General features: G+C 34.5%; 1 pseudogene across 1 annotated transcript; it reads right to left on the bottom strand.

The window, feature by feature from the left end:
* Positions 1-47,383: 47,383 nt before the first annotated feature.
* On the bottom strand, positions 47,384-109,168 carry LOC149565573 (F-box protein At2g26850-like; annotated as a pseudogene). The gene is made up of 5 exons (XR_016362052.1): positions 108,414-109,168; positions 79,889-79,968; positions 78,439-78,617; positions 78,114-78,188; positions 47,384-47,905 (listed from the first exon to the last, which is right to left on the bottom strand). The product of XR_016362052.1 is annotated as an F-box protein At2g26850-like (transcript).
* Between the last annotated feature and the right edge of the window lie 35,011 nt (positions 109,169-144,179).

Here is a 144,179-nt window from a genome sequence, read left to right as displayed (position 1 = left end):
TACCAAACTTCAACAAGTCAAACCAGGAGAAATCCACTTTTGAGCTAGCGCTAGGATCTCAGGTATCCAATATAGAAGAATTGGAGGTCCTCATCATGGTCTACTAGAAGACACCCAATCTCTCTCGATTTATAAGATCTTTGTCCTTCTTTTTATTTAGGCTAATTTCTTCGTCTTCTCCCCTCTATGGTTTATACTTCTAGTATATCTAGGCTTGGTATTCTGGGGTAAAATCATTTGATAGAGCTATTTTTCAATATACTAGCCTATCATTTTGTAATTGTTTTGGTTTACTTATCATCTGATAGGGTTATTTTTTAGTGTACTAGAATATCATTTTGTAATCATCCATAAGTTTATCTAATATAATATTGCTTTCTATTCATATCAATTGTGGTCTTTCTACAATATGAGTTGAGTTAGATGAATGCTTCTCTTTTACCTTCTTCTAATTTTTGAATCATTCAATCATTTTAAAGCTCAAGAATAGTTAATAAAGGCATTTAACTTCAGCATGGATGGAAGCTACATGGTAAAAGGGGAAATATAGGCATGGGATGGGAAACCTCACTAGCCCACAATATGTTGGTACTTCCCATCACAAAAATGGATTTAGACATTTAAGATAAGGTCTCACTATTATTTGAAGGCTCATACCAAAAAACTAATCTAATCAATCTATAGTTTAATTCTTTATTATACCTGGTTAAAGGTTATTCTTATGAAAGTGATGGATAAGTTTACCGTGTCTTAAATTTTCTCAAGATCTTCTTGAAATCTCTTAATCACTCATATCACTCTATGCTCTCAAATTATGTATGTAAGGTGTAACAAATGTCTTTAATTTTCCAATATATACCCTATTTTTCTTATACTAGGGTCTCCATTAATGTTGTGTACTCTAGTAGGTGGAAGCCAGCTATTTCGATTGATATTGTACCTTTTGAACTTTATTTCCACTATATATCTTGGTCTATTCCTTCTAATTTAGTTTGTACACTAGTTTTCCATCTAAAGTACTCGATCCATATTGCAATGCTCGGTCAATATAGATAATTTTACTAATGTTTGGCACTAACTATTTAAATGATTCTTTTGCACTAGTCTTTTCATAGATTTGTTCTTATTCATATTTACTTATGCAAATATGAACTTTTAGCTCATTTTATGTTTGGAATTATGTAAGATATATCATTTAAATATGCAGTTCCATACATACCTTTCTTTATTAGTTTGAGATGATATGATGACCTACTTCATTGGATTGGGTAATCTCAACTCCATTTGTTTCATTGTTTCCATCTTATGTCTTTTTCTTCTAGGTTAGGTTCATCTCCTTCCTTGTTTGTTCAATGTCCACTTTGGCTTTACCCTTGACGTGGCCATGATTTGATACCGATACTTGGGTCCTATATTTTTTATTGAAATACCCAAACTTGTGATATTTGCAACATACATTGTTAGGTGCATAATTTTTCCTTTTATTGATCCAATATGGCATTTTCTGTGATCTACATTCATATGCTCTATGCCCATACTTTTCACGATTGTAACAATAGCCTTCAAATCTAGGTGTAGTAGATGCATTCTTTATTCTTGATCCACACTCTTGTATTTTATGTCCTTGCTTCTTGCAGTAAAAAAAGTAACCAGTAAACTTAGGTTTAGGGTCTTGCATACCATTTTTTCTTTTGCAGATGTTTGTAGTATGACTAAGTTTTCCACAATGATAACATGTTGGCTTGCCTCTTGACTTTTCATTTCTTAGTTCTCCACTCTATTAGAATTACAATAGGAAAGGTAAACTTCTGAGAGGGGGGGAGGGGTGAATCAGTAGTTTAAACTTGGACTCATAAAACTTTCACCACACATCCATCTCATGCATTCAATGATTAAACTGAAATAACATGTAAAGCATGTACATCTAAAACATGTAAACATATAAGCAATCACACACACACACGAGATTACCCATAAACCCTCCAATGAGAAGGTAAAACTGGGGTGGGGATGACACCCAAAAATTTTCAATTCTGCAATAATAAAGTGTATCCAATGAAGCTTACAATGTTTTGACCATGAGACATGATCTACCCTATGAAAGGTCTGCCCTGCTAAAGGCTTACAAATATTGTTAGGTCTCACCTTGTTAGAGGATTTCAACACCCTGTTAGAAGTGTTCCTTGCCAAAGGACTTTAACTCATAATTAAATAAGCACCTTGTTAGAGGATTTCATACAACCTATTAGGACTACTCTATTAAGAGATTTTGATTGAAATCATCCATTAGAATGTCTCAGCTTTGATCCTATGGTTAGCACTTGCTTGCTTGATGTTAGATCACCTCTAAACTATTATCTTCTTGATCCTTCTTGATCAAATGTCTCTTTGCTATATATTCTTCTCTATCCTCTATTCTGCTCTAACTAATTCTACAATGTAATCTTACTTCATAACTTCTAAGTCACCATGAATGCTTTGTTTAAGCATGCAAACTTCTCTTTTTTCTCCTTCAATACCTTACACAATCATTGAGAGTTTATGGTTTTTCCTCCTTAAGAAGACTTAGGTGACTTAGAGTTAGGTATGAATCTACAATTGAGATTCATCCATTTTGCTACTTAATCCTTCCCATTTTTTGATTCGCTGCATGTAATCGCATAGGGGATCCAACTTGAGATTCATCCTTATTTCTAAAATATCAAAATCTAATCTTAAGTTGGCTCAAAAATGGTTTACATAATTGTTTGTGCCTTTACAAACTAATATGTCAAAACTATGTCACTCGACATCTGAAGTCTCTGATGCTTGACATCCATCATTTACTTGGTTCCTATGTCACTCGATATACATTGTCTACTTGACACTTGAGTGACTCAACACATGAGTGGCTTGACACTCACTATGACTCAACATGGTCTAATGTATACATGTTGTGCTCAACATTTACTACTTATTCGACATGAACTAAGTGTTAGAAATGATTTTGAATAATTGGGGGGGGGGGGTGAATTAGTTATTCAAGGTCCAAATGTCTGATTAAAACCTTTTTTTTTTCAAATAAAGTGAACCTTTAAAACTATTCATTCATCCAAGCTTAAACATTCTTACTCAGAAAGTTACTGTAAATCAGCATGCAAGCATAACACATGAAAAGATCAACACATAAATAGTGATTTACGTGGAAATCTAATTTGGGAAAAACCATCGGTAACATGCTACTCAATTCTCACTCTTTTGAAGTGATGTCCTGTGAAAGGCTTGCCCTGTTAAAGGCTACAACACACTATTAAATGTGACCTGGTTAAAGGATTTAACCACCCTGTTAGAAGTGGGCCTGGTTAGAGGACTTTGAAAATTCACTTAGAATGTCACCCTGTTAAAGGATTTACAAATGGTTATTAAACCAACCTAAGTCCATAGGATTTTTACCCTAATTGATACAATGGCTAGAGAGTAACAATAAGGGGTTTGACCTAATTAAAATTCACAACTTATCTTGCAAATTTTAGATCTCTATCCAGCTCATAACATTGCCTGGCTTTCTGTCTCGACAGCTCTGATAGCTTGCCCTCCTTTCAAGCTTTGTCTCCTTGAGTCTTCATGTTTGATGTACCAATGCAATCTTCCTTCTGACCACTAATCAAAGCAGAATCTATATGCTCTATTCTATCTTCTCCTAGATGCATTCTTCTTGACACCCTTCAACCACTTCATGATTTGCCGTACCAACGACTCCTTAAATGGAAGTCTGAAAAAATGCTTTTCTTGCTTGATTCTTCCCTCCTTTATTTTTAGTTTGAAAGGATTAGGTAGGATTCATTCAATCTAACCCACATCTTGTTCCTTCTAGAAACATCTTGAAGAATCCTCTTGAATTTGCTAAAAAATGGTTTACATAATTTTTTGTGCCACTAGCTCATCATCCTTATCCTCTAACTAGTTCACAAAATTCAAGGTAACAACTTTGTCAGCTTAGAATCTTTGACCTTTCCAATAATGCAACAACTCAACACTATTGAAATTCTGGTGCTTAGCACATACTATATTAATTGGCATCAACTACGTTTTACTGATGCTAGGCACCTACTGTGGATTTAGTTGGCATCCACTAAGCTTTTTTGATGCTCAACACCTGTTACTTTGCTAGGCACCTAAACACACTCAACTCCTTCTGTATCACTCAACACATACTAGATTTTTTATTTTCTTGACACTAACTGAGAAATTGCTCAGCTTGATCTAACTTGCTCTACACTCACTAATGAACTTAGTTAAGCTTTTCTATCAATCTTGTTGTAACTTATTCCTCTAGTGTTTCTAAGTATGGCCAACCCCTATATATTCAAGTATATTATCAATACATCATTTAACCATTGTCTTAACTAATCCTTGCACTTCATTACAAAACCATAACTCAACCTTTCCCTTAGGTGCTTTTGTTACATCTTGTTGATTAAATCCTCTTCATCAATCAACTAAGTGATAGTACTTGGATCTTATAAGCAATTGTCATTCCAGCAAATAGCAATTTTAACATCAATGACAAAACAATGATTGAAAACATTCTTTTAACAACAATCTTCCTTCTTTGCAATCAATCTTCTTCATTCTTCAAAAATGATCTTTTCAATCAGATTTCCAACAATCTCCCTCTTTAGTATTGATGGCAAACCAAACTGATTAACCATTAGACCAAACTATTTAACCAAGTTATCAGAGTGTTAACTAGGTTAGAATAATAAGTCAAATGCCAAACAGAAAAATGTGTTACCATTAGTTTTCACAACTCCTTCTTTGATCTACTATCCTGATTACTTTTAATTATGCTTCTCCCTCTTTTCTGTGACTTACTACTATTCACTTTGATCTTGTACTATTATTGAATTCTTCTTTCATTATATCTCCCTTTGCATGCATTACTCATCCTTTGCTATACTGGTATCAGCTTCTCCCTTTGTCCACTTGATCCTATAGATTTGATTAGTTTCTTGCTACTTCTTCCTCAACTGTCTTGTCACTTCTCCCTCAACTGTTGATCAATTTTATGTTACTTCTCCCTCTTTGACAACAATGCCAAAGACATTGTTTCAACATCTTTAACATGTTAGTGTAGCATTTTGTAGGTACTTCCAATTTCTCCTTCTGTCACCTTTCTTGTGACTAATTTGAAACTTCAACACTTTAATTACTTCAGGAAAAATCCTAAAGTAAGTATCCTCTGCATCAATGTAATATTTCAACAATCAACTCATTTGATGCAGGGCAATCTTTGCTGTTACTTAAGTAGCCTTGGCTAAGGGTATTACCCCTAACTTATCTCTAAGATACTCAAAAGAATCTTTAGGTAGTGCTTTTGTAAAGATGTCAGCAATCTATTCCTTTGAACTAACACATTCCATCCTTACTTGCCTATCTTCCACCAATTCTCTTACATAGTGATACTTGATTGCAATATGCTTTGTTTTGGCATGCATCACAGGATTCTTTGATATGTTGATGGAACTTGTATTATCACAATAGAGTATCACAAGTTCAATTACTTCTTCCATCATACCTTGCAACAAATGTCTGATCTATACAATATTGGTGTAATTGATAGCAGCTACAACATATTCAACTTCTATTATGGACTGTGAGGTACAACTTTTCTTTTTGCTGGTCCAAGTAATCAATCTTTTTCCTAAGAAAAGTGCTCCTCCGTTGTTTCTTTTTCTATCATCAATATTACCTCCCCAATCTGCATTAGTGTAGGCTCTCAACTCAAACTTTTCACTTCTCTTGTAATATAAACCAAAGTCATTAGTTCCTTTTAGGTACCTTAGTATTCTCTTTACTACCATCAGATGATTTTCTCTTGGGTTAGAAAAAAATCTTGCCACTATTCCAATAGCTAATACAATGTCTGGTCTACTATGCACAACATATTGCAACTTTCCAATCATTGATCTATACATTGTTTGATTTACTTCAGCTGACTCATCATTCTTGGATAACTTATGTCCTATTACCATTGGTGTGTGGACTAGTTTTGAGTCTTCTAATCCAAATGTCTTGAGTATCTCCTTGATGTATTTTGATTGGGTCACAAATATGCCATGCTTCAATTGATGTACTTGCAATCTAACAAAGAATTTGATTTCTCCAAACATTGACATCTCAAACTCATGTTTCATTTGATTAGCAAAATCTTTGCATATAATATCTTTTCCTCCAAATATTATATCATCAACAAAGATTTCAGATATCAAAATGTCTTTACCTTTTTTTGCCTTGATATACAGGTTACTGTTATCATCTATTCTTTCAAATCCTATCTTCACAAGATATATGTGTAGTCTCTCATACCATGCTCTAGGTGCTTGCTTTAGACCATAGAGTGCTTTATGCAATTTGCAAACCATATCCTTGTTGCTGTCATCAACAAATCCCTCTAGTTGTTCTATGTAGACTTCCTCTTCTAGTATACCATTTAGAAAAGTAGATTTCACATTCATTTGGTAGACTTTGAAACCTTTATAAATAGCATATGCAAGCATTGTTCTTACTCCTTCCATTCTTGCAACAGGGGCAATGTTTTCCCATATTCTAGTCCTTCTTCTTGTGCATAGCCTTTGCAAACTAGTTTAGCCTTGTTTCTTGTTATCTCACCATCTCATCAAGTTTGTTCCCGAACACCCATTTTGTACCAATTACATTCTTATCAGCTGGTCTTGGAACTAAGGTCTAAGTGTTGTTCTTCTTAATTTGATCTATCTCTTCTTCCATAGCTTTATGCAAATTATCATCTTGTAATGCATCTTTAACTGTTTTGGGTTCAACCTTGCTCAACATACATGATTCATTCCTTAATCTATTTCTTGTCATTGGTCTTGCATCCTTGTCACCAATGATTTGTTCCACAGGGTGATGTCTTCTTACATACTTGGCTCATCTTAGTTCTATCCTTCTTTCCATATTTGGTCCTTCAGCTTTTGAGTCATTTTGCTCTTCTCTTTCCGGTATTTCATCATCTCTTCTATGTGCACACATTTTAGAATTAGAATGTGCATTTTCTTCATTCTACAACTTGGCTTCTAAATGTAACTTGACATTTACTGGTTGTGACTCGGTTGATACTAAAATTTGTTATTGATTCCCAACTTGATTGATAGTTTCATCTTCAATAGTAATTCCTTCATAGAAGTATACAAAGGATCTATAATCTTTTGGTTGCTTGGATTCATCAACTTGGACTTCTGCATGCTCATCAAAATTTACATTTGCACTCTCCATAATCTTGTTAGTGTTAGTATTCAAACACTTATATGCTTTTCTTCTTGTGGAGTATCCAAGGAATATGCCTTCATCACTTTTTGCATCAAAATTTCCATTTCTAGTGTCTTTAAGAATATAACACTTACAACCAAATACTTTGAAATGTTTTACATTAGGTGAATGACCATACCAAATTTCAAAAGGTGTTGCATTTTTTCCTTTCTTGACTTGGACTCTATTCAGGGTGTAAACAACAATACTTACAGCTTCTCTCCAGTACTTTAAAGCAACATTTTTTTCCATCATCAATGTTCTGGCACAGTCTATCACTGATCTATTCCTTCTTTCTGCAATGCCATTCTGTGGGGGATTTTTTGGTGTTGATGTTTGCCTTTTGATACCTTTATCATTGCAAAATATCTCAAACTCTTTCGATGTAAACTCTCCTCCTTTGTCTGATCTTAGGCACTTCAGATTCTTACTTGTTTCCTTCTCAAATCTGGCCAAATACCACTTAAACATTTAAAATGCATTAGATTTTTTCTTTAAGAACATGGCAATCATCATCTTGGAATAGTAATCTACAAATAGCATTATGTATCTATCTCCTACGTAGCTTTGCACTTCTATTGGGCCATGTAATTCTATATGGACTAGTTCTAGTACTTCTTTGAAAGTGTTGGTTTTGCTTTTGAAGCTTGACTTGGTCATCTTCCCTAGTTGACATTGTTTGCACATTGTGTTTTTAGGCTTCTTCAGCTTGGGCAAACCTTTGACTTTTTTCTTTTTGCTGATGCTAATTAGATTGTCAAAGTTAACATGATACAACCTTTTATGCCACAACCAAACATCATAAAATTTAACAATAAGAAAAGTTGCATCTTCCATATCTAGGTAAAATAGATTACTCCTAATTTTTTCACCTTTTCCTATTATATTTCCATTAGTATCACAGATTTTGGCAGTTTTGTTTCCAAATTCTACTTTGCAACCTACATTGCCTAACTATGACACACTTAGCAAATTGTAGTTCAGTCCTTCTATGTAGTATACATTATCACATGAAATTTTATTTGTGAGTTTAATTGAACCTTTTCCTTTGATTTTACATGGAACATTATTTCCAAATCTAACACTATTCCCATCATATTGGGTAAAGGTAATAAACTTACTTTTATCTCTTGTCATGTGATGTGAGCATCCACTATCTATGATCCACTTGTCATTCTTGTTCACACAAGTCACCAGTGTTGTTGCTTCATCTTCATCTAATTCATCCTTCATGGCTACATAGACTACTTCATCATCATTCTCATTAGAATCTTCTTCAACAATGTAGCATCTTTTGCCTTTGTCCTTGTAATCTCTGCCATCATCTTCTCTTTTATTCTTATACTTATTTCCTTCTTTGTAGTTCTTCTTCTGTGTACACCTTGTAGCAATATGTCCTACTTCATTTTAATTAAAGAAAATGATAGGAAGGTTACCCTTGAATTTACCTTTGCCTTTGTGGAATATTCTTGCCAGCAGTGCTTCCAATTGTTCCACATCCTCTTCATCTGTGCTACTATCACTAGATGCATGTTTTCCTTTTCTACTCTTCTTCTTTGATTTCACCTCCTCAGTATCTTTCAATGTCATCTTGGCCTTGAAATTAGATTCAAGATTCTCAGGTCTATAGTTATCAAAGTTTGACAACTCAAATGCAGTAAGTCTTCCCACTATACCTTCAAAGGTTAGTTTGTTTCCTAGTACACACCTTGGCTCTTGGATGGCTAAAACTCTAATAGCATAGATGGGTAGAAAAGTTCTTAAATATTTGCTATTAATAGTATCACAATCCAAATGACCACCTAGACTCCTTATGGCACTTACCACTTCTTTCATTCTAGAGGCATATTGAGCAACATTCTCACTTTCCTCCATTTTCATGTCATCAAACTTTCCTTTGAGGCTTTCTCTTTACTCTTTGAACATTTTGATCTCCTCCATAGATATCTAATAGGGATTTCCACATCTTTAATGCAGTATCACAACCTCTGATGTCATCAAATTTAGCATAGCTGAGTGCAGAGGCAATCTCCAACATTGCCTAATTGTGCTCCTTCCTTTTGTTCAAATCATCTGTAGAGAGGGGTCCAATTGGATCTACATGTTCTAATCCAATTGAGGTTTTTGCATAGTCACCTATTTATCATAGGTGCAATTTCATTAGACTCTTCAATGCAACAAAGTTATCTTTGCTGAGCTTGGGAACTTCTCTCTTGGACATCTTGATCTTCCTGCTTCTAGTGCCTTTAAACTAAATCAACAGATGGCTCTGATACCAATTGTTAGAAATGCTTTGGAATAATTGAGAGAGGGGGGTGAATTAGTTATTCAAGGTCCAAATGTCCAATTAAAACCTTTTTTTTAAATAAAGTGAACCTTTAAAACTATTCATTCATCCAAGCTTAAACATTCCTACTTAGAAAGTTACTGTAAATCACCATGCAAGCATAACTCATGAAAAGATCAACACATCACACAATGATTTACATGGAAACCCAATTTGGGAAAAATCACTAGTAGCATGCTACTCAATTCTCACTCTTTTGAAGTGATGCCCTGTGAAAGGCCTGCCTTGTTAAAGGCTACAATACACTGTTAAATGTGACCTAGTTAAAGGATTTAATCATGCTATTAGAAGTGGGCCTAGTTAGAGGACTTTGAATATTCACTTAGAATGTCACCCTGTTAAAGGATTTACAAATGGTTGTTAAACCAACCTACATCCATAAGATTTTTATCCTAACGGATACAATGGCTAGAGAGTAACAATAAGGGGTTTGACCTAATTACAATTCATAACTTATCTTGTAGATTTCAGATCTCTGTTCAACTCATAACATTGCCTAGCTTTCTATCTCTGCAGCTCTGATAGCTTGCCCTCCTTTCAAGCTTTGTCTCCTTGAGTATTCATGCTTGATACACCAGTTCAATGTTCCTTCTGACCACTAATCAAAGCAGAGTCTCTATGCTCTGCTCTGTCTTCTCCTAGATGCCTTCTTCTTGATACCCTTCAACCACTTCGCAATTTTCCACACCAGCAACTCTCGCTTCTTGGCCTATGACTCCTTAAATGGAAGTTTGGAAAAATTCTTTTCCCACTTGATTCTTCCCTCCTTTTTTTTAGTTCAAAAGGATTAGGTAGGATTCATTGAATCTAACCCACATCTTATTCCTTCTAGAAACATCTTGAAGAATCCTCTTGAATTTTCTCAAAAATGGTTTACATAAATTTATGTGCCACCAGCTCATCATCCTTATCCTCCAACTAGTTCACAAAATTCAAGGTAAAAACTTTGTCAGCTCAGATTTGGTGAATCTTTGACCTTTCCAATAATGCAGCAGCTCGACACTATTGAAATTTTGTTGCTCGACACATACTGTGTTACTCGACAACAACTATGTTTTATTGATGCTCAACATCTACTATGGATTCACTCAACATCCACTAAGTTTTTTTGATGCTTAGCACCTATTACTTTGCTCAGCACTTGAGCACGCTCAACTCCTTCTGTATCACTTGACACATACTAGATTTTTCATTTGCTCGACACTAATTGAGAATTTTCTCAGCTTGAACTAACTTGCTCAACACTCACTAATAAACTTAGTTAAGCTTTGCAATCAACCTTGTTGTAACTTATTCCTCCAGTGTTTCTAAGTATGGCCAACCTCTATATCTTCAAGTATATTATCAATACATCATTTAACCATTGTCTTTACTGATCCTTGCACTTCATTACAAAACCATAACTCAGCCTTTCCCTTAGGTGCTTTTGTTACATCTTGTTGATTAAATCCTCTTCATCAATAAACTAAGTGATAGTACTTGGATTTTATAAGAAATTTTCATTCCAGCAAATAGCAGGTTTGACATCAATGACAAAACAATGATTGAAAAAAATCTTTTAACAACAATCTTTCTTCTTTGCAATCAATCTTCTTCATTCTTCATAAAATGATCTTTTCAATCAGATTTCCAACACAAAGTAAATAAATTAAGTGTGTTGACACTCGTCAAAACCAATCTGAGATCAACAATCTCCCCCTTTGACATGAATGTCAAAAATACTTGAGTATGCAATAATATCCTTAATCTCTCGAGCATAACATATCTATAACTTGGCTTATATACAAAACTTCCAAATGTCAAAATTTTGTAATAACTTGTATACCTCAAAATTGTATAACTCCCCCTGAGTTAATATGTCTATTCTATATCCAAAATTTTTTACTCCTATTGAGTAAATATGTCTCTACTAATACACTTTGACTTCATGTTGTTTTGTTGATACTCTTTCATCTGATACTTCTGATATATCTCCCCAAAATTCTTATTCTTTATTATTCTTAAAAGTAATATCTCCCACATTTTCTCATTTCATTCTCCCCCTTTCTCTATTTTCCCCCCAATACCTCAAAATTATATATCTCCCTCTAAGTTAATATGTTTGTTCTATATCCAAAATTTTGTACTCGTGTTGAGTAAATATGTCTCTACTGATACACTTTGACTTCGTGTTATTTTGTCGATACTCTTTTATTTGATACTTCTGATATATCTCCCCAAAATTATTATTCTTTATTACTCCCAAAAGTAATATCTCCCCCATTTTCTCATTTCATCCTCCCCCTTTGCTCTATTTCTCCCCAAAAAATATGTCTCCCCCTTTTTGACACTTATTTCAATGGGTGATACACTTATTGTGTGTTTGTCTAAAAAAGACTTAAGGACATCCAATATTATCTTGATAGCTACATCCCAGTTCTTGCATGCAAAATCCAATGACTTTATTTGGGTTGCGATCTTGGCAGCAAGGTAGACTAGACCATCTAAGGTAGAAAGATTTGGGTCTTTCTTCATTAGGGTTTCAACATAGCCTAGTTCCTTGTGCAAAATTTCCATATGGGGGGTGAGATTAGCTTGGATGCTAGTCAGTTTGGCCCTTATGTTGGCCTCATCTACTGCCAATACAACTAACTAACTTTGGGTTTGAAGAAATTTCCTGAAATGCTTCTCACTCTGAGCTAGATTCACAGGTAGTTTGACACTTGATGAAGTAATTTGGCTTTCCAAGCTCAAGATGTGACTTCTAGTCTTTTGGGTAAAGGGTGAGGGATTGCATAATTTAGTGTACAATGGTAATATTTTCTCAAGTAGCTTCTTCACATCCTCAACCTTAGTTGCCAATGCAACTTGTGTTAGTGCTATATCACCTGATATTTTTTCATTGACTTTTCTTTGAAACTTGTTTTTTAACCATTCTAATAACTTAGCATTTCTATCTAGGTCTTCAATATTGACCTTCTCCACTATATCTATCAACTATTCCATTAGTGGCTTGGTCTCATTAGGAGTTGGCAGACTACATGCATCTAAAAATATTTCTTTAATATCTTGTAGTGTCTGCTTCTACCTGTGCTGCCTTCTAAGCATTTCTTGATGCTTTTTCCTTGCTAGGGCTTGTTGTAGTATGTACATCTATTATATGGTCATTGTATCATAGTCATAGTTTGGCAAAATGATTTCTTCATCAAGGCTCACATCTCCATACTGTATGACTTCCTCTATCTTTGATGAACTCAAGCTCGACACTGAGATCTGTAATAGAGTTGCATCTGTGCTTGGCTTCTGAAGAGTGGTAGTGGAAGGAATACCAGATGCTGGTAAGGTTACTAGGGCTTGGATGGCAACTTGCTCCTTCACCTTAGCTATTAGCTTTGTATCTTTAGGCTTGTCCTGTTCTGCCACAATGACTTGACTTGCACCTTGATCTTGTGTTGTAGGTGCAGATAAGTCTATTGGACCTATTTCTTGTTGTTCTATAGTAGCAACTTGTGTTTCTATTGTGCTCTTCTCTACTGTATCAACCTTGGAAATTGTATCAACCATGTTAGATGTATCTTCTAGCATTTGGACCAAAGGTTGTACATTAGTGACTAGAGGGATAATAGAAGGTGGTTCTTATAGATTCACCTTTTCCCTTGTAATATCAGTCATGACTTTTGTAGCTCATCCAAACTAACCAAAATAGGATTATGAAAAAGTTTTTCTTGAAATGTAGACTAATCTAATATCTTCTTCAAATCATCCTCTGTAAGGGGATTGATGTTCTGAGCTGATAGATTAGAAACATCCTTGATAGTGATTGTCTCAATATCAATACTTGTGACATGTTGAGGACTGACACTTGGCAATTATGTGTCTTGCACACTCAGTTCTTCTTGTTGCTACTCTGGATCAACTATTGCCTTGTCATCTATGTTAATTGTAGTTCCACCCTCAACAGTGTCATCTTGGTCATCTTCTTCATCATCCTTCACTTCAATCAGTGCTTGTTCTCCTTCCTTAAATGTAATCAACCCATAAGTGAGCTTCCACATCTGTGTGGACTTCTTAGCAACATCCTCAATATTATTTTGCAAAATGCTAAAGGCTCTATATTTAGGTGTGAACCTAATTGCATATTTCTTTATAGCCTTAGCAATCTATGCCTTAGTTAGTTCAGGCATCACTTGGGCTAGAGATGTTTCTCTAATTTGTCTCTCCAAGTTAAAATAATAGTTCCATTTTTGCTTAAATCTATCATATAAACTCTTTGACATAGAGTTGGCAAGTTCTAGTGGGGTGGTCTTAAATTTTTCCATCATGGCATATATGGTTTCTTCCACTTGATTTTTCTCCACTTTAATCAAATTATCAAAATTAACATGTGTAAATCTTGATAAGTTTGCACTATTCTTCACATTTTCACATAAATTTTTGAAATCTAAAAGAGGATTATGACTTACCATTTTGAATTGGCTGTTGTCATCTATTTTTGTTTTCTCTTCATTACTCGGCTTGTGCGACATACTTCCTTCTTGTCCTTTTCTATACTTGGCCTCCTTGCTCTGCTAGTTTGGTCTTTTCTTTATCCTTTTGAGTAGTTGCATGTGTACTTAGCTTGGCTTGGCTTGGTTTTTCAATTTTCTTAGTCCTTGCCATAGGTTGTGCCTTGGCCTTCCTCTTCCTTTTTTCAGTGGGAGTAGGCACTTCCTCGAATTCTTCTCCCACAACACCTTCAGTTTCCTCCTCTTCCTGATCTTCTTACATGCCTTGTGTCAAAGCTAGAGGTGTGTGTGTGCTTGAGTTTCTTCTTCCTCCTCATCCTCTTCTTCTTCTTCTTCTTCTTCTTCTTCTTCCTGCTTGACACCCTCTCCAAATTTTTCTTTCAACTTCTTCACCATCTTCTCCTTTTTCTTCATGGCGGAGGTAGTCTTCAATTCCATGGTAATTTTGGACTTTACCATTTCATAATTGCCAAATACCTTTGCACTTTTATCTACCTCTTTTGATAGTAAAGAAGTAATAGCTATAGAGGCCTCATCCACATTGATTTCATAACCTAAGGGTCTCAACCATCTCACCCTTGGTGTAGTAGCTTGTACAAAAGTGTAGTCGACATCTACTAGAAAAAAAAATGTCATCATAGTGTTTCTCAACTAAGGATACTAGTATTCTTAGTCTCTTCTTCATTGACTGCTTGAAGTTTTCAAAGTAGCTAGTCATTAAAGATTCAAAATTCTCACCTAATTGCTCAATGTACTCACCAATCTACACTGCTACTGATCTACTTATTTTCCATCCCACAGTACTAAATGAAAGGAATGTGTTTTGAACATAAAAGAATATGCATATTAATATGGAACCAAATTTACATTGTGCACCCTTGGTTTTCCTTATTGCTCCAAGGTTCTCCATCAAATGTTGCAATTTTAGCTTTGCTAGATCATATGTATGATATTTCTTGACAATCTTGTATCCAACATCCACAACTATACAAGGCACACTATTTAATCTACTAGATTGGTAAAACTTGTGTGATATAACCCTTATTGCAAAGTCTATCAGAGGATCAATGATTGTGTCAATTGTCATGCCTCTCTTGTTCCAGACAGCTCCAGTATTTTTCTCAATCACCTCCTTTAAGTCACTTCTTAGTGTCTTAGGCTGATCTAGGGTTGGGTAACCAGTAACCCTATGGATCATTCTCTTAGCTATTTTGATAAGTCCATTGTCCAACCATAATGAACCATCATGAATTCAGCTAAGCATTATCCTGATCCACTCTATCTTTAATACATTTAGAAAATCTAGGGCTCATGTCAATCCCTTCCTCTTAACAATTTTGAATTTTTCTTTCAAAACACCATTATCACTGAGTCTGCCATATACTTCCTTGATCTCCATATCACCAATGCTTCTTATCTTACAGTTGTAGCATTTTCTTACATCTTGCACCATTATCACATTCAGTGGAATCATCGATAATGCACCAAAAGGGTCTTTCTTGTAAGCAATATTAGGAATAGCTTTGGAAATGGGTTGCTTAACTTCATTACTCACTAGTTGAACATTTAAAACTTCCTTTCCCTCTACATTCTTTGAACTTGATGCCATAATGAGAAACTAGGGTTAACAAAATTTAAATTGCATAGCTTGGCTCTTGATAAATACCTTATGAAATCTAACAAAATGATGTAGGATCACTGTTAAAATCATTTGCAACTACTTTGGATGGATTCCAGATTGCCTTCTGCTCAGCTCACTCTTTCTCAAATTTGAAATGATGGAAAATGAGTTGAAAATTGATAAAATGCCCTTTGGAACTCTATAATAAATGTTGAGTGCTTACACAACTATAAGCTTGAAATAAAGCAATTTTGGGCTCACTTGGCTTCCATTGACATTTCAATCACTCAGTAACCACTACAAGCTTGACATCAACCAGCTAGTTTGTTAGTTTGACATCTTCTAGCATTTCGCCTTGCACACATAGGAAAATTTTCATGCTCGACAACAACATGAAAAAACTTAAATATTTATCTTGAATTCCTATCAACATCTTGCATCTTTATTCATGCTAATGTAATCCTTTCAGTACTAGAACCTTTTGGAACTAATGTATAATATAACCTTTAAATATCAATCCCACATACCTCTTGATTGCCTAGTTGGATGAGGTGTAATCACCTGACCCATTGTGTGAAGTGATCCCTTCTCCATTTGATGTGTTGCAATCATCATTTTTTGTCCATGTCTTATTCATCTCATCTTTGATGTGTTCAACATCTACCTTGCCTTTGCCTTTATCAAATTCACACTTTGGTGCCTTTGACCTAGTTGGACAATATTTACTGATGTGACCAGTCTTCAAATAGCTAAAACATGTGGTTTGACTCAACCACCTTTGGTAATTACCTCTAAAGTGTGTCCTAATACAATTCTTAGGAACATGTCCATATTCTTGACAATAACGATAGCTATACCTTGTATTATAATCTCAGTTATAAGAGTTGTCATTGTTCGTTAACTTTATTTTCCTGTTTGATGACCACATGGGTTTAGATTTGCATTCAAAAGATCTATGTCCATACTCCTGATAGTTGTAACAATATCCTTCGAATCTTTGTGTATGCATGGTCTTGGTTCTACATGCATGTGCTTGATGACCTTGCTTTTTTCATTTATGGCAATGAACCATGCTCTTAGGCTTAACATTCTGATTTACAATCTTGCTCCTACACATATTAGCAGTATGTCCTTTCTTACCGCAATTATGACAAGTAGGTTTGGAGTTCTTACCTTTGTTTTTTCTTTCTTCAACACTTTTGGATGACTCTCCTTCTTCAGTGCTTGTGTATCCCAATCCAGATATATCATTATTGGATATAGGGGATCTCAATAATTGCTCAAAGTATTTGATGGCTTCATTTGGCTTGTTGAAACTTTCAAAAAATTCCTTTTCCCTCTTTAGGTCACTCTACAATTGCTCATTCTTTAGTTTTAATGTAGTTATCTCAATGTCCTTGACATTCAATTCATAGTTGGCATTCATCATTTGACTTAGAGTTTCCAATTGCATGTTGGAAATCTTGGTTAGCTCTATTGACTTCTCTTCCTGTTTGTTGGCCAAAATTCTTTTGTCTTCTTCATTCATGGCTTTGTCTTTTATGGCTTTCTTCTTCTATTCAGTCACCTCACATAGCATTATGGCTTGTGATTCTTGGTCTAACTTGAAATTTTTGATTTCCTCAGCTTGGGCTCTATTCTTTTCCATTAGATCTACAACTACTGCATCAAATTCATTGGAGTCTCCTTCTACAAATAGCTTAGTAGTGTCTATCTCTTTGTATTGTGTGTCATTCTTTGCAATAGCAATTTCTTTCCTTCTCTTCAAAGAATTCTTTAGGTCTTCTCTTGCTTGATTTAGTTGATGTAGAATGAGATGTATTTCAATCTCTTAGTTCTCAATAATCTTTTCCAACTTGTAGACTTCCATTTCAAGATCTTTCCTCAAAGATGCAAAGCTTCTCTTTTAGAGAACTAGGTTTTGATACCAATTGTTGGAATTATAATAGGAAAGGTAAACTTCTAGGGGGGGGGGGGGGGGGAGATGAATCAGTAGTTTAAAATTGGACCCATAAAACTTTCACCACACATCCATCTCATGCATTCTATGAATAAACTAAAATAACATGTAAAGCATGTACATCTAAAACATGTAAACATATAAGCGATCACACACACTAATAACACTAGATATGATTATCTAGAAACCCTCCAATGAGAAGGTAAAATTGGAGTGGGGATGACACCCACAAATCTTCACTACTGTAGTAATAAAGTGTATCCAATGAAGCTTACAATGTTTTGACCATGAAACATGATCTACCCTATGAAAGGTCTACCTTGTTAAAGGCTTACAAAGATTGTTAGGTCTCACCTTGTTAGAGGATTTCAACACCCTATGAGAAGTGTGCCTTGCTAAAGGACTTTAACTCAAAATTAAGTAAGAAACTTCTTATAGGATTTCATATTGCCTTTTAGGATTACTTTGTCAAGAGATTTTGACTGAAATCACCTATTAGAATGTCTCAGCTTTGATCCTACAGTTAGCACTTGCTTGCTTGATGTCAAATCACTTCTAAATTGTTATCTTCTTGATCCTTCTTGATCAGATGTCTCTTTCTTGTATATTCTTCTTTATCCTCTATTATGCTCTAACTGATTCTATAATATAATCTCACTTCTTAACTTCTAAGTCACCATGAATGCTCTATTTGCACATGCAAACTTCTATTTTCACTCCTTCAATACCTTATGCACTCATTGAGAGTTTAGGGTTTGTCCTTCTTAAGAAGACTTAGGTGACTTAGGGTTAGGTATGAATCTATGAATGAGATTCATCCATTTTTCCACTTAATCCTTTCCATTTTCTAATTGACTGCATGTAATTGCATAGGGAATCCAACTTGAGATTCGTCCTTATCTCTAAAATATCAAAATCTAAACTTAAGTCAGCTCAAAAATGGTTTACATAGTTGTTTGTGCCTTTACAAACAAATATGTCAAAACTGTGTCACTTAGCATATGAAGTCTCTAAAGCTCGACATCCATTGTTTACCTGGCTCCTGTCTCACTCAACATACATTGTTTGCTTGACACTTGAGTGTGAGCAGCACATGAGTGGCTTGACACTCACTATGAATCAACATGGTCTAATGTATACATGTTGTGCTTGACATTTACTACTTGTTCAACATGAACTAAGTAAATAACTTAAGTGTGTTTGACACTCACTTGTTAAAACCAATCTAAGATCAACACACTCTTGGATGATTCTCCTTTCTCGGTAGATGATTGTTGCTTTGTATGACTTGATCTAAGTGATGCCAAATGATCTCATTAATTCTTCAAAGTATTTCATTTCTTCATTAGGCTTCTTGATTTTTTTTGCACATTCTTTTTCAATCTTCAGTTCATTCCTTAATAAGTCATTTCATGATCTTAGATTTTCTATTTCAATGTTCTTTATGTTCAACTTCTTATTTGCAAGCATCAACTAATTTATAATGTCTAGTTGAGTATTTGTAAGACATTTTACATCATATGACCTTTCTTCAAGTCTAACTATCATTTTCCTTTAGTATTCCTCTACAATAACCTTGTCTTCTTCAACTTCTTCATAATTCAATTCATTTAGCTGAATGGCCATCTCCTTTCTCCTTTTTAGGGATTTTCTTAGTTCCTACCTAGCTGCCTCAAGTTGTTGCAGTATGATTTGGATGTCAATCACCTAATTGTCAATAACTTTTTCTAGTTTATAAGCCTCCATTTCCAAGATCTGAACTCTCAAGTTGTTAGATTTTCAAGAGTACCTTGCTCTGATACCAATTGTTAGAAGCCTTAATTGGGAAATCAAGATGCTAAGAGGGGGTGGGGGGGTGAAAAAGGATCCATAACACTTTTATCTTCTAACAATACTTTAGTGCATTCACCACATTTACCCTCTCATATCTAATGCATGCATAACTTATAAAATCAAATTGTAGTATGTAGATCTAATCTATCAATCACATGCATGAAATGTAAGCACATAACACAAAGATTTGGTTACCCAGAACCCTCCAAGGTGAAGGTAATACCAGGGTGGGGATGACACCCACAAATCTTCATTACTATTGTAATAAAGTTAACCTATTAGGCTTACAATGACTGATCATATCTGATGATCTACCTAGTGAGGGGTCAGCCCTGTTAAAGGAATTTCAGACTGTTAGGTCTCACCTTGTGAGAATATTTTACACTTACAATAAAGTAAGGAATTAGTTAAGAGATTTACAAAGGTATGTTAAAACCACTTTGTTACAAGAATATCCCTGACTCAATCTGTTAAAACTAATTTAGTACCTGATCCTGGGTCTTCTTTGAAAATTTGGTTTTGGATCTCCTCCCTTCAAACTGATCTAATCTCTGCTATGATATATCTTGGCTGTTGTTCACTTCTTGATAAGGTCACTTCTTCTATTCTATAATAACAAAACTCTTTTGGCTCCTTTATAATATTTGTACTATCACACTTGATATGCTCTGTGATCACATGAATAACTTACTTTCTCTTTTCCACCATCATATATAAAATTAGGGTTTTGATCTACTCTATTTAAATATTTCTTTAAAAAATTTCTATATCCTTTTCTTTTTTGCCTCTCTATATGATTGGTTGAACATTTCTTCTAGGGATCTATGATCCACATCATAAAATGTGTAATAGTCTCTGTAACAACCTTGAAAAATATTAAATGTCTTGTCCATGTCAGCCCAAAATGATTTACTGCAAAGTTTGCATCATTCCTAACTCGAATATCAATTCTGTGTTGCTCATCACTTATTATCTTTGATACTTGACATTCACTATTCTCGTTGTTGTTGCTTAGTCTCTATTGTGTTCAATACCTTCTGTGTAGCTCAGCATCAATGTGCTCAGATTGCTCGACAATCATTAGGCTTGACTTATACTAAAAATACTTGGCAACCAAAGACTTGCTTGACTCCTATAGAGCTCCACATATACATGTTTATTTGTAAGTCTTTATATGATTAAGTCTATATAGAGTAGCTTGGTCGTAGTGATGAGTGTCTGACTTTGCCTAGTATATGACTAAGTGTTTGATACTAATAGACAACAATAGTTAGGGATACCAACAATCTCCCCCTTCGACATTAGTGGAAAAAACACATTTTCATGATTACATCATTACAGTGATAATATAAGTACTCCCCCTAAGCCTATGACTTAGTTCTTATTAAACTATAAAACTTTTTCCCAATGAATAAACAATGAACATTGAACACTATAAGAATGCAACAATACATATATGTACATGACTCTAAGTAGTTTGTCTATTTTTGTATCACACTCTAATCGCTGAATTCTGATTCTGACTCTTCTGATCTCATGTTCCTTCTCATTTTCCATTCAAAATATGTAATCATCATTACATTCCCCCTTGTTGTTGTCACTTATGGTTGTTGTTTGGGTTGAATGGGTGGAATCAAACCATATTTCTCAATGAATGGTTTGTGAACCTTGTTAATCATGGCAAGTGCATGATTCCAAGTGGTTTTGGTCAACTCCAAAATTTGATTATGCAATTCTAATCGATCTGCCAAATCAATCAAACTACCAGTAGTTGAAAGATTATGATCTTCTTGAATAAGATCTTGTGTTGACTTCAATTCATATTGCATGACCTCTAAATGAGGTATCAACATAGATTGGATAGAGGTCAATTTCGACCTCATGTTGTCACTAGCTATATGTAACTTGGCCATTTTACCTTGAGCTAATAATAACTTATTGTAATGTCTCGAGCTAGATGCAACTGATTGTAAAATGGTGTTGCTTGTTTGCTACATGTAAGCTTGATTCCTCTGGATGTTTGCTTGAAGATCGCTTGTGAATCTTGGCACATCACACAAAATGTTGTACAAATGTTGTAATTTTTGTACAAGTTCCTTAGTATTCTATACACATCTCTGTAATTCAACTTTTTTCTCAGTGTTAGCTAGGGTTCTGAAACCCTAAGTATTACCCCTCCCAAAAATAAAAAATAAAAATACTTTCAAAGTAAAATCATTATAAATTATATTTAATTATTTAAATAATTAAATATTACTACATGCAAAATAATTAAATATCAAAATTTTTAAGATAATATAATCTTTCACATGTTTAATTCTAAATTAATTAATTATTACTATTGTGATGTGAACACAAAAGCAAAAATGGTAAATTAGGTAAGTTGGTATAGGTAAGGTAAATTGGAAAGAGAATTTGAAAGGATTGATTCTTTAAGAGAATTAATTATTATTGTAATATGAGATATTTGTGGAAAATTGGTACAAGGAGAAACTCTTGGAAAATGGATTTTAATGAAAGGGAGTTCTGGTAGTTGAAAAACTACTCGGGTAGGATTTCTTTAAAATGGGGAAAAACTATTGTAAAAGGGTTCTTCTCCAATTTCAAATGCCTGTGCATTTTCAGAAGGGAAGGGAATTTTTTTTTGAAGTTTTCAAATTTGTAACAGAGAAAGGAAGGACATTTTAATTGCAAACTTGTTTATGATGCAAGGATAAAATGATCATATGGTTATTTTGTTTACATATTTGGAATGAAAAGAAATTTATTTTTAGATCTTATGGTTTGAATTTATGTTTCTCTGGTTGGAAATGATCTCGTGGTTGTTCCAACGACATTCAAAATATCATCTTGCTCTCATTTATCAAGATTATTGTGTGTCATGGAATCTTATGGTTTTATGCATCATATGTGTAGTGAGTGTCAAGTCTCCCTTTTTGTTTCTTTGTAAACAAGAAGATTGATTAGATAGCCTGTGTGAGATATATTTGATTTTATTCTTAAGTTATTTAAATTAAAGTTTGCATTCATATCATGTTGATGAATGGATGTTAGTGTTCCTTCTTTGCCTTCTGGTTTAAGGCATATTAGTAAATAATTTATTTGTAAATCAAAAGAAGGGAGTTGTACCTTCATTTCAAAATTTAGAGAGCACTTGACAAAATAATTGCAAGTGACTCAACTATTAGTTTTAGAGTTTGTCTTTTAATTTGGACATTTCAAAGTTATTTGTGAAGGATTTTCAAAGAAGGCAAATCTGTTTACTAACATATTTTTGGCATCTTTGTTGGGGATTTTAGAGTGCCTTGTGTAATTGATTTGAAATTTTTTTGAGGTACCTCCCCCAGGATGGAGATTGGCAGCTCTATTGAAGATGAATAACAGAAGTTATTTCAAAGATATCTAGAAATCTTGAAGGATTGGATTCCTGCAAGAAATGGAAATAATGTGGATATCTTTATTTCTATTCCTCCATTTAAAGAGAATCCAATCCAAGAAGTCGTAGTAGATTTGACAAATAAAGTAGCATTTCTAAAGTCTTTTTATGGTGCTATCCTCATCCAAAGAAGATTGCCTGTGAAAGAGCCAAAAAAAGTAGAGGAAAGGTGTGAAGTTAAACAAATTGGAGGAATGACCAATGAACAAGAAAAGGATCTTGAATAGCAATTAGGTGACAATCAAGAGGAAGAAAAGGATTCATGTATTTTTTAGCCCCTTGCAGATCTTTTCCCCTCTCTTGCTTTGGAAGAATCACTGCAACAAATTACTATGGAAAAATCACATGAGCAATCCAAAAATCAAGGGACTCAAGGTATGGAAAAAGTAGTTGACATTTCATCTATCTTTTTAAAAGATAATGCTGATTTGAAAATTTTTGAAGATGTATTTATTTTCCCTCCTCTACATATATTTTCCATACATGAGTTAAAAATCACATTGGCTATGTTGCTTACTTTTGTGCAAAAGCTTCCACCATTTTACCAAGAATTGATTTGAAAAGGCTCATACTTTTCCCAGCCTATAAATGGTCACATTTAGTTTTTAGTTTTTTCCCTCTTCATTGTAAATAACCACCCCATTTTGCAATTTTGGCTTGGTTTGTTTCTGCTTTGTTTAGCTTGTTTCCCTCCAATAAAGTTGCATCATCTTGAACCTTCCATTTTTCTTGAGTCAATCCATATTGTGAAAATTTCAAGAAATAAAGGTCATGCTAAATTGGTTGACAAAATCCTATCCTCGCCTATTTTCAATAAGAAAGTCCTTAGATTCAAATTTTTATAATCTCATTATATTTATGAGAGCCATGTATAGGAATATAATGACGAGACAGTGAAAATATTGAATTCTTTAACAATATTAATATTTTTGGCATCCTTTTGAAATATTTGTTTGATTGAAAATCTTGGGATTGCTACACTCTAATTTGACCACACACAAACAAAAATAGGGCAGATACAACAGTTCTTTTCAGGGAATGGGATATTTTTCCAAGGTGGATTTTCAAATAATGATGTGCATGAACTGCAACTTTTTTTGTATTTGTATTTGGAGGTCTTAGAGTTTTTGGAAATATTAGGGTTGGAAGTCCTTATCATAAAGTTATATTTAAATTTTATGATTGTTATGTGGTTTCATTCTACTATTTACAACAATGGGCACAATATTGGCACTAGTGTACTTTTTGTGTATTAGAAAAGTGGTTCATTGTGAGTTACTTCATATTCATCAGTTCAACTGATCAATGTAAAAAATTCATGTATGACGGTCTATATAGTGTAGGTAAGTTGTTCACACACATTAAATGATCTATTTTTGTATGTCAATGGAATAAATGATAGGGAGTGTACATATAACACTATCTTCTACAAATGTGGTGGTTCGTGGATGGACACTACACATATGTACACGATCATGGAAAATTGAAAAAATTGAAAATTTCTTGAGGATGTGTCTTAAGAATTAAAAATTATCCCACAAGGAGAATATTTAGAAAAGAGCCCAAGTGTATATTGTGCAATAGTCAATTCTACATTGACATCGATGCTTTTGTAAACTTCATCAGATTTTTACAGTCTCCATATAATGGTTATATCAAAGGGAGATTCCTTGAAGACATTGAGAGCTTGATTCATGAAGTCAAACATGGCTCCTCCATTAATGACAGTGAAACTATCTATGGAGCTACTTTTGTTAATGAGAGTCAATGTTCAATCTTTTGAAAGCTGGGAGACATCGAGACAGATGAAGATGATCACCCTATAGATTCCCATGACTTGGGAGATGGATGAATCTTTCCAATTAAAGTTATGCTTGGCCTATATTCAGCCTAAGAGGAGACCTTGAATTATATGTGAAATACAAGCATGGTCTAGGTTCCATACCTTGTTCTTTGGCTGGGTGATCAGAAGAGATAAATAGGAATTATTTTTATCAATCCTTATTGATAAAGAGACAATTCAGATTGGAAGGGGCATTTGCATGATTGAAGACCCTAATTATGTCCATGATAAATTCATTGAATGGTCATTGTCTCAATTTATTTCTTTGATTCCACTCCTTTAGTGGACAAACCAAAAATGCTTTTCTATAGCAACTCATTTTGCTGAACTACAACTTCAATTTTATTTTGTAAAATCATAAAAATTCTAAACTTAGGAACAAATTGGTTCCTTTACTTTTCCAAAAATGTTTCATTCTACTCCTTTGACAAATTAGACATGACCTTGGCTAATGCGTCTTCTCTTATATCTTTCTCTACTGTGGATGCCTGATGCCATATTTTATCTAATCTATTGTAATTTTCTTCTCTACTTTAATAGGAGGCAATTTAGTATTAGCCATCATATCTATCATGGCATCCTCAACTTTAATTCTATCAACATTATCCAATGTATCATATTTTACAAATCTAAACCTAGAAAAGCTAGTAGAGATCCATATGTTGACATATACCTCATCAATGGTCTTTTCTCTTCTAGGTATTGTGGTTGATTCATCTAATTTTGTTCTCTCTACATCATCTTCTTTGCTCACTTTCTTCTTTACCAATATTCTTCTCTTTGGCTGGCTCACAAGGGCTTGTGATTTCTTCTTTTTTGCACTTGAACCACTTGGTTTAGTAGTCTTTACTACTCCTTTCTTTGCTGATGGTTTGACACTTTCTACTTTTTCCCTAGTCCTTAGTTTGGTCAATGGTGGAGAAGAGAGGGGTGTCACCACTGTCTTCTTTGAAACTTCATTTTCTTTAGGCTTAATAGATTTACCCTTCTTGGTTGGTGATGGAACAAAAACTAGGGTTTTATCCTTGACTCCTTATTCTTCTCCATCTTCCTCCTCACCATTGTCTTTCTCTTCATCTTTTCTGAGCTACAAAGGTTCTTTTCCTTTGCCTTGTGTGCCTATTTTTTCCTCTAGGTATTCAATAATTTTCCTTCTTTTCTTCTCCTTGGAAGCTATTTTGATATCAATAGTAATTCTTTCCTTTTCTTCATCATATTTTCCAAAAAAATCTGGTTTAGTATCAATCTCCTCTTTTAGTAGTGCAACAATATTTGTGCTCGCAATATCACTACCAATTTCATAATCAAATGCTTTTAGCCATGCTTTGCTTTGCTTCACTGCCTGTACAAATGTGCTATATGTGTCCACTATAAAACATACATGATTATAGTATTTCATTACCAATTCTTCTGGTATTCTCATCGTCATCTTCATTCTCTATTTGAATTCTCCAAAATATATGTCCATGACATTTTCAAAATTTTCTCCTATCTGAGTTATGTATTCACTAATTTTCCTTGTCATTGGTTTTCATTGCTCCCAAAAAATATTGCCAATATCAGGAAAATATTTCTAAAGATAAAAGAAAATGCACATGATAAGTGATCTAAACTTACACATAGAATTCTTTGCTTTCCTAATGGATATTAGGTTTTTTGCCAATTGAAATTTTTGCAACTCGGCAAGATCATATTCATGATATTTCACAATAATTTTCTACTCTTGGTCAACTATCATACACAATACACTATTCAATTTACTTGTTTGGTAGAATTTGTGAAAAATTACTCTCACTACAAATTCAATCAATGGATCAATGATGTTAGAGATGAACAACCCTCATCCATTCCACTTAGCCTTTATATTTGCCTCAATTTCTTCATGACTCAAGCATCACATGGTATTTTTCTTGTCTAGAGTGGGATATCCTATAACCTTGTGAATTATATTCTTTGTTATCTATGTACGTCAATTGTCTAGCCATACCTTCATATCATTCATCCTGTTTAGGACAACATTGATCCATTTGATTTTAAAGTTCCTAGGAAAATCTAGGGTACGAGTTAACCCTTTCCTCTCAACAATCTTGAATTCATCCTTGAAAACTTCTTCATCACACAAAGTTTCATATGCCCCTCAAATCTCATAGTCACAAAATTCTCCTATCTTACACATGTAACAACTTTGTACATCATGGATCATGATTGCTTTAGGTGGTATCGAGGATAACACATCTATTGAGTCACCCTTCATTGTGATCTCAAGAATAGCATGAAATTTAGGTGGAGGACAGGTGTCACTCTTCACTAGTTAAATGTTGCTTACCTCTATTCCTTGGCTCTTTCCTAGTGATGATGAAGTTTTCATGTTTCTTTGCTAGGGTTTGAAAACTTCTTTCTTCTGAACAACTTGGCACTATTCAAATCTTTACTTGATCAAAATTTTGCCTCAAATTTGTTGTAGATCTCCTTGAAATCTCTTAATCACTCAAAGCATTTTGTGCTCTCTAATTTTGTATGCAAGGTGTAAAAAATGTCTTCAATTTCCAAATATATACCCTCTTTTTCTCATATTAGGGTCTCCATTAATGTTGTGTACTCTAGTAGGTGGAAGCCAATTGTCCGATCGATATTGTCCCTTTTGAACTCAATTTCTACCATATATCTCGATCTATTCCTTGTAACTCGGTTTGTACACTAGTTTGGCATCTGAAGTACTTGATCCATATTGTAATGCTCAATCAATATATAATATTTTACTAATGTTTGGCACTAACTATGTAAATGATTCTTTTGCACTAGTCTTTTCATAGATTTGTTCTTATGCATCTTTACTTATGCAAATATGAAATTTTAGCTCATTTTATGTTTGGAACTAATGAAAGATATATCATTTAAATATATAGTTCCTTACATACATTTCTTTATTAGTTTGAGGTGATATGATGAAGTCCTTTATTAGGTTGGGTGATCTCAACTCCATTTCTTTCGATGTTTCCATCTTCTACCTTTTTCTTCCAAGTTAGGTTCATCTCCTTCCTCATTTTTTCAATGTCCAATTTTCCTTTACCCTTGATGTGATCATGATTTGATGCTTGTACTTGGATCCTATAGTTTTTGTTTGAATGTACAAACTTGTGATATTTGGAACATAGATTGTTAGGTGCAGAATTTTGCCTTTTATTGGTCCAATAGGGCATTGTCTGTGATCTACATTCATATGCTCTATGCTCATACTTTTGACAATTGTAACAATAGCCTTCAAGTCTAGGTGTAGTAGATGCATTCTTCATTCTTGATCTACAATCATGTATTTTATGTCCTTGCTTCTTGCAGTAAAAATAATAACTAGTAAACTTAGGTTTAGGGTTTTGCATACCATTTTTGCTTCTACAAATGTTTGTAGTATGAACAAGTTTTCCACAATGATAACATGTTGTCTTGCCTCTTGAATTTTCATTTCTTAGCTCTCCACTCTTGGATGATTCTCCTTTCTTGGTAGATGAATAATTCTTTGTGTGACTTGATCCAAAAGTACCTCTAGATGATCTTATTAATTCTTCAAAGTATTTCATTGCTTCATTAGGCTTGTTGGTTTTTTCCACAAGTTCTTTCTCGGTCTTCAATTCATTCCTTAATAAGTCATTCTATGATCTCAGATTTTCTATTTCCATGTCCTTTCTATTTAGCTCCTAATTTGCAAGAATTAGTTGATTCACCATGTCTAGTTGAGTATTTGTAAGATTTTGCACATTAGATGACATTTCTTCAAGTCTGATTGCCATTTTCCTTTTGTCTTCCTCAATGACAACCTTGTCTTCTTCAATTTTCTTCTTTTGTTCAATCACTTCACATAGCCTGAGTAATTGGATCTTATGTTCCCTTTTTAGTCCTCTTACTTCTTCATTTAGGATACTGTTCTTTAGTAGTAGATTTAAAACTATTTCATCATTCTCACTTGAATTTCTAGTTTCAAATAGTCCTTAAGTATCAATTTCTTCATAATTCAACTCATTTACCTGAATGACCATCTCATTTCTTCTTTTTAGGGATTTCCTCAGTTCCTACCTAGTTGACTCAAGTTGTTGTAGCATGAGCTAGATGTCAATCACCTAATTTTCAATAACTTTTCCCAATTTATAAGCCTCCATTTCCAAGATCTGAACTCCCAAGCTATTAGAATTTTTCAAAAGAACCTTGCTCTGATACTAATTGTTAAAAGTCTTAATTGGGAAACCGAGATACTAAGGGGGGAGGGGGTGAATCAAGATATGCAAAACTTTTAACTTTTAACAATAGTTTATTGCATTCACCACATTTACCATCTCATATCTAATGTATGCATAACTTATAAAATCAAACTGTAGTATGTAGATCTAATCTATCAATCACATGCATGAAATATAAGCACATAACACAAAGATTTGGTTACCTAGAAACCCTCCAAGGTGAAGGTAAAACTAGGGTGGGGATGACACCCACAAACCTTCACTACTGTAGTAATAAAATTAACCTATTAGGGTTACAATGATTGATCATATCTGATGATCTACCCTGTGAGGGGTCTACCCTGCTAAAGGCGTTTGAGACTGTTAGGTCTCACCTTGTGGGAAGATTTTACACTTACAATATTCTAAGTGCTTGGTTAAGATATTTACAAAGGTATGTTAAAACCACAAGGTTAAGAGATTATCCCTGAATCAATCTATTAAAATTGATTTAGTACCTGATCCTCAGCCTAATCTGAAAAGATGGTTTTGGATCTGTTCTCTTCAATCTGATCTAATATATCTTTACTGTCCTTACTACTTGATAAGGTCACTTACTCTATTCTACAATAACAAAACTCTTTTTCCTCCTTTGTAATGTTCGCACTATTACACTTGATCTTTTTTGTGATCATACAAATAGCTTACTTGCTCTTTTCTGCCATCATATCAAATTAGAGTTTTGATCTTCTCTATTTAATCATTTCTTAAAGAGTTTTCTACATGCTTCCCTTTTTCACCTCGTCATCTGATTGGTTGAACACTACTCATAGGGATCTATGATCCATGTCATAAAATGTGTAATAGTCTTTGTAACAATCTCTACAAATATTAAATGTCTTGTCCATGTCAACCCAAAATAGTTTACCTCAAAGTTTGCATTATTCCTTTCTTGAATGTCAATTCTACGTTGCTCAACACTTATTGCCTCTTATACTCAACATTCATTATTCTCATTGTTGTTGCTCAGTATCTACTATGCTCAACACCTTCTGCGTAACTTGACATCAATGTGCTTGGATTGCTTGGCAATAATTAGGCTTGTCTTATACTAAAAATACTCGGCTACCAAAGACTTTCTCAACTCCTATAGAACTTGACATATACATGTCTATTTACAAGTCTTTATATGACTCAACCTATATAGAGTAGCTCAGTTGAAATGATGATCGTTTGACTCAACCTAGTATATGACTAAGTGTTTGACACTAATAGAGAACAATAGTTAGGGATGTCAACAGGTTATTCTTATGAAAGTGATGATTTATACCTATACTTTTAGCTCACATAACATCCAGTATATTACAGTTCTGCAATTTTAAACTTCTTATATTATAAGAAATTAGCAGAACAATCCATAAGTTAATAAAAGTAGTAATTTTATACATATATACAAATATCAAAATTGAATAACTAAGAGTTGATTGAATGTTTTGAGGCCAAAAATTGAGACTAAAAATAGTGAGGTGTTATCCCGTGAGTGGCATAATTGATGTCACTCTCTGATATCTTTCTATCACTGTTTTTCCCAATTGTAACCATCATCATATTTATTTATGATGTTTTTATTCCTTCCTTATCCCCAGTCTTTCATTTTAGACTTCGCTTGTTTCTTCAACAACTTTTTTGACTTTCCCACATAGGTTATCTATTTCAGACAATTAGGATTGGGGACACCTCAAGACGAATATTGGAACTTTCTTCTTGATACATCCAACCCTTAAAAGGATTTAGATAGAGTTTTATTACTCACACTAAGCTCTCATATTGGAATATGATAAACTTGAGTTAACCATTTAAACTTTTTCTAGTTTGATTTTCTTAAATATAACTACACTTATTTTGATTTTTTATTAGGCCAAAATGAAACTCTAAACATGATCACACTAGTATCAAATATTATAAAAAAATAAATACAAGATGTACACAAAATAATTGTAGCCTCAAGATAACGCCAAATACACTACGTAAAGTAGGAGTAAGATTTCTAGATAATAGAATTTGAGGACTAAAGTATAAATGTAAGCTTGAAGTGTCTTAAGATGTAAGGATATAAGAAGGAACTTATATCAAAAAGAAAATTCATAATCAATGTGACAAAGGAATTCATCTTGGAAATCTAAAACACTTTAAATTGTCAAACTAGATGTTTGTCCAATTAATTTTCAAAGACAGATCACAAGGAACACTTAACTCAAACATTATATAATTTTTGGCACATGTATTTAAACTCAAACATAATAGTGACACAAAGAAAAAAGACGATGTAGCAAAAGGGGATATCCCTCGTAAAGTTCTGAAACTGGGGTTTGCCCCTTTTGTCTCTGTATTCTGTAGGACTTAGGTCCTAGGCAAGGCAAGAGGTTTTATTCTTCGTTCTTTCCTACCAGTGCCTGTTTGAATAGAGACACATGTATTTTATTTTAATATATCATATAAGGCTTTGGTTGTTTACCAATAAAAAAACAAAAAAAACCTAGTATTAATTTATTAAATTTTCAAAACAAATAAATAATATATTTTTTAATTAATTTTTTTAAACATATATTTTTTTAAATTTCTAAAATTAATAATTAGTCATAATTTTTTCTTTTTTCTTTTAAATAAATCTAAAAATTAAATTATACTTTCATAAAATAAAAATAAAAATGCAATTATTATTTTCGCATGCCTTTGATCTTCTGAAAGTATGCAAGCATAATATACTTCATTTTCTATCTTGAATGTATTTGTTTTTCTCCAAAAAAAAAATCTTATGTGAAATTTTAATTAAGGGTTTGATAATAACAAGTTTTCTAATTCCTCCAATTTAGATATAAAATTGTCTACCATTTGCACAAATCCAAGTTACTAAAATAAATAAAGAAACCAAATTACAAGCACTCAAGAGAACACGAAGAATATAGATATTTTCAAATGAATTTACTACCATGGGTTTCAAACCCTACCTTAATCTGTTGCTACTAATCTGGACAATCTAGTGAAACCCTTGCTAATCCAAAACTCTTAAAGCTTTCAATAATTCTTTTGTTCTCATTCCAGAATTTTCTCCCCAAAACCTGTGTGTCCCTCAGATGAACTACAAACCCTCCAATAAAGAACCATAACTCTAACTAAGGTTTATATTCCCCAATTACTAAAAGTCACTAACTTTATTAAATAACAATTACTTTAATTATTTAATCCTTTCATGCACACTTAAATGACTTTTTAATTAAAATATTAATTTCTTTTCTTTTCTTCCACTTTATTAATTAGTGCAAGCATTATTTAAAACGTAGTTTATTATTTAAATTAATAATAATTAAAGCTCATTATTTAAATGCAACTCTAATTTTATTATTATTAATTAAATAATTATAATAAAAGAATATTAAATCTTTAATCTTTTAAACCTTTTTAATCAACTTTTTAAATTAGACTTTTAAATTAAACCTTTTAAATTGTAGCACATATTTAATTAATTTCTAATTAATTGAATATCATCATATTTTAATTTCTCTTTAACCAATTTTTTAAATCAGACTTCCAAATTAAGTCTTTTAAATTAAAGCACATATTTAATTAGTTTTTAATTAATTAAATATTATGATATTCTCATATTTTCCTTTTAATCAAATAATATTTAATAATTCTCAATATTTTATGATTAACCCATATATTATAATTAAATCATTTACCAAATAAATCATATAGCCAAATCCACATAATTTAGCAACATTACCAAAACTCAAAATTAAACAACACAGGCAAAGATAAAATCACGGGTTTAAAAAGAGTGGAAAGTTAGATGCATGTCCTTCTCGAGACAAGTAATTAGGCTATGGTTGGGATTGGACCTGAATATTATCTCCCTATTATTACCATTGAGTTATTGCGATAAGGCATGCTCATCCTGGCAATTTAGGGAAGTCGATGCCCAATACGTCCAAACTTGTATAAAAGATGAGCATGTGCATGTGCATATATATCTAAGCTCAACATGCAATGGCAGGGAGTGGTACATCATGTAGATCCCAACTAGTAGGTGACTACAACTCCCTCCCTCAACCATATTTGGCACGTCAAACATAAATATAAAATAGACACACACACAAATGCACACACCATACACATGCAAGTATGGGGTAAGTATAATAGTAAATCCTAAATATAAATAACATCATATTCTAACATGAGCATCTCATCATCACGAGGACATAATAAACATCATTATAAGATATACCATGTAAAATTGCCATAAAAGTAATTTCATTTTCTAAATAAGAGCAATCAAGGCATCATCATTCTGAGTACCAAATTTTTACAACTTGACATTTTCAGTTACTCAACATATCAAAGTATTCTATTTCAAATATCAATTAAGGGTTAACACATCTATAAAAGAGTTATATAGAACGTTAACAACTAAGTCTACCATGATAGAAAAGGAGAGGTATTACATAGAGTAGGAGGATCAAGGGCATTTATTGGTATAAGGGTGGAGAGAGGGCTAGGCACAAACAAGAAATAAGAAAGCCAAAACTTGAAAACAAAATCAAACCAAAAGCTTATTTACAAATGCACATGGTAGGGAGACTCTATCTCAAGAAAGAGTCTTGAGAATAGTATGAATCCATAATAGACTACGAAAAGTAGGACACTCAATGGAAAAAGGATGCATGTTTATGAATAGTCTATAAATTTAAAGCTTGCAACCAATCCCAAAAGAGACTTGTTGTATAGAAGAAAAATTGATTTTGAACTTTGCAACCAAACAACCACTTTTTGTCATTATAGTTTTGTGACCTCTTAAACATAATCTCTTTTTCTCATAAACTTTTGTGACCTTTTAAACATAATCTCACATATCACTAGCCATAATTTCATACTTTGTGAAAATTATAATTTGAAATGGCTTATGCAATAATAGGAATTAAAAGGAGATTATTTGTGTCACCTCTTGAAGAGGAACCTTCATATTGTGAACTTTAGCAAACATGTAATCATTGCCTATTTGAACACCCTCGTGATCTTCCACTTCCACTATTTTCTCCCCTTTATCATATTTTATCAACAATAGGTCAATACCTTGATTGGTTGAGAGTGGAGGCTTGAGGTTGTGGGTTACCCCCATGGTCCCAGGTTCGAAATCCTCTCCAAATTTACCCGGTGGGACTATAGTGCAAGCTTGCTACCCTACCTATAAAGGACTAGTCTCACCTTAGCTCGCCTCATCCGAGCCCCAACTTGGCAATTTGTAAGACCAAGGTTAAGGCAAGTTGGGAACTAGGTTGGGTCATGGGGATACCTCTATAGTTTATAAAAAAATAATAGGTCAATACTTTCACTTTTATTGGCTGGTGATTTCCCCTCCACAACTCATAATGAAGGAATACCTTTCACTTGCTATGAGAAGATGTTATCCTCTATTTATTGTGACAACCCATTTCTTTTGGTCTAGTACATATTTCATTCACACTCCCTTTTTAATTTATTTCCACACTTTCATGCCCATCTTGTTTAGCATTATTATTTGAAGGAGAAATGAATGAACTCACACTCTCTAATTCAAACGAATGAGAGTTTAAAGAGAGTTATTTCTAACCTTGAAACGTTCACAAAAGTTTATTGGTAAATACAAAGCATCGGACTTGTTTAGTTTGTACACATGCTCTTTATCAAAGAACTTTTGTGGTGGATTCTCATTTCTCACTAGTTCAACAATATATATAACAGTGGATGTTTCATATTTTTATTTTTACAAGACTGCATTATTATTTTTGTTTTCTTCATTGTGAGTAATATCATTTAGTGAAAACCTTTCATCTTCATCTACTAAAGTAAAGAACTTTGTCATATTTATGATTTACATATGAGGATTACAATCTTCTTTATCATTTGTATTATCATAGTCATTCAATTTTTCTCATAATTTATGTGTAGCATCACATATTGCATCCCTATGAAAATTAGAGATAGATAAAGACATGAAGGGAGAGTTAAAGAAAGAGAGTCAGGAGACATGAGAAAAGAGATTTAAAAATAAGGGGAGATAAAGATATATAAGTGGAGAGATAGAGAAATATTGCAAACGATAAAGATACATGAAGTGATATTGAGAGAGAGGTAGAGAGGGATATGTATAAAAAGATCACTGAGTAGGAGAGGTTGGAGAGAGAGAGAGAGAGAGAGAGAGAGAGAGAGAGAGAGAGAGAGAGAGAGAGAGAGAGAGAGAGAGAGAGAGAGATAATGAGATTCAAATAGAATGGGAAAGGAAGAGATAAGTAAATAAAGATATAGTGCAAAAGAGAAGGTGATGGAAAAGGTGATAGGGACAAGTAATAGAGGGAGGGGGAAAGAGATAGAGGAGAGAAATAACAACAAAAAGAACTATAATAAATTAGTATAAATATATTTTCAATTTAGTATATTATGTTATTTAAATATAAATAATATATTATATATTATGTTATTTAAATATAAATAATATATTATATATTATACTAAGTTACATATTTATTAATATGTAATTTAATATATGACACTTGAAATATAAATCATTAATAAATCTAGAAATATAATATATTATTTATTAATATTTTATATAAAAATACATGTTAATAATAAAAACATTTAAAAAAATTATTAGATACACATAACAATTTTATGCTTTAACCTTAATTAAACTAGTATAGATATCTTAAATAAATCCATCGAAACAAATGTTGATATATATCCACTATAAAATAATTAAAATTTAATTTACTCCATCGAAAACTATTTATATTTATTTTATCTCCATTTTTTTTCAACTGAAGCTTTTTATTTTAATTACTAAAAAAATTGATGATTTATATCTCCAAGGATTATAATTTTAACAAATGTTTTATGTGACATTTATTAAATTATTTAAAAAATATATTCTATTTATAATAAAATTAATAAATTTAATGTGTAGATGGTTGTCAAATTTAATGTAGAAAAATGAAGTTCCACTTTCCTATGACAAAGTTTCTTTCGATGACAGATTTTTTATCCAAGGAGATTGAATGAATGCCGAACTCAATTTTGTCACTGCACTTAAAACCTTTTTCTACATCCAAAGTCAAGCCTCCTCATCGATGATTCAAACCTCACAAGTTCTTCTCGCTAGATAAATACTATTGTTAATGAGCTATGGACAAATCAAAGGTTACGAAGGAAATAATTGAGTAATTCATTGTGCGTAAAACTATCTCAAACCCTAAAATAATCTGATTGGCAATTGTCCACAAAACTATTTCAAATCCTTTCTAGTAATTTTGCTAGTGTCTAGAAGGTTGTATTGGAGAAAACTACCTAGGCTTCTATCAATGGCGAGGTAGGCCAACTTTTTTCCATTCAAATTGCTTTGATTATCATTTGCATTACTTAATTAGCAGGTTATGTGAATTATCATTTTCATTACTGAATTAGTAGGTTATGTGATATTTCGTTTGATGATTTACAATTTTTGATGTGATGAGGATTCAATGCCCTTTTTCATGTTAGTTTCTGAGCTCGATGGATTCATACTATGCTACATTCATTGTTGTGAATTTAAAAAGCAAGAAATTTTAATATAGTTTGCACTGTAAAAGTCTTGTATTCACTATTAATTTTCTTTGTATTATGCGTAACAATTATTTTTATAGCAACTTGGTTTTCGTATTAAAAATCAAAAAATAGAAGTCAGAATAGATTTTTCGCAATTTGCAAAATTAGTAAACGATAACAAACAACAAAACAAACATGGTCGACCTATGAAGAAATTGACAAGTGTGATAAATAGCCCAAACATAGTTTGTAGGTGCTCCATAATCATCCAGGGCATAAGCTATGGAATCCATCACAAGGGCCTTCTAGAGAAACATAGAAGTTTTGGAATCATTGCATCAATCCTCCTCATTTTGTAGATTTAAGGTTTGTAGTAAAAACATCAAATTCCTTTGAGGCCCTAACTAGGCACAGTGATTTCAAACTTAATATTATACCACAGGTGAATCATAATCAATAGATTAGTAATAAAGAGTCAGGCACTTCCATTCAATAGATAACAACAGAATCAACAGAAAGGTTAGGGTTTCAACTAGTGTCAAAATTGAATAGGAATAACAAAGTGAGATCTAAATTGGAAACAAACCAGGGCAACACACTCCAGTTCTCAGTGATGCATGTTAAGGCAAGTAAGCCTCATTTTTTTCTCAAAAAGGAGACAATTTCCTCAAATTAGGTAACACCTCTATTGGAAAAGGCTTTTGCCCTAATATCATTTGCTCCACTAAAATCTTAGACAAAAAAATATTTTTCATTAACCAAACTAAATATGCAGACCAAAATAGACTACCTTTGTATTCCTCACAGATAGGATTTCTATTTGAACTTGTTGTGAGATCCCTTAATTTGTGTGGAGAAAATCTTTGAAAGAGTGAAAATTCTAATCCAAAAACTCCCAATAAACCTTCTAATTCATATATCTCCCCCCATCGTAGGATTGGTAGCACCATGTCTCCTACTCATCCCCTCAATCAACCGGTGGCCCTCTGACCCTTGAATAATAAACCTAAAGAACAAATCTTGATTATTAGCAATCAGGATAGTGAAGATTGCTGGCAGGAATGTAAGAATGTTGGTATTTTCGCATTTTAGAATGGACCAAGACAAGAGATGATCAATGTCATTAACTGGTTAAAGGATTTGTGCAAACAAAAATCAAGTATATCTCACCATTCAGATAGATTTTTATATATACATTGCAGTGATGAATGTGTTAAAAAAGATTTCCTCTTTGACTCTGATTGCTATTTTAAAGGATATGTTGTTAAATTCTTTGAATAGATTCCAGATTGTAAGGAAGCACAATTAAACTTCCTTATACCAACCCGAATCTCCATTTAAGCACTCCCTCCTGAACTTATGCATGTAGAGATTCTTTGGAAAATTGGATTTTCAATTGGGAATTTGATAGGAATAGATGCCTCTTATAAATATTGCAATAATGTTAAATTTTTTATCAACATTAAAAATAAAAATCAGGAATTCAATTCTATTAAGTTAATTTCAAATAACTCCATCTATAAATTGAAACATTATAGATTTGAAGGAAAAATCTTAGAAATAGTTAGATTAAATAATGAGAGAAATATCACATTAAAAAAATTTCAACCTACATCCAATCTTAAAGATACCTTCCTTATGATTTACATTAGAAATAAAAAAGAAAGCTAGGGGAAGATCATAAATGTGATAGATCTTGTGGTGTCGAGCAAGGTTACAATGGGAAAAGTAGTTGTAGAAATGGAAGATGGAGAAATCAGATTAGAAAAAACAAAAACCACAACTGTAACTATAGGGATTAGTAAAAGTCTCATATATATCTCCAAGGAAGATCAAAAGAGAGAAACAGAAACAATTCAAGATTCAAAAGAAAAATTCTCAAAGCAAAGAAAAGGAAAAGGTTTTAAATCCAGATAACAATAAAGAAATCATTTAATTGTTAGATTTGGGAAAGTGTAAAGGAACTCATCTACAGATGAATCTAGATCTTATATGTGAAGATCAAAACTCCAAAGAAATCAATAGTAGGATAAAAGGAATTACAAATTATAATATGGCAAGGACAGTTAACAACAGTAGAAGACTAAACAAAGAATAAAAGAAAACACAAAAAAGCTAAGAACATAAGAGCAATAATATGGAAAGAAAAATTGTTAAAAAAGGACTCAAGATCTCAAGACAAAAAGCTCTTGGTGGATAGCAATAAGTCTTTTGAAAAAATAGAAAATAAAAGTATTTTCTCTAATGATTCTTCAAAGCAAAGAAATGTTGAATGCATAAAAGAAATAATGGAAACTCCACTACAAAAGATGGAAGAGTCGATGAAGGAGAGCGTAGACTCCAAAAAAGAGGAATTAAAATGATGTACCAAATTTTGGCAAACATTAACCACAATACACAAATCTCCTTTTTATAAGATGAGTGAGGACAATGCAAGGGAGAAGGATCAAAGTAAGATAAAAGGAATTATTAGACAAGATTTTCAAGTCTTTCTGAATAAGAATTTATCAAAGAATGATGATATGGAAACGGTAATTTTAGATGAGGGAGAGAAAGAGGATTTGGAAATATTAATTGAGGAATCGATCCAAGTTTTTAACTTCGACAATATTGATAAAATAGTGAATCACAAAAAGATGATTTAATATAGCGAGTTCTAAAAATAGGCAGAGATAATTATACCTTTGAAGATTTGAGAAGAGATATGTTAAGCATTGAGGAGGAAGATAAAAGAAATAAAGGTCTACAAACAATCGAATCTAGAACAATAATAGTACAAGGAGATGGTATTGATTTGAGCAGTACATGGAAGTCACTAGATTTAGCAGATAATATATATACTCATAATCAGATAAGTCTTGCAGAACAGATAATGAAAGAATTAGTGAATGAAGGAAAAATTGAGAATGAAGAATACCAATCTAAAAGTGCTTTAAATGCTCAAGATAACATAGAACATCTGGGTATTTTGATGAATCAAGAAGGGATAAATACCCCTGAATATGGTATATTGAAAGCTAAAAGAGGAAGGAAGTCTCTTAAAGAACTCAAAGAAGCAAATGGGTAGGCAAAAAGAATAGCAAAAGATCAATCAATTACTTAACACAAGGAAAGGGGAAGAACCTTCCCAAGGCAGCATGAAGATCACTACCTGGAATTCTAGGGGCCTGAATGCACCTAGCAAGAAACAATTACTAAAACATAATTTAAAACAATTTGATTATGAAATTATTATGTTACAAGAAACAAAACTAAGGAAGAAGGATTTAAGCTAGAAAAGAAATTGGGTAGCTCGAACATTAAATTACATGAATCTAGAGGAGCCTTAGGGGGATTAGGAATGATTTGAAATCCTAGGAAAGTAACTCTAGATATACTAAAATTAGACTATTCATGGATGAGCAACATAATTAAAAGCATAAAGACTAACATACTACTAATTCTAATAAACATATATGGCCTGATACATAACATAGATAAAAAACTGCTATGGGAAGAAATAAGTCTATTTATTCATAATCATAGCAATGAACTCATTCTTATAGGTGGAGATTTTAATACTATTACAAATATAGATAAAAAAATTGGAGGCATCTAGCAAATTTCCCAAGCATCTTTGGAATTTAAAAAATGGATAGACCTTAACAACCTTTTTGATATTCCTATTAATAATGGTAAGTTCACATAGAATAATAGAAGGAAAGACTTCTCCTTTATAGCGGAGAAACTAGACAGGTTCTTTCTCAAAGGAGAACTAAGTGGACTAGACTTAGATATTCAAGCCTCAATCCTACCTATAGCAAGATCAGACCACTATCCTGTTAGGATTGAATTTTTGGAACCTTCTAAACCTATAAGAAACCCTTTTAAATGTGAAAAAATGTGGTTTTTAGACAAAAAAAATTATGGAACCCATTAGAGAATGGTGGAATCAAGGAAATTTTAAAGGTTCCAAAATGTATATATTTGTCTCGAAGATGAAAAATATTTAAAAATATATACTTAAGTGAAATAAAGGACATTTCAACAATATATTTAAAGAAAAAATAGACAGCGAAGAAAGCTTAAAAAAATTAAACACAGAAGTAATTAAAGAAGGTATGAATAATATGAACTTCCTACTAGGAAAAGAACTCCTCACTAGATAGAAAAACATCCTAGCAAAGGAAGAAGTCTTTTGGAGACAAAATCAAGAGAAAAATAGCTAGAAGAGGGAGACTGTAATACAATATTTTTTTCATAATAGCACTTTATATGATAGAGCTAAAAGAAAAATTACTAAAATTAAAGACTCCTCAAGATCTATCACTGAAAACCCTGATAGCATATCAAAGAATTTTGTAGATCATTTCAATAATTTACTAAACAATTTCGAGAGTTCGAATATGACAGCTCAAGCAAAAATGCTTGAAGTTATTCCAAAAGTAATTTCTATATCAGATAATAAAGTATTAAACTATCCTATATCTTTGGAAGAAGTCGTATGTGTGTTATTCAACATGAACCTTGATCTTTTATTTGATAATAAACCATGACTTCTTTGTGATTTCACATGTTTTTACTTTTATGGATCTCATTTGTTCTTTTGAGATATTATATGTAGGTCAAGGTCTTGGATTACACTTGCATTAGATGGCTTTTTAATATCATGGTCTTAATTGAAGTTTTGGATGTAGCATAGGGATGGTAATCTTTGTGACTTTTTTTGCTAGGCTTTGGGCTTTTTGTAATTACTATATTCTCAATCTGACAATCTCTAGGACAAGATTCATTAGTGTTGATAGATAGATACTCTCTCTTGATGCAATATTTCTTCTTCTGTATTCCTTTTTTGTATTAGGCAATGACCAGAGTTTTCCTTTTCTGGTTCTTTTCTCTAGGAGCTCTTTTGAACTAGTTATTATTAATACAAATATAATGTTTCGCCAAAAAAAAAAATGAACTCGGATAGTTCTCTAGGTCTAAAAAAATTCCAGGCTTTCTTCTTCCAAAATTGTTGGGATATTATCGAAATTGATCTTTGGAAAGCCATGGAAGCATCAAGAAATGGTAGGTCACTACTATTAGAAATTAATACTACCTTTCTTACTTTAATACCCAAAAAAGATGATCTTGAAAACCCAGGAGATTTTAGACCTATAGCTCTTTGCAACACCATTTATAAAATCATATCTAAAATTCTAGCTAACCAAATGAAAGTGTTTCTCCCTAAGCTTATTTCAGAAGAACAAACGAGTTTTGTACTAGGAAGATCAATTCTATATGGGATACTCATTATACAAGAAACGTTACACTTTGCCAATAAAAATAAAATGGCAAGCATGTTCATGAAACTAGATATTTAGAAAGCATATGATATGGTTGACTGGAGGTTTTTATGCAAAACCTTAGAAGCATTCAGATTCTCTCACCAATGGATTAATCTTATTTACCAATGCATTTCAACAACTAAAATCTTCGTTCTTATTAATGGGACCCCTGAAGGCTTCTTTGACACATCAAGAGGTGTAAGACAAGGAGATCCCCTATCTCCTTTCCTATACATTATTATGGCAGAAGCCTTCGGTAGGACAATTACCAAAGCACACTTTGAAGGCAAAATTAAGGCTATTACTGTAACTGAAAAGGTCTCTAATATAACCCACCAACAATATGCAAACGATACCATTTTACTAGGAGAAAGTACAATAAAAGAGGCCCTAAACATCAAGACGACCATTCAACAATATATGGAAGCTTCAGGTCAAAGAGTGAATGTTGTAAAATCAAAAATATTCTTCATTAACACCAAACCTGAAATAGAAAAATAGATCTGTAATATTATGGGATATAAAAGGGGCACATTCCCTTGTAAATACTTAGGAATAGAGTTAGAAAAAGGCAATAAAACTAACAAAGGATATCACAATATCCTTGACAAGATGGATAAAAGGATAGGAGGCTAGAAAGATAAATGGCTTATAAAAGCGAGTAAAGTTACTAAGATCAAAACAATTTTATCTGCCCTCCTAACATCCCCCTTTCCTGCTTACCTCTATCTAAAAGTATCAATAAGAAGCTTGAAGCGAAATTCAAAAGCTTCCTTTGGAATGACACTCACGAGCATAAAAAACTGGCTCTTATAAAATGGGAAAAATTATGTAAACCAAAGGAAGTAGGAGGCCTAAGTATCAAAAACTTAAGTTGGCAAAATGAAGCTTTAGAGGCTAAATTGGCATGGCGACTTTTTCTTGAAAGAGATAAAAAAATGGGCTAAAATTATGTATAAAAAATACCTTAATGCAACCGATCCCTACTCCTTGTTTAGAATGAGGATCCTTCCGAAAGGATCTGAAAGTTGGAATTTTATAATAAAAAGCAAAGCCCTTATTAGAAAATATCTCACGTGGGATGTTGGTAATGGTGATGAAGCTCTCTTTTAGGAGGATTCATGAGATGGTCACCCCCCAGTTGACAGCATGGGGATTCCAGCCATCCTTAAACAGTAATTAGTCAAACTCTGGGGGTGTAAGGTTAGCAATTATAAAACTAAAAAAGATAATAATGGTAGTATAAGTTAGGAATGGAAATCTCTAGACAATATTGACTTAGAACTAGCAGTAAAAAGGTTTACGAAAAAATAATCCATAAGAGGAAAATAAAGCAATTAGAGAGAAATGACAAACTCATATGGGTAGCATCAAAAGATGGCAAGTATAACGTTAAAAATGGATATAGAGTAATCACCCAATCACAAAGGTGGGAAGAAGTGAATATCCCCCTTAAACTCTGTTGGGATTCGTCCTATTTACCAAAGGCAGACTTCTTTCTGTAGATTGCCTCCTAGAAGAGGATTTTAACGGTGGACAAACTTAGGAAGATGGGCATTGAGGGACCATCAAGATGTGTGCTATGTAAGCAAGACAGTGAAAATTATGATCATCTCTTATATAAATGTCCATATACACAATATTGTTGGGTTGACTCATACAAATGCTGGGCTGGACGACTCCTTTGCCAGAATTGTTGGATGATCTCCTTAGGGGTTGACCAACTGATAGTAGTAATTGTATATATAGCAAACTATGAAATATTTGCCCATCCATCTTTGTTTGGGAAGTTTGGAAAGAAAGGAACAAAAGAATATTTCATGATCAGGCTATGTCTGCAGGTGAGACTATTAATAAAATTGAGGCCTGTATTGGTGAAACCTTAAACTCTCACCTTAGGAAAACCTAGAAAGAGGAAGGATCTAGGCTAATGAAAAAGAGTTGGAAAAACCTAATTAATCCCCCATTTATGTATAAAAAAAAGAATAAAGAGGCAAGGGAAAATAGATGGATGCCACCACCTAGTGGTTGGACCAAACTAATTTTTTATGGAGCCTCAAGAGGCAATCTTGGTACTACAGCAATTAGATGCATCATTAATAACGATTCTTGCAATTAGATAGTGAAAAAGGTTAAATTTATAGGATCAACCACTAACAATCTTGCTGAACTAGAAGCCCTTCAAGAAGGTCTACAGATGTGCTTAAATCTTAGTATCTCAAAACTCATTATTGGAGGAGATTCACAGATTGTCTTAAATGCCATTAGAAAAAAAGGGGCACCAAATTGGGTTTTAAATTCGAAATTGGAAGAAGTGCTTAATCTCCTGGATCTCTTCGAAGATTTTCAAATTCTACATATATTCTAGGAAGGTAATAAAGAGGCACATTAGCTAGCAAATAAAGGTGCTGATAGTGAAAATATCTTAATCTATAATTAGAAGTAATTTACCCAGAAATTGAATAGACGTCTTAATCAAACTGAATAATGTAAATCTCATTCTTATTAGCAGAATTAGCTTTGACTTTATGCTAAAGATAAATCCAAACGGTTAAACAAAGCGTCAGATAGTCAGCATGTCTTAAGAAATCTTTTCTAATAAGATACAAGGCTAAATAATATACCATCAAATATAAACATCAAGTGAGAAGTAGCTAAACTACTTTCTGAGTTGGTAAACAAAGGGTCAAGAAGTAAGAGTGATAATTTCTGCAACAGTAGATGTTAAACAATATTGGCAAATGATTCCAAACAAATTTGAGGAAAAAAGAAAATTATGTTTTATTGTTCCCCATCTGATCTTTGATCAAGTACTGTCATCGTGAGCTGATATGCATCATCTCAGAATGGGTAGAAGCATCTTTATTAAGGAACAAACCCTTAGTCTGATAAAAGATAGGAACTTGTAAATTATAATGGAGAACACTATCTTTAAAAGATGTGTCAGATAATTTAATACTTAGAAATACAAAGTACTTTTAAACATTAGAAAGTATGGAAATTACAAACTTGTTTATTTATATAGTTTTATAAGCTAACTTCTAACCTTATGTGGAAATTAGTAGTGTTTTGGATGCAGTTTCCAACCTAATATTGAAATCTAGAAAGCAAAAATGCAGCTATGGGGTAGAGTTTCCTTGTTTCTCATATTCTCAAAAGAATATTTTGATTAAAATACTTGTATGTAAATTAAACGAGATGATGTAAACTAGGGTATACCCCTTTTAATCTGTATAATATAGGACTTCAGTCTCAGGCAAGACTAGAGGTTTTTACTTTGTTCTTTCCTACCAGTGCCCGTTTGAACAAAGAATCCATGTAATTTTTTATTTTTATTAAATTATAATACAAAACTTCGGTCATTTACTAATAAATAAATAAAAATTAATGTAGAAAAATAAAAATTAACATTAACAACTCACACTATCCCTATCCACCCTTTCTATCATTGTAGAATGCCTATAGGCTTTATCTATAATAAGTATTAATGATAATTCTTGTAATGAAATAATCTAATTATTTATTTTCATTATATAAATAGAATAGAGAATATTAACTTTTCTATACTTTAATTTAAATTAATTTAATTATTTTTAAAGTGTAAATCTAAATTTCTACATACTTCATTTTATTAATTATATTTTAGAAAAATTAAAATAGATATTTTTCTATAATATAATAAATTCGAAAAAAAGTCTAAAAAGTCTTATCATTCCTAGTAATTCACTCCCATAACACTCAAATAGTTTTAGCGAATTACATTAAAGAATATTCCTTTTTGTAAATTATAGAATTTAAAAATTCACTACTTTCCTTTCTAAAATTATATATTTTTAAAAATCTAAATAAATAAGTTTTGTGATTGGTAGAAAGTTGAATTATTAATGTCCAGTCAAAGCTTTAGTGAATGCAACTAAGACAAATATATTTTTTTAAATCTAAATAAATAAGTTTTGTGATTGGTAGAAAGTTGAATTATTAATGTCCAGTCAAAGCCTTAGTGAATGCAACTAAGACAAATACTGATAGATATGTTATCTAGTAGGTCCAATTCATATGTTAGGTTTATACATGTCACTATCTTGTCCAATCATCTCTCTTATTTATGCCTATACAAAAAAAACATCTCCTTTGCACACTTTATATCATAGAAGAGAAGACCGTCATTTGATCTATATTATAGATCACTGCATTAAATTATTATCATTTGATCTATTGTCGATCATTATACATTAATAGCAAGCTATTTTGAAGCCATTTTTGTGGGAGGTTATTTTTTCATTTTGAAAGTGGTGTTGGGTGTGTGAGCTATTTTGAGGTCCTACATCAAATGATCTCATAATCAAACCTTGTGTTGCGTTGCATTTCACATTTTAATATTTGCATCTATTTGTTGTCCCAATTCCTACTATCATTTGGAAATCCAAGTGGCACAGTGACATTGTTTATTCGAATCTCTAGTTTCTAATTAAGGGGAAACCAAGGGTAGCGAAGGTTTGCAGGCTAGGCCTATTAACTATGTCACGAGTGCTCTGGTTCTTGGAAAGAAACTATGGCCAAATTGCAATTCAGGATGCCTTAGTTCAATTTCCTCTTGGTATAGTTTCAAACATTAGCTCAATGCAATCCTTTTGGTTAAAAATTTGATGAAAAAAGTTTCTTTAAATTCTTATAAATGAAAAAATGTTTGTAAAACGTCCTCATATTTCCATACAGTGAAATTCCTTTTTAATTACAAATTAGATTAATTGAAACTGTGAACTTCACTGTACCATGACCATATCTGCCACTTAGGATAGCCCGTACATACCAGTCTTTTTCATGTATTTGCAGCTTAAATTGCTCACCGCCTACAATTTTTCTCTTCAGTTTTGCTACTGTTAAGTTAATCCATACGCCTAATTTCTTTTTATCTGAGCTTCTCTTCAAGGCTCTCATATATGGGGAAAATGGGGCAAAACTAGTGCCTTGGCTGTATTGATGCTTTCACATATTATTCACTAGACCTGATTAGAACCAACCTATGAGAACTTTCTGACACAGCAACTTTAGTAACCACATTATTTGTGGGGTATATACAAGGTTGTCTCCAACATTGAATGCCTCGTAGATGGAGAAGAAGTCTAGTGCCAAGGTTTGTACATTCCATAGAGATTTTTGCTGTCTTGATCACATGGCACCATCATTTTTTTGTTTGAGGTATAATACAAAATGGCGACGTACAAAAAGTAAGGTTGCTCAATCAAATTATATTAAGTTCCTCATTTGCAGGAATAATTTAAACAGTTAATACTACAATATATTGCATTATTATTGATCAGTTTCAGAGGATGATGAAAGATTTTTAGGATAAGCAATCTATAGTTCAGAACATTTTGTTGTGCCATCATAAAAAAGTCAACTCTTCAATGGGCAAGTGAACTGGAACAGTTGTCATCCTGACTACGATGATTTGAAATATATGTATATATTATAGTTAACTTCAACAAAAGTCATTCTATTGGCACAAGATTCATATGCATCGGCCATTTCTGAAGCAAATATTAGAGCCCAAAACAGTTGGAACTTGGAACACGGTCACCAATGTGAAAGCCAAAAGAAATACAAAAGTTGTCAACAACACTCTTGACATTCTCTATGTATATCCTAAACAAATGTGCTATCATCAAATGCACTTAATGATGATGTCAGCCATTCCAATATGCATGTAGCTTTAATGTTAAATGAAGATAATTGTAATGTAACAATCAATCATTCTAGTGATTCTTTTGGCCACAACTTCTTCCAGGCTAAAATCTCTTCCTCTGTAATTAACTTCCGAATGCCTCCATAAAATCCTTCAACCTCACCTCCTGCTTCATGATGACGTTTCCTATTGATTGGAGCACGTCTCCATCGAGAACCAGAGGTATATTGATTGAACTCCAGCCATACAGTATCTGCAAAAGAATGATCATAAGGTAACTTAGAAATCAATTCAATTACAATTGAGAGTGGTGCCTCCACTTTTATCTAATCCATCTAAAACATTATACTACCAAATCCAAAGAGGTAAACCATTTGAATCCAGAGTAAATAATCAGACTCAGATTTATCAGGCAAGTTCACATGCACACAGATATGCAAAACATTCAAAAGATCTAATTTGAAATTCATTGGTCAAAATCAATAGATCTATGTAGAACCTTAAAATAAAATCAGCCAGCAATCGCTAGTTTCGTAAATCCATAATTGCAGAGGAAATAACTCAGAAGCAAGCAAAAGCATTTGTAAAAGAGAAATCTGAGGGCCAAACTAACAAGAGGGATGAAGAGAACTATGAAAAACTCCATTAGATAGTCTCGAAGTTGTCAAATTGAGTAAAAATATAAGTACATTGGTATGATACACTGGCACGTAAATTTTTTGAAAGGGGCCTGGGTACATCCTTGATACATCAGTGTGTGTGTGTGTGTGTATCGAGATATATATACATGTGTGTGTATGTATAAAGACTATTTAAGTACATATGCCAGACAAAATGATCATAGATATTAAATTATATAATTTAAAATACAATATGTTCCATATCAACGTATCAATTTTAAATGTCATAAATTATAATAGATAATCATTGTTCATGAAAAAAAATGATTGGTAATTGACCGAAGCCAAGATCAACATGGAGTTCGAGTAGACTCAAACCCAAGACCTCCCAGACAAAAGGCTCACACCTTACCATTGCAATGTGGGGTGTTCCCCCCATTGTTCATATATATTATGGATAAATATTTATTTATTTACATAACAAAAAGAAAACATCAATTTATTTTCTAGACACATCTATTGTTACAACCAACAATTAAGAGGTCAATCTCATTCTCATTGGGGACAAGCCTATTAACGGGAGAATGGAATCACTGTCAATATAATACCAGAAGAGGAAGTAATGTGATATAAAGTCAAAGCACCTAGCCCTACATACCAAACACCATTTGAAAAAATGCATCCTGACTGAGCCATCTTCATTGGCATTCCCTTCTGCCTTCCCCGGTGTCACACTTTTATTGTGTGCATACGCTCTCCCATAGTTTTCAATTCATTTGAAACAAACATTCAAAAGAGTGCAGGCAGAGACAATTGAGTTTCAGTTTACTCATTTAAATAAAAATAACATGAGGTTTTTATTTTGAGGAATAAATAATGTTGTATAGGGTTTACCAAGGTCAAAAAGTCAACAAAATTCATGGAAAAAGCATCCAACTCTAGAATCAAATTTTAATTTTCTTGGAAACATGTAAGCCTCAGAATTGCATTGGTTCGGCTGGCAGTGACTCCAAATGATTCAAACACAAAAATCTGAACCTTAAGCAATTTTGTATTCTATACAAATTTTGATTTTGGGAAACTTTATACAAGGAATTGGTCTAGTTTTTAAGTGATTCGTAAATATAGAAGAAAATCACATAAGAAGAACAACTTTCCATCCTTCTGCTACTTTAGAAAGAATTTCTTACAAGGGTGGACTCTAATTTAGACTCAGTCACTAAATGCAAACTGATAATCTAGCACAAATCAACCTGTTAATTCATCCTAATTTTCCACTAGACTAAAACTGTTCTTGAACCTTGTAAGGGCCATGATAGATTGTACGATAACTTGAGAAAGATTTAGAGGTGACTCATTTGGTAGAGGTATGAAATATTATATTGTATTATTACTCTTGTAGTGGAAGCTGCTGGAGACACTAGGATCATTTGTCAAATTTTAACAACAATAGTACGGTGTGCACTTCTCAAAATGTTTTGTTGGACCCTCTAAATGAGAAGAAGATATCACAGCCAAAGTAGTGTCACAAAGCTTCCTCGACTAGATTTGGGAATATTGAGAATGGTATAATAATCTCCACAGAATTTCTAGCTTGTGTTACTTGTAACACAAAAAATGCTTAAATGTGAATATTTGTTGAATCTTCAATAGCACTACTATGATATTCCTAGCTTCAAATTTGAGCAAACCTCTAATAAAATCCACAGAAATTTCTTCCCCATTCTTAACTTTGGATAGCCAAAGGTTATGCTATTCCTATGAACATAATACTTTCAACTTTAAGAGTTAGTAGATTTCCACATTCCACAAGTTTATCTTAGTGTATCTTTTGGATTCAACTATGTGAGTATTCTCTTTGCATCAACATTTCCTTGTGCTCTCTATCATCCTGATGATGGGTTGAGTGTAATCCAAAAGGTTGATGCAAAAAAGCACACTCATCCAATTGAATCCAAAAGCTACACTAAGATAGTTTCAACTGTGTTCTTTGGAAGAATGAAACATTCAACAATGAAATCTTCACCAATATGCTTATGGTGATTACAAAAAGTCTTTTTTGATTCACTTGAGTTTTTTGAACCTGCAGTAGCATAATGTAGTTGATATCTCACAGAGAATTTTATTCTTCAACTGGGAACAGGTCTCACTTATAGACCCTGAGTTTTTTGGACCTGTAGTAGCATGTTGTAGTTGACATCTCGTGGAAGATTTTATTCTTCAACTGGAAACAGATCTCACATATAGACCCCTTGTGCCATAGGTTATGTCAATTCCATGAAAATTCCCTGTACGAATTTAAGGAGCTATGTAGATGCTGAATATTTCGTATTAGTAGTTGGATTTATCATTATTCACTGCATGCTACGTCAACCCAAGCAAGAGTAACCAAGAAAATGAAGCAAAATAGGATCTTCCTTTCAAATTTACAATGAATTTGGAAAAGTCACTCAGAGCAACATTGTCTATCAAGAAAAGTCACTCCAAGCAATATATTGATACAGAAGCATCCGGGTCCACATCCAATCCTGCATTGCCCAAAAAAAATCTAGGTGTTCAGTTGAGTTTTGGTTGAATTTTGGGTTGTGTTTCAATTCATTTTTGCTAGTCTTCTTCTGGAAGAATTTTTTAGATCAATTCAACCAAGTGGGAGTCCATCATGTAGAAGCAATATTCTACAAACTTTTGCCCACAACTGGATATTATTAATTACTTTGCAACATGCATATGAAAGTAAACCAATAATGCTAAACAGTAAATAAAACCATACACAGAGAACTCATAACACCATTATTTGTTAACTAGGGAAACCCTGGCTAAAGGAAAACCCTGGTGGGGATGGTACCCACAATATGATCCACTAAACAAAAGAATCCAATTAAGGATATTGACCATGTTAGGAGTCTATTAAATACATATAGTGTCTCAAGTCCTTGTTAGAGGACTAGGTCTTGTTAAAAGCCTCAACCCTGTTAGGAGTTGCTTCAACCTTGTTGGGATTTGGTAGAACAATTACAATATATGCAAGAAGAGCCCACTTCCCTAACATGCAATATACAAATAAGTTTATTCACAACAATACTATCTCATTGTTGTACTTCGCACTTGCTCTGATCATTCATTAGATTTTGCATCACACAAAGCTCGTATATCACATATACTTCCTTCACAATAGTTCATATCACATATCTTCATCATCATTAGCTGCAAGACATGATCTTTACTTATACCTTGCAAATTATCAAAACTCTTGATCAGTTGGCCTTAAAGCTGCCACACGTTTGGTTAATTATTGAAATAACTCGAGATTAACATCTAGGATGTCGGTCCATCATTATTAAGTAATTATCTTGTTACCAAAATAATTCCTTAAGTCGTACAATTCATTTTACTATCATGCTTTGTTCTACTTTGTTCATTACCTGCAATGGTAATTCCTCTATAACTCTCGCCATATTGTTTGTACAAATCTACGCATTGACATATGTCATCATGATACTGTCAACTATCAATCCTCAATTGTGCATGTGCAAAATCAAACTCTATCATCCATACATACCGAATCTATCTCGATGCTGCTGCAAATTGTCCAATACTTAGACAATTTTTTGTCTCTGATTTCACAATGAAATACCAAAATATGTGTTGTCATAAATGACAACATTCACTTATCTACCTAGCCATATTACCAACACTTTCTACCAATAAAACCCACTACGCCTCCCTGAAAAGAAGATCCATAGTCGAACCCATCTCCTAACACCAAGAGCCAAGAGAAGCATGGACACTATAATGGTCATTGACTGCAAACATGGGGTCAAGCTCTTGCACCATGAGGTATACATTTCTTACCATCCTTTTGCAAGTAAGGTTTTTTGTATAAGAGTTTCAAACATAAATCTTATATCTCATTTATATTTGTAGTTATTGTGCTATTTCATGTGCTTCCTTTATTATGCTATTAAATTAGTATAAAAAACATAATACAATTTGATCACTGTTGGTGAATAGATTTGTCTTTTAATTAAAAGAATTGAATGAAAACTTCTATGCCCAAATCCACAAGACAAATGCAATTTCCCAACAATTGGGGAATTTCAACTTCTTCAATTCCTCTCTAAATTTTGGTAAGGTTCAGCTTCCTTATTAGATGTTCAATCAAAGATACCTAATAAATGAGAGCTACTTTTAACCAGAAAGTATTAAGGCTTCCCAGCTATTCTTAGATAGAGAGACAATCTGATAAATAGTAATTAAATAAACAAGAACACAAACAACACAGAGAACACACAGTTTCCCTATCAATTACTTCCTGAAGAACATTGAAAACTAGAACTCATCTAATACAAAAAGAAATATCCAACATCAAAGGAATTTCAATGATTCAATACTAAATAAATAAAGAACAAATTCAAAGCATAACATCTTCGAACATTCAAACATTTTCCTTTTCAAAAGAACAATACTGTTCAGATACAATGCTAGAAACTTAAAACATTTGCATAGTTATAAAACTTAGATAAAAATGGTCACAGTATGATAACCATAAAAAACTGCCAACCCTAAATGCTACTGAGTTTCAAACTTAAATAGAGAACAATCCGAGAATCTCCCTAAAAACCCGATTCTTGGATAATTAGAAGTAGTTATAAAAACCAACATAAGGGTACACAGACCTAGAGTTTAACTTTCAAAAACAGAAACTAAAAGCCTTGAAAGCATTTAAAAGATAACACTAATCATCCGCTGATTGGTCAAGCGATTCTTCTTCCTCATCTTCAGCATCACCCTGTCCACGTGCCAGCTTCCACGTCTTGAACGCATTCATGAATTCAGTCATGGCAGTTGTATTCGGGATTTTGATGCTCTACAATTGGTTTTTCTAAATGTTTTATCCAACATCTTATTCACGATATCCAGGTAACTAGGGAGTCACAGCGTGCACATGCCTAACATTACCTTGCTTTTGGCCACCTTGGAGAAGTCAAACGATGTGAGATCAGTTTTATTTTTCACAAACTTTATGCGTTCTTCATATTGTTTGATCATGGTCTCCACATCAAAACCTCCTTCCTTAAGAGGATTAAAAAGGGCTGAGCCAATGCATTGAAAATCCTTGCCTACATGTTCAAGCAACATTGTGAATTGCTTTTCACATGATTGCATCCTAGAAATAGTAGAAGTGTAATTGGATACCCTCCAAGGTATATTCTTTCTCAAAACTTGAATCAATCCTGCGTCCACATGCTGTAGCGGGTTCTCTTTTATGAACTTTTTTGGCCCGAAGTCTTCTACTTCTACCAATTGGGTTACCATGGCCGAGAATTTCTCAACTTCACCTTTCCAAATTGTTGACTATATGCGAGAGTCATCAAGTGCAGCCCCAGCCAGAGAAACAATCTCATGCAAATTTCGCATGAGTTTAGCGACTTGATTTCTTACTAGGCTAATCCAACTTGTTACATCTCAATTTTTGACCTAACTTGAAATATAGCCGTTGAGGTTCGCATGAAATCAGTTGGCAGTTTAATTTGTTATAATTTGGCAAAATGGTAAGATAGTTAGTCGTTGTGATTTCAAGTGAAGATGACATGTTAGTTGATCGTTAATCACGAATTCATGGAATTGAGAAGAAGGTTAACTGTTTTGATTATTTATGATTAAATAATTTATAATTTAATTACGAAGAAATTCCTTGTAGGAAAATGTCGAAGGGGTGGAAGCATTGTCAGAAGAGAATTAGGCAGGGCATCACCATCATTGGGCAGACAGGTAGAGGACCTAGCGATTTGAAACAGGATACATCTGTGGAACCACATGAATTATTTAAATAATTAATTTAATTAAAATAATTAAGTTAAAATGTAAAACATCTCTCAAAGGATTTTAATTTATCTTTCATCATATTATTTTAATAATAATTTAAATACGTGCATATAATATAAAATGATTTGGCATCATTATAATTTAATAATAGAGTGATGTTCTCATGTAAATATAAATATAAGATTATAATAATGTTCAAATTATAATAATTGAATTATTATAATTTTTGAATTATAATCTTCCAATTCTATTCTCTTCTTTTTATTTTTCTTGCTTTTAGCGGATTAATATTTGGCGTGTTTAATCGAATTTATGTTTTTGAATTCATATAGACTTCTTGGGATTCGAATGGTCTTATTGTCTTTCCAACTTCTCTTCCAACTTTTTTTTATTTTCTCTCTTTATTTTTCTCCTTTTCCAATTTGAATTCATGAGGTATTCGAATGGCTTCTTGTAACTAAAGGAAGCCGTAGAGTCAAGCTCGTTTCTATTTCTTAGACTCATAATCATATCACGCATTCTTTTTCTTCTCGGCCTTCAAACTCATTGCTATCGGTAACCCAACAACCGAGCTCAGACTTTGAATTATTTTACTGCCCGAACCTTTCCTCAGCACACCTTGCCGCAGGTCTCAGATTGTGAACTTAAGTCTTTTCCAAGCGTAAGCCATTTCGGAATTGTTTAAAGGGGTCCTGTAAGGTACCTGCCGCATCTTTGTTTTCAGCTTTATTTTGCTATGTTCAATGCATAACAAACATATATTTCATACACCGCAGGTTCCTCTATTTTCTTTTCCATGTTATAACAACAGCAGTATGGTATTAGTGATACCGAGTCCATGACATGGTGCCTGTTGTTTCATTTGAATGCATAGGATAATAAGTAGACATATTCTGCAACATAATCTTTGCCGTAGAAGTTTGTCCATTATGTAAAACATAAATCATCTCAATTAGATCCAAATGCATCCAGTCATATCTCATAATGGTGAACAGAATATCTTGAACACCAATGAATATCTCAAGTCACATAAGATATGCTAAGACCAACAGGAACATATTGAATCCATTACTTCCTTTTTGATATGCCAGTTGGTGCTCAGTTTTATTCATCTTTCCATGTTAAAGATTAACACTGTTGCATGTTATATACAGTCTGAATAAAATATGCCGATAGATATTTTAATATAGCTACTTAGTTTGCAGATAGATATTTAACATAGCTTCTTAGATGGAGTCCATAGGGTCTGATAATCATGTCACCTGCTGATCATTTTCACAGCCATTGATAAAGAAGATGGAATAATAATGATAGCCATTAATTAAAGATCCTGCCTGAATTTATTTCTAATCTTTCTTTTATTCATCATAATGAAATGTAAATATTATCATTAAGTCCAAACACCAAGGAATTCATCGGCAATGAAGCCATCAATGGTGAAGAGATGGAGTTAAAGAGAAATCAATTATGATTAATTAATTAATTAAACATCAATTCTGAAATCTTGAAGAACATAATCATGTGATCACAAATTGTGAAATGCTGGATGCATGTGATCCTTTTGTATAATTGACAGAACTGGTGGTTCTGAGAATTCCAAACACCTAGGACTCATCCAGCTATGTAGCCAAGAAGATGGGTGACGAGGAGAGAGATAGGAATCATCAATAACATGAATCAGTACCAATTATTACAAAGCAACGTTTATCATTTTTAATATGAATTAATTAATAACTCATGTTTAAATTGTGATCTCCTGCTGCCAAGTTGCATGTTAAAATACCAGGAAGCCCAGTGGTTGGCAACATGTCCCCTGTCCATTCCGGGTAGGGAGGGCCTTTCTTGTTAGAGATCGTGTGGGATAAGATTTGGTTCGAAGTTAGGTGGTTAAGCCCCTGACAATGTTTCACCTCTCCATAAGTTACCAAACGTGCATCAGATAAAAATATGCTATGCATTCAATTGTTTAACAGAAACAGGTATTATCACTTTTATTTATGAGGAGGTAAGATTAAATTGAGTTATTTCATTGTTACCGTTATTTTACACCTAGATGCAAGAGAGAGATTCATGGATTGTTTTTCATTTATATAAGTATCGAATATAAGTATATTTCTAATTTTGAGTTACTGTCACAGTTAAGTAATCAGAAGGAAAGGAATCTGAAGCCCTAATTAATTGAGTGATAGCTGGAACCCTAAATAATACAACAATACAAAAGCCCTAATTGAATCCAAGGGTATCGAAAACCCTAATTGAATCCAATGGTATCGAAAGCCCTAATTGAAACCATGGTATCAGAAGCCCTAATTGAATCCATGGTATCAGAGATCCTATTTGATTCAATGGTATCAAAAGCCCTAGGTAATACAACGGTATCATAAGCCCTAAATGCACTGATGGTAAACGATGCCCTAATTGATACAGTGGTATGTGATACCCTAATTTTAAATATAGTGGTTTTTAGATGATAGTCGTCCTGTGATATTGTCATATTGGTATTTTTGGACTAACTCGGGTGGTTGCAGAAGCATCCCTAGTTTGATTTCGATCTCATTTTTCTGAGGTATGTGGTTTTCAGTTTCTGTAGTAATTTCATTTGATGGTATTTCAAGTTTATAGTTAAAAAAATTTGTCTAACTGATTTTTAATGGTAAATCTTATTCACGTGAACATGAATAATATAACTGTCTTCCTACGAAACGAAGTAATAACTATATTCTTTGAGTTGTAATTTTGATAATTAAGACCTGAGAAATCAAGATGTTACACAACTGAACACGACAAACATCATCATCTTCCCTTTCTTTAAATCCTCTAGCAGTTGTTGATTTTTAGGAGCACTGGAGTCAAAGGTAAGCTGTGATTGGTTACCAGGAACCGAACTTTGACCCTTCAATGAATTTATATATTCGGACATTGCATTATTCTTAGCTTTCAGTTTCTTCTTTTCAATCCTGTCTTTCTGCGACTGTAGCACAATTTTTTTGGTAGATGTCTCCACCCAATGTTCTTTTGTTTCACGGTTCATTACCCCTAAATTTGTGCATGTGATTTCAAAGTTGCTAAGGTCCAACTTACTAGTTCCTTCTTTTTGATTGTAGGTGGCTACTTCAACTATACTCCTCCTCGTTGCACTATCAAAAGTTATCTTGTTTGCACTTTTAGTCCTCTTGGGTCTGGGGGCCTTGTTGTTATATTTGCTCACAATGTAGTCGATAGGGAAAGAAACTGGAACCAAACTCCTCTTCCTATTTCTTGAAGCTACAAGCCAGTTAGGAGTGGTAGCATCTTGTTGCGATTCAATACCTTTTTTAGGGATGTTTACGACTTGCATCCTCAGAGGAGACGAACCCACAATCATTTGAACTCTCTGGCTGTTATCAATAAGCTCACCACCTAGGTCTTTATTTGGTTCGCCATCTACCTGGACCCCCTAGTGGAGCTTTACCGGAACTGACATTTTAGTTTTCTTGTTAGAACAAATTTTTTGCACAAGAGGGGGATTATGGATCTTCTGCTCAGAGATCTTTGATGACCTTCTGTTACCTGCAATTGTAAAACCAATATTAGAAATAGGGTCAATTTGGTCATTAATACATGTGTCCTTTTTCATTCTCAACCAAGACTGTCTTTTCAATCACATTTCCTATTCTTTCAAAAATATTATCCTCTTCTTTAGAGTTCCAATCTATAGCAACCGTGTTATAATTTACTGGTTCAATTTCTTGGGGTGCTGGGATACTTGTTTTGTCTTCTATGTCTGTGATATCTACACCCAGTTTCAATTGAAAAAGATGGACTTATGATGCTTTGCAAACTCGTATCATGACCAAAAATTCATATTGACCTTCATGAATTCAAAAGCAATTTTAAGCTCATTTCCCTCCCTAATACTAATTTGACAGATTAGCTGAATGAAGAGCTGAATTGCGATGAAAATAGCTCTGTGTAATTATTTTTAGGATACTTATCCATGGCAAGGATAGGAAACCTATCCTTAAGTATGTTCGTGCAGTCTCCTCAATTCTTTGTACTTGCGCAAATCCTCCAACAAGTGTATTTCTTCCTAACCATTTTCACAAGTGTCAAAGACATATTTTTACTTGAGTAGAAAACACTAGCATCCAACTTGCATAACATTTTCTTGATTGCACTCTTCTTGTCAGGTTGATAACAATATGGATCAACATTAGATGGTTAGATACCAAGAACCCATGTAAAGGTATTGTTACATCCCAATTTTTGACCTAACTTGAAATATAGCCGTTGAGGTTCGCATGAAGTCAGTTGGTAGTTTAATTTGTTATATATGACGAAATGGTAAAGATAGTTATTCATTATGATTTCAAGTGAAGATGACATGTTAGTTGATCATTAATCACAAATTCATGGAATTAAGAAGATGGTTAACTGTTGTGATTATTTAAATAATTTATTATGATTATATAATTTAACGGTGGAGAATTTCCTTGTAGGGAGCATGTCAGTGGGGTGGAAGCATTGTCAGAAAAGAATTAGGCAGGAGCATCACCATCATTGAGCAGATAGGTAGAAGACCTAACGACTTGGAACAGAATACATCTGCGGGGCCCGCATGAGTTATTTAATAAATAATTTAATTAATATAATTGAGTTAAAATATAAAACGCATCTTAAATAATTTTAATTTATCTTTCGTCATATTATTTTTAATAATTATTTATATATGTGCATATAATATAAAATTGATTTGGCATCATTATAATTTAATAATTTAAATAAGTGATTATAATAATGTTCAAAATATAATAATGTTTGGAATTATAATATTCGAACTATAATTTCTCTTTTAATTGATTAACACTTGGCATGAAAATTGATTTAATATTTGATAATTTGAATTGTATAATCTTCCAACTTTATTTTCCAACCTTTTATTTATCTTTCCTTCTTTTTATTTTAATCGATTTAATGCTTTGGAATTTGAATTTATGGAGGAATTGAAAAGTCTTCTTGTAACTGATGGAAGCCATAGAGCCAAGCTCTTTCTTTTCCTTTTCTTTATTTAGAGTCTCATGATCATATATGATCACAGCCCTTTTTACTATTTCTTCATTCTTTTTCCTTGCTATCGATGGCTCTCGAAACAACAGAAATAAATTTCGATTGACATTACTACTTATCCATCCATCTCCATATTCTCGTAACATTCCTTGCCGTGGATTTCAGAACAGGAAGAGAAGTCCATTCACCCGACCACAAAGCATACCGGATTATAACGGAGATGCCACCTAAGACTATTGACGTACCACAATTTCTTTATGTTCTTTCTTTATGCTAAGTCTGTGGTGAAATGTTTAGAATACAACTTATATACTGCTGATTTCTTTTTGTATTTTCTTTCCACATTAATACACCAGTCGTATATCTTTTGTGTCATTGATGCATAGAATCCATAACATTGATGCCTAATTATTTCAAACTAAATTCAAGGGAATATTAAATAGATTTTAGAATTGGAATCTGTCTTTTATATCACTAATGTTCTTTATTCATAATCGTGTATCCACCTTTCCTTGCATATACAGTCTGGTTACCTTTCTTTCATTTCCTATTTTTCCTAAGTCAGCGTTCTGTCTTATTGTTGATGTTGCCGTCCAATAAATGTAATGTTGAATGGATAAGATGTGCAAGTGAAGTCTCATAGTCGGATCATCACAGGGCCTGTTATCATGTTTCCAGCAATAATATAATCCATAAGTTTGACACAGTCGTAGATAAGAAAGGTGGAAACTATAATGATATTGTAAGAATTTGCCTAAGGGCAAAATTCACCCAGGAACTAAGAACTCAAACACAAGCACAACTGTAGACCAAAAAGAGAGAGTATGATCAAAATGACAATATATTCATTCAATATGCAATGTTCAAGTACACTAGGGGTGCCTATATATAAAGGCCTCTGAGATACATCTAGAATGCCTCATAATCAGCTACATGATAAGTCATACAACCAGGCACATGTCCACCAGATATGGGTTATCCTCCATTAAGCACGGAAGTAAGTGCGGTGATGAGAGAATAAGCCTACAAGAGTGTGACACGCAAATCAGTGTTGTAGACATCATGTGCTAAAATAGAGTTGCGTACTCCTGTATTGTCAACATGACAACTCAAAAAGGTGCACAAACTCCTAAGTGTCTCACAAAATAAAATAGTAAAATAATGCAAAATAATAAATTAATGCATTAACCTAAGTAAACTTAAGTGTAACTAGTGAATACGTATTTACACCAACACCCCTCCTTAAGTGCAACTTAGGGGAATGCCCTTAAGCTTACGAAAACCAGGATGAAGATGCATATTGGGTCCTGGCTACTAGGCCATTTTAGGTACCCATGTACATAATGAAATGCAATCTTTCATAAAGCGGAGAAAGCGGGAAAACCTCATAGGAAAAACCCTCCCCCAAAAAGAGAGATAAATAGGGATGCATGGATGGATGGAGTAATCAAGACCCCCCCATTACAAAATACATCCAGTATATACAAAAGTGAAGAAGGAGAGAGACAAAACCTCATAAGAGGAAAAAGTCCCCCCCATAAGAAAGAAGAGGAAGAGAGGCAAGGTAGTCCCCCCCCCAAATGAAGAATGCTTGTCAGTGAAAGCTGCTCCGATGAAGAAGCTAGTCCATTAATGTTGGATGATGTTCCTCCCCTTAGGAAGAAACAATGGCAAAGGTACAATCCTGAAGATGTATGGTGGCCCTGAAACCTGCTCAAGTACCCTGGTGCTGATGCTGATGTCTGCCCCTTCCAACTGTGCTGAAAAGAACGAATGCAAATTTGGCAAGGATGTTTGTTGAACCTGTTCCAAGGAACCATCTGTCTCCTCAACTAACAAAGAGACCTCCACCAATTGCTGTACATAAGGATCCACAATCACGCCAACCTGTGAAGATTGATCATGTAGAGAATGGACATGAGGGTTAGAGTGAGCCCTTGCAACAACTGTAGAAGGATCACCTTCATCAAAGAGAAGATGTAAGTCCTCAAGACTGTCTCCCAAGTCAACTAAAGCTGGAGTTGGAAGACGAGATGTACCATGCTGTGATGGACCTTTCACTGTGGCAATATAAGCATGTGGACTGGACTAATGATGTGACCTCTCACTCAACTGTCGATAGAACCCCATGTGCCTGAATCTATTGAAGCACTATCACTAGTGTCACTATCAGTTTCCACTGTGTATGATGTGCGGAGAAGAGTAGAGGATAAGCTGGGTGAACTTTCCTCAAAGTGTACATCCTTCTCTACAAAGATCTCATGTGTCTCTGGATCCATAAGTCTATAAGCTTTAGCATTGTCTTCTTATCCAATGAAGGTAGAAGGAATAGGTGTCAGTGCCTTGCAACCCCTGGAAGATAGGTTTGCCCATGCTGGACAACTGAAGACTCTGAAGTGACTCACAACTGGTTTTCTGCCGCACCATGCCTCAAAAGGAGTCTTCCCGTTTAGGGCATTATGAGGAGACCTATTAAGTATGTGAGTAGCACTGCTAATGGCTTCAACTTCAAGTGTAGGATCAAGAGACTTGGCTTTTATCATGCAACTTGCCATGGTTTTGAGAGTCCTAATCCTCATAGCTGCAACATCTGTCTTGTGTGGACTGAATGCTGGTGAATTCTGAAGATCAATCCCCTCAAGTCTACAAAAGTCCTTAAGTCTTCTATCTACGTATCTGTTCTCATTATCCACTCTCAGTACCTTGATGGCTTTCCTTCACTTGTGTTCAACGTGAGTCTTGAAATCTTGAAGCTTATGAACCACTTCATTCTTGTGATGAAGGAAATAGACCCAAGTGAATCTTGAAAAGTCATTAACAAATGTGAGGATGTAGCGGCCTTGGCTAATTGAAGTCACTGCAAAGGGTCCTGTTAAAACCATGTGAACTAACTGAAGAACAACTGGAGCATGTGAAGACTTCCCTTTATCATACTTCTCCTTGAGATGCATATCCACTGAACATGATGAACATTCTCCTTTAGAAAAGTTGATGTTAGGTAGACCTTTGACCATGTGTTTTGAGCAAAGTTGTTGAAGAGAGCGGAAGTCAAGATGACCAAACCGCTCATGCCATAAGTCCATTTGTGAAGCAGAGTGATTCAACAAGGCTTGCGAAGGAGACTTAGGCACAAAATGGGAAAAGGAATAAAGCCTCTTGTCATCATTGACTTTCCCCACTGCAGCCAATGAATCATCTCTTAGACTTCGCACCATCACTGAATCTGGAAGGAACTCAACTTTATGACCATCTCCAAGGTGAGTGATTTGGTAAACTAATAGGAGATTGGAGCTAAGGTTTGGAACATAGAGAACATCTTTGAATTCCCCATTTTCCATTTCCACATGTCCTTTCCCTTCAACTTCCATTTTAGTATCATCTCCCACGAAGATGTGTGGTACCTTTGACTGCTTCAATGAAGAAAAGTCTCCCTTTGAAGAACCCATATGGTAAGAGGCACCTGAGTCGAGTATCCATTCCGAAGAAGAACTTGTATTTGCCATAAGTGCTTGACCTTTACCCTTTGAAGAGGTTGGAGTTGAATCCTTGGAAGTACCTGGTACTTGAATTATGTTCTTCTTGAGTAGATTTTCTAACTCATCGATTCTTTTTGTCTTGCAATGATGCTCGTCATGATTTGGCTTTTTGCAGTATGCACAAAAGAGTTTGTCCTTCTTTTCATTACTTCCCTTCTTGTTTGAAGAAGCACTGCCTTGTTGTGAGGAGGATTGTTGTGTCTCAGATTGTGTTTTCTGCTTCCATTGCTTCTTGTTGTTGTTTTTTCCTCCTTGACTTGATTGGTGCTCATCACTAGCCACCAAGGCTTTGGTCTTTGATGACTTGAGAAGTCCTAAATCCATCAAGTGAGATTGCTCAACAATCAACATCTCTACAAATGCATCAAATGAAGGCTTCTGGTAAGTAGATCCCATGGTCAACCTGTGAGTATTAAAACTTGAAACAAAGGAAGCATTCTTACAAGGTAGCCTCTTCAGGATGTGATGAATCAACTTATCATCCTTCGTGGGATTTTGTCATGTCCCCATTTTGGAGGCAATTTGATTTAATTAATTTAATTAATTAGGTTGTCCAAAATAATGAATATTTTATGAGGATGACTAATTAATTATTTTAATTAAATAAATAAGTGGTATTAAGTTAATTATTTATAAAGTTATCAAATAAATAAATATTAAAAGGTAACTTTATATTTAATTAATTTAATAAAGTGACTTGAATTATAAAATATTTTATAAAGTCACTTTATAAAAAAAATCAAGAGTTCCCCTTTTGAGTACATACATGGACTTTGTAAAAGGAAAAAAGAAGTAATATTAAAACTCATGTATTATCCCACATTGGCAAGACGGAAGCGTGGAGCAAGTGAGGAAGGGATTAAAAGAAAGAGGATAGCTCTCATTTATTCATGCTTGAAAATATCAAAGAAATTGAAAAAATTTCTGGAGATTATGTCTCAATAGTTTGAAGGACGAAATCCCTTCAAGCTGGAAATCTTGACGCCATTGAAAGATATGGTCTTGAGATTCAACATAGTAGTAGTGCGAAAAAGAGGAACCGAAAAAGCAGGCTGAAAAAGCGGGTACGAAAAAGCAGTCTGAAAAAGCGGAACCGAAAAAGCAGGCTGAAAAAGCGGGTACGAAAAAGCAATCCGAAAAAACAGGCCGAAAAAGCAGTTCGAAAAAAGCAAAGCAGAAGGGGCAGCATTGAAGGAGAAAATTATTACAGCCATCTACAACCCGGTTCCTTTATTAGTATTGTTTTTTTAGGGTGTTATAAGTTTCAGCTGTAAGTGTGCATTATACTAGCATTCTCATTTTGTAATCCATGTAAATGCCAAAAGTCTTGGCCATATTTCATGAGCATTGTATTAGAAATTTCATTGCAAATTAAGAAGATAATAGTTGCTGGTGTCATTTAAGCAATTCAATATCATTATTTATCAGCTAGTTAGTTTGCACACCAACTGTTTGTAAAAATGCCAATTGGCTGTAGGTGTTCATTTCTCATGCTTAGATCATATATATGCATTGAATATTGTCAAAATTAATAACACACTCATGTTAGGCCATTGTGTAGTCCATTTGGAATCTTCTAGCACAAGATTCTCATTGATGCAAATTGAAAAGGAGTCATTTAAAGCCAGCTGAAATACTATATCAGTCATACATCCATTGCATGTGAATTGCTTGATGAAATCCCTTGAGCTTTCATCAGCATTTTGTTGAGAGCAGATTCGAGGAGGGTTATTACAGTGGTATCAGAGCTTGTTTGCAAAGTGTTTGACAAAATGTCAAACAACTTAAGTATAAAGATTTTTGGTGTTTGAAGAAGTTATAACCTATTAGGGTTATTACAGTGGTATCAGAGCCTAGTTGTCCTGCCATTCTGTGGAGGTCTTATAGGGAATTTGGAATAGCCAGATAGAGAGGAAAATGTTTGACAAAATGAATGCCGATCCAGATCAGGGAAAGGAAAGATTCTTACAATTATTAGACACCTTAGCACAGGGACAGCGATCAGCAGAGCAAAGAGCACAGGAACAGAGTCAGAGATTTGAGCTTATGATGCAGATGATGACTTGTCAAATGGGGTTGAATGCTAATATGGGTGGAGGAAATAATCAGAATGGTAATAATCAAAATGGTAACAATCAGAATGGGAACAATCAGGATGGGACACATAATGGAGGTGAACAGGTTGGGAACAATTCCAGTCATGCACCCCAGCAAGCTAGGACAGTGAATTCAAGGCCCATGATTCCCACATTTCCTCCTAGAGCCCCAGAGCAGCCCGTCCTAGAGCCCCAGATCACTGATATACAGGACTAGTTGAGAAGAGATTGGGAAGCCGGAGGTCCAGATTTTACTGTTGCAATTACCTTTAGGGAGTATATGGATGTGCGGATGAAACATATGCCACGTAGACATGACAGGAACTAGAGCTATGAGCTACGGAAGAAAATAGGGAAACTTCAATTACCATATTATGATGGCTCAGGGAAGTCTACAGCAAGAGCTTGGGTTCAAAGGCTTGACACATACTTTCAAATGAACCCTATGCCTGAGGAAGAAGCTATTAAGTATGCAACAATTCACCTGGATGGGTTAGCACACAAGTGGTGGCATCATGGTATGGTCACCATGGGTCATGCACACATTACCTCATATGTGGAGTTTAAGGAGAGACTGATTGAACTTTTTGATAGGCCTAAGGATCGTACCTTCCCTATGACAGGCAGAAACTTGTATAAGGAGTTTAACAGATATGCTGATCCGATACAGGGAGACATTAGCACATTTTCAGGTAATGGTTTATTTGCATCATCTTCACAGGTAGAAAGGGTTTCAGATGTTGTGCAGGTTGAGCCAGTTGCATCAGAAGGTGATATCATAGGCACACTGGATTGCATGATTGACATAGATAGTGATTCCAGTACAGTTGGGCTGGATGAAGTTACAGCAATTCAGGATGCTGTCATGTTTGAGGATAGTACAGTTGATTAGAAAGTGAGCATTCAGGACTTTGCAGAAAATGAGTATCAAGCAAAGTTGGATGCTTCTTCACATGAGATAGGGGCTAGTAGCTCTTCACTTGGTTTGGCAAGCCAGTTGAAGACAAGGGACAAGGATATTGTCGTGGCTTTATCTCATCATGACAGGATGTACGGATTGATTGAGAATCACATTTGGATGATTCAACTGCAGGAGAGACAGAAAGGAGTCACAATAGGTTCTTCTTGTGACGACTTACAGCAGATCAAAGAAGGCATGGAGGCAATGAAGGTAAGTTACATACACCGACTTTCAGATCGCGATCATCTCCTTAATCTTGCAGGGATCTATTTAGATGCATTGAAGAAGAAGGAGGAGGTTGACCAACTTTCTCATGAGCTAGAGGATACTCGGAATTCCTTGGTGCGTATTCAGTTGGCTCTCCAAGATTCTGAGAGACATGTGGACGAGCTTTGTCTTGAGGTGAGCTCAGTTCGGGAGTTAGCGCTTATAGCAGGGACTTAGTTTTCTTTTACAATCAGGTCACATGTTGATGATTTCTCAAAGATGACAGAATTTACAGGAGAGTCCCAAGATCTAATTATTACAGACGACACCCAGGGGGATGTTGTGGATAGTTTTGAGGACTTAGTTTCCTCAGCAGTTTCTTATGGTACGGAGGGGTTGGACAGCGATGCTACAGTTTTTGATACTACGTATGTTGATATGAGCTTTGGAGTTGATTCACAGGATATGGATGGTTATAGTCTAGAGACCAGTAACTTTGAGGATGCTCGTTTAGACGGTGTGTCAGAGGAGGTTTGTACGAGACAGTCTAGCCAGTGCCATCATGTGTCTAGTCAGTTGAGAGTTAGTGAGCGAGACATTTCTATCGCTTGCCAGCATTTCGACGCTGCTCGTCAGTTGTTAGCAGTTTATGGATAGGGTTGTCCTACTAGTGATGAGCAGGGAGGTAGTTATCTTTCCTTGATAGAGATCCACTCTTTATGGGAGGCTATTCGGATTCTGAGACAGGATTATATGCAGTTGGTAGCCAACAGAGATTATCTTATGGAGTGGGGGAGTACAGCATACGATGCATTATTGGCCAAGGAAGATGAGGTGAGTGAGCTTACTCAGCAGCTCGAGGTGACTTCTGAGATTCTTGAGAGTATACAGTTGGCTTTCGAGGAGTCACAATTTCATTTGGCTAAGGTGACCATGGAGTTAGAGTGACTGCAGTCTTTACTAGATTTTGTACAGTCACAAGTTGTGGTGTCTGGTGTTCCAAGGATGTCCATGGTCGAGATTGTCAGAGACAGTGGAGATGGGGATGCATCCATCCTTGATACGAACATTGGCATATCGGATTCGTTCTCACTAGAGTTAGGTTCAGTTGAGTTGGGTGTTGCAACAGATTTTTGTGGTATGCCTGATATGGTGGTGGCCTCTAGTGCTGATGGCACGGAGACTAGAGATGTTGTATCAAAGATCATGTGTGATGTTGGTGAGCCGACAGTTGGCATGGTTCCTGCTAGTGATACTACTCCCTTAGTGATGTCTTCGGAGGTAGTAGTCAGTTCCAGCTTGGTTAGTGATCGATTGCAGTTAGTTTCATCTGGGTTGCAGTCTGAGCCACTGACTAAGATTGGCGCATTCTATCGGCATTACACTGTGAGGTATGCTCATCAATTTACCTTTGATGACCATGTTGATGAGATGATGATACAGAGATATACTTTGATTTCTAGTGCTTGTCATCAATTATGGGATGGTTTGACGCCACGGGATGAGAGTTGTGATGGGCATGACATGGCGATAGGTTCTGCGGTTAACAACTTGATAATACATGACTTAGAGCAGGAGTTTGGGAGTGATGCTTCAGCGGTTGTTGTTATTGATTCTATTCCTTTGGCTATGACATCTCTTGACTTAGCTGGTGATCAATCACAGTGGGTTGTATCACTTGTTCATGATGAGCTGTTGACTGAGGTTGGTTCTTTTTATCAACATTATACTGCAGGGTATGTACATCAGTTAGCATTTGATCCTTGTGTTGAGGAGTTGATGGCAGGCAAATTTGGTTTGGGTTCCATTTCTTGCTGTTTATCTTGTGATGTCTTTTCACCATCAGCAGTGCATGGGAGTTATGGTTATGAGACAGTGGCCGGTGATCTGCAAAGTTGTGTTGACTGCAGGAGTTGTACAGTGTGTGGATTCTCCATACTTGGTACAGTTTCATTCGGGAGGGTTCACCATTGTTGCAGAGTTGGATTATACATTCCGTATAGGCCAGTGGGATGCGTTGATGGTATTTACTGTGTTGGCAGCTTGATTTGCCCACTTTACTTGGGTTCTGATGTTCTAAGAGTTTGTGTCTCGTGGGTTTCTAACTGTGGCAGTTGTGATTTTGGAGTTTGGTTGAGCTGTAATTGTCAGTTTGATTATGGATTCCTCTTGGTTATATTGCAGAGGATATTGCAGGAGCCTATGTTAATTAACAGTGGTATAGTTCATGACTACATTTGGGATCCAGGCAGATTAATTGGTTTATTGTTCAGCCATTGCTTTGGGACAAGCAATTTCAGGAAGGGCGGACTGTCATGTCCCCATTTTGGAGGCAATTTGATTTAATTAATTTAATTAATTAGGTTGTCCAAAATAATGAATATTTTATGAGGATGACTAATTAATTATTTTAATTAAATAAATAAGTGGTATTAAGTTAATTATTTATAAAGTTATCAAATAAATAAATATTAAAAGGTAACTTTATATTTAATTAATTTAATAAAGTGACTTGAATTATAAAATATTTTATAAAGTCACTTTATAAAAAAAATCAAGAGTTCCCCTTTTGAGTACATACATGGACTTTGTAAAAGGAAAAAAAAAGTAATATTAAAACTCATGTATTATCCCACATTGGCAAGACGGAAGCGTGGAGCAAGTGAGGAAGGGATTAAAAGAAAGAGGATAGCTCTCATTTATTCATGTTTGGAAATATCGAAGAAATTGGAGAATTTTCTGGAGATTATGTCTCAATAGTTTAAAGGACGAAATCCCTTCAAGCTGGAAATCTTGACGCCATTGAAAGATATGGTCTTGAGATTCAACATAGTAGCAGTCCGAAAAAGAGGAACCGAAAAAGCAGGCTAAAAAAGCGGGTACAAAAAAGCAGTCCGAAAAAGCGGAACTGAAAAAGCAGGCTGAAAAAGCGGGTACAAAAAAGCAGTCCGAAAAAGCAGAACCGAAAAAGCAGGCCGAAAAATCAGTTCGAAAAAAGCAAAGCAGAAAGGGTAGCATTGAAGGAGAAAATTATTACAGCCATCTACTACCAGATTCCTTTATTAGTATTGTTTTTTTAAGGTGTTATAAGTTTCAGCTGTAAGTGTGCATTATACTAGCATTATTATTTTGTAATCCATGTAAATGCCAAAGTCTTGGCCATATTTCATGAGCATTGTATTAGAAATTTCATTGCAAATTAAGAAGATAATAGTTGTTGGTGTCATTTAAGCAATTCAATATCATTATTTATCAGCTAGTTAGTTTGCACACCAACTGTTTGTAAAAATGCCAGTTGGTTGTAGGTGTTCATTTCTCATGCTTAGATCATATATATGCACTGAATATTGTCAAAATTAGTAGCACACTCATGTTAGGTCATTGTGTAGTCCATTTGGAGTCTTCTAGCACAAGATTCTCATTGATGCAAATTGAAAAGGAGTCATTTAAAGCCAGCTGAAATACTATATCAGTCATACGTCCCTTGCATGTGAATTGCTTGATGAAATTCCTTGAGCTTTCATCAGCATTTTGTTGAGAGCAGATTCGAGGAGGGTTATTATAGTGGTATCAGAGCTTGTTTGCAAAGTGTTTGACGAAATGTCAAACAACTGAAGTATAAAGATTTTTGGTGTTTGAAGAAGTTATAACCTATTAGGGTTATTACAGATTTTCACAATCTTTAAGTAGTGCCCTATACTCATTGGCTTTGATGATATAATCCTGAATTGTGTCAAAGGTCTTTGGATCCAAGAGAAGTAGATCATCCTCAATCTGAAATCCCTTTTCTTCTTCCACCTTGCCATACAATGATTTAAGTTTATCCCAAGTTTCTTTGGATTCTGTACAACTGGCAATGTGAAACAAGAGATCTCTATGAACACAATTCTTGATAGCTCCTAAAGCCTGTTGCTCTTGTCTTTGTCATTCAATGAGTTCTTTAGCATCAATAGGTTTAGGAATTTTACCATCAACATAAAGACTATATCCTTTTTCCATTAATCTACTCCATGCAATATCTTTCCATGTAGAATAGTTGCGTGAAGTTAGAGGAAGACATTTAAAACCCATGATGCAGAAATAAAAAGAGCACAAAAGAGAGACACAAAAAACATAGTACACACCCCCTCTTTCACTCAATCAAAAGAGCCCCCCAAAAAAGATGATTTTCGCACTTTATAAGTAGTGCGTGTACAATGGGCCAATTGTCAAAATGAACAAAGTGGACTTTTTGATTTTGCTTTTACAACTGCTTTTGAAGGCTCAAATTTGTCACTAAGCACTATAGCTTAGATGTACAACAATTTTGAAAAAGAATCAAAGCTTTACAATGCCGAAAAAGGCCTAATTCTAAAAGTGAGATCTGTCCACACAACCCTAGAATCTGACTTCAGATCTCGAAAGTAGACAAAAAAATACGCACTTTCAAAAAAATGGAACCTGAAAAAGTGACCAGATGTGCCCGTACGGAGCATTTGAAGTTGCAAAAAGTAGGATTATGCAGGTACAGTCACCCAAAAATGTTTTTTTTGCAAAATCCTTGCACCAAAACTAGAAAACAACACCATCACTAGAAAATTCAGAAAATTCCACCTAATTTCAAAAAAAATTGCACCTGAATCGAAGTCTAGATGTCCAAGTTATGGGATCGCAAAGTCTGGCTGCAAAATTGAAAAGCAATTTGGAGAGGGGTTTGGAATAAAAACTACGAGCTTAAATTTGACGATCAAATGATCATTGCAGCAGTTGTAAAATGACTAGGTTTGACAGTCAAACAGCTATCAAATTTAACCTAGTGAATGGCTGACATCAGCAAAAAAGCAGTCCCTCTTGTGACATGTCTACTGATTGTGCGTCTATATGGTATGGATGCTGACATGGCAGGCATACAGAATGTACGGAGCAGCCGAGGTGTACAGGCTGACGTGGCATTGAGTCAATGTGATGACGTGGCAATCTTTGTACGTGTATCTTAACACATGGCAAACAAAAAGGAGGTCTAGCTAATGAACGCGTGTCATCCTATGTGTAGGTCTAAGGTGGCAATGCCAGTCCAGCATGTCACTGACAAGCGGTAGACGCTAGCATCCTGCGTGGCGAAGGACGGGTCTGAAAGTAGACGTGTGGCTCAGGGTTATACAGCGAGCAAGAAAGTACTGCAGTCGAGAACATACTCTGCGCTGCCGATAATTTGTCAAGTAGCCGCTGGGAATCACAACTGCTCGAGCCGGTGATAACTTGCAATTGCCGAGCTTTTAATACGCGGGCAGGAGGTTTAAAACTGCGATCACTAGGTTCGAAGCAAAAGGGCCAGAATATTCTACGGATCTTGCGGGAGGTCGAGAAAGTGCAAAGACTGCAAAACAAATGCAGGTCACCAAAAAATTTGAAGCGCGTGCCGAAAATTAACTTCGCTCACTGAGATCAAAGCAAGGCCAGAAAAGTTTGTTTAACGGGACGGCTATTGTAAATGGCACCCGGGGTTTTTGAGGGAATTATCCCACATTTGTTGTGGGATGGCTCAATTCAATGTTTTTAATCAAAGCCCTCCACACGCAAAGTAAACAACTTCGCCAAATGCTTATGGTGCCGCCGGTAGGGAGTGTGGTTCGGCCGGAAATTCTCGCCGGATTTGGACTATAATGTGCCTGCAGACTTGGCCAGTAAATGGTGTATAGTGCTCACGGATTTATGGTACGACCTGTGAACAAATAATAAACCCTGTGCAGAGCCGGGATCTGACAGCCCAATTCTGCTAAAAAAACTTTCGCCGCTAGGTGCCTGAAGGGCCAAATTTTTTTCCGAACAATACTGACGAAAAAATGCAAAGAAATAAAAATGCAAATTCAAAAATTAATTAAATCTACAAAAAATGACCATACCCGAACTGCATATCAGGGCCTTCCAGTTCCAATTTGCAAAATTTTTTTGCCTCACGGTCGATTTTGGGCCAAAGTAGTCGAGTTTATAGTCGATTTTCACTGATTCAGCATTCTGGACGCAATGGCGAGGTCAAATTTGACTCTAGATGCTCCCAATTTCTGTAGTACTCCGGATTTGCGCTGAGATCCTGAAGCAACAGTGGTCTCGAATGGCTATGTGATGAGAAAATCTCCGAGCTCTGATACTATGTAAGAATTTGCCTAAGGGCAAAATTCACCCAGGAACTAAGAACTCAAACACAAGCACAACTATAGACCAGAAAGAGAGGGTATGATCAGAATGACGATATATTCATTCAATATGCAATGTTCAAGTACACTAGGAGTGCCTATATATAAAGGCCTCTGAGATACATCTAGAATGCCTTGTAATCAGCTAAATGATAAGTCATACAATCAGGCACATGTCCACCAGATATGGGTTAGCCTCCATTAAGCACAGAAGTAAATGTGGTGATGAGATGATAAGCCTACAAGGGTGTGACACACAAATCAGTGTTGTAGACACCATGTGCTAAAATAGAGTCGCGTACTCCTGGGTTGTCAATATGACAACTCAAAACGGTGCGCAAACTCCTAAGTGTCTCACAAAATAAAATAATAAAATAATGCATTAACCTAAGTAAACTTAAGTGTAAATAGTGAATACGTATTTACACCAACAGATATCCATAAGACAATGTTCCCATTCGAATTATTTATTCTTCTCTTTATACCTTATGTGAAAAGGATTTGTTGTTAGTTGCATATTTGTTCTAAAACGGTTATGAAAAATTGGTATGTTACCATCATGCTATGGAGGGTCGTCTGGACGATTCCCAACACCAGGTAAAGCATTGTAATTCTTGATTGTTTTTCACCGAGTATAATATCTATTTTCATTCAGTACATAATGATAGGTCAGAGAATAAATAAAATATGTTCCAACTTTTTTCTTTTCTGATTGGATATCCATCCTCAGCCGGCTAGGCATAATAGTTGAGAACTATATATATTTTAGTTGTTGGTTCCCTAGAGTACATAAGAGATCAATCTTCGAGTATCCTTGAGAATGCATCATTTATGAACTCAAATAGTAGTGTTTAAAAACCTGATTGTTTAAGTGAATCAACATCAATGTATATGCTATCACAATCTTCCGAACAAATCCAGAATACTATTAACATCGAGGAATTCATCGGCAGAGAAGCCATGAAGTGGTGAAGAGGTGGAGTTAATTTACAAGAACGCGTTAGGGAAATCAATTATAATTAAATTAATTAATTAAACGTTCAATTTTGGAATCTTTAAAGAACATAATCATGTAATCATAGATTGTAAAATGCCAAATGCATGTAATCCTCTTGTATAATTAACAGAATCGGTTGTTCTAAGGATTCCGAACACTCAAGACTCACTCGGTTGTGTAACCGAAGAAAAGGGTGATGAGGTGAAAGAGAGGAATCTATAATAATATGAATCAGTATCAGATATGACATAACAATGTTTATCATTTTTAATATGAATTAATTAATAACTCATGCCTATTCCTATTATTGTGATCTCCTGCTGCCAAGTCGTATGGTGAGTTAAATACCAGAATGCCCAGTGGATGGCAAGATGATCCCTGCCAATTCCAGGTAGGGAGGGCCTATCTCGTTAGAGATCGTGTGGGGATAAGTTGTGGTCCGAAGTTGGGTGCTTAAGCCCCTGGCAATGTTTCACCTCTCCCTAAGATGTCAGTCGTGCATCAGATAGAGATAAGCTATGCAGTCAATTGTTTAACGAAAATAGGTATTATCATTTTTATTTATGAGGTAAGATTAAATGGAGTTATTTCATTGTTATCGTTATTTTACACCTAGATGCAAGAGATAAATTCATGGATTTTTTTTCAATTATATGAATTGAATATAAATATAATTCTAATCTTGAGTTATTGACACAATTAAATAATTGGAAGGAAAGGAATCTAAAGCCCTAATTGATTGAGTGATAGCTAGAACCCTAAATGATACAACGATATCAGAAGTCCTAATTGAATCCATGGTATTGGAAGCCCTAATTGAATCAGTGGTATTGGAAGCCCAACTGAATCAGTAGTATCGGAAGCCCCCCTAAGTGCTAGTGGTATCAGAAGCCCTAAATGAACCGATGGTAAACGATGCCCTAATTTTAAATATAGTGGTATTTAAATGTAATCATCATTTGATTTTGAGATAGCGATTTTAGATGATAGTCATCATAGGATATTGTTATAGTGGTATTTTTGGACTAACCGGGTGGTTGCAGAAGCATCCCTAGTTTTGATTTCGATCTCAATTTCCGAGTATGTGTTTTTCAATTTCTGTAGTAATTTCATTTGATGGTGTTTCAAGTTTTTAGCGAAGAAATTTTGTCCAACTGTTTTTAACGATAAATCTTATTCACATGAACATGAATGATATAACTGTCTTCCTATGAAATAAAGTAATAACTGATTTTCTATGTGTGTGTGTTGTTAATTTAGACCCGAGAAAACCGGATGTTACAAGTATTCTCTTTACCATGCTTCTGTACAAACAATAAGAACTTTTAGGATGTCCTAAAGAATCTTCTCATAGTGCTGCAATACAATTTGCAAGTCATGAGCAAAAAGTTGAGACTCTTGATGCCTTTACAAGATTTTCCACTTATTAAAAGATAAACACCCATTTATAAGGTATTAAGATCATAGAAATATAAATTGGGGAAAAAAATACTGTTAACCATGGCCGGGCTGCTAAACCATACTGGTTCAAACTGCCAGGCCAGCTTTTTCTAGAAAACAAATTTTGAGTTGAAAATTTTGTAGTCTTTTGTAAAACCAACCAACAATACCCCCATCATCGAATTAACTGCATTTTTTTGGCTGTTTCAAAAAATCAACTCTACTTATTTTATAGATGCCATTTTTTCTCTCTGTCCTATATTTTTACAATTTTCCACTACAGATTGAAGACTTTGAGAGAAGAGAAGAACACAAAAGTCTATAGTCTGAGATTTTTATGGGTTGTTTCCATCAAGCAATTAGGGCCCGTTTGGTTGATGGAATATAAATTAAGCATTGGCATTCGGAATGCTGGCTTTGGGATTCTAGAACTTGGAATCCAGATTATGATTAGGGAATCCAATTTGGGACTGTTTGGTTGACCAAGAATTCATTGTGAGAATACAGATTTCCTCCGTTTGGTTGCACATTGTGGAATTGGAATGCTAGCCAAAATAACATGCAAAATATTATCATCCAGCTGTAGCATTATCATCATGCAAAAAAATTCAATACTTATTTGGTTCGTTGAAGTCCAAACATTTTTAACAAGTATAAAAAGATTAAGTCATATTGAAAGTAAACATTATCATAACAGATGAGGAAGAGATTGTACTAATGGATACTAAAACTTTTATGACTCTCGCTCTATAAAAAAAATACCATTGATTATAATTCACATAATTACTGATATGAAATATGTATATTGTTCAAGTCTCGTTGAATGAATCCAAATCACAAGAATTGATGAAATAAGAGTCAGAAACATCCCATTAAAAATATATATATTTGTAGAGATCCAATAAAAAATTTGATCACAACATTCAAACTCACAGGTGCAAAGTCTAAATGTTTATATTAAAATTTTACGAAATCTTACCTGGAAACACTTTTATGGCAGAAAAAAATCAATAGAGTAAATTGTTTTTGTCCTGCATACGATTCATTTAACTGAGAAACAATGTATGTGAAAAAATTATTTCACCAAACTTTTTTGCAGTAACTACTGAGGCAGATCAGGCCTGATAAATTATTCAACAGTGGCAAATATATGAGCAAGTAATAGCAGAAAATTTTCCCTACGTTTAAAAAAATTAAATTTCAAAAATTAGCGCAAAAAAAGTGCCCCCAAATGGGCATCCGAAAGTCAAACCCAATTAAATTTTACTTTAGTTGAAATCCTCATTTTCAAAAAATGGGAATTAAAACGGGAATTCCAAATAACAAGTATTTTGAAGGAATTTGGAATCCTTGTTTTGGGGGTCAAATGGGGATACCGGATTCCACTTTTTCCCAATTCCAATTCCGATTGTGCAGACCCAAACAATGGATTAGAATTTTTTTAGAATTCTGAATGCCAATTCCATTATAATTCCAGCGACCAAACGGGCCCTTAGGGCATACCTAAATCATAGCCATTTTCAGTTTTCTACATTCCTTCTGATATTTAGTTTTAAGTTTTACACATCCCATACACTTTATTTTGATAAGATAAGAATAACAGTTTTTGAATCCATAATTTTACAAACATTTCATCAGTTTTTATTTGCCAAGTGCTTCCTATATTTTTCCTATTTTAAACCCAAGTAGTTGAACTTCATTTGCACTTTTGGTTCTATGAGTAAATAGAATACTACTATATCTAAAATCCTAGATTTTATTTTCCTTCAACGCTTAAAAAAACAAATTATTTAAAATTCATTAAAAATTTACAGGAAATTTCAAGTCCAATACAATATTTCTGCCCCCAAGAGGAATTTCATAAATAGATGAAGTGAGAATAATCAGCCACAAAAGATTTTACACTATTCGCTTAAAGAATTGATGATCATGACTTAAAAGGTGGACATTCAGCTACCAAGTAAATAAGCTTAGTTAAGTGACCAACTTTTCAGACACTTTGTGTTTGCTACAACAGTACAACCTATAAACAGGTCAAAGGTAAAGATCAATGCCTCGAGGTTTCCCCCAGCAATTACCCCTTTGTTGTCCACTCATCATTCTGTTTATTTGAATTCTGGACCAATGGACATGCATGATAGTTGATTTCATGCTTTTATCTACCCACCTTGTTAATTGGCTACAGTTGTTACAATTTGCCTGTTAGAATGTAAACTCAAAGAGCCCACCCCTTTATTAGCCTTGATGAGTTACCTAGAGGCTAGGAGGCTACAACATTTTCTCAAAATTAATGTGCACTGGTATACAAGTGAGACTCACATACCAAAGGAAATACTCTAATATAATTTCAATTAGTTTGATAGTTTTCCACTATTGACAAGTTGTTTGGCCATTCTGACCAGTCATCAACACCTCCATTTTTTCCTCACTGACAACTGGATCAGCATATTATGAAAAGGTTTCAAAACACAAAAATTGCTTCTTCAAATGAATATTGGATCAGCCCAAGAGTTAATCCAAATCACCAGCAGGATGCACTTCAATGCAGCAATAACAAAATCCATTCAAAGCAAGGAATGCCACATGCCACTAGTGAATAACTGTCAAGTCATTGCAGAAGCAGAAATGAATGTATTCTGAGCAAGAATGGAATACAAACATAGGAGAAATAAGAGATTAGCATGGCCATTTTTTGGAAGCAACCTCCAATAATAATAGTTCAATAGCAGTTCCCCAAACGATCCTCACACGTGAACTATACTTCAAGTTATAGGCACAAATAGGCTAAGGCCACACATAAGCTTGTAATTAAGCTGACCATTCATGAGAGAGAAATCCTAAGAAATTACTAGAGAAAGCTATAAGGTTATGTATGACATACATTGGACATTCCATGACCCAAACATGCAGAATGAAGATCATAATATGAATAAGGGTAATAGACTTAAGTTATAGCAGTCAAGGAGATTCAGATGATGTGGGAAGTTAAGTTCAAATGGATCTGAAAACTTGGATCCAAGCACCAACGTTCTCCTCATGCAAAGGCTTGAGGAATGCCATGGAGGGAAAGGAAATGCAGAAGACTGCACTGTAAGATGAGCCAGCTTCTGAAAGCCCAAGTTTCTTGAGTCATTACATTATTTTTGTCACATTGATTTATGTGTTGTCTTTATTAAGTGGCTTGCCTCAAGTTTGGATTGTCTGTTGTGTTTAGCAGAAGTAAAGTTACAATGCCTTAACTATTAGTAAGGAATAATACTTTTCTTCAAGCAACATTTGTACAGTCTGTCGGCTGATTAAAACAAATAGTTGGGATTTTGTTTAAGATGCATGAAACTCCAAGAATGACTTTGTCTATTCTGTCCCTTGGAAATGAAAATTAAATAAATAAAGTCTAAGGAGAGGACACACATTAATTCTATTTACTTCATTGAAATTCTTGAAATGCTGCATAGTTGGTGAATGAGGGAATTACAGATATGAACAAAGAGGAGTGTAAATGAAAGTAAACATAATTTGTGGATGTGAGGATTTACAATAAACTACACAAATTTCTCACCATCCAAATGGCAGTGGCAGTGATGACTATGTCCATCACAGATGTCTGAGTGGCCCACAACTCCATACCACCATCCTGCCATGCATAAAATTTGATATTATTATGGGTTTTGGTAACAAAATTTTGTATAACGCATAATAGGAATAATATTTTAGAGTAGAAATGCTAAACTCAACTTTTTATGGGACATGTATGGGACTTGCCGACTTTATTAATTAGTTACTGACAGCTGTTAGTTTCATTTAAGTAGACTTAAGAAAATTATTGATCTCATAAATGATTACAAACATGACTGAAGTTCAGAAAACCATGATTTAGGAATTACCATATGGGAATTGCCTGTTCCTCCTCCATTGTACCTCTATATGATCACCAGGACACAAGGTGTCTAAACAATCTGACACATGAAGGTTATGGGCGGAGGTGTCTATAGGAGGTGCCCGGATTCTCTCCCACTGTATTCCTTCCTCGTAAATACTAGTGCGAGGACCATGCGGGGGATACCTGAACAAAGTAAACAGCCCTTAGAATATACATGTCCTAAGAAGATATCTGTCAGAACTTCAAAACCAGGAATTCACCTAAAGAAACTGTCAGCCTGAGGATGTTCAATAAAGTTTGCAAAAGACACTAAATTGAGGATTCCAATTTTGCAGGACAGCGTCACTAATGAACAACATATTGACTACACATCAATAAAAATGCACAAAGCCATCAGCAGCTTGAAAGGGAGCTTTTAAAATGAGGAACAGCAAGCACAAAATCAGAAACTTGGAAATCCATTGTGTATTTTACAAACCCAGTTCACTCTGATGAAGGATCAATTTTGCTAGTAAATATGTGACACAGTCCAGGAGGCAGTAAAATGCACAAAAAAGATTTGAGAAACCGTAACAGCTGCAAGATCCTATACAAATTTCTGCAATGCAGCAGTACTGAAGAACTAAACCCAGTTAGCAAACAATTAATATGGAGGATAATGCAGACATGTCACATGCTGTTTGGCTTGCCAGAACAAGTTAATGTTTCACGTTTACGTTATTTGAGGTTGCACAAAATTTTGACAAAATAAAGCTTTGGGTAGTGACTCTAGATTCTAGCATATAAAAAGTAAACCTATTGCTTATCGATTTTATTATTTACACACACACCCCTAAATTTGAACCCTTTTTTATCTCTACTAGTATGTAATAATTTATTCATGATCAAGCTGCAAGTTTGCTGGAATATTGAGTCCGTATAACATTTGCTTGAGACTTCTTTATTTATTTAATATTAATCTATTTCATTGCGTTGTAGATTACATGAAAAAATTGATTAGAATGGACTAAATATTTTTAAAATGCACTAAACTCATCCGGACAAGCATCAATTCTATTTTACGCGAGTCGTGTTAAACCTCAAAATTACAATCCTTCATTGTTCCCATTATTTAAAAATGAAGACTCCATTGCAAATTCAATTTGCCTTCCTTTAACATGACTGGATTTGACGAATAGGTGTGTGAAGATTTTAAAATTCCTAGCTGTACGGCAATCAAAGTCTGATTTTTCTTTTAAAATATGCAGTTGTGTTTGTTGCAACTGCAACACTGATGATAGTGTGCATCAGTTGTTCAACAAAGGGCTAATTGTAAGCAATCACTATCACATTCTTGCTAGAAATAAAACATCAAGGCAATGTTTTCTCTTTCCAAGAGCATGGCCAAGAGGAACATAGTTAACAAATTTACAAACACCCTGTGTTTATTAAAATCACAAGTATCAATATCATACCTTGCATGGAAGGTGTTGTTTTGACGGTTGTAACTAACTTCTGCATCATAGCATGATAGCATAAATCCAACATGTCCATGCTGCAATGAAAATGGCTAAAAGTTATCAGCAACCTTCAATGGAGTTCCCATCTCTGGATGTCTTTTAAAAATGTGCATATCATTTCAAAATGAGCAATGGCTAAATGGTTAAAAACATCTTGAGGTTCAAGAAAGATTGGTTTACAGAAAAATCAGAACCAATTCAAGGCCCTTAGCACCATCTGCGCAAACCACTTGTCACTGAACACACACACACACACACACATAAATAGAGAGATAGATAGATAGATGTACATACACATATACATACATACATAAATATATATATATATATATATATATATATATATATATGTTCAGTGACAAGTGGTTTAAGCAGTTGGTGTGTGTGTGTGTATACCAACTGCTAAAACCACTTGTCTTTGAACATATATATATATATATATATATATATATATATATATATATATATATATATATCCGTGTGCACAACGCACACATACACATTCTATTTTAACTCAGAAAAACATCTCTTCAACTCTTTGACACACAGGGTCAGCAAAGTCTACAATATAAATCACCTGGACTTCAATTCCATAAAAATTTAATTCTGTGCCACTTTCTATTTTTGGAAGCCTTAATCCTGATATTAAGACCAGAAGGAACTCATACTCAAATCTTTCCCTAAATGCAGCATTGCAGAACTTGGCAACTCCCCTATCCTATCCATGCATATTAACATACAGGTAAGGTGATCCAAAAGGATTCAGCAAATATATGTACTAGGGAAATATGCACAAAAAGCAAAATCCAGATGCAGGGACAAGTGTTTGACAGTCTTGTAGAATAGTATCCTAAGTGCATAAATGTCTGGACTGTACTACTGGTGTGCAAGCATCCGGGACTGTAACACAGATGTGGTAGAGTCCACACCCCATATAGGCATTTAAACTTTAAAACTTAACCATACAAGCACCATTTCTCCATCCACAACAGTTCAACTTGCCTAGGACCCAGTAAACACAACTGTGCTTTAGAAAATCTATAAGACTCCTGAGCAATCAAATACTCAGTGTTTGGCAAATTGGAAATTGTTGTATGTTTTTGCTTATTGTGGGAGAAATAGTAGAAGTTAAGATTGCTCACTTGTGTTTTGTCCTTGATAAAGGAAAGGAGTTAAGGCACATTGCCACTAACAAAAGGACTAGTTTTTCTTCGAAACTGGGGGTTTTCTCAGATAAATCCATATGTTGTGAATTTATTTTTGCATTGTTTTGTTTATTGCACAACAATCTTTTCGCTAAGAAACCTTCACTTCATTTGCAAAGCAAGTAGGAAGTAGATTATGTGTAGTTGATTTCTCAATTCCACAGATTCTAATTGTTGGTATCAAATTAGAATCCTTTGTGGAAATGTATTTTTGTATGACTTTAACAACAGCTCAAAGTACTGCTTTGGAAGTTCTCAATAGATTATGACAACACTAGAAGGTAACGTGAGCTGCATCACAGAGAATTAGCAATGGTTGAGGCAACACAAGAGCACATGACTAAACAAGGAGGTAAATATAAGAAGAACAAACTTCCATGATAGCTTGGTTAAAGCTATGGAAATATTAGGTATTATGCAAGATGATATAAAAGAAGATATTATAAATGAACCTGATGTGGAGAAAAAGGATGTGATTCAATTAAGGTAAGTAGAAATTACTAATTAGGCCTTCAATGGATTAATTAACGTAGAAAATAGGATACATGCATTAAGCAATTGAAATTTTATTGTAATGTGCATGAAATTAATGGAGCCCAAAGAATTAAGTTTGCACACTAAAATAATTGATCATGCAATTGTGCGGTGGGAATCATATGTTGGAAATTGTGAGAAAAGAAGAAAGTTAATAGTTGATAGATTGGACACTTTCATAGATATTATATAGAGGAAATTCCATCTCATAGGACATAATATGGATTAAAAATAAATGTATTAATTACAAAGAGGTCTACTGTGTAAGATAACACAGAGTTCCAATGAAAATCTATGAGAAATGGCATGGATCTTGAAATGGAGCGCATGATGACAAAGTATCTTAGTGAGCTCCATGCTCACTATATAGAGTGATCACCACTAAGCAGAAGGATGTAGAAGAGAAAGAGGTATACAGTTGCATCTTCTAAGTTCACTAAAGTCAAAGGAAAGTTTGAGAATAGGAAAACAAAAAAAGCTAATAAGGTTGTGCAAAGGAAGATAACAAGGAAAAGTAGAGGGCAAAAATTACAATTCTCATCATTGCAGTTTAGACGGGCATATAAATTTAAGACGTTGAAAGCTGGAACTTGAACTACATCCCAAGTGTAAGAACAAAAGCAATGAAAATAACCACCAAAAAAATCTGTGAACTATTCAAGAAGATGAAATGGAACTAGAGGATAATTAAGATATCAATGACAAACTTGGATACATGGTCAACTCAAAAATATGAAGTTCAGGAAATGAACAAACTTTTTGTTTTAAGTTACATCTTAAGAAGAACAAAGGTAATTCATTGGTACATCTTCGATCACAATGAAACCTTATTTCAGAGAAACTGGTTAAAAAGCTTAAATTGAAAAAAGAGGAAAATCCACATCTGTAGGGTTGGGTAAGAAGAGATGTAATGATACGAGTGAATAGAAGGCAGGCTGAATTTGGGATAAAATGCACTAGACATAGATGAGAAAGAGGTAATGGTTATCTCCCCTGATGCTTTTGTGTTTGTTCTTTCTATTTTCATGATAGGGGCAAAAAAGTATAGGTGGGTCAAGAATGGAGTTATGCATATAATCAAAGGACACCGAAGTGGCTATGATAAGTGCTAATCAAGCAAAAAATTAATTAAAGAAACTAATTAGTTTGCTTGCTTTTGTTCAAAGATAAGAATGAAGATTAGATTAGCATTTCTACTATGACTAACTCAAAAATGAAAGGCTTGGATTTGTTGGGTGGATATTTTGCAACCAACAGTTTTGGGTAAAATCTAGTCGCAAAATAGGATGACCAACCACAGCGTGTGAGACAAAGTCTCTCCTACCTTAAAGGGAAGGCTCCTCCTCATCATTCCTTGAATCAACTCAAGGTAAGCAAGAAGTTGAGAGATATTATATGGGGTGTTACCAATATTCTTTCCTCTTAACTTTTAAGAAAGAATCCACTTACCCACAGTGTGAGTAATGGGCAAGATGAAATCTCTAACTACACTTCTATCTAGTAGTTGGAAACAGTGATACCGATAAACCAACACTAACTCAAAGGCTAGCTGAAAGCATATCAGGTTGACTCTAGGTCCTATTTTAATCCAATTTATAAGAAAAATCACAACCATTGGGCGCAAAGACTTCCAAAAGTAGGGAAATTTTAACTATTTTTTGTGAATTTGAGATGGTAACACAAGCTACAGTCATAGCTTCTAGTCTATGTATTACCACAACCGCTATCAGTCAAAGCTTCGGCTCTAATTGCTTTTTAACTCACTACGCTCTATTATTGAACACACAAGAATAACATGAATTAAAGACAATAGGCACAAATTACAGTGAAAACTTCAAATTTGCTCTATCACAATTGCTTCCAGTCAAAGCTTCAAATCCAATTGGTTCTTTTATTCACTTTTCTCCCAAATTTGTACTACGCAATCAAAGTTATACTTGCACAAGTATGGCAGAGCTTTCTTGCATTCTTGCATTTTTCATGAATTTGCAATAGTAACACAAGCTACAGTCAAAGCTTCTAGTCTATGTATTACCACAACCCCTCCCAGTCAAAGTTTTGGCTCTAATTGCTTCTCAACTCACTATGCTCTATTATTGAACACACAAGAATAGCATGAATTAAAGACAATAGACACAAATTACAGTAAAAACTTCAAATTTGCTCTATCACAATTGCTTCTAGTCAAAGCTTCAAATCCAATTGGTTCTTTTATTCACTTTTCTCCCAAATTTGTACTACGCAATCAAAGTTATACTTGCACAAGTATGGCAAAGCTTTCTTGCATACAACAAAAGATGATTTTTACAATGAGGGGGCACTCCTTTATATAGGCAAAGGAATTGAGAAAAAGATGGAGGAAAAAGTGGGAGCAACTCAACCAAGTTTGACCCGGTCAAACCAACAAGAGAAATTATTGGATTACATGTCATTGCACATGTAAATCGTATTACATGTAATTACACATTTTCATGTAATACATCCTCTTCAATTACAAACATGAAAGAAGTAGAAGAAGAAAGACTGAAGAGAATTGAAACAATCCTAAGGATTGTTATGAAGGGCCTTGTACTTGGCAATGCAATCCCGGATGATGACAGGAGCGGGAGTTCCTGTATTTCGTGCCACTATATTCACCTTGATAACAATGGTGTTACATCTTTTGATAACCTCTGTTTCTCTTTGATGAATTGTCTGTTATCATTTGAAAACTTGATGTGATCAAGTTTTCCTTGCTCAAGTTGTCGTAAATTCTCCTTTGTAGATCAATACAAACTAGACTCTCTAACACTTTGAAGACCTTCTCAACAGTGTCTAGATGTAAACTCAAAACAGCTTTCCATCAGCACCTTTAACTTTTTTTTCTTTTTCTTTTTAACAAAGTGCTTGGTGCATTCCATCACAAACTTCGGTTCTCAGACAACCATTGGAAAAATGGAGAATAAATGAACTACCACTTCTTTGATTTGAAGCACACCTTCTTTACTAGATGTCTTCATTCTTTATAGAGATTCTGGCATATCTTGACTTGCTGCAACATGAAAGTTTCAATGGGATTGAATTCATCATTGGAAGATATGGATTCTGACTCCAAGAGAATATTGGCAAAATGGATCTCTGAGGAACAATATATTCCGAGTATTGATTAGATACCCATGGAACATATGCAATGAATTGGATGTGATATAGAAATTACACATGGAGGGCTAAAATGGAACTTAGGAAGATGGATGGCATGTAAATGCGTATGAGAAAAGGATGAGTTCTTATAAAGATGCCTTGAGGAATGAAGGCTAAGTGAATGGAAATGCGTGCAAATGATAACTTTTGACTTTAAAAGTGTGACCTTTAGTAAAAAAGGGCTCTCTGGATGTCATTACATGTAAAGTGGATTACATGTAAAACAAACATGCATTTAAGTTTGAAAGATGGAAATGCGTGTAAATGGGAACAAAGGATGAGATTGCATGTAAATGTGGATGAAGGGTGAGATTACATGTAATCAAATGTGGAGAATGAGATGCAATGTGCCATGACGTAAAAAGTGAAATTACATGTAATTGCATATGAAAGGAATGGATGCAATGTGCCTTGACATGTAATGGCGAATATGGAATGAAATGATACACTTGCACAAAGAGGTGGAAGGTGGAGTGAAGTGAAATGTTTGCAATTTCTTCCAAATGAAGAAAAATGAAAAAGCAAGCAAGCAAACTATGAAAAACAAGCATAAAACAAACACATGCCTTTGGTCTTAAACTCAAACATGTTAACAAGCAAGTTGCTTCAAAATGCAAATTCGAATTTGGAGTTTGGAGAAAATCTAAATGTATGAAAATAAGAATTTTCATCATATTTAAAGAAAAAATGCACTATTATGGCATATATTTGGACAAATGTGCAATAACAAGCCATAATATGCAATAGAATAGCAAGATAAGCCCAAATTAATGAACAAGATTGAAAATGTCCACTTACTTAAAGATCAATGAGCCAAAATAGCAAGAATTATAGACTTGAAGACCGATTGTCCTCCAAATCTGGATTTACAAACAAATATTTGACTTCTTTTGTACTTGAATGTAATGGACGTTCAATGGTCGAATTTGACATGAGAAGGCCAAAAACATAGTCGCCAAAGGCAATAGCGTGCATTAAAACTCAAAAATGACCTGTCTTGATCCAAATGTATAGGCTGAAATGCCATTTTTTTAGATTTTTTAACAAAAATGTGACATTTTTATGCAAAAATCTGGGCCGTTTTTGCAAAAATGTGGCCAAAAAATGCATGTTTTTTAGTCAATTTTTTACTTGTGAATTCAAAAACAACTTCCCAAAATGCTAATACATGGATCCAAATGCAAAAAAGTGACTTCGAAATGCATAAATGTGGATAAAAACCCCAATTTTCTGGGCGTTTTTAGTAAAAGCGTAATTCATAAAAGGCATGAAATGAAGATTTTTTGACATCTAATGGCAAAAACGTGTTCTTTAATAGCATACATGGATTGAAATGCCAAAATGACTTCCATTTGAGCCAAAACGTGATCAAAATTGCTCCAAATCTGGGTGTTTTTTACAAAAACGTGGCTAAAAAATGCAAAAATATGAGTCATTTTTGTCTTGAATATGCAAAATCATGACCCCCAAATGCATATATATGCATTAAAACTCAAAAATGCCCCTCTTGTGATGGATTTCAAGCCATTATATGGGCAGATCTAAGCATTTTTGATGAAAAACATGTCTTGGAGTAAGAAAACATCAAGTTTTTTGCCCCTGAATCTTCAAAAACGGGTTTTTGGGATGCAAATGCATATGTTAAAAGCAAAACTCCCCTTTTTGGTGCCATGACGTTTTAAAATTGACCTCCAAGGCAAAGCTCACACTTTTGGTGTTATTACATGTTTTAAAAAAAGCATGCAAGGTAAAACTCACCTTTTTGGTGCAATGACATGTTTTAAAATTGACCTCCAAGGCAAAACTCGCCTTTTTGGTGTCATTGCATATTTTTGCAATATGCATGTCTCACCTTCTTGGTGTGATTGCATGTTTTAGTAATATGCATTTGCATCTTTTTTATGCACTTACATGCATTTTCATTCAAAATCTCACCTTTTAGATGCAATTGCATATTTTTGATGAAAAAATACTTGTAGACATGCTTGCACAACTTAAGTAATGACTTAAGCACATGTTAATTTAATTTTTTATGAAATATTACTCAAACGGGTCATAAATAATATTTACACTATATAGAAAAATATATAATGTGCAAATATCATTTTAAAAGTAATATTTACTAAGATGTTTTGATTTAAAACACAAAAATTAAATTAAACTATATAGTTAACATAGTCACTTACGTGAAAAATTAAAAAGCAACTCAACTTAAAAATATAACATAATGTGCACTTTAAGTGAAAATCAAATCATAAAGTAACTTAAAAACATAGCATAAAGTGAATTTATGTTATATTTTTCAAAAAGTGAATGTAAACTTAAAAATATAACATGATATTTTTAATTCGTGCAATTGCACCTAAAAGGTCCACTTTTTGGGTACTAAATCGGTCATATCTTTTAATTGCCAACTTTGATTAAGCCCTAAGATATATCAAATTGAAGGGAAAACCGAAAGCAATGATGTGAACAAAACCAAAGGACTAAAAACCAACAAACACGCACTCAAAAACAAGAAAAAAGGACTTTAAAGGCATAAAAAATAAAGCATAGGCTTGACAAATAGAAAAAAGAAAAGAGACTTAACGAAAGCCTTCAGTAAAAAGATTCATTATATTAATTGGAGTTGAAAGGTTGATCAATACTAACCAATTACAGGGAACCCCAGTTTTCTTTTGAATCCTTAGGTTAGTTCAAACTCCCAATCTGGAATGTTTTGCTTGACTTGCATTCTATCTCTGCCTCTGGAAATCAGAAGGTATACCTAGCATAAGAAGAGATTAACTCAAGGGTAACAGTGAAGCATGCCTAAGACGAGAATGGAATAGGACTATAAAGATAAGAAGTACCTGGGGCACTCCTAAAATTCATAAGGCAATAAAGCAACAAGGCATGAGAGCTATCCCAAAACAACAAAGAAGTCTAGAAAATGGAGAAGCTCAAAAGAGCATTCAAGATGAAGAAATTGAAAACTGGACAATGTCAACTATCAAGAGATATCGTTGAGATGGAAAGACTTTTTTGTGATGATGAAGAAGTGGAGTTGAAACATAGAGGAAGAAAGAGAGACATTCATTGGTTCATCCAGATTAGGCATAGATGGATATCTTTGTCATTTTGTGTTTAGAAGCATGCATCAAGAGTGGAAACATGTCAAAAGAATACAAAAAATTTGATTACAGTAAGAGGAAGACAGATAGGAAATGGGTGGAATACACATGCAGGGAACCGTGTCATCTTTTGGACACCCTAAAAAGTGGCTAATTCAAAGAAGAGTTTGAAAGAGACAAAGTGAAGAGGGCATAAGAAAGAAACACTACTTCAAATATAAAGGAAGAGAATATGGCTAAGGATAAGGAGGGAATGAACCAACAAGCAAATAAGAAATGGAGAAGGAAGCACGAAGTGGCAGCTTTAAACACTTGAAGGGAAAGAGACTCAACAAGGAAAATCCCATAAAAACAAACATGCAATATGCAAAGGAAGAAGGCAGACTTATTACCTTGGCAAGGTTAAGGCATTTCAAGGTTCGTTCCTCTATGTGCCTAGGGACTTAAACAAAGGAACAAGCACCATTGGCGCACTAAGCCAAGTGATGGGATAACGCACAAAGAAGGAATTCTTAAACATCTACACTAGAAGGCAGACTTACTATCGTGGTAGGGATATGGCATAACTTAGAAATTTCAAGAATCGTATGTCTATGTGCCTAGGACTTGGACAAAGGAATAAGCATCATTGGCACAGTAAGCCAAGTGACAGGGATAATTCACAAAGAAGGAAATCTTAAACATCCTCGCCGTGCGCACTAGTTGGGTGCACCAAATAAGAAGATCAAGATGAAAAGAACATGCAAGTTATACATAACGAGGCACATGAGCATCCATGGTGGGCATAATGCCTAAATGGGAGGTTCCTAGGAACCTCAATCCTTGCACAATGCTTCTATGTGCTGAGGACTGAGATATTGAAGAAAGTTCAAATGCAAATGCAATAGTTAAAAGGTAACTGGTGGCCCTAGACAATTGGTAGGGAGAAGGGCATAACAAAGAAAATTCCAAAATGATGCTCACATGCACCATTTCCTGAATAACTGACATGTGTGCCATGCATGTTGAAATAAAGTGAATAAAAGGGCAAAGGCGCACCAAGGCTCTTGGCAGGCATAATTGCACAATTTGAAAACTTCTAAAATGCTCGGTATGTGTGCCTTTCCTAAAATGATCTTCACATGCACCATGTTCTATGTCCACCTTAAAGTTGAAGAAAGAGAGCACACAAGTAGAAATTCAGAATTCTGATCCATACCCACCATTTCCAAAATGCCATTCTATAAACACTCTTTTAAGCAGCCTATTTCTGATTTCAAAATTCCAATTTCAGATTTCTGAATCCAAGTGTCATTTCCAAGTCCAAGAGTGAAAATTTCTAATCTAAGTAATAAACTGCAAAATCAGAAAGCGAAAATTCCAAATTCAAGCATGCGAAACAGATGTCATTGTAGTCCAAACTTCACGAATTTGATTTCCATTTCCACTTTCCAATTTCATTTCTCAAAATCTTAATTCAACAATCCAAACTCAGAATTTTCAAATTCCTAATTCCGAATTCAAATTCATAGATCAAATTTCTATTTAAAGTAACAATTCCTTATCCAAATTTCCCATTCCAAGATTGCTGATCTAAGGGTTCTGAACCTCAATTCAATTCCTTTTCCAATCCCCACTTGTTGACCTCCAAAACAGGAAGTCTGGTCATTCCTACTTAAAAATGCTTATTCCAAAAAAGGTCCTCAAATGCAGCAATTCTATTTTAGATTGGAAGTCCAGGTTCAATGAGTGATGAATGGTAGTAGCAGTCTGAGACTTGATGAAAATTCCAACCCATTCTTATCCTAGGAGATTGATCCACTACACTGCCATGATTCATTGGCTATGATGATCTAGAACGAATGATTCCGACAATGTTGTAATGTCCCCACTTTAGCAATTATCCAATTGTGTGACTGTTAGCCTTTTCTTTTATTTTATTTTATTTTATTTATCCCACATTGCTTGTGAAAAGTGGTCGACCCTATGAAGCAGAAATAAAAAGAGAGCTTATGGCTATTGTTAGGCAAGTTGAATATGAGAAGAAAATGGATGTGTGAGTTACAAATCTGTTCTTGGCATTAGAGGATGTCTATCCTCTCTTGTGACATTCTAGACATCATTCCCTTAGGGTTTGGCCTTTGGAATTCAATGCTATCGGCTTCATTAATAGGCAGCTTGGGCGCATTTCTAGCTATAGGCAGATTGGGTGTTTGCTCATATCATTTTCACTCCTTGTCTGATACTTATGCCATTGTGAAGGGATGATTTTACATGCTGGAGTAATTAGTGAGTTGAAAAGTTTGCTATGTATTTGATTTTATTAGTTTGAAAACTAATATTATTTCAATAGTAGTTCAATCTTCAGTTTGCATAAAGTCCTTCTTGTTCATGTTATGTGGTTTCAAATCTATGCAAAGACATTAAAATCTCTATTGGCAGCTGGATCAGTTTTTGGCCATTTCTAGAGTGCCCATTACAATAGTATTAGAGCTATAAGTCTTGCCATCCTGTGGAGGTCTTATAGGGAATTTGGAATAGCCAGATAGAGGGTAAAGTGTTTGACAAAATGTCAAAACACTAAAATCAGAAATTAAAAAGGCCAAGCATTTATGTTTGAGCATGCGATAGGGGCTTTATAATTTCCGCAATACCAAGGCAAGACAAAGTAGAAGTTCAGATTGGCAAAGCGAACAGTCTAGTTCATCCATGCAAGGGGCATACAATCCAGTCATACAAACACAGAGGAGATATTCTTTAAACAAGACAGCAGTATGGGTGACCAAAATGACATGAATACAGGATTAGGTGGAGACAGGAATAACGGTCGAGATTAGGAGGTAATGTTCAGACGGTTATTAAGTATGTTAGAGGAGGGGCAGCGTATGCAACAGGAGCAAAATAGGAGAATGGATATGATGATGTAGCTTATGGCTAGACAAATGAGCGTCAATATTAATCCAGGTGATGCCAACAATGGAAATGATAACAATGGGGGAAATGATAACAATTGGGGCAATGCTAATAATGAAGGCCGAGGCAACAACGTTCCTAAGAATAACATTAATGGTAATAATGGACATGGCAACAATGGGAATGAGGCCGATAACTTTAGACATGTTGCACGCCCAGCTCGAATAGCGAGCTCAAGACCTCTTCTATCCACCTTTCCACCCAAAGCATCGGTTCAACCAGTAAATGAACCGCAAATTACCGAGTTACAGGACCAGTTTAGGAGGGACTAGGAGGCTAGTGGACCAGAGTTTCAGGCGGATATTTCCCTTAGAAATTATATGGACTTGAGGATGAGACACATGTCCAGATCAGGAGGGAGAAATCAAAACTTTGAGCTAAGAAAGAAAGTTGGGAAACTTTCTTTACCTTATTATGATGCTTCGGGGAAGATGACTGCACGACCTTGGGTGCAGAAGGTAGATAAATACTTCCAGTTGAATCCTATGCCTGAGGAGGAGGCTATCAAGTATGTGGCTATTCATTTAGATGGTCCAGCGCATGAGTGGTGGCACCATGGCATGGTAACCCTGGGACATAATCAGATCACATCTTACGAGTTCACTGAGAGATTTGATACCAAAGATCCCGAGTTATAGTTTAAGGAATTGGCACAACTCAAGCAATGGGGATCAGTTGAGACATATATTAGTGAATTTCAGAGGTTAGCTGTGTTGGTCACAAATATTTCAAAGAGGAGGTTAGTAGTGTTGTTTATGGACGGACTCTCAAATCCCTTGAGGGGTTGGGTCAAGGGGCATGACCCAACTACGTTACAAAAGGCCACTAAAAGGTTTGTGACTTAGCACCTTCTTCTTTGAGGAGCAGATTTCAACATAGGGATTCATATATGAAGAAGGACAAGGAGAAGGACAAAAAATCTTTTCTTAAGGATGCTTAGCCAAAAAGGGATAATAAGTTGGATAATGACACCCTGAATGAGTTGAGGAGGAAGAAGCTATGTTTTCATTACAGAGAGCCTTGGGACTTATCTCATAAGTGTCCTCTCAAGGCTAAGGCAAATCAAATGAAGTATTTCTCAGCAGAGGAGTTACAGTCAGAGAGGGAGGATCAACACTTTGATTTAGACGAGGATAACATATAGAGGAGAGCAGCATTCCTGAGGGTGAGAAGTCATTGGCACGATTAACGGGGGCTCAAAAGGCAATCATATTTAAGGTTAGGGTTACTATCTAGGGGCAGAAAGTGATCTCACTCATTAACAATGGGGCTACACATAATTTCATAAATGCACAATTGGTAGCCAAGAGAGGTTTACAGACCGAGGAGCACGCCTAGTTTAGAGTCATGGTAGCTAATGGTGACAAATTATTATGCAATTGGAAGATATCTAATCTTCACATCAGGTTTGGAGATGGCTATGAGTTGGAGGATGAGTTCTATGTAGTAGACATGGGAGACTATGATGTCATCCTCAGTATGACATGGATGGCTTCGCTAGTCGAGCTCACACTCAACCTAGCAAAATTGGAGATGAGGTTTCAGCATGAGGGCAGAACTGTTGTACTTAGAGGACTTTCAGATGGGAGCTGCAGTGTAATCTCCTTGCGGAGAATGCAGAGATTGTTTCAGCATGATGATGTCGAGTGGGCGAGAGAATGTTTTACTATGCCAGCCTCGCAGGAACCATAGGTGAAGAGTCATCCACTAGATATCTGGGAGATACTTGATAGGCATGCTAAAGTTTTTGGTGAGATTCCGCATGGGGTTCATCCTAACAAGGGAATGGAGCATGTTATTGAACTCGAGGAGGGAGCCAAACTAGTTATGATTACACCCTATCGTCATCCTAAGAAACAAAAGGATGAGATAGAAAAGGCGATTAAGGATTTGTTGGAGATGGAGCATATCAGGCCTAGTAAGAGCCCCTTTGCTTCAGCAGTAGTATTGGTAAAGAAGAAGGATAAGACGATGCACATGTGCATCGATTACAGGGCATTAAATAAGAAGACCATTAAGAACAGATATCCCATCCCACAAATAGATGAGCTGCATGGTGCATTTTTTTTATGAAGATTGAATTACGGTCAAGGTAACATTAGATCAGGATGAGGGTGGAGGACATTGAGAAGACATCTTTTCGGTGTCACTATGGCCACTTCGAGTTTTTGGTTATGCCATTTGGGCTAACCAATGCCCCTACTACATTCCAGAGTTGCATGAATCAGGTATTCAGGGGATAGCTTAGGAGATTTGTCCTGATTCTCTTTGATGACATTTTGGTTTTCAGTAAGACTTGGGAGGAGCATTTACAACATCTTGAAATGGTGTTGTCCATTTTGGAGAGAGAGAGTCTCTATATGCCAAGGAATCTAAGTGCCAGTTTGAGTTGACTGAGTTATTATACCTTGCGCATATCATCAATGCAGATGGAGTTCGGGTAGATCCCGAAAAGATTAGAGCTATTGTTGATTGGCCTACTCCTACAAACCTTACACAGCTTAAGGGGTTCTTTGGTCTCTGTAGGTTTTATATGAGTGTTGGTGTAAATAAGTATTTACTATTTACACTTTACTTAAGTTTACTTAGGTTAATGCATTATTTTATTATATTGCATTATTTTATTATTTATTTAGGTGAGACAGTTAGGAGTTTGTGTACTCTCACAAAAGTACGCAACTCTAACTATGCACATGGTGTCTACAACACTAGAGTTTGCATCATTCACTGAGTTGTCATGTTGACAACACAATTATTTGCACTCTTAATTTAGCACATGTTGTCTACACCACTGATTTGCGTGCTACACCATTGTAGGCTTATCCTCATATCATCGCACTTACTTCCATGATTAATGGAGGATAACCCATATCTGGTGAACATGTGCCTCGTTGTATGACCTATTATGATGCTAACTTTTATGCATTCTAGAAGCTCTCCTGAGGCCTTTATATATAGGCATTCTGAGTGTACTCTGAGATGTGACATATGAGGCATATTGAATGAATATATCATCATTCTGATCATACTTTCTATTGGTCTACTGTTGTGCTTGTGTTTGAGTTCCTTGGTCTTGGGTGAATTCTAGTCTAAGCCAAATTCTTACATGGTATTAGAGCTCTCGGGGAGATTCTTTACACATAGCCGTTCAAGACTATTCATGCTTCAGCACCTCGACCCGAATCTAGAGCATCCGCAGAAATTGGGAGCATCTAGAGCTAGATCTGACCTCGCCATTACGTTTGGAACATCAATTCAGTGAAGATCGACTATAAATTTGCCTATGTTGGGTGAAAGTTGATCGTGAAGCAAAAAAAAATTTGCAAATCGGACCCTGGAAGCCCCGATTTGCAGTTCGGGTATGATCTAATTCGATCTGATTATTTGTATTTTAGATCTGCAATTATTATCTTTGCAATTATTATTTTCGGATATTATTTTTTTGAAAATTATTTTGCCCAGTCAGGCTAGTTGCAGAGAAAAATAATTTGCAGAACCGGGTTGTCAGATCTCGGCTCTGCAATTTTGGATATTTATTAATTTTGCAAGATATTATCTCAATCGACTAGCATCTGCAATTAATATTCTGCAGGCCGTACACCATAGAAATCTGGCCGAACAATCAAAGTCTGGTAGCCCCATACCACACCGTGCTTTCAATCCACTAGCGACCTTTTTATTTCAAACAAGCATGCCTCATTTCTTTTATACAGCTCCGCATAAGCTGTTCCCACACATGTGGGATTAATCTACAAAAATCCGACCCGCTCTGCATTTTCGACGTGGAAAAGATTCCAACACTCGTAACAAGCTTGTCCAATGATCACTGCTTCAACATCCCGGCACTGAGAAACTAATCTGCCTATATTGTATTTTTTCCGGCGAGCATTTTAAATCTCTCGCCCACTACCACGTCAGTGACAACGCAGGGTGTTGTGCCACACGACATGTTTTCATTCCCTCAGCTCTGAACTGTGGGAGCCACACGGCTGCTCCACATTAGTCCACGCAGACAAGCAATGACAAGTCACCCACTTAATCTGATGCAGCCGAGCGTCTCAGTCAGCGTACGACAAATCCAATCATCTCTGTACCGTACTCCAAGTTAGCACTCCACATAAGCAAACACATGGCATATAGTCACCTGCCTATGTGGACCCACGTCAGCAGAAAAGTCAATGACCGTACAGTACACGTCATCCACCATACCAATCTGTACTATTTTGTACATTAATGAAATCATGTTGATGTCATCTTCGGGCTTGGAGTGCGCTGACATCATTTTTTTCCTGGCTTAAAATTGACGGCCCTCTGATTGTCATTCCAAGCCAAATTATAACTGCTACAATGGTCGTATGACTATCAAATTTAACCCGCTCTTTTGTTGATGCGACCCCTCTCCAGATTGATTTTGGTTTTTGCAGTCCAACTTCGGAAGGCCATATCTCAGCCATATGGACTGTGCAATTTTTTTTTTTAAATTAGGTAGAATTTCCTAAACTTTTCAGTGGTGCAGCTCTTTTCTGATTTTGGTTAACAGATTTGTCAAAATTTGTGTTTTTTGGCGACTGTACCTGCATAATCCTGCATTTTGCAACTTCAAATGCTCTGTATGGGCACATCTAGAGTCAAAAATAGGTTCCATTTTTTTTGAAAGTGCGTTATTTTTTGTCTACTTTTCGGATCTGCAGTTAGATTGTAGGGTTGTGTGGACAAAAGTGTCACTTTCAGCAATAGAGTGTTTCTTTGCTTTGTATTGCTTCAGAATTGTAGCACATTGTAAAGTTCCAGATTTGTAATTCATTAAGAGGTTGTAAGAAGCAAAATCAGAAGTCCACGAAGGCCAAAATTGGCAAGTGGCCCATTGTAATAGCACCACTGATAAAGTGCTAAAAGCATCTATTTTGGGGGAGGGGGGGATTCTTGATTTAGTGAAAAGGGGGGGGTGTTCTTGGTGTTGTGTTCTCTCTTTTCTGTACTTTTCATTCATTTTTTGCATTATGGACAACTTTAAGTTTCCTAAATTAACTCCTCATAACTATGCTACATGGTCCATAAAAATGTGGTATCACTTAATGCATAATGGAGTTTCACAATATGTAGATGGTACTCTTCCTAAACAAGTGATAAAGTATCAGCAAGTGATATTTCAGCTTGGGTAGCAATGGATAGGAAAGCCCTAGGTGATATATGTTGGAGGTTTGATGATAAGATCATGTATCAAATTAAGAAGTGTTCTACATCTAACGAAGCTTGGGATACCCTCAAAAACCTATATGGTAAAGTGTTTGAAGAGGATATGTTCAAAATTGAAGATGAGCTTGTCTCCTTAGATCCTAAGTCATATGATTCAATACAGGATTTCATCATCAAGGTGAATGAACTAAGGACAAAGCTTACTAATTGTGGCAATTCAATCAAAGATGACAGATTGATCTATCTCATACATAACAAGTTGCCATCGGAGTATTCCACATTTATCTCTTCTTTTAACACCTCTAAGACTACCTTAGGGTCTACCTATCAGAAAGTCACTTTTGATGAATATGCTGATCTGTTGGATACTGAAGAAAAGAAGTTGAAATCAATGGGGATTCTCAAATCACCTAAGTCTAAAGCATCGGTGGCCAACAATGAGGGTTCTCAAAATTCAGCTGGACAATCTTCAAATCAAGGAAAGGGTAAGCAGAAGAAATGGAGGAACGAATCAAAGGATGTAGAAAAGACAACACCACAATCCAATCAACAACGCAAGTCTTCCTCAAATTCCAACAAGAAGGGGGACAACAATAAGGAGAAGAAAAAGTGTGCCTATTGTAAGAAATCAGGTCATGAAGAGCATGAGTGTTATCTTAAGAAGATTGATGAGTTGACCAAAATTATGAAAAAACATATTGTTTCATTGCCTAATGCTTATAAGGATAAAGGGTCTTCTTTAGATTCAAAGGGCAAAGGGCAAGCACTCATAGCAAATTCAAATTCTTCGAAGGAATGGATATTTGACTCAGGTGCCTCATATCACATGGGTTCTTCAAAGGAGGATTTTTCTTCATTGAAGTAGTCAAAGGTACCGCACATTTTCGTGGGAGATGATAGCAAAATAGAAGTTGAAGGAAAAGGAAGCATGGATATGGAAAATGGAGAGTTTCAAGATGTTCTCTATGTTCCAAACCTAAGTTCAAATCTCCTATCAATCTACCAAATCACTCACCTTGGAGATTGACATAGAGTTGAGTTCCTTCCAGACTCAGCACAGGTGCACAGTCTTAAAGACAATTCATTGGTTGCAGTGGGGAAAGTGAATCACAACAAAAGGTTGTACTCTTTCTCCCATTTTGTGCCCAAGTCTCCTTTAAAGGCCTTGTTATCTCAATCAAATTCAACAATGCAATTATGGCATCAGCGCTTTCGTCATCTTGACTTCCGCTACCTTCAGCAACTTTGCACAAACAGAATGGTCAAAGGTCTACCCCAAATCAACTTTTCTACGAGTGAATGTTCAACAAATTCAATGGATATGCATCCAGAGGGGAAGTTACAGAAAGGGAAGTCTTCAAGAGCACCAGGTGTTCTACAGATGGTTCACATGGTATTAGCAAGTCCTTTTGCACTCAGCCAGGGTCGCTACATACTGACTTTTGTTGATGACTTTTCAAGATACACTTGGGTATATTTTCTTCATAATAAGAATGAAGTGTTGGACAAGTTTCTAGCCTTCAAGACTCATGTAGAACATAAATCCAGGAAAGCCATCAAAGTACTCCGAATGGATAATGGAAGCATGTATGTGAACAGAAGATTTAAAGACCTTTGCAGACTTGAGGACATTGATCTTCAAAATCCACCAGCATTCAGTCTACATAAGACAGATGTTGCAGCATTGAGGATCCGAACTCTTAATTTATGGCAAGTTGCATAATACAAGCCAAGTCTCTAGATCCATCACTTGAAGTCGAAGCAATCCATAGTGTCACTCACATTCTAAATAGGTCTCCCCATCTAGCCTTAGATGGCAAGACTCATTTTGAGGCATGGTGCGATAGAAAACCTATTGTGACACACTTCAGAGTCTTCGGTTGTCCTGCATGGGCAAACACATCTTCCAAGGGTTGCAAAGCACAGTCACCTCGGCTTTGTACCTTCGTTGGTTATGAAGACGGTGTGAAGGCATACAGACTATTAGATCTAGAGACACATCAGATTTTTGTGGAGGATGTACACTTTGAGGAAAGTTCACCAAGCTTGTCCTCTAATCCTCTTTGCACATCATATCGTGTGGAAACTAATAGTGACCCCAGCAATAGTGCTTCAACAGATTCAGACACGTGGGGTTCTATCGACAGTTGCAAAAAGAGGTCACTACATCAGTTCAGTCCACATGCATACATAGCCACAGTGATAGGTCCAGAACAGCAAGGTACATCCAATCTTCCAAGTACAGCTTCAGTGACAGATTTGGGGGACAGTATTGATGATCTGCCGCTTCTTCTTGATGCAAAATCACCTCCTTCAGTTGTGACAAGGGCTCCATCTAACCCTCTTGTTCATTCTCTACATGATCGATCGTCACAGGTTGAAGTGATTGTGGATACTTATGATCAACAATTGCAGAGAGCTTCTTCATTAGTTGAGCAGACAGATAGTTCTTTGAGATAGGTTCTTCAGCCAGTTGAGCAGGTTTCAGAGACATCACTTATCCATAGGATTCTTTCCACGCACAGTCGAAGCGTCTCATTTGTACCTTTGGCATTGTTTCTTCCTAAGGGGAGGAACACCATTCTGCAATCTTGGATCAACTTCTTCATCGGAGCAGTCATTGGCAGGTATTCATCTTTGGAGGGGGAAGCCTATCCTGTCTCTTTCTCTTCTCATCATTCTCTTATGTATATACTGGATGTATGTCGTAATGGGGGGATCTTGATTACTCCATCCATCCATACATCGGCTCATCTCTCTTTTTGGGGGAGAGTTTTTCCCACGAGGTTTTCCCTCTTTCTCCGCTTTATGAGAGATTGCATTTGCATTATGTACATGGGTACCTAACATGGCCTAGTAGTCGGGACCCATCATGCATTGCATCCTAAATTTCATAAGCTTAAGGGCATTCCCCTAAGTTGCACTTAAGGGGGGGTGTTGGTGTAGATAAGTATTTACTATTTAAACTTTACTTAAGTTTACTTAAGTTAATGCATTATTTTATTATATTGCATTATTTTATCATTTATTTAGGTGAGACACTTAGGAGTTTGTGTACTCTCACAGAAGTATGCAACTCTAATTATGCACATGGTGTCTACAACACTAGAATTTGCATCATTCACTGAGTTGTCATGTTGACAACACAATTATTCGCACTCATAATTTAGCACATGTTGTCTACACCACTAATTTGCATGCTACACCATTGTAGGCTTATCCTCACATCATCACACTTACTTTTGTGCTTAATGGAGTATAACCCATATGTGGTGGACATGTGCCTAGTTGTATGACTTATCATGATGCTGATTTCTATGCATTCTAGAAGCTCTCCTAAGGCCTTTATATACAGGCACTCCTAGTGTACTCTGAGATGTGGCATATGTGGCATATTGAATGAATATATCATCATTTTGATCATACTCTCTCTATTGGTGTACTATTGTTCTTGTGTTTGAGTTCCTTGGTCTTGGGTGAATTCTGGCTTGAGCCAAATTCTTACAAGGAGATTTATTAAGAGATTTTCACAGGACGCTACACCCTTGACAGACCTTACCAAGAAAGGCGCCTTCGCATGGACAAGGGCAGCTCAGAGATGCTTTGATCATTTCAAAAAGGCAACGTCATCATCTCCAGTATTAGCTCTACCGGACTTCACGAAGCCATTTGAGCTTCATTGTGATGCGTCAGGTGATGGGATTGGGGCAGTCTTGATGTAGGAAAAGCATCCCATTGGTCTTGTGAGTAGGAAGCTCCATGGAGTGGTGAGGAGTTATTCCATCTATGATCGGGAGATGTTGGCTATTCTGCATGCATTGGCCAAGTTTCAATCCTACCTAGTTGGGGGGGAGTTTGTTATCAAGACTGATCACAACAGCATCAAATACTTCATGGGCTAGCATGATTTGAATGATAGACAACATAAGTGGATTACGAAGTTGCAGGCTTATGATTTTGACATTGAGTTTGCCAAAGGTAAGAAGAATATAGTGTCAGATGCTTTATCCTAGAGAACTCATAATTGTGCTCTAGCTGAGATCATCAGAGATTGGAGAAATAGGATTACCATAGAGTATGCGAGGAAAAGTTAGGCTTTTGGAGTGATTGCAAGCACCATACAGGATGATCGTTATATGGTGGTGGACAAATTGATCAAGTTCCAAGGTAGGATATATTTGATTCCTTCATCACAGTTTAGGGAGGTAATACTAAAGGCATTTCACAATGCACCTACAACTAGACATCTAGGGGTCTTTAAGACCTACAGGCAGATCTGTGAGCGGTTCACATGGGAAGGCTCAAAGATGATGTTCAAAAGCATGTCAGGGAGTGTGCAATTTGTCAGCAGAATAAGGTAGAGCACACATATCCTGCAGGGTTGTTACAACCTTTACCCATTCCGGATAGGAAATAGGAAAGTATTTCTATGGACTTCATCACCGGTTTACCACAAGTACAAGGGAGAGATCGCATCTGTGGTAGTTGACTGGTTGACGAAGTTTGCTCACTTCTTTGCTATTCCATCCACCTACACAGCAACATAGGTGGCCGATCTTTTCTTCAGAAAGATATTCAGGTTACATGGGCTACCTAGTTTCATTGTCAGTGATCGGGATAGTAAATTTATGAGTTTTTTTGGCAGGAATTGTTTGGGTTGTGTGGCACAGATCTTACACCTAGCACTAGTTATCATCCGCAAACAGATGGGCAGACAAAAATTGTGAATAAATGGGTGGAAGGATATATGAGGAACTATGTGACTACACAACAGAGAGCTTGGGTCAAATGGCTACATATGGGAGAGTACTGCTATAACACCACTTATCATATGTCCATCAAGATGAGCACTGTATGGTTATGAAGCACCTAAATTCATGGATCTGGTTTTGGGGGATAGTAGAGTGCCCAAAGCCAAAGACTTCTTGCAAGATAGTCAAGATATTTTGAGGGTGCTCAAGGAGAATATACAAGCCCAAAATCAACAAAAATAGTATGCTGACCAGCACCGGAGAGAGAGTAGCTTTGAGGTTGGGGATATGGTTTGCTTGAGGTTAAAACCATACAGACAGTCATCACTCGAGAAGAGCGGAGCAGAGAAGTTGAAGCCTAGGTTTTATGGCCCCTACAAAATGATTCGCAAGGTGGGCAAGGTTGCCTACAAGATTGAGCTTCCAGAGGGCAGTTGGGTGCATAATGTGTTTCATGTGTCGAAGCTCAAGAAAGCCATTGGTCAGAGAGTTGTGCCTTCTATAGATTTGCCACCATTGGATGAGGAGGGGATTTTCATATTGTTTCCTGACGCTATTCTAGATACCAGGGAAAGGACTTTGCAGAACAGGGTGTTACAGCAAACAGGACTAAGGCTGCTTGAGAACAAGCAATTTCAAGGGGGGCGCACTGTAATGTGCCCACTTTAACAGTTGTCTAGTTGTGTAACCATTAGCCTTTTATTTTAGTTTATTTTATTTTATTTATCCACATTACTTGTGAAAAGTGGTCAACCCTATGAAGTAGAAATAAAAGTAGATTTTGTGGCTATTGTTAGGCAGGTTGAATATGAGAAGAAAATGGATGTATTTCTAGACGTCATTCCTTTAGGGTTTGGCCTTTGGAATTCAGTGCTATTGGCTTCATTAACAGGAAGCTTGGGCGCATTTCCAGCTACAGGTAGATTGGGTGTTTGCTCATATCATTCTCACTCCTTGTCCAATGCTTATGCCATTGTGAAGGGATGATTTTACATACTGGAGTAATTAGTGAGTGGAAAAGTTTGCTATGTATTTGATTTTATTAGTTTGAAAACTAATATTATTTCAACAGTAGTTTAATCTTCAGTTTGCATAAATTCCTTCCTGTTCATGTTATATGGTTTCAAATCTATGCAAAGACATTAAAATCTCTATCAGCAGCTGGTTCAGTTTTTGGGCATTTCTAGGGTGCCCATTACAGGTTAATGATGATGAGGTCGAATTTTAGATAGTCTCAACTATGAAAATAATGATATGGACAATGATGGTTGCATGATGTCGTCGTGTAGATGTCCACATACGCATTCGGAGGATGCCTTAGAGGGAATTGAGAGAGGTTATTCAAGAATTAGAGGAAGCTAAAATGTCATTCAAATGAAGTACAAGTGCAAGGGCGCTTCAACTTTCTTACTCATCAAAGGATGTCATACAAACTCAAGGAGCACCTTTTGAATTTCTGGAAATTTGAGAAAACACCATGAGAATATCAATCCGAAAATGGAAAATTCTTGAGATGAATATTCAAAAATGTACTTTAATGTAAAAGAAATTGAGAATTCTTAAAAGTCAAACCAGATGTAATATTAAAAAATCAAATTGTATTTCTAACACCAAGAGAATGTCAATCAAAGAATGGAATATTCTTGAGATGAATATTTAAAAATGTACTTTATTGTAAACAGAATTGGAAATTCTTAAAAGTCAAACCAGAAGTTATATTGAAAAGTAAAATTGTATTTCAAATACCTACTCTTTTGTCTTACTCTCCTTGCAAAGCATGTAATTTGTCCTGTAGTGGAACTAGGTGACTATTTTGTCTTCTAGGAGTAATAGTAGGACGTTTCTAGAGGAGAAATCATGGCCCTTGATGATATATAATTCTGATCACTGATCCAAATTGTAAAAGCCATAAAAGGCCTATGCCTCTCCTCATTTTGTAGAATGATTTCAAGAATTTCTGTTGTTATGCTGGTGAAACGAATGTAGATTTATCATAGAATTCGTGAAAACTGTGTTTGTGCGTTTGCATGGTTCTACCTTCTCCAAAATTTATTTCCAATTCAGATTCAGTTAGTTCATGAAAGTTATTTATGTCTGTGTTGAAGTTCCTATATTCATACCATTTGAATCCTGTTGATGCATGTTGCAATCTATAGTTGGCTTGGATTTATCTATGAAATTTAGTTCAATTCCAGAGTATATTTATCATTTCTGTATGTTTTAATAGGATTGATAAATGCTTAGTAATTTGAAAATCATTTGTATAACCTTCGAAGATAGCACCGTGCATAGTTGTGTTTGCCAATGGAGCCCATCCTGGTTTGTGAATCTCGGCAATCCAACAAGATAGATGTTTAATAAGATTAAGTAGGAATAACCTTTTCTAAATCCCTTTAACCTATTTTTAGTTTATTTTCAGGAGTTAAAGCATTAATCTGTTTTTTTATTCTCCGATTGCAGACTAGTTGCATATAATTTCTTCCTATTTCTCCATATTTCTGAATGATGATTTCTCAATGTTATTATTCTATATATATAGTTTTTCATTCTTAGTCACGTCCTTTCATACATAATAATTATATTAATCTAATATTATATTATATGAATAATATAATTATATTAATAACATATTGTATATTATTTATATAGATTATATCAATCATATTTTTTATTATTACATATATACTGCACAATATATTTACTTTATATATTATGATTATTAATCTAAATATTATATTTTGGCAGGAAATATGAAGAGCATATATCACAAGAAATTGTAAACTGTAAAGAAAAATTCTATATTCAAGACTAGTTGTTAGTAAGATAGGATACTTGTCTGTGCCAAGAGCACAAAGGCTTCTACTAATGAGGGAGGTGCATACATCGAAAATGGTGGGTCACTCCAGTGTTGAGAAAACAATGGAAGATATGTAATATGACCCAAAATGATGGTAGAGGTAACAGGGCTTAATAGAAGTTCTAGATTGTGTTGAACTAACAAATTTAAATTAGGAAAGGAAGGAGTATATATGCTTTTCCTTATTTCAAGAAGACCATGGGAATGTGTTTCTATGGAATTATAGGGAGTTTGCCTATAAATAGACATGGACATTACTTACTTGTGGCAGTTGACAGGTTAACTGAAATATGTGCACTAGTGACTTGTAAAGAGACTATTATAGGGAAAGAATCAGCTGAGATGTTCTTTGATAGTGTTTGGATAAATTTTGGGCTTCCTTAGGAATTTATCCTGATAGGGATACATAGTTTGTAGGTAAGTTTTGGTCTACAATAGGGAGCATGATGGACACCAAGCTAATGAAAGGCACATCCTTTCACCTACAAACAAATAGTGAAATAGAGGTGGCCTATAGGACCTTGCTACAAGTCATCAGAGGGTAGAATATTAAGCATCTGAAGACCTCAGATTAATCACTTCCATACATTCAGCATTCATATAATGGAGTATTGCACTATTCTACTAATAAGTGGTCATCCAAACCATGCTTAGAATATCTGACTTACAGCTCACTTGTTGTTTTTAATAAGCAAGAGGAGCAAGCAGAACAAGACATTGAAATGACTAGTGCATCTAGATTTCTCGAGAAGATAAGGCAAATCCTAATCAAAGTGAAAGCACAATTGGAAAGAACACTACAAATATATAAAAAGGCATGATCAACATAGGAAGGAACATAAAGTGAAGGTGGGAGACAAAGTTTGGATTCCCTTGGGCAAGCAAAGGAAATTAAACCAATGTAACGAGACTCGGACCCAGCCCTAACTTGGCAAGGGCAAATCGACTCGTGACCCAGCTCAAACTTGCCCGTGACTCGGTAAAGTGACAAAACCCTTTAAATTTAGAGATTTTTTAGGATTTAAAGAACATTCCATTCACCCATTATTAAATAAAGTTTAAAGACACAATAACATCATGAAATAGAAGGTAATTTGATCACGTGCAAAACATAAATCGATTACATAAGGACAAAGGTAAATTTTAGATGTATTAAGAAAATTTTAAAAACAAAAATTAAAAATCGGGCGAGTCAGATGAGTCAGCTGAGTCAGCTAGGCGAGATAGGTGAGTCAGCTAAGTCAAGAGAGTCAAGCAAGTCACCCAAGGTGACCCACCGAACCAAGGTTACCGGCCATTTTGACCCGGCTGAGATTACCCAACTCGCTGACCCGGGCAACTCGCCTGACTCGCAGCGAGTCTCGTTACTATGAATTAAACCATCAAGATATGGACCATTCACAATTTTTTGAGGCTATAGGTGAAAATGCATTAAAACTTAATCTTCATCCTTTCATGAAAATGCATTCAATTGTAAATTGTGAGTATTTGCAACTTTATAGCTCTCTGTGCTAGATGAAGATATAGATCAAGTGAATCTTTGAAGGACATGGGTGTGGAAGGTCAGACTATACTCCATGGAGATCCAGTACTAAAAGGAAGATGAGAAATAAGAAATAAAGTTTAAGAACATTGGAAGATTGGACTCAAACCATTAGAAGGTAAGACAAACCAAGAATTATTCTAAGAAGAGAATAGGAGAACTCCTTCCTCATTTGGTGTCCCATTAAGCTTTTGTGGGACCAAAAGGCATCCTAAGAAAAAGGTGTTCCAAAAGGATCTGAAAATATATATATATATATATATATATATATATATATATATATATATATATATATATATATAACTACAATTATGAACATAAGGTGAAATTCAGATGCAGGAACTGGTGTTTTACAATGCTGTAGAACTGTGTCAAACAGGGACTGTATCGGGGTGCAACAGAGCCTAGAATTTACCATAGTTGTGCAAGCATTCTGTTACTGTTGATGCAGCAAAGTCCAAAACCCACACATGTTCCTCCATCCTCTGATTGTTGATTTTCCCCATTGCCAAGGAAACTTAAATATGTATTGTAAAATCTATAAATAAGGCTTGTATGTGAGTAAGCAAACCACTGGCATCCCAAGAAATGGGAATTGTTGTGCATTTTTGTTCATTGCATGAGAAATAGGAAAAGTATAAAGAAAGAATTATGGTTTGTTGTATATCTTGTAGCCATTAATAAATGAGAGTACTCAAGACACAGTGCCACTTCCAAAGGGACTGACTAACTTCTCCTCAACATTAAGGATTTTCCAGGATTTGTCTGCATGTTAAGTCTTATTTTGTTTACGGCACTATAATCCTTTCTCTAAGCAACCAGCACTTTAATTTGCAAAGCAAAGAGTTAGTTGATTAATTGTGGTTGATTTCTAAATTCCTTAAGTTAGGAGTTCATAGATCATAAGGTGTGGATAAGGTATAGCAAGGATATTCGTGCTATGGTTGCCATATGGCAATCACAACAGTTCTAAAAAACAAAAAAAGTTACTTTTCTTAAAAGAAGCTCTAAAAATCATAACGAGTTATAAATTTACAGTATCATTGATTGCCAAACTACTAAGCTGCAGCAGCAAGCTATTTCAAATAACAAAGGGCTTTTTGAGTGGCAACAGCCAGGGGACTGGAGTAACCTAGCAGTAACAGATCTGAGAGCAAGGATTCTTCAAACAGCAAGAAAGATGGGGTTCGAATCTTTAAGTTCTCTGCTCCATTTCTAGCTGCAACTCCTTTTAGTTAAATGTCTTATTCAATATAGATCTTACAATCACATTCTTTGGAAGGTGACTCGGAATCCAGTAAATACAAAACATTTTGGAGCCAGTTTGCTTCTCACAGTCATCTTTGAAATTTACACTAAAGAAACAGGATACTGAAAATAATCATCCATTCCAAATACCATCTGCATTTTGAGCATACAACTATGCTCTCTTGGGTTGAGTGTTTCTGTGGTTGAAAGAAGTTGAACATATCTCTTTGACAACATTTATGAGATTTGGAAGAGTAAGCAGATTTTAGACAAGTACCACTGAAGCACCAGACTTGTGCTAACTCAAAAATACAATATTCACACTAACATTAAACTATAAAAGAGTATAGATGATTATCTTCAAGGTCATAAATGAATTAGGACTTTTGTTCCCACAAAGGGTGGTTCACAATTGTTGCAAGAGCATCCTGGGGTAGTCAGCAATCCTGTATGCAGGAGCATCGGGCTCAGATTTGTGGACTTACGGTTTGTGCAGTTAGGGATGTGTTCAAGGCATATTGAGGAACCTTGTCCTAAGTGCACATAATGATTGGAGTAATTGTCTTGAAGTTAGAGCTGTTTTAGTGGCTGCTAGTAACGTGTTCCTGATTTATTGACGGACTTTGGAAATTGTATTCCGAGGAGTTGGCATGTGCCCTCTCGGATTTGGATAGTTGGATGGCACATGAACCTATGTCTAAATGCGCGTACTTTTATGTGGTCATATAAGTTAGTTATGATTGTAAACTTGGGGCTTGTCCTAGGTATTTAGTTATTTCATGTATTTAATGTTTGTTTCCAAGCTGACTTGTGTCTTGAGGGTTTATTTAATGTGAGTGTTTATTAAATGTAACATGCTAGGCCAACCTATGGCTTGGTTTAGTATAACTAGAGGGTCTTGTGATGTCTTGGATCATCATTCAGCATGGAATTCAGCATGGAGTAGCGGAGAGGAGTGAAGTTTGACAAAGCTAGTAGCTAAGTGTGGGCTTGGAAAACAAGAAGGTTGTTTGGTGGCTTGCGAGCACAAGTTTAGATTCATCTTGGGGGTTTCTACCAGATTGTGGTCTAGGATACATCCTTTGGGGATTCTCTTGCATCGCACTGCATCAACAATGCCAAAAATAAAAAACAAACTTTGAGAGCAATGCTACATGTTAGTACATGGAATCTAAAAACATAACAACGTTTTCTTGAAGTTGTCACATTCTTGGGCAGAGAGTGAAATGCAAGTATAGATGTAGCTCATGAGCAAATCATTCACCAGACCACAAAAGAACACAGATTTTATTGCTAAAATGAAAAGTAAAGAATGATATATAGCTGTAAAAAGAAAGCACTGAAAGTTCACAGCCAACTAGCAAACCTCTTACTAGTTTCTTGTTATAGAGTATATAGATTCTAGTCTAATATAGAGATTAACAAGACTCAGTTCACTGTGGGGCTGCGATCATGCGGTTGAAACTTTAAGTATACATGATTTGAACAATGTATAAGGTAAAGCGAAAGATGAGACTAGATCTCTTTCTTATGAATCTATTTATGCGGTTTATTTATGTAGTAAAAAGATTGGGAAGGTCTAGTTTCCTTCCAGAGCTTTGGTCATGAGGTTGAAGTCCAACAGGCTTAAAATTTGAAAAAATATATAACCTAAATCGAAAATGGCCCCCGTTCCCATAATGGGGAGTCTCATATTCCTTGTGACCTAATGCATAACCTTTACCGTTTCTAAGGTCTGCATTTAGGTTACAGTTTTGTGGACAGGAAAGGTGAGTAACAGATTTCATAGTTGCAACATACTGCCAATTAGACTAATCATAAAGATGGTGGCATAAATACAAGAGAAACCTTTAAATTAATCACCACGGGGAAGAATCGAAGCAAAAGACAAACAACTTTACCTCACGATTGTACACTTGAACTGGAAACCAGAAGTCACCACTGTCAAGTGCCCAGTACCATGCCATTAATGATCCGCGTTGTGAGCAGCTTTTCAGGTTATTTTTTGAAACTGGCTGTGAATTCTGCTTGGACAATAACCATGGCCATATGCAACACCATGACAAACTCCAAACTTTGCTTTTTCTGCAGTTTACAGTTACTGGTTCTACATTCAATGCAATGGTCCACTGCCATTCCTTTCGTGCTTCTGGTCCTACAATTTTATCCCATTTCCTCTTAATATGGCCTTCCCAAAGATGATCACTACTGCACATCCTCCTCAGATCTCTGCATGCACATGCAGTGATGGAGAGACTTTCAGGAGAAAGCCTTCTCAGTATGTTTTCCAGTACTAACTCAGGTAAATCTACAAGATTTAGATCCTGTATCTCGTCTACATTTTCTACTTTCTGAAAACATCTGCTCTTCAACAACATGGCAGCACAAATTTGACAAAAAGCTTCCACTTGCAATAAACTCCACAATTGAGCTCGAGATTCCCACTAGTTTGCAAGCAGAATGAATGTTCATCTCATTGACGGCAATAAATAAAGCTCGAGAAATTAATATCCATAGCATCCAAGTTTGCTGCTCATGAGCTCGTGGAAAACAGAGGAAACATGAATGCGGTTGCCTGTGTTACAGACTTGATCTTTATAGTGAACACCTCCAAGAGAACAGTTTCACAAGTCCAGACAACCACAAGAAAGAGAAAGATATCTAGAGGCAATTCATTTGTAAGTCAAATTTTTTGAGAAAATTGGGTGGCACAAAAATGAAAACGATCTGCTTTTCCTGATCCACTATTATCATGGAGCAAAAGTAGAAGCAGAAGCAAAAGCGAACCACCTATGTTCCCTCCAGGAGAGCCCTCTTGCTTTCCACCAAAACTACATTAAATTTATGAGGGTTTTATTTTAATCCCTATAAACCAACAAAAAACTGAAGGGCACAAATCGCGAATGCTGATCTAGTGCCCCATGCGCAACAACAGATGCACTACACTAAAAACTAGTTGTTTACTTCTATTCTCTAATTCCCACGTAACATAAAATAGACCTAAATGGGCGTCTAGGTGTTTACCTTCCCTTTCTTCCAGATGAACAAAGTTGGTGGTGAGTTTGTCTTCCACCACCATTCTCAATGCCAGAGAATGTCAGCCCCAAGACATGTTGGTGTCAAAAAAGCAGCTGCCTCCCATCAGAATTCCAGTGCATTTGACAGGCCTTATGCGAAGAAGATGCCTTGTTCGGCACACAAAACAATGCGCGCAAATTAGAGAGGAATCCCCCATTGGCAATGGAGGTGGAATTGTAAACCGAGGACCCCACACTAACTTACAGTCAGATTGCTACGCTCCACTATACTGAGGCATTCAACGAGAAGACATGTGGGGTGGACAGAAAGTTGTTGGGTTTTCAATTAACTGTCATCACGAGCTTTAATACGTCATAGAGTCCATTAGATTATTCCTTAGTCTAGTGGACTTAAAAATCTATCAAGTAAACTAGAGACAAAATGAATGAACAAATCCTAAATGCTATATTCAAATGCCATGGTCCACTGCAATTCAATTGCTAGTTCTGAACAAATCCTAAATGCTATATTCAAACGCCATGGTCCACTCCAATTCAATTGCTAGTTTTAAATTAATTTCTATATTGTAATCAATAAAATATATAAATTAAATTATTTCAAGTTTAATATTTAGTCAAATAAATTCAAAGATGTTTATTTCATAGTTAACAAAACAAATAAAATAAGTCGTTGAAATAATAGATATATACAAACTAAAAATCTTTATCAAATATATGAATATCTTCGTATTTGAGGCTATATTTGACTCTTAGTAGAAATAAGATTAAGAAAAGGTGGAAAAAAAATTTCAAAATGTGTCCTTTACAAAATATTGTTAGAGTGAATATTATAAAAATATTTAAATCTTTTATAAATCTTTTAATATTGTGATTCTTAGACATCTATAATGTCTTTAGAATCTATTCTCAATCAAAATTTATTTAATTAATTCAACCAATCATATTTCTAATTAAAATATTTAAAATTTTATTTAACTTGTCTAATTATAGTTTTATGTTAATAAACACATTCAAACTATTTAACTAACCAATATAATGTTTCTTTCAACATTAGTGGATCTTGTTTATTCAATTAATATATCTCATTTAGCTCTTTCTTTCAATGTTCCTTACCTTGATTGCATAAATCATTTATATATTTTATAAATATCTCAGCATCATGATTATTTGAGATATCTAAAATGTTTTTTATTAGATTACCACATTAAGGGTCATGATCCCAAGTGCAAAATAATATACTAAAATAACACTTACAAAATCATACCACACAAGAAAGCACACAAGGCAACAAACAACGAATATCCAATCCAAGGAATAGCATAGGGAATATATATAGGTAAACAATAGGGATAGCACAAGTTACAAAGATAATATTAGAATTAGTAATATATTCTTGGTTATATTTATTTATTAAATGGGATAAACGAAGGTATCCCTTATGTTGTTTGTCCTCTAGTCCACATGTAAGGACATGCAATTTGCTTGTCCTCTTGTCTATGTGTGAGGACAACTCATTTTTTGTAATTCATTTAATAAGAAAAATAATATATTCCTCCTTAAGAGGATTATAACACTTGTTATGCACACACTTATGAATGTGGCAATCATTCACATGGGAGTTACTAAATAACTCCTCTTCTCATCTCTATATATGAGATGCTCCTCTCTCATTCTTAGTACCACATACTCATTATGTAGTGCTTCTAATGAGCCTATGACTCCATTTCTCTCTCCTTCTCTCCCTCTCTCTCATTCTTTAGGCATTTGCCTCATTCATATAATTCACAAGGGGTTTTCTTTGCTTTCCCCTTTCAAAATTTCTTTGTCTCCTCTTGTATTGTTCCTTGGAAATCTCTCTTTGGTTTATGGTAATATATTCATATCAAGCTCTCTTGGATTATTTTCCATTTTATTTCATTTCAGTTTAGTAATATTCTTTCATGGTATCAGATCTATATAACCCTTGTTTTGAGCTTGTGTGAAGGTTACCATGTTGGAGACCCTTGTTGAGAGAGAAGTTTGTAGCTTTTTTTCTTAATCCTTTTGTATTGTAGGTTCTTTATAGTTTTGTTTTAACCCTAAGGCTTGCCACCAAAGAGTTTATTTATTTATTATCTAACTCATTTTCTCTCTCTCTTGTTTTGGAAGGCTTGTTGCCAAAACGAAGAGAAATATTGTTGTATTTGTATTATTCTTTGTAAACCATTTATTTCTCTTTAGTATGATTCTACATGGAATCATTTATTGCATGTCTCATTATTTTATTTATTTTTTAAATTAATCTATTTGTACTCTAATATTTTTTAAGATTATTTATTTATTCTAACATCAAATGAGTCTTTGTAAAAAAATTGCAAGCCTTCACTTTAGGAAATTTTGTTATCAAATCCATCATTCTATTCCAAATAAAAATAATTACATCAACAAAAAGATTGTTTCTCTCCCCTTCTATCATAGCTAAACCTAAAAGTGTTGCATTTCTAACCCTTATATTCTTCATCTTGTTCATTCTACACTTGATTCGTAGGACCCACAGATTCTACTATAACCCCTATGTTGTCATCCCTTGAAGAGACCCTCATTTGAGGAGAAACCCTTTGGTTCTCACAATAACAAACTACCACTAGGATCGGGTCAAATAGTGCATATGTCATTGCCACCATATCTGTTGAAAGTAACTTGATTATATGAATCATTTTCCTTTCAAAATACATGTGATTCCTTAGTCTTAATCCAATCCTCATTGTATCCAACAGTGACATCAGTACCTTATCCTCATCAAATTTCTTGATAGGAATGATTCCTCCCACCCATGTCTTTGAAGCACGCAGCTCATACTTGCTTAGTGCCTCATCCAAGATTGTTGCATTCATAATTGACGACTTGATGCAAATCTCTTGAATCTTGAACAATGTCTTATACTCTGGGAACATATCATATATGTTTGAGTACAATATTGATAACACTTGTGTTTAATAGATTGGAGACGATGCCTTCGGCCTTGGCACCCCATCACCAATAATGCATCTTATTGCATGCTCCACCTTTTCAAACATTGCTTGAAATGACATGTCAAAATCACCCCACAAGTATGTTGAATCTAGGGGAAATTCCCATGTTAAAATGGGAATCCTCACTCGAAAATTCAGTGTCTTGTGTTCCATATTCTTTGAAGCACCCTGCATTCAAAAAGTTCTTAGTCATCCTTTCAATAATAAGTTCATTGTATTTTTTTAAAAATAAAAATGTCAAAAATTAAGGAAGATACTAACTTATAAAGAAAACCTAATATGAGTCCTTTATAACCAATTTTATTGCCTTAACAAATTCTGCAGGAGCTTTTAACAACAAGTTATATTAGAATCAATTCCAATGACCTACCATCACATTATTTTTTTTTAAGTATTAAAATATGTTGTCGCTAATCCTTTTAATTTCAAGTTTCAGTATTGAACCTAGCCAAATTTATCGCTATTTGCAGCTTCTTCCCTATATACAATCAAATCATAAAACTTTACCTATTATTTGCAATGAAATTGAACTTGTCATCAGCCAAATCTCTATCTTTGCTTCTCCAATTGGCCAGGATCATCAACCCATTATTAAAAACAAAAACATACTAAGATTTTAGTTATTTCATTATAATGAGTTTCACATTTTCAATTGTATCAACATTCATTTTTTACTTGTACCCATTCAGATACATAATAATTATTCAAGTCTTTTACATAGTTGATCTCAAGTAACTAAAAAAATTGATAGAAGAATTTCAAACCTCTCAACCCCAACTAGTTCTTTGTATTAGCACCCTTTCAATTTATGTTTATGTGCTTTTTTTGTCTGTCATTTATAGAAACTCGCTAGAGTGTGTAAATTCTCGATCATCATTCCAAGTTTGTTGACTCCCCAATTCATGTTTACTTTATCTTCTTATTCTCTGACAATTGCAGTTTAAGGTTCTTCCCTCGAGTGTGTTACTTTATTCTACATTTATCTTCTTGTGGATTAAATTCTCTTACTAGAAGTAGTTCACTGGTGTATGATAGGTGATAATTTTATTTATTTTGAATCCTTGTGAATTGTTAAAACAATAATTATCTATGCAACTCTCGTTTCATTTCCATTATAGGATTCTGTGTGTTTCTTTTTTTTTGCGCCTCTACTTATTATACTTCTTCTAGAATGTTATTCATTCTATATATTTTATACGATTCTTTTAAAACACATTATAATTTTTTGATTATAATTGTTATTTTTTAAACAAACAAAAAAAATCTGAGTTCGTGAAGTTTTTCATCAAAATTTCAATCAATCATTCTTTAAAAAAAAAACTAATAACACTTCAAGTTTCAATGCCTTTAAATGCTTATCTTTGTATATATAAAAATATGTTTCAATTGTCTTGTCATTGATATCACATTTACTAAGTTCTCCATTATTTAAAAATTTACTTAATATAACACATTTATTTTGTGTTATGATAATCCTTATATCTTCTTTTCATTATCATTTTCACATATTAATATTAATTTTTGTCATCTCTCAATCATTTATCTCAAAATATTTTGTTAAAAATTTAGTTTAAACCCTCTTACCTTCAACTTGCACACATGTAGTGTCTACCCCTAGTTTAACTTTCATGTTTTATTGTTAAATTCTTTTAGGCCAGCTTTTGTGGTTATGTGTTATGATTTAGTGGTATTGGGTTACCTGATTTGATTGATGTTATTTCATACTTAGTTATATATTTGATGGGCTACTTGATACTCGGTTATTTTATGTGTTCATGTTTATTCTTTTAATGATGATGTTTTGCATGTTTCATATAGTGATTTTAATGGTTTCATGATGATAGCTAGATGGATGATGTATATATGATTTTTATGGTTACTTACCCCATACTTGCATGTGTATGGTGTACATGTATGTTTTACTTTATGTTTGACGTTTCTGATGTGGTTGAGGGATGGAGTCATAGTCACCTACTAGTCGGGATCTGCACAATGTACCACTCACTGCCATTGTCTGTTTAGTTTAGATTTATATGCACATGTACATGTTCAACTTTTATGCAGATTGTAGGTGTTGGGCGTTGACTTCCCTGAATTGCCAAGATGAGCATGCCTTATTGCAGTATCTCAATGGTAAAGAGGGGAGATAGTTCTCAAGTCCAAATCCTAAACCTGAGCCAATTGCCCCATAATTTGAGATAAGTATACGAGTTATATACCCTTCTAAATTTGTTAAGTGACTTTGAATTCTTGATTTTGACACTTTGAGTTTAAATTTGTACTTTGTCTTTTAGATGGGTTTTCTTATTTAGTTTGTGGGTCTGTTGTGATTTTTAGTTATAATTAAATCAAATAATGATATTATTAAATGATTTAATTTAACAAAAATATATTTTAAAAAATCAAATTTTAATTATATTTAATTAGTTTAGAAATTAATTAAACAGAGGAAATAAATTTAAAATATTTAATTAATAGTCCAAATTTGGCATAATTATATTTATTTAATTTAATAATAATTAATTTATAAGTTTCATTTAAAAAATTAGCTCTACATATTTTTATTGGTTAAATTAATAAATATACTTTTAAATATGTCTTATTATTTTAATAATTTAAACAAAGCGAGAATAATTTTAATAAATTGTATAATAATTAAAACACCAAAAGCATGCACAAAGAATTAAATTAATTAAAATAATAAAAAGAAAGGCTTTTGCATGTTCGTAAAATCAAAACCCTAGGTTATGAAATTCTTTATTAGGAGATTAGAGCTCATTTCTCCACACACAAATTTTGGAGAGAGAAATTTAGAATTAGAGGAAAAGAATTGTTAAAAGTTTCAGAGGGTTTGGATTTGCATGCATTCATAGGTTGTCTTAGCTTTTAGATATTGTTTTGAGGTAGGGTTTGAAAACCCATTGTGGAATTTTATTGAAAGATCTGTTTACTTTGTGTCTTCTTGGAGACTTTCTATTCAGATGTTGTATCTATGTATTTGTGTATTTTGGTATCTTGAGATCCTACAAGATGGTGTATTGTATTTTGATGTATTTGTATTACATACCTTGCAACATGTTTAGTGGATGTTATTTGGATGTGCTTTATCGTATCAGTTGCACTTATCGGTTTATATATCTATTATTCATTTATGATTATAGACATTATGCTTGAGATTAAAACTAATTAATAAAACTTTCTTAAACATGACTCAATGTGAAGGAACCCTTGAGGAAAGAAAACTATTTTTTGTATTTTCTTATGTGTATGTGCATGTTGCTTCCATGTTGTTATCTTGTGTTCTATAAACTTTTTTAAAAAAAAGTTCACTAAAATATTGTAACATAGTAGGTTAGTTTCTCTTGGGTTCCTGAGCAGGGGGTTACAATACAATAGTTTGAACTCTCCATCATCTCACTCCTAGCTTGTCATTTTATTTGTTTTTTTTTTTACCCATCATGTAGTCGTGTCTCTTTCCTTCAATAGCAATGGCCCTTTACTTAGAACTCATCAATGCATGGCTAACATATTGGGTCCTTTCTTTGTAGCTCTCTTCATCATTTGATTTTAATGCCTCCTTTCTCATCATTTCTTTATCATCTCTATTATGAACATGTCTCTATATTTCTTCATCACTCTTTGGTTAGTCGTCTGTCAATGAGTTTTATTTTAAAAAGAAAAAGAAAATTGTAAGTCATTTTTGAGTCTCTATCTATTCTGACTCAGTGGAATATTGCATGAAACATTATTGGATTATTGTATTTATTTGATTAGTAGTTATTCTACTTTCTCTCATGTTTTCTCCATAATATTGTATTTAATTTTCTAACTAGGTCAAATGTAGAAGCATAAGTCAATATCCTTATCTCTATGGCTAATAGGAGGAATGTGATGTGCACATTAGAAGAATAGAGTTCCCCAAAAAAAAGGAAGCTTTAATGTAACAAGAGCTCTATTGGAGCTTTAGTCCTTTCCTTTTTTAACTACTAGGGAGGGAATTTTGAGAGAAGAAAGATAATTGAACGCATAACTGGAATTCATAATAGATCATAATAGTGTTTGATTAATGTGAAATGAATCTCACATATAATATAATACATCATCAAGGTTGTGACATATCAGATATGACATTGATCATAGGATCATAATCTATAACATATAAATGATAAGAAATTTCTAAACTATACAATAGTCAAAACATGTGATGCAAATATTGGAAGTCAGTGGCTCATACAATGAACCGGTCATAAATTGGAAATGATTGAATACAATAAAGGTGTGGTTGGAAATGGACAATGAGAGACTTTAGACAGTGAAAATAATTTGTTTTAAATGCATTTTGTTGACTATTGACAGTTTGGTCAATGTAAATTATGAACCACTAATAGCTAGTATAGATATACACATAATTATTGTAGGCCTTTCATTTAAATTGTTGTTGTACTGGAATTACTACTATAGAACTGTTTGTTTCTAAAGAAGCCAATAACTAATATATAGCGGAGACATGACTTTAAGAGGTATGAACATTAAACTATACAAGTAGCTTTTTTCCATGAAATCCATGGATGATTAAGAATATTTAAAGAGTTATATCTTTGAATATATAAAATTTTGTTTTTTAAATATTTTTTTAGTTTTTCACATGATCTCAGGATTGAGAAATAGTTGTTACAATCCATTCAGTTTGATTGATTATGTGTTTATATAGGATAAGCTATAACAATGCTCCAAATTATAGCCTATTGGTAAGTTAAATAACAAGAGCTACATTGTTGCAGTTGGAGTCTCTTAAAAACTGACTAGAATTTTCAAAAAGTAGAAGTATTGCTAGATAAATTTCTTGGTTGCTGACAATAATTTTAAATTAGTAACTGTAACTCATAAATTAATGAAAAAACAAATAACTTGAATTTTCTATAAGTAGAAGTATATTGCTATATAATTTTCTTTCATGCTCACAATAGTTTAAATATAACATATGGGAAAATGATACAAAAGGTCCCTACAAAGTATGCAATATAAAATGATTAAGAATTTTAAACCAATAACTAGTACCCTTGGATTAGTAGTAAGAAACAATAATGAGAAAATGACTATTGCTCTTAGAATTTTCAATTATAATTGTAGTTGTATTTTTCTTCTACAAGAAAAATGGACACTAACTTGTAAATTTTTAGGCAATTAGCATGGTCATTATGGATCAAAGAGGGATATAATTGGTCTTCCAAGTTGATTAACTAAAACCCTTTTCAGAATTTGTAGCAAAAATTGTATTGTGCAATATAAAATAGATGGACTACTCAACCAACAATAAACATGCAAAGAATGTTTTAGTATATATCAAGTAGAAGGACTACTCAACCAACAATAAACATGCAAAGAATGTTTTAGTATATGTCAAGTAGAAGGATTACTCAACCAGCAATAAACATGCAAAGAATGTTTTCATGTGGAAGAAGATAGAGCATAGGTAATACTTTATTGAGAATTATATCTAATATTTATAATTGGAAAACATAGAGACTAAAAATCTGAATGCACGAATCTAAATTTGAGATCATAAAAATAACTCAAAACAACTAAAACCTGAGTATAGTCTATCATTGAAAACTTTAGAAGACAAAATATTGAAGCTATGAATAGTAGAAGAACATAAATGTAAAGCATATGAGTACTTAGCAGTTCTTGATTTGTTGATTTGTAAATTTTATATCTTAGATAGTATTTTGATCGTATACAAAATAAGTTATAGTTTGCAATTACATTGAAGTGACATAGACTTCTACAGATCGAACAATATGGCAGCTTCATAAACCAAAATAGGTAGATATGACAAAATACACTTGAGTAGCTTGATGTTGTAACTTGTATCTGGCATGCTAGTACAAGTGTCCTAGGGTATCAAATAGTACTTAATTTATTTTTCCACATGTTGGGACTAATTATAGTAAAAAATTCTTCATCGCAATTTGGGAAGCTCAGAGTCCTATATCACCTGCATCAAGTTTGGGAAAAGATTACTTTTATATTACTAACATTATTAATTTAACTATGTGAGGGGCAACTAGAATGAAGAATAGGAGAAGGAAGTAGAGCTAGTATAATGTGTAGGAAGAGGGGCTTACCTACAAAACTATATATGGTTGACTACAAGAGTGAGGTTGGAGAGTTGCTGCAGTCATACACTCTACAAGTGAAACAAGAGAAAGTTAGGCAAAGATAAAGTGTGCGATATGTGATTTTAAATCATAACTATATTTGTTTGTAGAAAAATGAAGGAGACCATTGAACTTACCTTTTCATATTCCTTTTCAATGCTCATTATGACATTAGTCATTGCAATAGTGAAAGTGTTTTGAATTTCAAATTGATGCAAAAAATTAACAACCATAGACAGGTCTTTTTCATAATTGTTAAAAGACACTTGGACAAGTTTAGGGAAGTGGTGTTCAACCATTCATGGTACATTCAACAACCTCATCCTCATACTCCGCTGTACATTTTAGAGAAGGTTGATATGTAAATGTTGTGTCTTTTGCACATACAAGGCATTTTGCCATATTTGTTGTTCAGAGAACTAGCGAAGGAGGTGGCTCATGGCAAGTGTTGCACAATAATTGATATGGTGGAAGATGTGCATTTTTTGGCCTCAAGCTTCCAGAAACCTATATTTATTGGCAAAGATCTTAGTAAGGCCTATTATAGGCTATGTTTGTTGAAAATAGAGAAGCAATATTTTTTTTTAATATAGGGAAGGGACTATTCATCAAAAAGAATAGAGTAGCAGATTCTATTCAGATCTTATGTGACTGTGATACTAACTTGTGTACAAGTAGAGCATAATGCTTCCAAAGTATCTTTTGAGTGCTTATCATTCAACAAATTGATAAACGTGGAAGGTGTTGATTTGATGATATTTGTATCATTTACCCACTTCTAATAACATTTTTGAGCAACAAGAGGGGTGTTCTTCTTGATTCAAGTATTTTTTTAAGGGTTTCAAATGGTTATGAGTGGTTTTCTAAAATAATTACCTACAATAAGATGGGACTGATAAGGATGGATAGATAAAAACATGCTAAATATGGTACAAGTCATAGATGGTTTAGTGTGCAGCAGAAATAGCTTACCTTAGCTGTGTCATATATTCTTGCTCCATCCTTTACATGCAACTCAATTTTAGAAGTTGTTTGGTGGTGGGCTACAACTAGGACACCTATTGTCCCAAACGGGTAGGCATTTGTAGATTGAATCAGCTTAGAAATCTTTATATCAAGGATGAGCTTAAGCTCTTTGTAAAATCTTCCAATGGGTTAAATGGAGGTTGCCCCAGTTATGAGGATACAATAGTCAACATCCCCTCTTTCTAACTAGCTTCTCTTCTTGATAAAGAAATATGATAGTCGGATGCTTGAACCAGATGAGAGCTCAGAGAGATGTTTTCAATTAGCTTGTTTGTCAACTTAGCTATGATTTTCATTTTCCCAAGGTTGTCGATAAGGTCAACATGGACTATTTGTGTTTTTCTTGCATTGTCATTGTTTTTGGCAAGAGCAAGGCCACAGGTGACAAGTATGTCACCTTCAAAAGCAACATTAGATTGAGATGTGCAAATCTAGAATGTGTTGGATGGGGAATGTTTTTGAGTCTTTTGCTTGGATTTGGTAAGGACACAACATTTTAGATAAGTCATAAGGATAAATCTCATAGGAGAATTCAGAATTGATATGTACTTTATACCTCTTTGAACCTTGTGTGTTAGGAGTTGGTGCAGTTATGCCTATGTCTAAGTGCCTACACAAGTATGTAAGAAATTAAATGTTCAAACTAGAAATGATTGAAATCAAAAAATGAGTGAGGTGGTATTGTGGATTGAGAAGATGGATATAACAAGATTTAGTTTATATCAAAAAACCTTGTCTGGTTAATGGCCCATTTTTTGCACAAACCAACTTTTCCTTGCTTTATTGTGTGAGTTTCCTTCTCAACCTCTATGCATTTGTCTCCCTTAGAAGCCATGTGCAAATCACTAACAAAATGTAGTATATACTTAAGTATGTAGTCAATAATATGGAGGGAAGTATAAAATTAAAGTTATAAAAAATAGAAGGAATCAATATGGTACAAGTGTAGGAATCTAATGCTAGTACATTTGTGTTGTTGAGATGGTTTGTTTTGACGAATCCATTGATGTTATCACAATAGTACTGCTCTGCAATAGGATAACATGATGAAACTAGAACAAACTTATTGTAGTTATGATGCATCTAGAATTATCATTATGATATGTTTGTAATGCAAAAGATTATTATAATGAAGTGAAATAACTTTTAGTATTCATGAATATTAATAAAACTTTGATTCTTTTTTCTGAATCATGTAAAGGAAACAAAAAGAGAATAGAATGTGAAAAATCTATGTGCAATTCCTAGCACATAACATAACTATGAATTTGAAATTCTTAACTAAGCATTTGTATAGTATTGAGTTTACTAAGGTAGGAGTGAGGAACAAGATACCAAGAAAGAAATTAAAGTTACATTTCATTAAAATTTCCAATTAGCTTACTATTAAGAGCATGGACTCGTGGTTATGTTGGTCTCAATTTTGTTGTTGCTAAGATGCAAACCCCAAAGGAATATTAAAGATATAGACATTAGATTTGTGCCAGCATGAAGCTTGAAATGTACCTTGTAGGATATGTTTTGTACACTAATATGACATTTGTATTAGAACTATTTAGCTGGAGAACTAAGAAATGCACATGTTGTGATAGTCCATGTATGGTTTCAAATCATGCACTTTCAAGGATAGTTTAGCAAGGTGTTTCAAAGACAGGAGGGGAAATAATTACCTTATCAAATATGACTCTACCACGAAAAGCATCTTTGTTTTTTGTAGAATGATCAGTGGTGATTGTATTAGAGTGGAAGTTGGAGGGAGACTGTAAGATGATCTTACCAGTGTGTCTATAGTACAATGAATTTGGCAAGGTTGATATCAATATTATGCGCCCATAGATTATCCACCAAAGTGCTAGCTTTTGTGGTTGGTTTGTTGATAATTAAGGTTAGGTTATGTTGTTTCATGAACTCGGCAAGTGTTAATTGTACCTTTGTTTGTAGCAACATGTTAATATTGAAGTCTCTAATAATGAAGTGTTTAGAATTGGGTAGTAGTGTGGTCGTGACCATTGTGATAATGTTTAATAGGTCTTTAATAGGTGTATTAGGTTTTAAGTACAAGTTTGTGATGCTTATAGTATAGCCCAAGAATAGAAGATTTGTGGTGATAGGTTCAAGATGTTTTGTTATGAACGTCTTATTATCAATCATAGTAGTTGTCTTTGTTGAACATTTTAGAAGTCTGTGAATAGAGAATGAAGAGTAATAGTTGAATCTAGCTTTGAGATAATCAAGTTGGACATGAACTTTGTGCTTTATTTCTTGGAAATAGAGGACAGTTGCTTGGAACAGATCATGATCGTGGGCTATGTCAAGGGAGTGTAGTGGGAAGCTTTGAGTATTCAAGGAGCATATAATAAAGTGGGTTGGAGTTTTTGAGGAAAGAGTGTATTCAATTTGCCACTGTGCCATTGTGCGTAGGCATTGCATTTCTTCATCAACTTTTTTGCAAATGTTAAAGTTCTTGTGTTCTAGCTTGTGTATTCGATACAATGAGTCAATGTTGCATACACAGGACAAAGTAGTATAAGATAGACCATGTTGATAAAATTTGTATGGGTCAAAAGTGATTGCATCCATTGTCAACCCTTGTGCTCTATGGTTAGTTCATGCACATGCTAGTTGAAGAGGGAACTATGGTCATGTGACTATTTTATTACTTTTTCTTAGTCTTTTAGCTATTCTGATGATAGGTGTTAAAGAAGTTGAAATATTGGTTGTGTACAACTTTTCTAGTTTGAGGCAGCAAGATCTTCCAATGTTAGGATCATTAAAATGAATCCATAGAATGTGTTCTTCATTCGATGTTTTTATTTGGAAAAATACCATTAGCACCATTGACTAGCCCATTTTATGTGTCCAAGTTTCCAGCAATTAGCTTTGCCAAAGATCCTTCTTTTAAATAGATGATGTTGGGGAGGGAAGACCTGTTAGCTTGGAGATCAATGCTATCAATTGAGCTCAGTAGGTAAGTAGTCAAGCATTCTCTTATTGTGTTCTTCATCAGCTATATTTCTATGAAATAAGTATGGAAATTTTGGATTAATGGGGGAAATCCTTAGGCATGTTCTATTGAGGTAGGAAATGTCATCATCAGTTTGATGGGAAGTTCTAACATAATTTAGAACGAAGATCAAATGTGGATTTGTTTGTCTTATTACAGTTAGTAGTTCAAAGCATAACACATGATCATTACAAAATGTGTATGGAACTTTTTCACCATTAATTATTGGTTGCTCAAAAATCTAAGAATCACATACAGGTTGAGCTTGGTATAGGTCTGCAGAAAAGATGACATCAACATTTTCAAAGGGTTTTGTTGGCACATGTTTGATTTGGTACATTCTTCTATCTATGTTGAACAACATTTTAGAGTCAATTAATGAGACTTTGTCAATAAGAAATATCTATAATTGTTCAAGTTTCTTACTGAGGTTGTCAAGCATATTTGAATCTAGACGAAGCATCCTAGAGGAATTACATGGCAAGTGGAAGATGGAATGAGCAGTTATGCCACCTACATTGAAGGCTACTTTTCCTATGGTGGCCATAATGAGTCCTTTAAATTTGAAAGGGTCACTATTCAATCGTTTATCATAGATCCAAACCATTTCTTCAAATATGACTTTAGCTGTGAAGGTTTTGCTAGTACCCACTCCACCAATAAGGAACAAGTAAATTGGTTTGTTTGGATGTTGTCATTTTTTCATTATCACATCTTTTAGTATGGAATGTTGTTTTTTATTCAACTTTCAGCACATGTTGAAGTACTCATCATTACTTTGTAAGAATGGGTGGGCAACTTCTAAGAATGGAGAGTTGCAGGTGTTGTGTATAGGTTGTATAGTTAACATGTTTAAGATCGACCATAATGGCATATTTTTCTTGCTCACTTTCTATTTTGGTATCTTCAAAGTTTATTGTTCCATAGTTGTTGGAAGGTTCTCTTGTGCCATCATCAATATTTCCCCACTTGTTGTCAACACGCACAGCGAACAGCTTCTCAATTTTGGAAATTTGTACTTTGTGTGCATCAAATGTTGCACTCCATGTTTCATGGCCAAGTAGAAGTGTATCTTCACTACTTTGGAATGGTATGTATATTAATAGCTTCTCTCTACAGTAGTTTTCACAATCAATATGTGGATTGTATTTGACAAAGCATATAATAAGTGGCTTTTCTCTTTTATGTATGTTTGTCAACTTGGTGGAGTAAAATGTTGTATACTTAGCCAACAATAGGAAATGGAAATGTTTTGGTCATTGTATGTATTTATCTATTGCAGATGCATACATTATGTTGTCCAAGTTATCTTGTTCCTTTTCTAGTAGCTTAGGTCTTTTCAACATACAAATTATATTTTTAGGTGGAGTAGTATTGATGAAAATAGTCTTTCTTGAACTTCTACACAACGATAATGAGAGAACAATGTGGACAGCTTGGCAACTGGACATTTTTTGGTAGTTGAGCAATACATTGCCTAGTTTGTGTATGTAGTAAACTTTGTCATTGTATGCATTAGTACATTATTCGTGTATTTGACAAATGCAAGGGACAAGGTCCTATCTTGCTTAGTCATGTACGAGCTACAATAAGATGCAACAACATATGCATCTAATATAAACTATGTGTTTATGTTTGCATATCATAGGGAGGGGACTTCTTTAGCAAATGCATTAATCGAAATGTTAGCAGGGTCTCATTTGAGGAGGACAATTTTGCAGGACAATGTTGCCTATAGAATTATGATATAATGTGCTTCTTTTATGTGTAAGACATGAGGAAGTTATCAAAAGTTGATTCCTTTGTGTAATGTTTACTTGCTAGTTCATTGAATAATTTTCTTGCCTTGTCTTTCAGTTGAGAGTTAGCAGCTGGCATGGGCTCTAATATGGTTTTCCTCCTCATGGGAGGTAAGGGGAAACTAAATTGGCAGCTAGATGTTTTTAATTTTTTGCAAGTCCTTGTGTGATGATGCATTTGCATTTTTTTAGATTTTTGTCAAGCAATGCAGAATTGCAGGAGACATAAGTATCTATGAAATGCTCTATTTAATAATTGTTACATTGTCCATATACAGGTGCATCTTCTATCAAAGCATGAAATGAACATGTTTATTACCTCAGTTTTGGAAATTTGTTACAAAGAAATAGTCATGTACTTTGTTGAACAATGTAGAATTTTTAAGCATCATCTTTCAAAATACATTCACCCTATGGTTGAAGTACCGATTGTATAGCACTGGATTTTTCCTAATTTCAAAAGCTAGGTCTTTGTCTTCTATTGTTTCATTGTGTTTAGTCTATTGTAATGTTGATTTATATTGCAATGCTTTGCATAATGGCTCCCAAAAGTGTTTAGCACTAGTTAATGTGACAAAGGAAGTTGAAGGACCTAGTTGTCTAATCATGGCAAATATATTATTTTGAGGATTTTCCAAATAGTAGGAGATGTATGTATATTCTTTAGAGATCTGAAGCCTAATGGTGATTGTAATTTTTTTTCTTGATTAGTAGAGCCACACACATCTCTTGCAAATAACTTTCTACCTTTTAACTTAACTCTTCGTATGCAAACCCATTTGAGAGAAAATATATGTCAAATAATGATTTTAATGGCCTTAAAGAAAATATAAGATATATGTGTTGCGGAGTCTTGGTGCTTGTGCATGAGCTCCCACTTTACTATTTTTTGAAAGATAAATTTTCTAATTATGTCATCTAGGCGTGGGAAGCCATAAAAAAGAGTTGGGAAATTCATTTCTTTTGAGTATACATCTTGGAATATGCCAAGAGGCTTAAACCCTTCAAATGGTGCAATATCAATAATGATCATATCTAGGTCCTTGATTGAATGAGGGTCATTAAACCAGTGTATAAGTGATTTAGTAATGGGTTCTTTATTGAGGTCATTTGAGATGTCATCTACTTCTTCTTTTGAGTTAGTTTCCATTTGGTTATGTTCTATTTGGCTAGTGAACGGAGTCTCCCAAACTTTGTTAATTGAAATGTTTTCTTTTCTATATATGGGTGTTTTGGATAGAACAGTTAAAGAATTCATTACATAAGTAGGTCTAACATTCCTTTATACATATGCATTATCATATTGTAACTTTCGTTTTAATCTAACAACTATTGTTCTTGTTTCATCAAGTTCTCTTGGAGGAGCTACTTGTACTTTGTCAAAATCCACATGCACATTGATTATTGTTCCATTCAAGCCATATTGTGCTTTTTTGTATCCTAATTGTTTGATATGTGCAAAAGCAATACAAAGAGAGACAAGTTTTTCTTCTAAAGTAGTTAAGAAATGTACTACATTAATACAGTTATTGTGCCTAATATTCCATGGCATTGCAAAAGAGGGACATCACCAGTTGCAATATCTTTGACACACTTCTTGTAAATGGGTTGGCCTATTGATTTTTTTTACCATTCCTATCAAGGGGAAGCAAAGACAAGGAGTGGACAAATCTCAACCGTGTAGGTATCTTTGTGGAAGTGCGACATGTCACAAAGACCGCACTCTTTTGTTGGTGTGTCCTTCATGCTTCACAAGTATTGGTTAGTGAATTTTGTGAGTGCCTTATTTTTTTCATTTTCAAGCATGTGGATGTTTGAACCATCACTTTGTCTCACAAGTTGTGACACATGATTCCTCTTCCTTAGTAGGCGTGAACTTGTTTTTCGACGTGTATTGTTGGTTGCACTAGCAGGACAATTTGCCATGGCCTTCTAGTGAGTTTTCCCATTATGTATTTCTTATTTCAAGCTATGTAGTGATCAACTTGTATTCACATTTACATTGGACACTTCCAAATATTTTCTAGTACATGAACTAGAGGAGGGTAAATTGTTTGGGTTCTTTAATGCATATGTTGTTGATGTTAGTTGTAGTATCAAGGCTGGCTTCCTATGTTTGTTAGCTAGCGGATGTGGATTTCATTGGAGTGGTTTGTAATGACAATGCCCTATGTTTGATATGAAGAATAATAAGTGAATTATTTTCAAAGGTTCTTTACAATTTCAAAATTCCTGTATATTATGTGATGTATCTGTCTGCCATATATGTATAGTAGCGTGAGATATGTGTGAAAGCCATAGCAAGCAAAATTCTGAGCCCTCTAGATCACTTTTAGCATGGGGCACTACAATTGTGTAAGCTTGAAATTGTATTTGTGAGAGTATTTTTATCTAGTGTAGTAGCTTCTTTGAATACTAGAAAGCATGCAAGGGCAATTATTTTGTGCACTTTAAGTGCATTTATCAACGTTTGGGCTACAAATAAGTTTAAAGAAATTGTATCAAATCTGCTATTGAGTAAGAAAGTTGTGGCAACAAATATGCTTTCACCACATGAACTAGTAAATGAAGGAACTTGACTAAAGCCAATCTAACTAAATGAATGGGCAATGATATGCCAACTATCTAATGCATTACATTGCATCTTCACTAATTCTAGTTGCACTTTTTGAACTTTAGTTTTTCTGCCCATCCTTGAAAAAATAGGCTCATAATGGCTAGATGTTGGATTACTATCATGGAAGAGGATAGATATCATAGGATGGGATGAATCTTTGTTAAAATGTAAGTATGGCTTCTTTTGTGTTGAATACCAAACACATATTGAGATATTTAACCAATGTGTCAGCTACCATATATAGAATATCTCACCCCAAAGTCCAACCTCACCATGTTCATTTACTTCAATTGTTGAAATTCTCATTCTACGCAAATATGTGGTTTTTTCATGTACCCTATGCATATCATATAGTATTGATGGGTGTAGCTCATGTTGAGAACAATGGAGAGATTCAACACAATGATTGTGAAGACTATGTAAGAAATGATTGACAAGTCCATTACGTAGTTCACTAGGTGTGTATTGACCATGAAGGAGAACATGGATTGTGTCAAATAAGCAATCATTGAATTTGAAATTGAATGAGTCAATTTTAAAATAATGGACTTTGTCGAGAGCCTCATTAATCGACATTTTTGTGATTGATGATGTGGCCTATATGTGTCAACCATAATCAGAGCTTGAGAAGTTTGGCCTGGGTTTGAAAAGTTGTCTTGCAACATATTTTTCTATTGGGTGGACATGCAAAGTAAAAAAAAAATTCAAATGGTTAAGCTTATGCAAGTGGAAGTATGGAAACTAAGGGAACATACTAGGACACATGAGAGAGACAAAGACAACAGATTTGAGGTCTTCATATATGGTTGTCACCTGTGGAATAGTATCATGTGACAATAAAATGAGAAGGTGATTATGATATTGATTGTAGACCTTTAATCTTCGTCAATAGAGCTTTTGATGTTGTCTTGAATGTATGGTAGCATCTGCAAAGGAGGGAAACTATCAGAGTCTAAATAGGAATGGTTTTATCAAGGTTTGTTAGACTTAAAAAAAAATACACGAATTGAATTTTTCTTTGGGAAATCAAGCAATCATGGGCATTGTTATTTGTTCAAACAATATCTGTTGAATATAAGAATTGATAAACATGTCAAAGTAGGTATTTGAAAATTCATTTACATTTAGAAAGCATCCATTGGCATTTCAGTACAAATTATTGGAATTCTCATATTTATTCTAGAAGGTGGTTGTTCAGGACTAATTCATAAGATCTTATTTTATAGTTTTTGGGAGAATTTTAAGAAGCTTGTGGAGAAGTTTGTAAAGTGATCACTTTTTTAACTCCTTTCTACGTAAGAGATCCGTAAACTTATACTATTATCGCCCAAAAAGTAGAATCAAAGCTCTTAATATACCAAAAAGAGCTTTTAATTTGAAAAACATTTAAACTAATAGGTGACCTAGGACTGGAAGAGACTAAATTGTGACATGTTTAACTTAAATTAAGTATGAAAGGAGAAAAATATATTTTCCAAATCTGAAGATAGCCAAATTTGTCCCTTGATGTTTTATATCAGACCTGATTTGTTGCCCTTAGAAGCCATTGGTATAATTTCTCCTACAAAATAAAGGTAATCATTAGAATCTCATGATTAGCAATGGACAAAAAATTTCTAATCTATGTTCATAATAGACCACAATAATGGCCAATCTATTATATTTTAAAAATAAAAGATGTAATTGAGCCTATTGACCTATTATATATTGAATGCAGTTGCTATCACATTCTTGAGAGCTTTGCATTTTAAATTACTATAATATTTTACTATCAAAATAAAAATTAGATTGTAGTTATGTGTTTAACTTTGAAAATGTTTATGTTTTCTGTTGCAAACAAACAACATTTAAAAGAGATATGTGAAGATCTCTTGGGAAATCTGAAACATATTCTCTCAAGAACATTTTTCCTCATTATTGCTAAGAAAATCGCCAATAGTGTGGTTTTTTTTAATATGGTAGACCCAATGTAGAAAGATTTGGAAATAAAATCCATTGAGTTCTGAAGGGGATTTTTCCTTAAAATTCTTGTCAAAAGCCTTTTTTGCATTCAAGATGAAACCACCACCAGAAAAGTCTCACTTGACTTTGAGACCAAATTGAGGATGTTGTAGCAAAGGCTAAAATAGCACCATTTTAAATTTATGTAATGAACAAAATGCATGTAAAGGGAAAGGTAGAAAGTAATGTATGAGAAAACAAGTGGCTTATATATGAAGTATAAAAAAGACACTACTACTTTAAACATTCATTCCTCTATGTTGTTTATATATGGAGTTCTTAGTATTTGTTTCAACAATTTGAATGGATGAAGGAATTTTAAAGTAAAGCTTCTTATTGCCTACATATTGAGACTGATTATTTTTGTAATAATCATTCATAGATTAGGTAACAGATTTCCTACCATAAATTGAACATAGTTGTGTGCATCTACATGAGGAGATGAGTTTTCTACGTAACCAACAACTTCAGCGACTTCACTGTAGGAGAAATCCATTGTACCCACCAAGGTTAACAGGTCAACAATTCTAAAAAAAAAGTATTGGAATCCATGACCAAATACATAGATTGCAATGGGTTGATGGTGCCCTGATTTTTCTCAAATTGACTTTTTGGTCCTTGACTATTAGATTTAATTTTATCCTAGTATATATTTTTTGTTGAACATTGAAACTAAAATTTCCCATCAGAGTATAGGTATAATAGATTCCACATTGAATTAAAAAGAAATTGTTTTTGCATAACATTTTTGTAAGTTTCTACTCCCTGAAATAGTTCAAATGTGTGGATCATTTATAGTTTTGTTTCCTTGTGTGGATTTCAACTAATATTTCATAGGTTAGAGTCATTCGTGTATAACTATATATGCAAAATGAGGCAAAACTAGGCTAATATCCCTATATTTCATTATCAAATGAGTAAACAAAAACAAAAAGGTTTTATTTTGGTTTTTGTTATGAAGAAGAAGTTGTTGCCCATTCTTTTCCTCTGTCATGAAAACCCAACCCAAGTAAAGCTTGAAATTATGATGATTCAAGCATACAAACATAAACATCATTCTGTGCAAATCAAGGGAAACCCTTTTGCAAAAGAAAAAACAAAAATATTTTGGGCACCATTAATAATAATGATTTAGGGGGGAAAATGAACCACAAGATTAAAATTGCAACAAAGAACCCAAAACCATACTCAAATTTACCTTTGATTGGAACACTCTCTTCTTAAGAGGATTGTGTTGAATTTAGGTCTTCAAATATGCACTAAAGGGGTTTATTAAAATGAGAAAGTAGATTCAAAGAGTTTGACAAAACTTGTTAAGAAATTATTTTTATATTTTAACTTACCGAGATTGCAAATTTTTTAGATGACACAGTGAGAATATAAATAACCAAAAGTGACTTCTTCAATTTTGAGAAAATGCATTCCAATTTATGCAACATATTTTCTAAACTTTCTACCACAACAAATACATGCAAATAAATATATTAGAATATTCATTCTCTCTTCACCCATTATATGGATTATAAGCAAACATGGATGTGTGGCTAAATTGCAAATTTTTATGCTATACATATTGGACTCATAATTCATTAAGATATGCCAAATGTTGTTAGAATAATTTTTCTAAAATTCTTATTAACTAAAATGAAAAGATTCCTACAAAAATAGCTTTCACCCAATGAGGAGAAAAACTAGTTAGAATTTATATTGATGTGAAAATACTAGAGTAATCAAGAACTTTGATTTGGGTAAAAATATTAATTATTGAGCACTTCTTCCAAGAATCCAACTAATATGAAAGAGTGTAGTGAAAGCTATAGGCTCTGCCTTAATGACAGGGACTAATGTAGAGGATGATGAAAAACATTAAACTTAGGAAGTGCGGTAGCAAAGATCATAAAGTCACCACAAATTGAGATAATAGTAACTATTTTATATTCCTTACAGAATCCTGTGTTTTAGCCTATAAATATCTACATCAATTAATATAAGTTATTGCTACTTATAATTAGAGAAAAATAAGTTAGAGAAATGAGAAAAAATATGTAAAGATAGATAAAGATCAATAAAGAGTATAAGTTGACCGATTATAGTAAGGGAAGTGTGTGTGTGTGTGTGTGTGTGTGTGTGTGTGTGTGTACACATATATAAGTCAAACAAAAAAATAGAGTATAATGTACCTAAAGGTTAAAGGATCCACTTATGGTGGGAGTAAACAATCATGAGAGAAGACAATGAGTAAGGAATAAAAAGGAGAATAAGATGTGTTTACCACTTTAACTATTATAAAATATTTATATAAAGGGATCCTAAAATATAGGGGTTGAATTATCTTCTTATTCATTCCAATTTTTTTTTAAACAAACTTACAATATTTATATTAGAGTAATAACATTTGATAAGACTTTTATGTTATTTAATGATCAATTTAATTGAAAGTAAGTACTTCTTTGATTAAATCATTTAGCTTATTATTTGATAAAAAATATTTTTCTTACTTTCTTAACAAAATATATATGTCATCTCGAATTAGTTGAATTCTAAATTTGTTGGAATTTAATTCTAGGAAATGTGTTTTATTGCTCTCTTTATATGATTAAACGTTATAATAAATATCACTATCTTCATACAGAATTATCATTTTTTGTATATTCCTCTAAGAGAATTTTGGAATGGTCACTTGTTTACCAAAGGTAGGGAGACTATTTGATATTCATATTTTTTGTTCATACCTTTTATAAAGGGTTATCATTTAAACAAGAGGGCATATTATTTCTGATAGTCTTAAATGTGTAATCATGTCTCTACTATATGATTAAAATATCTTTGATATATAACTAAAATGTCTTTATTTTAAGTACTAGATATATTTATTGGAGTACATATGGGTTTACACATATATACCTAGATAAATATACAATCTATTGTGACCATGATGATTACTAAATTATATGGCTATGAGTTATCTAACCTCAATGGAGTTTTCTACCTAATATCCATATAGTTATATATTTCTCATTGGAGTTTCTACTTGATATCCATACCCATATTCACCCCCAATGGAGTTTTCTACCTGATATCCATATAGTTTTATATTGCTCATTGATCATCAAAGTATTTGGGATTATGAGTTATCATACACAATTGCCTTTGAATTTATTATGCCCTACTACTTTGCACATAGGTGTAGTTTAATGCTTTTATAACATCATTTTATGCCCATGTTGGCACTTTATGGTTTATACCATTGATTTATATGAAGTTTATTGTATTTTTTTTGTAAGTTACATAGGGAGTTAACTATGAAGGTCTCCTTAGTTATATCTAACTCATATCACGATGGTCACCTCGGTATAACTGATACATAGTTTTCTTATCTAACGTGTGGAGTATCCCTCCATCCTATATGGTGTGCACTTATTGTTATAAAATAAATTCCACCAATATAACTAAGAGGTGTGGGGGGTGAATTAGTTATCCAAATATTTAAAAACTTATCAAACTTATTAACCTTTATACATGTGAACAATATAACCAACAACCATAACAAGATACTCATACACAATAAGACCAGATATGTTAATTAGGGAAACCCTTGATCAGAAGGAAAACCTCAGTGGAGATGGTACCCACAAAATGATGCACTAATATAAATGTTCCTTGTTAGGGGATGGACCCTATTAGGAATCAATAAATACATTCAGTGCATATCAGTCCCTGTTAGGAGACTTTGAATCCCTGTTAGGAGTTGTAGAAGATAGATGGACCCACTATCCAAACAACTTCAGTGGTAAGATCATTGAACTTGTTGTCTAAATAATATCTATATTATTCCTTATAGAATAATAGAAATGAATTATATTTACACTTCCTCTAAATTGTCAACTAGACTTCCTCTTCTAATCTCGATACGAGATCACCAACTTTGACGCAGTGCAAGGTAGGAGAATCCCTAAAGGAGATGTCCTAGCCCCCAACAATAAAACCACATAGTGGAAACATAACAAGAAGTAATAGTGAAAATTTGGTATCAAATCACAACTTTCCAATCATAGATATAACTGATTACATGCAATATGCCCACTTGTAAGGCCTTATGGGTTAGGGCCAAATACAAATAGCAATTACAAAACAATTAGTTATGCAAGATCCAACAAGATCCAACTTACAAATCCAATCCCAGCTAGTCCAGATACACAACTAGATAAGAATGCCAAGAAGAATCCACACTTGTACCCTCAGGTCCACCAAGCAATCCTCTAGTTCCCAAGCCATAGCCCTAGCTTTCCAAAATTTGCATCCCTCTTCCTTCCCAAAACTAAACTACCAAAAGACTCAACAAGACCCTTATTTATACTTGCCAAAATGGCTTACAAAATATTCTAGAACATACAAAATAGGAAGGCCGACCCAACAACAATCTAGACACATTCTAAGGCATAAATAGGAAAACTTGGCATCCACTAGCTACAGTAACTTGGTACCCACTAAGTGTCATAGTAACTTGGCACCCACTAGAGCTTTAGTAACTCGGCACCAACTAAGTGTTATAGTAACTCAGCACCAACGAGAGCTACAATAACTTAGCACCCACTAAGTGCTATGGGTAATTCAGCACCAACTAGAGCTACAGTAACTCGGTACCCAGTAAGTGCTATAGTAACTCGACACCAACTAGAGCTACAATAACTCAACAACCACTAGATAGCTCGATAGTAACATAAGATTCAAAACTATTGGCATTTGGCTCCAACGTATAGGATTGCAAGAAAGCTTAGGATGATCCTACATCAGACACCCTAGGTTCAAAAAGATAATCTAATAACTAAAAGAATATCTTCTAGGATTCAACACATAAATCCCAAATTGGTTCTTCACATAGATATCCTCCAAATCTTCAACTTGTACACTCTTCCCCTTGTTCTTCTTCTGCTTCTTCACATCCATCTGAGGTGTGCTACAAGTTTGCTTTCCATACTGATCTCCAACCTTCTCAGGATCTACCAACTCAACTTGGCTACCAATACTCAAGTTCTTCCTACCAAGCTCTTCATTCTGCAAAGGAATCAAGGAAAACTTCCTGCCACCTTTCTCAATAGTAAACACATTCTTGACACAATCATGTGCAACCTTGCAATCATACTGCCAAGGTCTACCAAGCAACACATGACAACTATTCATATCCATAGTATCACACAACACTTGATCCTTATACTGCCCAATCTGGAAATCAACAAGGCATTGCTCTCTCACTTCCAAAGCATGTTCACCTTTCAACCAACTGATCCTATAAGGATAAGTATGTCTCACTCTCTTCAAACCAAGTTTTTGAACCATCTCCTCAACAACAAGGTTATCAGTACTACCGCCATCCACAATCACCTTGTAGACTTTACCACCAGACTTACAACAAGTCTTGAACAAACTAGTCCTTTGAGAAGGATCTGATGTCCTCTCACCAACCGGTACTCACCAAGCCAACAAACTTTCTCCTTGCTGAGGTTGACTGTCTTGAACTACAACATCATTCAAAATAACAACTGTCCTACCAATCGAACATTCAAAAGATCTATGCCCTTCTTTCCCACATCTGAAATAATTACCTCTGGATCCACCTCCACCTATCCTTCATTTATGTTCAATAAGTTGTGGTTCATCTTCTACTTTTAGTTTAGCTTGTGTTGAACTACCCTGCTTCTCCTTCCCTTGGGAACTACCTCGATTCTTCCTCTTTAGCTTCTCCTCTACTCTCAAAGCATACTGATAATCATCCTCAACTAAAGAAATATTCAGCATACCAACCTCATCCTAAATATTGAATCTCAAACCATTAATATATCGAGCTACCTTCTCTTTTGACAATTCTCTATGGCCAGATCGAATAGTTAACTTGTAGAACTCCTCTATATAATATTTCACAGTCATATCCTTCTACTTTAGATTTTGCAACCTCTTAAACAACTCAAGTTCATAATTAAAAAGAATGAACTTAGCCTTCAACTTTGTTACCATCAATCTCCATCTAGAGATCTTCATTTCACCTTCCTCTTCTCTATCTCTTTGCAATTCCTTCCACCAAAGAGTAGCATGTCCCTTCAAATTTGTTTGTGCCATCCTCACTCTAAGTGGATCCTCAATATCCTCAACCTCAAAAAAGTCTTCTAATTCAGCAATCCAATCAATCAGGTCTTCAGGATTCAAAGTACCTAAGAAATTAGAAACCTCCATCTTATGCTTCAACTTCAATCGAGATCTAGGTCTAGAAAACTGACCATCCCTAGTTCCCATAGGTCTTTCCACACGATTAGTTTTGTCCTCACTACTTGATCTAGTAACTTCAAACTCTTCAGCAACTTCTTCATAACTACCTTTAGTACCCACATGCCTAGGTACACCACCTAAAGCACTAAAATTTTTAGCAATCATGTCACTCTTCATTAATGCTATCTGAGATCTAAAACTGGCTTTAACCTCCTCCATCTTAGATCTAAAATCTACTTTAACCTTCTTTGAGATCCGTTCTTCTACAACATCACTAAGATCATCAATTTCCCTAGGGTCCAATCTTCTTGGAGGCATCTTCCAAAATTTTAGCAAACCCTAAGCAACAAATCCACCAATCCAAAAGATTAATCAACCACAAGATCAACTTTCTTTGCAAATCTCGATGTAAACTACCTTAGCTTTGGTGATCTGTTAACACACTTAGGAACAACCTTTGCTTTGATACCATTTGATGTAATGCAAGGCAGGATAATCCGCAAAGGAGATGTCCTAGCCCCCAACAATAAAACTACACAATGGAAACACAACAATAAGAAGCAATAATGCAAGATCTGGTATCAAATCACAACTTTCTAATCATAGATATAACTAATTACATGCAATATGCCTAGCTATAAGGCCTTTAGGTTAGGGCCAAATGCAAATAGAAATTACAAAATAATCAGTTTTGCAAGATCCAACAAGATCCAAGTTACAAACCCAATCCCAGCTAATCCAGATACACAACTGGATAAGAACACCAAGAAGAATCCACACTTGTACCCTCAAGTCTACCAAGCAATCCTCTAGTTCCCAAGCCATAGCCCTAGCTTTCCAAAATTTGTATCCCTCTTCCTTCCCAAAACTGAACTACCAAAAGACTCAACAAGACCCTTATTTCTACTTGTCAAAATAGCTTACAGAACATTCTAGAACATACAAAATAGGAAGGTCAACCCAACAACGGTTAGGACACATCCCAAGTCAAGATCTCATCATAAACACCATGATCAAAACAAATCCCACAAGTTGGCTCACACCAAAAATGTATAAATCACATCTAAAATGCTGACACTTAGCATAAACAAGAAACCTTGCTATCTACTAGGTACAGTAACTCAACACCTACTAAGTGCTACAATAACTCTACAACCACTAGAGCTACAATAACTTGGCACCAACTAAGTACTATAGTAACTCAACACCAACTAGAGCTACAATAACTCAACACCCACTAAGTGCTACAATAACTCGACACCAACTAGAGCTATAATAACTTGGCCACTAAGTAGTACAGTAATTCTGCACCAACTAGAGTTATAGTAACTTGGCACCCACTAGATAGCTCGACAACAACATAAGATCTAAAACCACCAGCACTCGGCTCCAACATGTAGGATTTCCAAAAAGCCTAGGATGCTCCTGCATCAAACTTCGCATCCAATAATTCATTACATCGCTTACTCACATTTACCAAATACTTCACATATCACACTTGAATTACACACTTCACCAAAAGGAAAATAACTTTCCTTTATACCATATCCTTAAAATAATTCCTTGAGTCAGCCTTCAGGCTTTCCCAATTAATTATAAAAGGAGCATATTAAGATATTACTAACTATTACATGTATTCATAATTACAAACCATTTCCGGCTCATAATCTTTACAACTTCTCACACATGTGACCTCAAACCTTGCATGCTCACTGACGCCATCATCGGATTGTTTATTATTATTGTCTAACTACGTGAATTGCAATTCTATCTCTATTAGGAGATACAATCCTAACATCAGAAACTACTTTTCAATTACTTTGTTTGCTTATTGTTTGAGAACAAATCAACCATATCTTTTGCACGCCTTCAACTTTCTTCATGCACACTTAATCACATCATCAAGACACATCATAGAACATGTCATTAACTGCACTTCACCTGATCATCAATTCTCTATTTGTACAACCTCATTCTCTGTCTAGTACTCTGATAGTCTTTACAAAAATAATACTATGTTGACATTGATGACAAACAAAGTCATGAATGCAACATGTCAATCATGCTAACAATCTCCCATAAGCTCTAGCAATTCTTAGGATACTCCCCCAAAGGAATACCATCAGCATTCATGCTAACACTTACTTTATGGAGTTGTCATCCATTTGATTATATTCGTTCCACTTTGAAAGATGATTATATGGAGCTTCCTTCCACTTGGTTCTATTTGTCCTACTTGGAAAGATGATATTTATATGGAGTTTCCCTCTATTTTGATCTATTGGTTCTACTTTGAAAGGATGATATTTATATGGAGTTTCCCTCCATTTGATTATATTTGTTCCACTTTAAAAGATGATATATATATATATATATATATATATATATATATATATATATATATATATAGAGAGAGAGAGAGAGAGAGAGAGAGAGAGAGATTCTTGTTGGAAACTACAATTGGAATAATTGTTATGTTGTCATTGATGTCAAATCTTATTGGTGAGATAAGTTGAGCCCACTACCCAAACATGCATATGCAATAGTACAATCTGTATACAAAAGGTGTAGATACAAAAAAACCTTTCTAACAAAGTTGATATCTTCAATATCTAATTTTTCCTTTGTAGCTCTCTTCACAAAAATGATCACGTATCTATACTATATTTTACTATCATCAATTTTGCATCAATATCGATCATAGATGTTGGAAATGATTGAAAAGATCATGAGGAAAATTGTTGGAATGATCATATGGAACTGGAAAGGAATGTTCTCAATCATTGTTTTGTCATTGATGTCAAACTTGCTACTTGCAGGAATGACAATTGCTTTAGTGATCCAAATACTATCAATTAGTTGATTGACAAGGAGGAGGCAATCAATAAGATGTAACTAGTACACCTAGAGAAAGGTTGAAGTTATGATGTTGTAATGAAGTCCAAGGATCAGCTAAGTCATTGATGAAAAAGTGTATTGATGACATACTCTAAGACACAAAGAATAGGCACATTGAAACATATCAAAGATGTAAAGTTTTAGCTAAGTCATTTGTAAAGACTAACTAAGATCATTAAGGAACAAAATCAAGTGTCGAGTAGAATTAAGTGACGAGTGCTGAGCAGAATCAAGTGTCGAGCAGATACAAGTGCCGAGTAACACAGAGATGTCGAGCATCAGTAAACCAATAGTGTCGAGTTGCTTCATTATTTCGAAAATAAAAAATTCACCAGATCTAAGCCGACAAGGTTGTTATCTAGAAATTTGTGAATTAAATGGAAGATAAGAATGGTGAGCTGGTGGCATAGAACACCATGTAGAACATTTTTGGAGAATACAACTAGACTCTAGACGAAGTTTTCTACATAAGAGCAAGATATGGGGTAGATACATTGTATCCTACCTAATCCATTTGAAACCCTAAAATTGGAGAGGGAGAATTGAGCGAAAAAGGCAAACCAGATTTCTATTTAAGGAGTCATAAGGTCATGAAGCAAAGAGAGGAGAAGGTGGTCGAGCATAAAAGCATGAAGTGTTGAAGAAGGTGTTAAGGAGAAGAAAGCACATAAACTTTGTTTGGATAGACGACCACAAGGATGATTGCATTGGCATGATCAGTAAGAAGACTCAAGGAGGCAAAGCTTAAGAGGAAGACAAGCTGTCAGAGCTGAAGTGATTAAAGCCAAGCAAAAGGATAGAACTGAAGTGAGATCTGAAATCTGCAAAGTATGTTGTAAGTTGTATGAGATCAAAAAATCATTATCGTTACTCTCTAGCAATTGTAATAGTTAGTTTAAATCCTATGGACTTAGGTTGGTTTAATAGCCATGAGGTAAATCCTTTAACAGGGTGACATTCCAAGTGAATGTTCTAAAGTCCTTTGATCATGCCCATTCCTAACAGTTTGGTGAAATCCTCTAACAAGGTCACTTTAACAATGTATTGTAAGCCTTTAACAGGGCATCACTTTAGAAGAGTGAGAATCAAGTAGCATGTTACTGGTGGTTTTTCCCAAATCGAGTTTCCACGTAAATCATTGTGTCATGTGTTGATCTTGCATGTTTTATTGCTGCATATTGATTTACTGTAATTTGCTAGGATGATTATTTTAAGCTTGGATGGATGAAAAGTTTATGGGCTCACTATAATTTGAGAAAAAGTATTATTAGGGCATTTGGACCTTGGATAACTGATTCACACCCCCCCCCCCCCTCTAAGTTATTCTAAAGAATTCTAACAATAGGAAGTGCACATTCAAACATTATATCATTACAATACAATTTCTTACAAACAAAATGTCTTCCTTTATACCAAATATCTTAACCAACTGACCTTCAATAGCTTGCACATTTCCCAAAAAATAAGATTACTTTTTCCTAAGTGAAGGTTAAAATGTAGGATTTCATCCCAACCTTGTTAAGTCATTGTTTCAATAAACCAAAATAATCCCTTAACCAAAATGCCTTTACTTTGTCATCTGTTATGTTATGCCTATCATAACCCGTAACTAGAAAAATGTCCATAACTTACTTTGTACATATCCAAATATTTAAGGATCTTGTAGGCATATTCTAAACTACCCATTTTATCTTCCCTGAACCACTTGCATGATAAAGTGCATCCGGTGAAGTGTGCTAAACAAAATACTTCGACTATTCACTATTTTCCTTAATAACACTTAGACAATTTTCTATGTCCAAGTATCTAAAACTCCATAATATATTTTTACTTCTTCATAGTAGGTAAATGTTTCCATAAATGACAAATCTATATCATCCTCATACATCCTCTTAGCCAAATTTCCAACAAAATCAAATGATAAAAGACCAAATCTATCAAAATGGGGCAATTGCCAAGGATTATACTGAATAAATAAAATCCATAATTTAAGTCAACATAGAATACATTGATTCCTTGAGTAAAACCTATGAGGAAGCTACAATAGAAAGAGTAGCTTTATAAGTCATGGTAATTAGGGCTTGGGAAAAAGAAAAAGATTCAATGGAAAATAGTGGTTGTACAAATGACGCGTGCAAAAATTTAGCGTGATGAAGTTCTTACTAGAGAAACCTATTATGGGGTTGAATCCAATATGGTTTATGTTTTAAATGAAAATATGGAGTGAAAAAACTCTATGATCAAATAGTCCACTAAATTATTAAGGGAACTCATCTCACTTGAAGACATCATGTCTAATGATCTTACATGCATTGATGGACAATCACTAAAGGGGGATGGATAAAAAATTAACAAAATTTTGGGAGGTTGGTGCCTCCATCCCCTCTAGATGAAAGTATCATTAAACATAGGGTAGTGGATTTGTGACATGTGCTTAACAACCTCATGTGGATCCTTGTCTCTAATTGTTGTGACATTCACTGACAACTTCAGCTTTTGCTGTAACAATAATGGTGATTCCAAAAAGTGGTATTAGAGTGTTGAGTTACAGGTTTAAATCCCTTGATTCATGCTAAGGGGGGGAATTTTGGGAGGTTGGTGCCTCTGTCCCCTCTAGGTGAAGGTGTCATTCAGTATAGACTAGTGAATTTGTGATATGTGTTTAACTACCTCCTATGGATTCTTGTCTCTAGCTATTGTGATGTTCATTGACAGTCGAGCTTTTGGTGTAACAATAGTGGTGTTTCCAACACAAACTGGAGGAGATGATCAGGGCCTTCAAAGATATAGTGTAGGACATTAAATATGTGAGGTCATTTTTAGTAGATAATTTATCAAAGATTGCTAAAATTGAGTCTATGCTAGTTATTTGGCTTGACCATTTGGAAACACACGAATTCAGAGTGAGATAGGTGTGAAAGGACTAAGAGGTGTGGAAATAGAGAATTGCACACATCAACATACCTAACAATGAAGTCATTATCAATTTCTCCCATGCAACATAGAGTGGAAAAGGAAAAAATATGCATTAACAACTCAGAGCCAGTCCAAAGCTTCCTCTACCACTACTCATCCATTTTCCTAGTCTCCTAGATTATATTATGATGATCATGCTTGTATAACCATACTTGGATTTTTTGTCCTAGTAGTTAGTTTTTCACTCCCAAGCAAAGTAATTTTAAAACTTTGCTAGTTTTTCACTCTTGATTGGAGTTTTTTTTAAAACTTTGGTTACTCTAAGACACTTATGCCCTCAGGGATATATAATGGTTGAATTATGACTCTTGAAGGGTCAGACGATATCTAGTTTAGTGTAAAACTTTAATTTTAGTGATCTTTTCAAAGTACATATTTTTTGCAAGTAGTGAAGACTTTTAATCCGTTGGTTAATTGTAGTATATTTCAACTTTCAGTATGTTTCCAGCTAAAGTCAAGTGTTTGGGTATTTTATTGGAATTCAATATCTATTTGAAATATATTATTGCTTCCAGGTTTTTGTGGAGAATTATATGGATGAAAGTTATAGATTAGTATGAAATTAGTAAGCTTTATATGCAAAATTGGTAGATGCAGGTCTATTACCTTGTGGTGGTCATTATTCCATATTCTAAATTTTATTAAATGTTCATATCATGTGTATGTATGAATTCTTTATTAGCCTTTAAGTTCTTTCAGGATAAAAGTATATTCCTATTTTATATTTTCCTTTCATTGAGATGGTTGTCAAATATTGATAGAGGGAGTTGCACCTTCATGTAGAGGGAGTAATTGTGAGACATTATCCTACTATAAGTTGATGAAAGATTAATTCCAATTGTTAAATGGGCATAGAGTTGTAATTTTTAATTTGTGAATTTAGTTTTGGAAAGATATGTTAACTAACATGTAGGGAAATGTTTCTACCTGTCAACGTTGAACGTTAATGTTAATGCTTGGTTACTTTAGGTATTTACGTTGTGGTGACACGCATCCCTTGTGACTTTGCTTATGAAACAAAACCCCAAAGATAACTTAGAAAAAACCTATGATGACTACATTTTTCTAACTTAACGAATGGGCTATATCATCATTGGATGGGGCCATCCCTTAGGTTTTATGAATTATTTGTTCATACCCCTTCTAATGTTTCACCCATTACATTCTTTATTGCCTCTTAAAAGTCCCTTTTGAATGATATATTTGTTAAGGTTCTCATTAAATGCTTACAGTTAAGGTCTTAATCACTATATGATGGTTACTGTCATTTCTTGGTCCCTTCATACATGTACATTGTAGTGACATGTGTCCCTCTTGACCATGGTTGCCAATTCCTTATCCTGACTATTAATAGTTATATTTTTCCACTGTGTCAAGTATCATTCTACTATAATCCTTTTACGTGAAGAATTGGATGATTTTTTTTTGTTTGGTACAAAAAGCTGCTAGAAATTAATGCTTCCTTGAAGAATTCAACCCTACTATTTGAGAAATCTTCCTACAAATATTGACAATCCTAGTGACTGCATCAAGAAATATGATCGATATTTACCTATCGCACATAGACATGATGGTGACACGTGCAAAGTCTTCCTAGATAGGCTTTATATTGTGTCAAAGATGGAAAAATTGTTAGACAAACAAGATATATGATTGAGATTCAAAAAATAGATTGAGAGTTTTTGGTGATCACTTATTCACACGAGTGAGAATTAATGGTGAAATGTGAGTGATTCTCTGTGTCTCTTTAATTTAAAGTCATGAAGTAATAATAGTTTATTACCAAAAGATTTTAGAGTTATCAATTGTGAACGTCTTGGTAATCAAATCTTTCATGTGAGGTGTTTTTAGGCAAAATTGATCTAGGATTCGTAAGAATAAGTCATAAGTCATTCTTCTATTTCTCTTGTTGTTAATTAGATAATTTGGGTTTTCTTGTACTAAATTGTTGGTGGAATCTTTCTACATAGTGTTTTGTTGATAACACAATTATTTTTAAGGGGAATTGTATTTCATTGAGATATGTTTTGTTATCTTTACCTTGTGCCATAGTTTTCAATGATTCTCTCTTTTTCTTTGAAATTTCATGATGGAACCAAAGAGAAGACATTATGGTCACTCTAAGTATTAAAACAAGAATATATATGATGACCTATTAGACTAGTGGGTGGAATCAACATGTGAAAGAAGGTTGGGAGAGATTTTAATGGCTAGTAAAAAGTTAGGTGAGAGTTTAGTGAATAAATCAAGTATGACCGGTGATGTAAGGACTCAAATGTTAGGCCTTGAATCGTTCAAAATGTGGCCCAAACAAAGAAAGCACTCTAACCCATCCTCCAAAGCATGAGAATATGATTTGTGTACGTTGATAGTGCCTGAGATTTATGTTGATGTTGAATTGATGAGAATGATAACATATGCATATGACCATGTGATGAGGGATATTGTGGATATTCATGGAATTTTTTTGGTAAAGATAAGTACTAAAGACATCAGAAAAATACTATATTTGTATCAGTCTTGTACTTCTATGTTGTCAATTGATGTGAAGTGATTTTCTCATAACTATAATGCAATACATGCATTCATAAGAGAAAAGTTGTTGTCACGCCACTTAGAAAAAGAAAAAAGTTTAGAATTTTATGTGGGTGAAACAACTCTATAACCTTTCCATGTTGAGGGATTCACTTTAAATGTAAAGGCTTCTTTATTATCTTTATGAAAGATCATTGGTTGGCACTAGAAAAGGCCATGCCCCTAAATTGCATGCACATGGTGATTCAGATACAATATCCAGACTTCATCATAATTTATGATTACAGTACATTCCTTGTAGAGTAAATTTACAAGGGTATAATGAAGGTGAAGAAGGGAG

This window comes from Cupressus sempervirens, chromosome 3 (genome assembly GCF_028749045.1).
Source record: "Cupressus sempervirens isolate cs-2001-9-10 chromosome 3, ASM2874904v1, whole genome shotgun sequence".
Lineage (NCBI taxonomy): Eukaryota > Viridiplantae > Streptophyta > Pinopsida > Cupressales > Cupressaceae > Cupressus > Cupressus sempervirens.
The sequence above is the reverse complement of the archived record's forward strand: the minus strand, read 5'-3'. Positions and strand labels throughout refer to the sequence as shown.